We start from the raw sequence: 121,896 nt of genomic DNA on the forward strand, positions 1-121,896 counted from the left end.
AATAAATGTATTTAAGTAAAAATCACAGAAAATCACATGTCATTATATCAAACACTGCTGAAAGCTGTTTGGTTCATTAAATGAAGCTTAACATTATCTTTGTATTTGTTTTTGAGTTGCCACAGAATGCAATCGACTGGCATATCCTAAGGTCAATATTAGGTCAAAAATGGCAAAAAAGTAACAGCTTTCTTTTTCTCGTTAGTCAATCATTGTTTTGAGGAATGAAGGCTACACAATGCTTGAAATTGCCAAAACAATTGAAGATTTCATACAGAGTTGTACACTACAGACTTCAAAGACAAAGGACAACTGGCTCTAACAAGGACAGAAAGAGATGTGGAAGGCCAGATGTACAACTAAACAAGAGGATAAGTACATCAGAATCTCTAGTTTGAGAAATAGACGCCTCACATGTTCTAAGCTGACAGCTTCACTGAATTCTACCCGCTCAACACCAGTTTCATGTACAACAGTAAAGAAAAGACTCAGGGGTGCAGGCCTTATGGGAAGAATTGCAAAGAAAAAGACACTTTTAAGGGGCCCTGGGTACCTCAGAGAGCATTGACGCTGACTACCACACCTGGAGTCGCGAGTTCGAATCCAGGGCGTGCTGAGTGACTCCAGCCAGGTCTTCTAAGCAACCAAATTGGCCCGGTTTCCAGGGTGGGTAGAGTCACATGGGGTAACCTCCTCATTGTCGCTATAATGTGTGGTTCTCACTCTCAGCGGGGCGCATGGTGAGTTGTGCGTGGATGCCGTGGAGAATAGCGTGAAGCCTCCACACGTGCTACGTCTCCGCAGTAACGCACTCAACAAGCCACGTGATAAGATGCACAGATTGACGGTTTCAGACGCGGAGGCAACTGAGATTCGTCCTTTGCCAACCGGATTGAGGCGAATTACTACACTACCATGAGGACTTAAAGTGCATTGGGAATTGGGTATTCCAAATTGGGGAGAAAAGGGGAGAAAATCACAAAAGACAAAAAAGAAAAAGCCACTTTTGAAACAGAAAAGCAAAAAGAAAAGGTTAGAGTAGGCAAAGAAAAACAGTCATTGTACAACAGATAATTGGAAAAGAGTGTTATGGATCTTAACCCCACTGAGCTTTTGTGGGATCAGCTTGACTGTAAGATGCGTGAGAAGTGCCCAACAAAACAGCCACAAGTGCTACAGGAAGCATGGGGTGAAATGTCACCTGAGTATCTGGACAAACTGACAGCTAGAATGCCAAGGATCTGCAAAGGTGTCATTGCTGCATGTGATTTTTTGATGAGAACTCTCTGAAGTAGTTTTAGTTAATTTTTTTTTCTAATTGTAATAGTAATTTTTCACATTATTAATGTCCTGACTATACATTGTGATCAGCTGAATGCCACTTTGGTGAATAAAAGTACCTATTTCTTTCCATAAGAGCAAAATCTGTACATTATTCCAAACTTTTGGCCGCCAGTGTAAATATTTTAAATAATTATTTAATTATTTAATTTTGAGTAATTTGACCCTCCATAGAAATTAACTCAGCAAAAAATTAAAAGAAGAAGAAAGAAATACATAGTGAATTCTGTGCAGGGACTCAAGTGAATTTATGAATCATTTATTTAAACTGGTTTATTTAAATGAACCCTCCAAACGAACCGATGAGTTGGACTTTCCAGTGCTACATGGACTGTAAGTGAACTGGTGAATCATTTATTTTAAGCGGTTCTAACATGAACCATCTGAACAAACCAATTCCGTTAGATATGTTGGACTGATTCCAGTGCTAAAGAGAGAAAGGACGGATTTTTATAATACTAAAGCTGCTTTATATAAGCTTTGATTGTGTGACAATTGTGATAACCGTATGTACCTGGTTCAGTTATCACCTCTTCCATTTTCTTCCATTTCCATAGCAAGTCGACTGTCACCCTTCATTTTGTTCTTAAAAGGAATGCGCTCTCCTCATGTTCAATACAACAGGCTGGTGTAAACTTTGGTGAGTTGCCGGGCAGTTTTGAAGTTGTCCAGGAACCTTCCGTACTACATGAATTATCACCTCTCAAACACTGTACTGAATATTGGTCCCTCTGACTCATATGGATACCCTCATCATTTGTCACAGGGGGTAATACAGACACATACGCATAGGCTTGAACCCTACATGGTGCCTGAGAGTGGTTGGCGCATGTGCGTCCCACACGGTGTACACTTGACCTCATGTTGAATAACCTCTTTAGCAGCTGTCCATCTGACAACTGCTTACCATACATAAACGCAGTACAGTAATAGTCAGTGTGAACTGTCGTCCCATGATAAAGGAAGATAAAGACTTAAAAACTAATTAGGGTGGATGATGTATATGCCTTATGAACAACTGCATTTAGCCCATCTATAAGAGTACAGATTAAGATGGGTTTAGCACTGTAGAGCAAGCCAACAACAGTCTGTGATCTGCACTGCAAAGACATAATCAGCGAATTGGAGGTGTGGGCATGGATGGACACAGTCCACAGCTCACTGCAGAGACTGATGTAACCACTATAGTGCCCTAAATAAGGATGTGCTTTCATATGAAGTAATAGGAATGGAGTGTCTAACATCCAGTGACTGCATGTTAGGAGCAATTAACAGTGAAGTGATGTAAGGGTTTCATGTGTCATCTGCAATATCACTTGTACTCGCTCAGAGATCATATTAGTAATGGTATTTTGTCCTTGCTTGGAGAACAGGGGTGCTAACTACTACAGAGTTCCGTCCAAGTCTGTGATTGATTTGTCAGAATATAGATGTTGGCCAAAATGAGAAAAACCTAAGTGACACTGGATCTAGAGAGGGGTAATGCTCTCAGACAATGAGCTGAAATGCTAAAGCAAGTTCCCGTGATCGGTTCATATATCTCAAAATAGCCCTTAAAATGGATAGAAACTTGCGAGGATGCACAAAGTGTCCTTGGCTTTTCATTTTTGCTAAGGCTCAGCACACAGCTGCTTTGTCAATCTATTGGAACAATAACCAACTTTAGCAAAACTTTAGCAATCTCAGCAGGTCACAGACATCTGTGATTTATTGTTCATGGTACAGCTACTATTCCAGGAGATTTTCTTGAGATCATGTGACAAATGAATTCCTAGGATCCGTTTTGACATGATCCTTCAACTATCACTAATTATTAGTATCACTAATTAATACACAGCTCTCTGGAATACTTGATTCTCATTGATCAATAGTGGCAATCTTAGGTCAGATATTTTGTATAATAATAGCTAAAATGTTAAAACTGTCAGAAATTTGACTGTTGTCTCTGGTGACCAGTTTCCTACACTGTGTTAGTTTTACCACTCTCATATTACTCTGTGGTCATTTTTGTCTCACGTAATAAATTAATTGCAATTCAAATAAATTTTACATGTTTTTTGACACTTTTTATTGACAGACATAGAGAGGACAGGCTCAAACCTAGGTCTCCCACACGAGCACCACTGCTCAATATGTTTAATGTTAATTTATTTATTTATTTGGCAATTAGCTGTAATATAAACAAGATAATGTACAGTCAGCTTGTCATTATCGCAAAGAACCGCATCAGGGTCAGGGCCGCATTATGTTACTGCAGGGGCCTGGGAGCTTACTGTTCCTAGTTGGAGGTGGAACGTTGTTACTCTGTGGCCATGAGCCACTCGGACAGCTTTCACTGTTGCACACAGTCTTCATGTTTATATTGCCATCTCCTGCTGAATGCATTTACATGCGCATCATCCCATGAACGTCTACAGAGGAGAATAGGGTGACGGATGCCGCGACGGAGCCCCCCTTCAACCACGGACTCGTAAGCCCATGCATTAATGAGGGCCTGTTCAGGGTGATAGAAGATGGATCACCTTGTCTGACCTTAGATTTTTAGGAGACTGCAACTATAACCACAGCTGACACTGAATAAATCAAAATTAAGATCATTGCTACCTTAAACTAACATGTTGATACTAATACGTTATGTATGACAATATGTTAATAAACAACAACATCTCTCTTTGCTGTGGTCTTTCTCGTTAATGTGGATTTTAGTTATTTAATATTTGTCTTTCCCATAGCCTCTAATAATTGGGACTGTATCAGGTGACAATTAAGAGCATTTTCACTTTGGTTGTGGACATGTGAGAATCTGCCACCCTCCATCTGATCCTGATGTGGCCTACTAAAGCAAAGCCCAGAACAGTAGAGCAAAGCATGCTGTTTAAGTTGGAATCTGTTCAGGAATGGCACTTCAAAATGAGGACACACAATTTGCAGATGTTTGTGAAGTTATCTGCATGATGTGCAGGTGTGTGCAATGTATGCTTAACTGTCTGATGGGTGTGTGTAGGAGGGTTGGTCTAAAATAACTTCTTGCATTGGAATGTGTAGGGATAGAAATATCAAAGGACATGAGATTGTAAGGTTGATGAGAAAGAATTTGTACATGCCACCTCCCCTTTTATTTGGATATTTATTAAATACATAAATATGGGGGTGGGGGGGGTGGGGGTTTGCTGTCCTTTTCTGCATATCGCTACCCCCTTCCGCATATCGCAGCGCCATTTTGTGGCGCGTTCTGCATAACGAGGCGGCCCCATTTCACGGCCGGCCCATCGGGAAAAGTCCCGGTTCGCCTATGGCCTGAGCTCAATACGTTGGTATATTAGGTTGGTGTTAAGGATCATAGAGTTGGACAGAAGAAGGAAGACACTTGACTAAGGCTCACTTTCTGAAGGTACAGTACAAAAGTCCAGCACAGCAGCTTGTGCTCCCTGGATACCCAGCATCTATTTATTATCCTTCCCCCGTCTGTGACCTCCCCTTTATTTTAGACCTCTGATTCATCTGCAATTCAACCCTCAAAAACCGCAAAACACCTCTAAGTTTTCAGCCACTGGACCATACATCACCAGATGCAAATGGAGAGAGCGTGAGATTTAGAATTTTCATTTGTGTCTGTGGATGGTATGATTTTTGGAATCCAAATCCACCAGCATAGTCCATGACAACTTGTAATAACCCATGGGCTCACAGTTCCGCTGCGCCCCCCTGTCAGTCAGCCGACAGGTGTGTGTGTAAATGTGCGCAACACGGACGGCTTTCATTGTTGCGCACCATCTCTGTGTTTTTATCAGCATCTCCAACTGAACGTGTTTAGAACGCTCTTTCTGCAAACATTGATGAGGGATAATATAGTGTGGCAAATGGGGCCCCCCTGGGAGTTGTGGGCCCCTGGTCTTCAGCCCCTGTAAGCCCGTACATTAATGCGCCCCTGTGTACAAGATGACAAAATAGTAAGATATCACACGACTTTGCTTGTATGAAAAGGTACAAATCGGTACAACTTTTAGACCAACCAGACAACAAACAAAATTTCAAATCGATACAATTTGGGTGTCAACTTTTAACTAGCCTTAAATCTAGCAAAAATGTTATTTTAAAAAGGAAACATCGGTCAACCAAATTTGGTTATTCGTTCCATATTTATTACTGGAATACAAATGACTGATGTATGTCCAGAATTTGTAATATGCTTCCCTCATTTCATTCCAAACCATGATGTCTTCGTTCTTCTATGAAACACAAAAGTTATTTTAATATTTAAATCATGGGTTTAGGGTTTGGGTAAGGGGTTAAACTTTATGGTTAGGTTTATGGTTTATGGCTAAGTTTAGCTTTGGATTAGGAGTTAAACTTTTGAAAAATAATAATAATATAATTTGTTTGTTTTATTTATCTCAATGGGAGTAAAAGTTGTGTGTTTTTGTATGAGCTAACTTGTTTGATTTCTTACTGTTTCGCCATCTCATACAATTATTACAACTTGTCATGAAACTGGGTTGGAATCCACTATGTCTTGATTTGGAGAGAACATTGAAAGGCATGTATTTGTAATTGAATTCTAACTTATATTTCTTTAATTGGCAACTACTGGACAAGAGAGCAAGTCGACATGATAGGTTGCATGTAACTTTGAGCTCATACTGTTGGTTTCATTCATTCCATTCAATGACAACAGGAAATTTCCAATTAAGATTAGCCCTGTTTTATACAAGCTGTGTCACATTTGCTTGCTGCGCCTGTTAACAGGGTGGATGCAGTGCGTTAAACTTCGAACACAAGGTTTCAGCCCCATTGACAGGTCAGAAAACCACCATGCCCACTGAGGTCTATTTGATGTAACATATTTTTCACCTGGTCATTCCAAAATAGAACTTAGTGGCTAGTGTGATGCAATCACCATGCATGGTTGAAAGCTCCTGGGATTCTGGATAGAAATCACAGCCGGCGAATGGCCATCGGAATGTGCTTTTCAGGTTAGTGCTTAGACAGACATCGCTGGGGACATGGACTAGGAATGGCATGGGTGGGGGTTGTTGCTTAATATCTATATCTTAGCAACTGAAGGGGTATGATACCATGTCCAGTTGTTGTCAGGGATTGGTCTGCGTGTTGGCATTGACGCCGCCCCTCTGCTTGTGGGCTGTAGAAAGATTAAACTAAAATTAAAACATCCTCCACACTTGATTCTCTGCTGTGCACTTGACCTTCCTGCACTTTAATCTGCCTCAAATTATTTTATTTTTTTTGTTGTTGTTGTTGTTTATGTTTTTGATGTTTTTAATTTATTTATCATAGATCAGATCTGCTGTAATACATGTGCTTGGGCCACTCGCTGATAACCTTGACGACCTCAGTAAACACCTCAGTCTGACAGTATGACCTCACCTTATGCAGCTGTACAGTTCTGCCCAGAACGAGCCTTTCAACGGTAAGACAGGAGCTACTCTGCCAGTTTGTCTGCCAGTTCTAAAAAGCTGTTTGCTTGGGCAAAGCAACATGTGTGGCTGTTTAAATGGAACACTTTGCTGTGGTTTTCAAATGTTAAAATGTTTGAATAAGGAAATCACTAGTTCAGAATGGTTTATTTGTTCTTATTCTACTCATTAAAGAGTTGCTATCAGTAACTGAACTGAGACAGAGGAACTCTTTGAGGTGCTAACAGTTGTGTCTGGGTCTCCAGCTGCTGCCTAGCTATGATATTTATAGATGTGGTGTTCTTATGGTGACAATGGAAGCATTTTGTACAATTCAGGGCTCAGGGTGGACAGGCTGGATACTCAAAATCCTCTACAGCTTATTTGCTACTAACTCTTCATGCACTCACACTACTGGACATTTGTTTTTGTGGAACTCTAAATAAAGCTGTATAATAGCTGTAAAATATAGCCAGGAATTAAGAGTTCACGCTTGTATCATTAATGAAGTTGGATTACAGTTTTCATATGGATAAACAGACTGAAACGTGTGGGGGTGTAACAGTACTGACGTTGTATTACATTTCAAAGTAGCATTGGCACCTATTCTAAAAGGGCAATTATATAAATAATGTTTAAATATTGAATTCATGTATTATACACATTTTCAAAATTAGCTCTCCTCAGGTGCTCTAAATATAAATGACCACATTATATTAATTATGTTATAGCTTATGTAAATTACACCTTCATATATTTTCTAATTAGATTTTTATTTAAGTAATTTAATATGTTGACAGTAGTCACAGGGTAGGGTGAAAGTATTAGAGAGCACTAATTCATCCAAGTCAGATTTGCCTGGAGCAAAATATTAGCAATTTCAACAAAGAATATTATGTATACATACCTAAGTCATTACCTTAGTCAACACACACATTTCAAATGAAAGTCATATAATTGGTATAGTGCATTTTCTGCTTTGTGACTGTATTGTTAAGTCTTAGAACTTTGAACACATGTGGGTATACCTGCTGTGGCTGTTGTTTTAGAGACTAATCCAGGTGCTATTAGTAGGGGTAATCTACACAACACGAAAAAATAAACTGAACAGAGGTTTTTTTGGGGGGAATTAGAACACATTTCCTTTGAGCTCAAACATTCAATGCCTCTTATAACCAGATGCTACAAAATAGGCACCAGACTCACATACCTAAATATTTACAATCTATAATGTATCTTGCAAATTTTTATTCTTAGAACCTCTATCTTGGAAATATTGTTTATTAAATGATCAATTGTGGGAAGTAGTTCTGAGGAAAGTTTGTGATTGACGTGCATCTTGAAACTTGAAATCCAACTTGACTTACTATCATTAAATCATATATATCCTTTAATAAATTATGTTAAAACAATTGGTTATATTCAGTTACCAAACAATTATATAAAATTAACACACACTCATTTCTCCACTTGTGTTTTTGTCTCAAAGTTACTAACGTTATGCTATAAAATAGTATTTAGTCTATGCCATTAGGATACAGCACACCACAGACATTCAACCAGAAGATGGTTGTATATTGCATTACACTTCATGAAAATCCTTAACATTTAATTACAGTTCATATTTTTGTTCTGTTTTTGTGCTTTTCTTTTCAAAAGATTTATATTGGAGAATTTTACGTCGTGTGAGAGAGTAATTCCTTATAGGAAATTGAGCAGTTCCTAATTGGCACGCAAGCAGGTATTATTCACCAAAGGAAAACATGCTTTTGAGAACATAATTCATCATGAGGGTTGTATTTTGAATCGAGTGGATCATGTCATTGTGGAAGGTTGTATAACTTTGAGACAGTTCAGTCCTTTGCACTGCAATTTGAGCCCATTCACAATGAAAGCACGCGTCTGAAAGGAGGAGAAATCATCACCATTCTTTTGTCTGAGCCACCATGTCCGTCCTGCAGCCCTGGGTTTGAGGGATGAGGGAAGGGTCGGCAGATCCCTTTGAACGTTACCTGGCCTCTGAATAATGACGATAGTGGAGTAGTCCCTCTCCCTAGATTGCAGGGCTCTGTTTGTTTTGATTGCATTTTCATCGCTGGATGTGCCCAACCTGTCAGGAGACAATGGGCAGCCCTGTTAAGCTGTGACCCTTGACCCCGTCCTGTCTGCGAGTGGCCTGGTCTGTGTTTAAGTGGACGCAGTGCAGCCTCTCCCTCAGGCAGAATGCATAACTCCCCCAGTAACCAGACACCCACTCACAGCTTCCAGAGAAGCCACCAGTAAATGAAACCCACCCTAAACTAGAGGTAAACAGAACATTTCACAGTAAAAAAAACTACAGTTGACTATTGTCTCTAAGGAAAAGTTTAAGCTGTTTTATAGATATTACAAGTTGAAATATGTATAGCTAATTCACACTGCCCACAACAGACTCGAGCAGAAATGTTTGTTGGGTTTTGTAGGACCATCCCTATTCTTGTTTATTGGGGCAGTGTGACTGTGAGCCCATTTACATGCACACCAATATGCTGATTACTCCCAAAAAAAAAACACTAAGCAAGAAAAACGCATTAACATGAGATTTTAAAAATATGTTATGTAAATGTTATTCTCTTTTTTGACGTCAAACCGTGAAGAGGCATGTGCAGAACATGTTCACATATTGGATAAGCCGTTAAGAAAACCAGATGAGGTATTTACATGCAACACAAAATCGGGGTAATTGGCAATAATCTACCCGTGTCGTTAATTTTATTCTAAAGCCATTTTTGACTTTACACCGATAAAGGAAAGCCATTGAATGCATTTACATGACAACACACGGTGTCGGCTTGTTAAGCATAATCGATGTAAGAACGTGCATGTTAACGTATTCAATGACGGTTAGAATTCTCAACATTCTAAGGGGCCGTTCAGATAGAATATGTTTTTGCATTTAAAAAGCCAGACACAGTGCAATGAATGGAACGCAATGCAGTTGTCTCAATTGACGCATTTTTAAAAGTTCTTTTAACTTGAAACAGTATTTTAAAAACTCGTCGCTTATCACAAGAGGCTGAAAAGACACAACACAGCGTTCAAAGTTGTCCTTCTAGTACAGATTTACATATTAAAACAATGGCCCATATATCTAGTTGCCAACTTTAGATTGTTTAAAATGTTAAAAAAAAATTTTGTCGTTTGTTGGGGCAGTTTGATTTAGCCTTTATATGTTGATTTGACAATAGCACTTCTTTTAAGAGAAAGGATCATGATTCCTTGGCTAAATTTAGGCTGGTTGAAGAAATAATGTTAGATGTCTCAGCCACTGGTGGAAAAGCAAAATTCAAAGGAAATTTGAGCATGTTTATGCTTTGGTAATTTAACAGAGAAATACAGTTCCTCAAGCAGTATTTCACTGCTGCATGACTCCAGAAGCACTCATTCTCAGGTTGCAGTATTTGTTTTATCAGGACTTTACAAGCGCTCTTACTTATGTTTAATCTAATTAACCACAATTACCAGTTTAATTGATGAAATAGCTATTCCCGATTCAGCTGATGCTAGATCAAAAATCCCACCATAAACTTCACCTGTCTCTTCTGTGGGTGTAAATCAAAACTGGTTTCATATGGAAACATCCTGAATGCTTTCATGCGTGGGTGCTGCGCCTTTTGTAGGACCATGATATCATTCTCGGCTGAAAATCCCTGTCAGACATATAATGTTTCTTGCTGCAATCAAACATCCATTTGTCCTTTCTTCTCTGACCTTTGGCCGAGTTTGCATCCTCTCTCAAATTTAATTCGATAATACCCCTGGCACAGGTTTTATGATGATGAGGAGGAGGATAATAATGATGATGTCACGACACTAGGGCTGTCAACCCAGCTCTCAGATCTCATTCAGGGATCTGAAACATGCCCTGTCGAAATGTGTGGCCTGAGACAGCAGCCACTCAGCACCTGCTGATAGACCTATATAGTCCTCATGCTCTCACCAACCTGTAATGCTGACAATATTAAATGCAATAACATATCAATGAGAGAGAGAGACATGTAATTCTCATACAGAGAGCTGCTGGGACCTTGTGCATGTTATTAGCCACTACATTCTCTGACATAAGAGAAGTAGTATCTTGTTTTGTGGTATAGAGCAAAAGGTAATACTGACAATAGTAGAACCTTTTAGCACTTAGAACACTATAAATGAAACATAGTCTTCCATGATATGATATAAATTATATACCCCTTAGACTTAACACTTTGCTTAAGTTGCTTCCATATGTTTATAGCCTATCACTTTGTAATGAGTTGTTTGAGCATTTTTTTTTTTTTTTTTTATTTAGCATGGAAAATTAATTGAAGCTCAGTTGTTGCTTTAAAAGAACAATGATTTTGCTTACTTCAACACAATCTATTAAGTATTGCAATAAGGAAAAAATATGTTTACATATTATATATATTTTTACATTGTCGCATATTCAGGATTGTGGAGGACCTAATTAACATTTTAAGACAATTGACCACTAATCTAAATATTAGGGAGGAGTCGAGACATATCTAAAACATATTTAGAGCTTGGCATTTTTGCTATGATATGACATGAAAAATAGCAAAGTTGTCCTTACCTCAACTGGGTTTAACCTTTTAATGTCTTGATAGAATTATTATTAACTATTCCTTCAACCCTGTGCCAACTAACCCTGGTCTTCTCTAAATTATTAGAGGTAATTGAAGTGAACTCATCCTTTAAGCTTCGGTCCGAGTTTTGGAATCTGACAATTCTGTATGCTCATTGTGCCTTATTAATTAAACATGAGCAGGACAAATTACTTTGTAAATTGTTCATAAATCCATTCTTAAGGAAATTGCTAATTGGATTGAGTGCAACAATTTACCTAAGAATAGTTTTATGCACAATTTACAGATGTTTTTTTTATTGCTCATGAATAAGCCCCATTGAGCTCACTGGGTTACTAACAACATTAGCTACAGTGAAGGAGTGATGCTGCTGTTGAATGGAACAGTGGGTGTGGCAGTACTATTCAATTCTGTAGGAAATAACTATGAGTAACAGCCAGCCAACTTTGTGGTATACGCCTATTTTTTAAATATCCTGATGCATGCTTTTTCTAGGTGGTTACGTTCATTTATGTAGCTATCATAACTTGCACACACATAACAACAAACAGATAACTGAACCTTCAGTGTATCACTCCACAACATGCATGCATGGAAAAAATAATGGAAAAACATACAAAGATTGTAAAAACTAAAAAGGTATGGTGCACCTCACATGTGGAAAGCTGTATAAAAATGACACAAATCGAATTCTAAAGTACCTGTTGTTCTCCACGGCTTATTCTATAGTGACTTTCTCTTTCGATTGTACATGTAGTGAGTGACATATATTATTACAACTAGTTGAATGAATGGCTGTCAGTAAGCTAGGCCCCAGCTTTCATTTGTATTTGCTCACTTCCTTAAAAGCCCCTCAGACTGTTCATGTCCACATTGTCAGAAGCAGTGGGGTTTAGATTTTTATCTTACAATGGGCCATCGGAATGCTGAGGTATGAACCTGTGGATGCAGCGTGATAATTGAGTTATTGGGCTTGGCATTTGTACATCTTCCACTGTGCCAAATGACAATGTCTATGAGGCTTAAAGTAAACATTAGGGTTGAAAAATCTTTTATCCCCAGTGACAGGCCTGGCAGCACACCGTTGTCCCAGTAATTCAACTCTAGCATTCACTTTGTGCCACACCTCTTCAACTGAACAAAGACGAAATAGGGTATATACCCTGCTTTTCTTCTCAAGAGATTTTTGGGAAAATGTTTGAAAGAAGGGAAAAGAAGAATTTCATTGAATTGAAGATGAAATCCAAATGCTGCTTTTGCACCACCTATCTTTCCACCTTTAAGATATTAGTGAATGTGAGCATTTCTTTTATAAACCTGAGGATTTCTACCTGATATTCTACTATTTATTAGTGTAGACAAACCTAGTCAGGTTTATGCAGTCATTTAAAAGAATTTCTATGACTTGAATAAAACCAGATAAATTACATATATGTTATCACATAAAGCACAATTATTTTTTTAACAGTGTAGTCTTTATACTTTTTAAGAGCCTATAGTTTAGTTGATCTCACAGACAAATTTATTATGCAAAAAAAGCTTTGTGGTACTATTCAGCATACATTTTATAAAAGTTTTTCTTCAAAGGAATGATTCATTTTACAGTAATATCAAAGACTGGGGTTGCTTTGTATCTCTGTCTAGGAAACAGTAATCTGAAATCCCTCACTCTTAAAGCATGCAGCATTTTATAAGCTTGCCTACATAGTTTGGTATATTAATATCTCCCCACCTCACAGAATGTAGGGGAATTCCGGCCCCACACCCGAGTGCCATCGTTAGATTATGGGTTGACACCCCAACTCCAGATACACACGTACACATACATTTATGAATTCAACCCCCATCCTCAGCCAAGCCAAATTCAGCCACACACATTCCGAATGCTGCATAGTGGTGGTGTTGCTATCATATAGACTGCAAGGGGGAATTCCGCTGTACTTGGTCGTCAGCGTGTGCTGCTCCTCAACAGGAACAATGAGGCGCTGGGCTCTGGTTTGGTATCATATTGCAAATGGAGAGGGTCATCTTGTTTTCTCTGACAGTCTTTTTCTCTCTACTTGTCCTAAATGTCATGTTAACACTGGTTATTGGTGTTGCATTAGGCAGGCACCGAGCATGGCCTTTGTGAGGGAAGTGGCAATTAAGAATGGATTATGTTTTTACTTCCTGACTGAGTGTGATGCCATCTTAACAGCTTTAACACAAGTGATACTGTATCAGTTTACTAAATGATATTCATGTTCAAGCCTTACAGCTGTTTGTTACTCTTATTCATAATAGCTTGTGTATTCCTCAGAATGACAATTTAGGAAACTACTATTAACCCCATGAAATCGATTGATGAGTGCAGTTTTCTTTACTGTGTGCCTGACGCATTTCCTGTTGAATTAGGAAGTTTGGGCAGGACATATAAAGGTGGCTCATCCCTTTTTATTTTAAATAGCCCATAAGCTTTAGTAAAAAAATGAACCGTAATTTGTTACTTGCTGGTTGGTTGAGGGTGGTATTTGGGGGAGGGGCATTCCACAGTGCATTTGATTGGACAAATCTGTCTAGTGCAAGATGAGACATCAAGATTTTTTGTCCATTTACTGGAAGATATAAGCTTACAATTTAAATGTGTACAAATTTAAATTCATTTTGTCATTGTCTAGAAATATACTATATAGATGGCCTTAAAGGGATAGTTCACAAAATGGAAATTCTCTCCTCGTTTACTCACACTCATGCCATCCCAGGTGTGTATGACTTTCTTTTTTCTGCTGAACACAAAAAAAGATTTTTAGTAGACTATTTCAGCTCTGTAGGTCCTCGCAATGCAAGTGAATGGGTGCCAAAATTTTGAAGCTCCAAAATGTGCATAAACACATCATAAAAGTAATACCGTAAGTTCCCTATCTGTCACTCACTTGACGTTGTGTCGATGTAGTGACACTAGGGGTCACTCTTGGGAGCCCCAAACACCTCTGCTTTTTTGAAAAAAGGCCAATGAGAATTAGCGAGTGCAATTTGCATGCCACTCCTCCGGACATACGGGTATAAAAGGAGTTGGTATGCAACCACTCATGCAGATTTTCTCTTAGGAGCCAAGCAGTTCTATTCATTTAAGCTGAATTCATCCGCAAAGTTCATTCACCACATCTGCTGGATTCTACGGCGCATTTCAGCGGCTTCTTCCCCTCTGCACTCGTGGAGTGCAGAGAACACCCCTGGGCGCTTCGGCAGAAACAACTAAAAGAGTATATTCTAAAAAGAGTATATTTTCTTTCTAAAAGAGCGGCACACACGGAACGTCTTTTTAAAGATGACTTTCCGTTTGTGTGGTATTCCTGGTTGCGGTCGTTATCTCTCCACTTCTGACGGCCACGATCGCTGCTTTACGTGTCTGCACACCGTTCGTGGATGGGTCTTGTCCTCATTGCGAGATCATGACCATGGCAACATTGCGGTCGCGGCTTGCATTCGTAAGAAAGCAAGCAACCCCAGCGGCTCCCCGCCTCGGTCCTTCTACCTACTGGTATGAGGCCATGCCGGTTAGCACTGGGGCCGATTTGGGGACCTCAATGGGACCACCTCCGCTGAGTATTCCCCCATGGACCTCCCATTCCCCAGCATGCTCGCTTGCCCCGGTCGGGCGCTCGGACGAGATCACCGGACGAGATCATCTCAGGGCGAGTTCGACCTCTCATTCGGAGCCCGGGAAGAAGACGAGTTATCAAGCGCAGCATCGGAGAGCGGGCTCGTCCAGTCGGACGCAGAGGCTTCAAACGGGCTTCCTCCTTCGGGAATGGTCGCCCAGTCCTAGGCCGACACAGAAATGATGGACATGCTTTCCCAGGCGGCCGCGAGTGTCGGGCTAGAGTGGAACCCTCCGCTCTCCCCTGAACCCTCGTGGCTCGACTATTGGTTCCTGGGCTCGGGGCACTGCCCATGGCCACACCCCGCCCTCGTTCCTTTCTTCCCGGAAGTGCATGAGGAGCTGACAAGATCATGGGAGGCACCTTTTACTGCCCGGTCCCGGTCTTTCAGTTCCCCCGCTCTCGCTACCCTCGATGGCGGAGCGGCCAGGGGGTATTCGGTGATCCTCCAGGTGGATAAGGCGCTCGCGGTGCACTTGTGTCCGCAGAGCGCCGCCATCTGGCATGGGCACCCGAAACTCCCGTCCAGGCCCTGTAGGTTTATGTCATCCCTGACGGCTAGAGCCTATGGTGCCATTGGACAAGCCGCCTCCGCCCTGCACGCCATGGCTCTCCTGCAAATACACCAAGCCAAGGCACAAAAGAACTGCACGAGGGTAGTTCTGACCTGGGATTGATGCAGGAACTGCGCTCGGTGACCGACCTCGCTCTCCGGGCGATGAAGGTCACGGCGCGGTCTCTCGGGTAGGCGATGTCCACCCTGGTGGTCCAGGACCGCCACCTTTGGCTCAACTTGGTTGAGATGCGTGAGGCTGACAAGGCACGGTTCCTTGATGCCCCCATCTCCCAGGTTGGCCAATTTGGCGACACCGTCAAGGACTTTGCCCAGCAGTTCTCGGCGGTGAAGCAGCAGACGGAGGCCATACAACACATCCTGCCCCGGCGCGGCTCAAGACCCAGCACCCTGTCTGCTCGTCGCCAAGGGCATCCTCCTGCAACTACAACACCGGCTCCACCACAGCCCACCCCCCGGCGTGGAGCCCAGCGCAGGAAGCAGACGCCACCCATCTCACGGCCGGCCGCCAAGAACCCGAGGAAGGCTTCGAAGCACCCCTGAGACAGGTGACCCAGGGACAAGGAGACCCGCTTCTCCGGAGCTGGTGAGCAGACCACTCCATCACCCGGTGGAGGGCCGGGAGGAGAATCTTTTGTTTCATTTTCATTTAATTTCGCCACATGTCCAAGAGGCTGCGGTACCCAAAAGTTCAACAAAAGAGCTGTTTTCTTGTTCCCTGGGTCACATGTTCGGTGCGCACAGCCATCGTCATGACCACCGTCCACCGTCCCATCTTTACAGGTATGGCACTCCAGCAGCGGTCCCCCCGCCCCTGTGCACCCAGCTGTGGCACAAACACACCCACACAGGATTGGGTCCTGTGGACTACAGGGACGAGACTCCTCCTCCCCCTTCTCGGCCAATCTTATGGTGGGCGGCAGGAGCCAGGTAAGTGCTTAGATGTCCCTGGACTCAGCCGCGAGGCACCACCCGCTGGTACATCCGACGTGATCATTCCCTTGGTCCCCTTCGCCCAGAGTTTGGCCGCGTGGCTCGCGCTTTCCAACCTGTCGCGGTGGCTGACCCGGACCGTCTGACTCGGCTATGCAATTCAGTTCGCCAGGCGCCCACCCAGGTTCAGCGGCATCCGCTTCACCTCGGTGAAGGGCGAGAATGCCGCTACCTTGCGTGCGGCGATCACTACCCTTCTGCGCAAGGGCACGATAGAGCCTGTCCCTCCAGCCAAGATGAAGAAAGGGTTCTGCAGCCCTTACTTCATCGTACCGAAGAAAGGCGGTGGGTTGCGACTAATCCTGGACCTGTGAGTACTGAACCGGGCTTTGCACAGATTCCCGTCCAAGATGCTGACGCAAAAACGCATTCTAGCAAGCATCCAGCATCAAGATTGGTTCACGGTGGTAGACCTGAAGGACACGAACTTTCACATCTCGGTCTTACCTCGACACAGACCCTTCCTGTGGTTTGCCTTCGAAGGCCAGGCGTACCAGTACAAGGTCCTCCCCTTCGGCCTGTCCCTGTCCCCTTGTGTCTTCACGAAGGTCGCAGAGGCTGCCCTTGCCCCGCTAAGGGAAGTGGGTGTCCGTAATCTCAACTACCTCAACGACTGGCTAATCCTAGCTCACTTTCGAGAGTTGCAGTGCACACACAGGTACCTCGTGCTCCGGCACCTCAGCCGACTGGGTCTTTGGGTCAACTGGGAAAAGAGCAAGCTCTCCCTGGTTCAGAGCATCTCTTTTCTTGGTTTGGAGTTGGACTCAGTCTCGATAACAGTGTGCCTCACGAACGAGCGCACACAGTCGGTGCTGAACTGTCTGAAGGCATTCAGATGGAGAACAGCAGTTCCACTGAAACTTTTTCAGAGGCTCCTGGGGCATATGGCATCCACACCGTTCGGGTTGATGCATATGAGATTGCTTCAGAACTGGCTTCAGACTCGAGTCCCGAGATGGGCATGGCGCCACGGGACACATCGCATGGCCATCACGCTGATCTGTGGCCGCCTCTTCAGCCCTTGGACCGACCTTGCATTTCTACGGGCAGGGGTTCCCCTAGAGCAGGTCTCCAGGCGCGTCGTGATTACAACAGATGCCTCCAAGACGGGCTGGGGTGCCGTATGCAATGGGCACACAGCCACCGGCTCCTGGACTGGCCCACAGCTGCGTTGGCACATCAACTGCCTAGAGTTGTTGGCAGTACTGCTCGCCCTGTGGAGGTTTCGGCCATTGATCCAGGGCAAGCACGTGTTGGTCCAGATGGACAACACAGCATCTGTAGCGTACATCAACCACCAAGGCGGTCTATGCTCCCATTGCATGTCACAACTCACCTGCCGTCTCCTCCTCTGGAGTCAGCAGCGCCTCAAGTCGCTACGAGCCACTCACATCCCGGGCGACCTCAACACCACAGCGGATGCGCTGTCACGTCAGGTTACCCTCGGGGGGAGAGTGGAGACTCAACCCTCAGATGGTCCAGCTGATTTGGAGTCGATTCGGTCGAGCACAGGTAGACCTGTTTGCTTCCCGGGAATCCTCCCACTGCCCGCTTTGATACGCCCTGACCGAGGCACCCCTCAGTATAGATGGCACACAGCTGGCCCCCTGTACTGCACAAATATGCGTTTCCCCCAGGGAGCCTACTTGCACAGACCCTGTGCAAGGTCAGGGAGGAGGAGGAGCAGATCATCCTCTGGAATCTCCATGTCTGGCCCCTGGACGGGACGTGGAAGACCTAAGTTGCCTACCACCCGCGGTGGTAGACATGATCACTCAGGCTAGGGCTCCCTTTACAAGGCGCCTGTATGCCTTGAAGTGGCGTCTGTTCGCTAAGTGGTGTTCTTCCCGATGTGAAGACCCCCAGAGATGCGCAATCGGATCAGTGATTTCCTTCCTGCAGGAGAGGCTGGAGGTGCGGCTGTCCCCTTCCACCCTGAAGGTGTATGTAGCCGCTATTTCGACTCATCACAATGCAGTAGATGGTAAGTGTTTGGGGAAGCACGACTTGATCATCAGGTTCCTGAGAGGTGCTAGAAGGTTGAATCCCTCCAGACCGTGCCTCGTCCCCTCATGGGACCTCTCCATAGTCCTTCGGGGTCTACAGGAAGCTCCCTTTGAGCCCTTGGAGTCAGCTGAGCTTAAGGCAATCTCTTTGAAGACTGCCCTCCTGACTGCACTCACTTCCATCAAAAGGGTAGGGGACCTGCAGGCATTCTCTGTCAGCGAATTGTGCCTGGAGTTCAGTCCGGGTTACTCTCACATGAATCCTGAGTCCCCGACTGGGCTATGTGCCCAAGGTTCCCATGACTCCTTTTAGGGATCAGGTGGTGAACCTGCAAGCGCTGCCCCAGGAGGCAGACCCAGCCTTGGCGTTGCTGTGTCCGGTGCGAGCTTTACGCATCTATTTGGATCGCATGCAGAGCCTTAAAAGCTCCGAGCAACTCTTTGTTTGCTTTGGTGGACAGCGGAAAGGAAGCGCTGTCTCCAAACAGAGCATCGCCCACTGGGTCATCGATGCCATCACGATGGTATATCAGGCTCAGGACAAGCCAGCCCATGCGGGGTTACGAGCCCACTCCACCAGGAGTGTGGCGGCCTCCTGGGCCCTGGCCAGTGGCGCCTCTTTGGCAGACATCTGCAGAGCAGTGGGCTGGGCAACACCCAACACCTTTGCGAGGTTCTACAATCTCCGGGTTGAGCCGGTCTCATCCCGTGTATTGGCAGGCACGAGCAGTTAAGTTCCGGGACAATTGGCCGGGTGTACCGCTTGCGCATAGTGCCTTTCCCCTCCCTTGAGGTGAAGACGTGCGCTCTTGACTCCCAGTCGTGTTCACAGACTGTGATCCCTGGATGACTTTCCTCCTTAGCCCTCTGGCAGTTGAATTTGCGGAGAAACTCGCTGACCGGCCCAGTACGGGCACTAATGAGCCCCTGTACTGAGATAGGTGCTCCACATGTGCTGGTTCCCCGAAGGTGACCCCATGTGATATCTTCCCCAAAATCGTTTCCCTGGCAGGAAATTGCGTCTTCCTTCCCTGCCCTCGGTCACCATGCTCTGTAGAAACTCCTCCCCCTTCGAGTAGGACCTACCATGGGACCTCTCCACATGACATACTTCCGACAAGACTCGGTAAGACCATGTGACGTATTCTTTCTTTTTGGGCGGGGTGTGGTCTCCGCGGTGTCTTCCCCTTGGGAGGGACACCTCCTGACACAGACACTTATGGCTCCTGGTCAGTTAACAAATTCCACTCTTTTTTGGGGAGAAAAGAGAGGGAAAAGAGGCCTCGCCTGGGATAGCCTGTCCCTATAGTTGGGCAATCGACTTGTTCCTGATGGACCATTCGACACTCATAAGAGCGTTGGGGGAGGTTACGTGACGGCCTGGTGCGCTGGCAATGAGGCACAGCAGTCTGCCCATCACACACCACCAGTTCACGTAACACAGTTCAGCTAGTTGTGGCATTTTGTATAGGGACCCCTAGTTTCACTACATCGACACAACGTCGAGTGAGTGACAGATAGGGAACGTCCTGGTTACTTATGTAACCTCCGTTCCCTGATGGAGGGAATGAGACGTTGTGTACCTCTTGCCACAACGCTGAACTACCTGCTGAAAAGGCCGGGACCTGGTCTCGGATCCTCAGCACAAAACCTGAATGAGTGGTTGCATACCAGCTCCTTTTATACCCGTATGTCCGGGGGAGTGGCATGCAAATTCCACTCGCCAATTCTCATTGGCCTTTTTTCAAAAAAGCAGAGGTGTTTGGAGCTCCCAAGAGTGACCCCTAGTGTCACTACATCGACACAACGTCTCGTTCCCTCCATCAGGGAATGGAGGTTACGAAAGTAACCAGGACGATTCTAGTGGTTAAATCCAAATCTTCTGAAGCGATATGATAGGTGTGGGTGAGAAACAGTTCAATATTTAAGTCCTTCTTCTTTTGTTTTTGATGATTTGCATTCTTTGTGCATATCACCCCCTACTGGGCAGGGAGGAGAATTTATGGTAAAAACTGACTTAAAGAGCACCTATTATGGTTTTACAAATATTACTTTTCATGTAGTGTGTTATATAGCTGTTTGTGAATGTAAAAAATTCTGCAAAGTTTCAAAAATCAAAGTGCATGTCAAATGGAGTTATTGACTCCCAAAAGAAAGAACCGATTCTGAACACCTGAAACGAGACGTTAGTAATTCCAGACTTAATTCCTGTACTAACCTACGTAATTTGGTAACAAAATACCGCCGTCAAACACTACACTAAGTGGTAGACCAATCACAACAGACTGGGACATCTGACCAATCAGAGCAGAGTAGGCTCTCTGAAAGGAGGAGTTTAGAATGAATCCTTTAGAACGAATCATTGAACGAGTCGTTTTTGACACTGGAAAAAAAAGTAATGCTGCAATTTAAATTGAGCAAAATAAAGTGTATTTTGACCTTGGATGCATGTAAATCTATTGTATGAGACCTTTAAAACAAAATTAGGCACATTTAAAAACCATAATAGGTGCTCTTTAAATATTGATCTGTTTCTCACCCACACATATCATAACCACTGGAGTCTTAAACATTACTTTTATGCTGATTTATGTCCATTTTGGAGTGTCAAAATTTTGGCACCCATTCACTTGCATTGTATGGACCAAAAGAGCTGAGATATTCTTCTAAAAATCTTTGTTTGTGTTCTGCAGAAGAAAGAAAGTCATACACATCTGGGATGTCATGAGTGGGAGTAAATGATGAGAGAATTTTCATTTTCCATCTGCTGCGTTTACATAGAAAAACTATTGAAAAACTGTGCAGATGGATGCAAAAACACATTTGATGTGAACGGCCCCTAAATTCTGTTTCTTACTTTCTAGACTGAGAGAACCAACATCATGTCTCTCATGGGCTGAAGGTTCTTTCCTGGCCTCCATGTCACAGGGTCAAGGCTCCCAGAGTACAGATATCCTCGGACAAGATGTCCTTAACCAGCTACTGGAGATGCTGGACCAGTGAGTATAAAGTACTTCACAAATTCACTCATATAACTCCAACAAGCAGTCACACCCATTGTACCTGTACATACAGACCGGCATAAAGTGCTCTGTAGTGTCTATGCAAAATAATATAATAAGAAAAGGTGCAGCAATGTGTTGTAAGTAAAACAAATCTGTTTTCTGGTCTCTGTTCCAGGTCTGCGCTCCATTCAATGCAGCCAATTGAGCTCAACTTCTCTGAGGGCTCTACAGTTGGATCAGCATCTAATACCATACAGATAAGCATGGACTGCATCACAATGCGTGGGCCTGAGGAGCCCCTTACTGTGAGTACTTAATTTCACTAAGCACATCAAAGACTTAGCTGTCCAAACATTAGACATTAGAAATTGCACATTTTAATGTGCTTATTGCACATTTAATTTAAGTTGCAATCGTACTTGTGTAAATTAAATTGCAATGTCATTAATATCTGAGCATTTATTGTAAGACCCTGTTCTTGGTCACATCACATCATGTCAAGATGTTTTGATATCTATGGATGAATACATTAGTTGAAATGTAAAGTTTAAACTGTTTAAGACAGGAAACAGTAGGGAAACTTAAGCTTATATGAATTTTAGGTAAATGCTTGTTTATTTATTTTCTAATTAAAGGAATGTTCAGGGTCCAATAAGTTAAGCTCAGTTGACAGCATTTGTGGTATTATGTTGTTTACCACAAAAAAATTTACTTAGACTCATCCCTCCTTTTCTAAAAAAAAAAAAAAAAAAGCAAAAATCGAGGTTACAGTTAGGTACTTACAATTGAAGTTAATGTGGCCAATTTGTGGAGGGTTTAAACACAGAAATGTGAGGTTTATAATTTTATAAAAGCACTTACATTAATTCTTCTGTTAAAACTCATGTATTATTTGAGCTGTTAAGTTGTTTAAATTGTAATTATTACAGTCATTTGAGGGGTTTAGGGTTTGTTGACATTACATGGTAACGAAGTTGTAAAATTGGCTATAACACAGAAGTGATTTTATCACACTAAATCAATTTTACACGCATATCCTTTATGTCTTGTGGCTATGCTTTTGAAAAAGTGAGTATTTTAATGTTCAAAAGTTGGCCCCCATTCACTTCCATTGTAAGTGCCTCACTGGAACCAAGATTTTTGTGTTTTGTTTTTAAAGAAAATGTTAAAAAAATTTTGGTTATCAATATTATGCCACAAATGCTGTTGATTGTGCTGAACTTGTATTGAACCCGGAATATTCCTTTAAGGAAAAGGAGCAGCTAAATCAAGCATTTGATAACTTGATTTGGTTGTTGGTTCAAAATGCATATGTAATGTAATAGTGATGCCTATTATTGATACTAACAACTACGATTGAATATTAACTCTCTGGGCTATTTTTATATTTTTTCAATTTACTCTTTCTGTACTTTCATGTAACACAGACTACAAACACTTTTGATACTGACAATGAACAAAAGCAGTTCATACAAAATCTCGTTATCGTTATCTGGCTTGTTTTCCTACTCTTGTTTAACAATCAAGCATTTAATTGTTAAAGTAAAAACAAATCCCCCCCCACAAAATTTAAAACAAATACATGGGGATTTTTAAAACCTCCCACTGTCTCAGATGGGCTGTTATTTGATAGGAGCAATAGATTAGGTTGCCTTTTTAAAACCATTCAAGTAAATGTCTGTAATGAAATCTTTTTGACTGCTTGTTTTGGCTTTTGTTTGTTTTGAATGTTTATATACAGTATATATATTTTTTAACTCATTTTATTTTATATACAACTTTAAACACCAACCAACCAAATTTTGAAAGCCTGTATGAAGTTCTTTAGCAGAGTACTACAATTATTTTATCACATATGAAACTTGGTTTTGTTTACTGTGATCAATCAGGTGAATAATTTCAGTAGTGGGGAATTTAGTGGTAACCCCCAGCAGAGACAGTTAACAAACTCTCACATCTGTGTGTGTAAGTGTTTATTGGGGGTGTTTATGGGTTTTCCCTGGTCATTCTGGATAGTTTTGTTGGTAACAAAGTCGGATGGTATTTATATGTCAAAGTCTGGATGAACAGCTTTAAATAGAAAGGGTCCTGACGATGATAGATTGTTTGCTACAATGACACATCAGATTTGAAGTGCTTTAAACGTTCAATTTTGTAATTACATATTAAACAATTGAAACAATCTTTGAATGATCATAAAAAATCTGAAGGACTGAAGTGGATCAATGAATTGTGAAGATGGAGGAAGTTTACAGCAATACTACACATCAGACAATTTCTTCTTTGGTGTAAGTGATATTTTTCCCTTCACTATAATATTATTTGTTCCAGCTCATTATCACCTTCTTTTCTAGAGTTTACTTGTAAAAAAAAAAAAAAAAAAAAAAAAAAAATGTTAGCTGACCTTTAACACTCTAAACTGTTCATTTGCTTAAAGTTTACGTAACTCAAGCAAAATCTTTGTATCCCACGGGCACATTCTATCAACACGTATAGTTTTGACAATGTGTTTATACACAACAGAAGAGGCAGTGGAAAGTTTGACTTTAAGAGTGTGACCTGTAGCTGAAGTTGAGGCCTTTAGATTGTCCCTGGGCATGCAGGAGAATTAGGTGAGGTGGTGGCTCCCCTCCCAGCAGAGGAATGCAGTTGTCCGGCAGTAGAGATGGGGAAAAAAGGGAGAGACTGAGCAACAGTTTGCCTTTCTGGCCCTGAGGGATTATCTTTTCTCTTGATCTGGTGATTAATACCCCCCATACTTACAACACCACCCGCCTCCATCTTCCTCTCAGAAAAGATCGGGCGTGGTGCATTGCATGGCACGCTAACACCCCGTCCTTTGCCAGCTAGCATCCATGTCGATGGAAAAGCTGGGAACTGTGGCAAACTGCCAAACACTGCGGCAATGATGCTCATTAAATCCTGAAAAACAAACTTTGATGAAAGACAACATAGCAACCAGCATCTGGCTATTCGGTGAACTCTTTCATAAAAAAAAAAAAAGAAAAAAAAAAAAGAATTACGAAAGAGGATTGTCTTCTTGATTAGTCATTGGGCAATGTGTGTGCTGTTTGGCTCCCCCAGGGTCCTTAGGATTGGTTGTGCAGGGGTTTTATGGTTTTATCTGAAATTGCTCTTTCTCAGGGTGGTGTGCTTTTTCTGTAGCTGCAGGGCAACTATTTAGCGCAGCACCTGCCACTGTGACTGATTGAGGCTAGTGTCCTATTCTCTGGGGGAGAAGAAAGAGGGAGAGAGGGGGAGAGAGAGGGGTGTCGAGTCAGGTAGCATAGAGGAATGTTGCAGAAAGAGTTGCAGAGGAAAGGATGTGTCCTAACATCAAACAGATGATTTCATGGCAAGATGGAGCAATTGCTCAGGTAAAAGTGGTGAACTCACAGCTAATGTAATGTATGTCAGTTTAGTTGTGTTTACCCTCTGGATTTCCTTATACAGTACTGTGCAAAAGTTTTAGGCACTTGTGAAAAATGTTGCATAGTGAGGATGTCTTCAAAAATAATGAAATAAATAGTTTTCATTTATCAATTAACATCATACAAAGTCCAGTAAACATAAAAAAGCTAAATCAATATTTGGTGTGGCCACCTTTGCCTTTAAAACAGCACCAATTCTCCTAGGTACACCTGGACACAGTTTTTCTTGGTTGTTGGCAGGTAGGATGTTCCAAGCTTCTTGGAGAATTCACCACAGTTCTTCTATCTGTTTAGGCTGTCTCAATTGCTTCTGTCTCTTCATGTAATCCCAGACTGTCTCGATGTTCAGTGGGGAGCTCTGCGGGGGCCATGTCTGCAGGGCTCCCTGTTCTTCTATTCTAATCTTTTCTATTTGCAAAAAGTAATGTTTGGGAGTCTAAAATGTATTTTACCTATTGACACACTAAAGCTGAAGATATAAATAACCATCTTAAGACAAATGTTTTTTGTGAAACATCTTAAGTGCTTAAAACTTTTGCACAGTACTGTATGTTCATTGTATACTTAATTTTTCTTTCTCGTAAAGTGCAGTTTTTGGTGGCTAGTGATAAATGTATAGATTGTATGCTGTCTGCTTTTTATGGTTCCACATTCTGACAGTTAGCCTCGTTTGTATTAGTCCTTTTTTAAGGAGAGTCTAAAGGGCTGCTTCAGTGATATCCAATGAGACGACAACACCTGAAATAGGTGCTGACAGATTAGTAGGGGGGATTGGCTGCCCATTGAGTAAATTTTTTTAGTCTGGGCTTTGCTGAGCAGCAAAGATTCAACAGAGTATATGCCTCGAATGCATTCAAGCTGGTAAGGGAATGATTTGTTTAGGCTGTGCTGTGAATTAGCCCATGATTAGTCATTTGTAGTGTTCTTTTCAAGTGGAGCCTGACTCAGCATTAGGTGGGAACACATCACTAAGGCGTGCTGTCTTAGTGCTATCCATCCGCTCTGTGACTACTGTTTGTGACTACTCTGTGACTACATTTTATCCTAAAAGCTTTTTTTGAATTCTTTTGGATTTTGTGATGGAAAATGGTGCATCTGTCACATACACCCTTCTCACAATTTTTATTTTTATTTTTACAATTAAATATCTAAAAGCTTTTGGTAGTTTGGTAGTAAATGATGAAGGTTTTCATTGTGGTGATATGTGTCCAACTGTATGATTATTCTTATTGTATATCAGGCTGGATTTGTGTTTTCCATTTTAAAGGTATAGTTCACCCAAAAATGAAAATTCTCTCATCATTTACTCACCCTCATGCCATCCCAGATGTGTATGACTTTCTTTCGTCTGCAGAACACAAACGAAGATTTTTAGAAGAATATTTTAGCTCTGTAGATCTATGGAGTTTGATGGTTTGATTATGTTTATGCTGACTTGATCTCCTTCAAAGGCCTGGCCGTCATTCACTTGCATTGAATGGACCAACAGAGATGAAATATTCTTCTAAAAATCTTCGTTTGTGTTCTAATTCTGCAGAAGAAAGAAAGTGAAACACATCTTAGATTTCATGAGGGTGAGTAAATGATTTTTCATTTTTGGGTGAACTACCCCTTTAAGACAATCAAAGCCCTTAAACAGAAACAGAGCCATTTTATGCTGGACTCTCTTCAACTTTTGATTTGGGATTTAACACCACAGCTTAAATCACAACTGCTAAATCACTGCTGACTCTTCACCCCACCAGTATGCCTCAAGCAAAATGAAATGGCACTGCTTAGATACAGAGTAATCCATCTAAACGTTTACCTCTTTTTCTCTGTTTCTTTGTCCCTCTCTTAGAACTCTCTAAATCTCACTGTATTCCTCCTCCACCAACCTCTTTTTCATTCTAAATCGGATCTCCAAAAATACAAAACTTCAGGGAGAATAATATCTATGATGGCACATCTGGTTTTGTTGAAAGTCTCTGTGTATGTGATTTTGTCTGCCTGATCTCACAAAAATGACATGACTGTGGCAATAAATTTCAAATAATATTATGTTGTTCATTTCACGTGTTGTGGCAGTTCTGAGGTGTAATGTCCACTTTGTGGTCCTAAAACCGTGTTTCTCCTACATAACAGATGAGGTTTTTAAGGTTAATGCTTTATAGAGTTTTAAATCAACAAAACATACTTCCCTAACCTAAACCCAACCAATAGTGTCATGAAAAGCAAATGTTAGATAATTAATGCGATTGCTGAAACAACCATCATGTTACACTTTCCACTCACGTGTTGACTCTCGTACTATCTGTTGAGCTGCCACACAATTTTAACAAACAAGCTTGTAAATGTATTTGGTTATAAAATGTAATGTTAAAATGTATTGCCTAAAAAGCTATGCACTATAGTAAAAGTGTTTTGATGTCGTAAGATAGCATTGTGTGAGGAACAGAAATGAAAGTGTTTATGAATTGTAATCTATTTTTCTTATTTATCTAATTGTAACTATTACTCGTGATTTGTGTAAAATAAAATAAAAGTCATTGTTGTTGTAACACCTTGCGATACGTACAACGAGGCACGCAAAAATCATTTAGCACATATGCAGGTATAGTTACATGATTCCATGAGACCATGTTGGATTTTGTTGCAGTTATCACAGGTGGCATTTTTAAAAATCTTTTTTTCTTGCCATTTTTTCCCTTGTGTATTGTACATTTATTTTGCAGAATGGCAAATAAAATCTCTGCTGATATTATGATTATTTGAAAACTCTCTCAATTTTTGTTGTTGTTATTTAACATAGAATACAGCAATCCCTCAAAGACTAGATGAGGATCAAAACAAGATAGTGTGGACTGGTGCCAATTATGCTGTAAAACAGTTCTAAAGTTCAGAGTGCAGGTGTTGACTTTTGCTCTCTGATGTCCACAGGTGTTTGGTCTTTGACATCACTAACTGCTTATTATCCTGAACTATACAGTATACTGCTACACAGGAATACAGATAGTGAACCCAGTTAAAGAAGAGTTTCAAACCCTGTATAGATGGTGTTTAACAAACTAAATGTGCTGTCTGACACCAGAAAGGTTATGTAGCACAATACCATTAGATAATATGGTCGCAGGAGAATCTGGCTGTCAAAATACACTACCAGTCAAAAGTTTTGAAACACTTGACCGAAATGTTTCTCATGATCTTAAAAAAAAATAAAAAATTGTTGAAATTGATGACTTTGACCAAATAATAAAGAAAAGCAGCCAATAAGTGCCCAGCATATAGATGGGAACTCCTTCAATACTGTTTAAAAAGCATCCTAGGGTGATACCTCAAGAAGTTGGTTGAAAAATGTCAAGAGTACATTTCTGAAAATTCTAGGCAAAGGGTGACTACTTTGAAGATGATAAAATATAACACAGTTTTGATTTATTTTGGATTTTGTTGATTGATTTAGTCACAACATAATTCCCATTGTTCCATTGATGTTATTCCATAGTTTTAATGACTTTACTCTTATTATAAAATGTGAAGAAAAAAATATATATATATAATAAAGAATGAATAAGTGTTTCAAAACTTTTGACTGGTAGTGTATATACTGCATAAAAACAATTCTGTCTCTTTTTTATCTTTCACTCTTCTGTTAAAGGGGTGATGCAGTGCTTCTTGAACAGGTGTTTCCCAAAACACTAGCCACCTGACACATGATACCTCACTAATCCTTGAGCTCTAAACCCAAACAGTCCTTTAAGTGTTCATATACACCGATCAGCCTCAACATTAAAACTACCTGCCTAATATTGTGCAGGTCCCCCTCGTGCCGCCAAAACAGTGCCAACTTGCATCTCAGAATAGCATTCTGAGATGCTATTCTTCTCACCACAATTGTACAGAGTGGTTATCTGAGTTACTGTACACTTTGTCAGTTCGAACCAGTCTGGCCATTCTCTGTTGACCTCTTTCATCAACAAGGCATTTCCGTCCACAGAACTGCCGCTCACTGGATGTTTTTTGTTTTTGGCACCATTCTGAGTAAATTCAAGAGACTGTTGTACATGAAAATCCCAGGAGATCAGCAGTTATAGAAATACTCAAACCAGCCCATCTGGCACCAACAATCATGCTACGGTCCATATCACTGAGATCAAATTTTTTTCCCCATTCTGATGGTTGATGTGAACATTAACTGAAGCTCCTGACCCATATCTGCATGATTTTATGCACTGCTCTGCTGCCACACGATTGACTGATTAGACAATCGCATGGATGATTGTTGGTGCCAGACGGGCTGGATTGAGTATTTCTGTAACTGCTGATCTCCTGGGATTTTCACGCACAACAGTCTCTAGAATTTACTCTGATTGGTGCCAAAAACAAAAAACATAGAGTGAAGGGCAGTTCTGTGGATAGAAATGCCTTGCTGATGAGAGAGGTCAACAGAGAATGGCCAGACTTGTTCAAACTGACAAAGTCTATGGTAACTCGGATAACCGTTCTGTACAATTGTGGTGAGAAGAACAGCATTTCAGAATGCTATTCTGAGATGCGGGTTGGCACTGTAGGGGGACCTACACAATATTAGGCAGTTGGTTTTAATGTTGTGGCTGATCGGTGTAGATCTAAGTACAGAATCCTTTGTCTTCGCCACGGAACAGCTTCAGATGGGTTCACCGCCTTTTTGCAGAACCTGTTTATTTTCTCACAGCAGTTGCCTAATTTAGCTAATTGTTTTACACGTGTGTGTGTGTATGAGTGTATATATATATATATATATATATACTGTATATTCACCTCACAAGTGGGTGTTGATCTGCTAAGCTGCGACTTTGTTCAAATAGGGTAGACAAGGAGTAACTCATCATTTTGCTGTTGTAAAATAAATATGGTGGCCTAAATTGAATGAAAACAATTGTTCCTGTTCAATGCACAGTAGACTGGCTTTTTCTTTTTTGTCTTTTATGATTTTCTCCCCTTTTTTCCCCAATTTGGAATACCCAATTCCCAATGTGCTCTAGGCCCTCGTGGTGGCTGTAGTGACTTGCCTTAATCCGGGTGGCGGAGGACGAATCTCAGTTGCCTCCGTGTCTGGGACCGCCAATCCGCACATCTTATCACGTGGCTTGTTGAGCGCCTTACCCCGGAGACATAGCACGTGTGGAGACTTCACACTATTCTCTGCGGCACCCACGCACAACTCACCACGCACCCCACCAAGAGCGGACCACATTATAGTGACCACAAGGAGGTTACCCCATGTGACTCTACCCTCCCTAGCAACCAGGCCAATTTGGTTGCTTAGGAGACCTGGCTTGAGTCACTCAGCACACCCTGGATTTTAACTCGCGACTGGTAGTCAGCGTCTTTACTCGCTGAGCTACCCAGGCCCCCGTACAGTAGGCTGTTTTAAATAATAGTATACAAGACAGAATAAAAGCCTTTAATTTAGAAGGCCAGAGCAATGCCTACATTTTTAATTAATAAAGCCAGGATGCATATAACAATTGACCCTTTTCACAATTTTGAGTATGGAATATGTTTTTTTTTTTTATTAATGCCAAGGTAATATAGCACAAAGTATAGTGATATGAATATGCATTAAATAATAAAAACAATACAATATATATATATATATATATTTTGCCCTGCTAATAAAGGTGGAAATGCTTCACCAGAGTGGACATCTGATGTAGTCGTATGAAAGTCCATGCCACCCTGAAGCAAAAACTTTTTAGAGGCTTACTTCTCTTGACTGCAGTCGGTGCTATAATTTGTGATTGTTAGGTGGGTCGGGTTTAGGGATCCAGCCCTTTGTGACTATTGTCACCTGAGGCTGCCCCTTAATGCTGTCACCTCTGACCCCCATAGGGCACGTAAATATTTCAGCTAACCTCTCAGACGACCAAGAGTAGCTTGCCATGGAAGTGGAATACTGACTTTAAAAACATTTTTGTGATCTGTTCATAAAGCTACAGACAGCAATCGTAGCTCATATGAATCAAGAAAAAGCACACAAGTACACTGGAGGATGTACATTCATGTAACATTCATTCTTTTAAATGCACCCGTTCTTGTAACACACTGTAAAGTGCTCTACAGTTTGGTTGACTGGACTTTTGATAATTTAGTGTGCAGGTTTTCTTTCTTGCATGGGACATTGCATTATGCATGTACAGTATAATATGCACTATGAAATACATATTTAAGCAGTGTTTGAAATTTGTCTAAATGTAGAAATTCTTGCTGTGGTCAGCTTATTCACAAACTTGCAGTTCATTTAATAGTAGTACCCTACTGTGATTTTAGTGCCACAGCAATGAAGGCCTATTGTAGATTGGAGCCAATGTTTTTCTAAAGTAATTAGAAGTTTGTTTAGCTAACTCTAATTGCCCCCATCAAAAGAGCTCTAAATAACATCTACCCCAAGAAGGGTGCTGTGAGCTACTCTTTGAAGAATCTTAAAGCATACTGTGTGTGTTAGTTGTTATTAGTTTGAACATGCAACTTACAGAGCTAGGGTTGATGGTTGTTGTCAGGGGACAACGCTATACGGGTGTGTGTGGGGGGGGGGTCTACCACCCTTTGTAACACTAATACATGAAGTGGTAAGTGACGACTACAGGTTGAATTTTGCACATTTTCCATTACAACCACATAAAATATAGGTATGTTGAAAGCACAGTTTACTACTTGAAAGTTATTATTGCAAAGATCTGCAAAGAAGAGAGGATAATTAACATCAAATGCCAAACGCAACTGTGTAGCTACATTTTAAACATTTTTGATACCTTTAACAGTTTGCATTTATGATTTCATAAATTGCATGACTAGTTACTGAAACCTAGCAGTTATGTAGTCTGTAAACATTAGTAAATCAACCTGAAAAGAGATTTAATTCCCTTTCTTTCTTCACTATAATCTGATGGATCTTACACTAAGATCCTTTTTTACATTTAAATATTCACAAAGGAGTGGGTTGGTTCTCATCTGTCTGAAGCAACATTAGTGTGTTCAAAGCAAATCTACACCAGTCATCTCTGATATACAAGATGTCAACTGTAGACCTATTGTTTCTCATGAGACTGTCATAGGGCCATGCTAGAGGCTCTTTGAGTGGTGGAGAGGGGCTCATTATTATGCATATAGGGGCTATGAATGCTACTAGTGCAGGGAATTATGTGCTCTAAGGACATTGCAGAACTATAAAGAGGATTTCTTCTGCAAGACAGAATTATGTGTCTGTAGGCATAGTATTTCACAGTGCAGGTTTTTCATCAGCTGTCATCATGTCTTGAAATGTTAAATAATTAAAAAAAATATTTCAATACTTAAAAATATCAATCTATTATCTGTATAATTTAAAATACATTTTAAAAAAAACTTCAAATAAATCAATTAACTGGCTGACATCTATGTTGGAGCTAGTTTCATTGCTTGACACTTTAGATATTAATAATCACAATTCTGATTAATTAATTTTAATTAGTATGTGATTTACGTGATTTATTTATTTGTTAAAGTTTTTTGTTATTTCAAAATATTTCAAAAATGTTTGCTTGGCATTATTTCTGTTTCAATTTTTAAATGTGGAAAAACTAAAATGCATGCAATATTGAAACATGATCGCAATGAAATGAAATAGCTGCATGGGAATGCGCCTACATTTGGAGCATACTTTATGACATCTTAGGGTTAAATCTTAAAGGAAGAGCCAGAAGATGAGCAACACCTTCCACAAAAAGTAGGGTGTGGTATTGGACTCAGGTATTGGCCAGGTAATTTCTCAGGCCCTCCCTCTTTGTCCCCTGGTATATATGGCATTCCCATTGAAATCCTATAGAGACTTTAAGCTTGTCCCATTCACCTCTGTAGCCCACGTCACACTTTTAGGGGATAAAATCAGAAAAAGGGCTAATAATCCTGGAGTCTGTGGAGCAAACAGCGGCTGCACTGCTCAACCTCAGCGCCAATATGTTGTACCTGGAGACCAATCCACCCACATCCTACAGTGAGGTAAGGCCCGTGCGCTACCACTGTCCATCTGGAGATTATGCTGGTCCCTGTTCTAAATTTGGGGTTTTTAGGGAACCCTAATTTTTAGGGAGTAAATGGCAAAAGTGGCCTCAAAAGTAGGCCTGACAAAGGCATTGCAGAACATATTACGCACTTTCTCTTTTTTCTTTTTTATGGTTTTTACAAAAACATTTTAGGTGGTACTGTTACTGTTTGTGAATTTGTGGAGCTGTGATTTGCAAAGTTGGAATTTCTTATTTTTCTGTGTAAGTTTACCAAGTGCTGCAGATGTTGCCTAAACTTTGAGTAAAACCATTATTGAAATTTGAACTGTGAGAAATCATTTTACAATGGAGTTTGGTTGTGAAAAATCAGTAGTCCAAATAATATGTGTCTACAGATAAAAATCAATGTGTATTCCTTTAATGGTTTGCCTAGCTGCTGTTTTGTCTACGCTGTACCGCTCTCAGGTTGAGTCAGGGTATTTGGCAAATAATGGATTTGTCTTAGACGGTGAGACTGATAATCTTGTTTGTATAGAACAATGGGCTGTTATTTGGCAGTTTGTTTGAGAAAGTACTAATGGAGTTTACTTTTACCCTTAATATCACCGATTAAATGGTTACATATTGTATTGTTTCTGCAACTGCGCTTTAGTGTCCCAAAAATATTTAACGTCATTGCATTGCTGTATCAGGAAAGAAATAAAAAATGAAGTGATTTCTGAAAAATAATTTAAGTGAACGTAGTTGTTTGAGTGAGGTGAGACAATTCTCAATCATGCTTGAATTTTGTGTCGGTTTGCTTAAATGTTCATTAGAATAGTCATGTATAATAGTTATCAAATCTCAAAGGATTTAGTTGAACAGCAGCAATAGGTCCACTTGAATTCTTCTGGAACATTGACATTTGACCTCTTGATAAAATAGTGTATTAACATTTCTAACATTGTTAACATTTCTAATAAAATGTATTCTTTAAAGCATTTTTTTTTTTCCTTAAACGTTGCATAATTTTGTTGCATAAATTCAAAGAATTTTGAATTGTCAACAAAATGTTCATTCAGTATTTTTTTTATTTTTTTATTTCTATTTCAATAAAACACAACTTAAGTTTAAATGTTGAATGTTTTTCTTGAGTGGAAAAAGAGCCATTTAAGATCTGTCTGTTTGTTCTCCATTCCTTAATGGCAGGTGGTAGTTCAGTGTGTGACTTCAGAGCTGCCATTCTCTTGCACAGATTTGTTGTCAACACAACACCATCAGCTCAGAGACAAACCTGAGTGTTGGCAGAAACACAGTCCGGTCCTCACCCCCTCTCCCTTGTGTTTATAAAGCTGGCTATAGGTAACCAATCCACTGCTCAAACAGCTTTGATTAATGCTTTTAAATGCTCTGTCTCTCACTCTCTTTAATCATGGTAGGGGTTATGGCTCTGTAGATATGCATGTTTTGTGTTGTAACAGGAGACATGGAGGTAAAAGGAATTTAAGAGGAAAGGCTAGTAGTGTTTATGTAATTTACATCAGATGTGTTAAAATTATGGTTCAAATTTTGCATTTTTCTCCATCTAGTTGCATCTAAAGAGCTGTAGCTGTGGATAATTAACTCTTTGGTCATTTGAAAGTGGTGTTTGTCGTGGCCTTAAAGGTTTTTGCTTATTGAGAGGAGTTTGGCCCTTAAGATACGTCCATCGTTTTCTCATCAGAAAGATGGTTTCAGGTTAAACTCCCCCTCGTCTGTGTGATAGATTTTGGAGCCGCTTTGAAGAATGTGTTCATCAAAGTGATCTTGAGAAGTCTGGGAATTGTAATTGTTTTAACTGTGTTGGATACAGATACAATCATCTGCTCTGCCCAGCCCACTGGGTATGGAGTGCGTAAAGAATAAATCGAGCTCTTCCATCTAACCCACCTCTACCTTCCCCAATGTAGTGCTTAATGCTTTCTACCCCTGTGGTCACTCATCAAGGCCTCAAAGATGTTATCAACACCCAGCCTGGTTACAAAGTGCCCAGGTCACAGTAACACCCAGGAATGGCAGCCTTTTTTTTTTTTTTTTTTAAATCAGTGAAATTTACTTTTTTCTCTCTCTTCCACTGGTTTAATCTCACTATTCCAGTTTCTATCTACAGCCGAGGTTATGCATATTGGCCTGAAGCAGACTGCTCAAGCTTTCACCGGTATTATTAAAGGCTATCGGAACCGTCATGGACATTTGATTTACGGTTCTGCTAAGCATCCTCACATCCCAGGGACTTACTCTCCAAGGAGGCTATAAACAGGGTGGTATTTTTAAGAGCAGCTAAAGCAGTTGTTAGATGGTTGTTGCACTAGGGAGGAATATTATTTGATCATAAGATACAAGAAAAATAGTTTCTCACTTTTCACATTTTGATGAAATGTGAACTCATTTAAAATGCTAATTGAAAGTTATTAACATTGCATCCTTTAACATTATTGAAGTACTACTTAAGAATTGAGAAGTTTCCTGGGTAGTTTCCCATATGTATTTGTGACTTGTACTGTATGTTAAAATATGTCACTCAGTGCACGTGCCTCGTTTAGTTAACATCATCCATTTTTATTTTTGTATAAACATCTGAGCATTTTGCATGAGATCAGCATTTGCAACTGGATGGATGTGGGATGTTGTACATTTCATATAATTCATTTATATACAGTTTTCATTTCAGTTAATATATTGTATATATATATATATATATTCAGTTTTTAATTTAATTCAGTTTATTATATATACATTTTTGCAATACATATTGTTCCAAAGCAGCTTTATTTTTTTATTTTTTTAAATAAATAAATACAAAATGTTATAGGCCCACTATACAATGTCAGTTATTTTTTTATTCTGTGACTTTGTAACAATTAACAGGCTATTACGGATTGTGCAGTCTATTCCAAAAACTAAATTATTATAATTAAAAATCTCAGTGAAGTCCACCCCAACTCGATTTCTAAAGTTTTCAATGTTTTTGTTGTTGTTGTCGTTGTTGTTTCATTTAAAATGAATGCTCATGTACTGCTAATGGCTGTACGTAGATGGAACACTCCCTTTCACCTCCATAATAGGATCAGACTTTCAGGGTGATTTGCTTAGCCTTACTGTCTCTAAAAGATTCCATTTTGTCCTAATTGCTCCATTGTGGAGAAGTGTGTGTGTGTGTGTGTGTGTGTGTGTGTGTGTGTGTGTGTGTGTTTGAGAAGCACTGTTGAGGCTGCAGGGTACAGCTCTAGTGTTTAGGTCTTCTTTGTGAGTGTGTATGTGCGTCTGCTCTTACAATACACTTCTTTTCATACTGTACACCTACCAACCTGGTCTATTGTTCCTTCAGACAGGCTCTTAAAAGCCTGAGACTCATTGTTTCCAGGAGGCTGAGCAGACTCGTGGCACACACACACATCGCCTGTCTGTACATCGCAAAATGTCCTTCTCTCTCTCTATCCCCCACGACACTGTTAGGAAGGTATGCTGAAGTCAGGGAAGTGACCCACTCCCAGGAGTACATGTGCACAAAACAGTGTTTTTTTTTTTTTTTTTTTCGTTTCTCTCAAGACGTGCTTGACTTTGAGATTCACTCAGGCCACCAGCAGCACCAGGACAATTTTATCTGTCTGTGATGAGAACAGAGAGGGAAAGAGAGACAAGAAAAGATAGAGAAAGGGGATAAGTGTGCAAGCTGGACAGCTGTCTCCGTCCATACCTGAAATAAACAAGGGACCCGGTTGAGATTAATGACGGTCTAAAGAGCCACACAACCATGGCACCTCATCCAGGAATGTGGCGTGTATAAATGGAAAGGAATGGACAGGGTGGCTAAAGGAGTGGGGCTGGAAAAGGCTGGCTTAACTCCAGAACATTCTTCCTTCTCTCATTTTAATTCCTCTCTGCGCCTTCACAGGAAGAGGGCAACAGGAGTCATGTGAACTGTGTATCGCCCATTCACTGCTCGTCCCCCTCCACCTCCATTTGTTTTTAATGCATCCTCTGATTCATTTATTGCCGTCTTCATTCATTTCCATGGACCGCTTGTTTCATCAACAAGATTAAGTCATTAAAGTGGGATGATGACTTAATTGGACTTCAATTTTATGGTTGTTTACACATTGTCTTAACAGTAGCAATTTCATAACCATAAATAATACTTTGAACAAGCTGACGTCTATCCATTGGTATGATTAACCTGCACTGAAGCTTCAGGGGAACTGAATTGTTTTAGTTCAATTCAATATTTGTTTTTGCTCTGAGTGACAAGTTGAAGACAAAAAGTAGATCAAAGAAATATAGTACCTGTTAGATACTGTTAGGTTGCACATGATAGCAGTAATCTGCAATTATTACCTCAAGGATCTACTTCCATTTGATAAAACGTATAAAAAATATTTTAGTTTGTGTAACTTGTCGGGTTGATTTGTGGGCTAACTTTTTAGTGGTGGAAATATGGATGTTGGATTCCAAACGTATGCAATGACAGACATTTGAAACATTGCTAATTGATTTGACTTTAATATTTTAGATGTGGTAATATTTTGACAGAACTCTTGAGAAACATTTGAATGAGAGAATAACTGAAAATTAATATTCAGTAAAATCTAAATTTTTATACAATGTGTCCATTTCTAGGAACTCAGTTCTTGTGGAAATCCTCCTCATTTGCATGGTTGACATCCTTGAGTCCCTTACAGTACAGGACATTTACTCTTACACAAGTACATGGACAGGGCCATTTGATAAACAGTTTGTTAAAGAGAATAACCTCTTGGGTCATAATTCTTCCTGACTTACACATACAAAGGCTTCTTTAAGTCAAGCCAAGCGCTATGAAGATCTTCTGGTTCTCTAAGCCCACCATTTCATCATAGCCTAATGTATTAACATCAGAAGAAGCTGTATTGTGGCAACAACCCATTAATGTTTTGATTAATATTAGCTCTTTGTTCACGTGGCACTGCTAATACCATATCATTTGGTTCCACCAGTGAAACACATGAAAAGACATATGTTTATATGGCCTGTTTTCTCTATTTTTCTTCTAGCCACAGTACACAAGCCTGGGGCTCCTCAATAGCATGGATCAGAATGGTGGTTCCACCTCTACCAGCCCCTACAACAACGATCATTCTCAGAACAATGTTACGGCCCCATCACCCTATGCCCAGCCCAGTTCCACCTTTGAGGCCCTGTCTCCATCACCTGCCATCCCATCAAACACAGACTATGCTGGTCCACACACCTTCGATGTGTCCTTCCAGCAGTCCAGCACAGCCAAATCAGCCACCTGGACGGTAAGACGGTGTTTGTGTGTATGTTTGACATTTGAAAAGGCCTATACGGAATCTGTACATTCAGAATTCTGCACAAAAACTCCAATTTTTTACATATATATTTTTGCTAATTTTGTATAATTTTATATGTTAAGACTGCGGTAATCTAAATTCAGTTTAACCCATTAGCATCACTTTTATCCTCATTTTACTATATTTATGACCATTTAGGTCCAAAATCAGTGAAGAAAATGCCTATATATATATATATATATATATATATATATATATATATATATCACACACACACACACACACACACACACACACACACAGTGCATCCGGAAAGTATTCACAGCGCTTCACTTTTTCCACATTTTGTTATGTTACAGCCTTATTCCAAAATGAATTAAATTCATTATTTTCCTCAAAATTCTACAAACAATACCCCATAACGACAACGTGAAAGAAGTTTGTTTGAAATCTTTGCAAATTTATTAAAAATAAAAAACGAAAAAAAATTACATGTACATAAGTATTCACAGCCATTGCCATGACACTAAAAATTGAGCTCAGGTGCATCTTGTTTCCACTGATCATCATTGAGATGTTTCTGCAACTTGATTGGAGTCCACCTGTGGTAAATTCAGTTGATTGGACATGATTTGGAAAGGCACACACCTGTCTATATAAGGTCCCACAGTTAACAGTGCATGTCAGAGCACAAACCAAGCCATGAAGTCCAAGGAATTGTCTGTAGACCTCCGAGACAGGATTGTATCGAGGCACAGATCTGGGGAAGGGTACAGAAAAATGTCTGCAGCATTGAAGGTCCCAATGTGCAAAGTGGCCTCCATCATCCGTAAATGGAAGAAGTTTGGAACCACCAGGACTCTTCCTAGAGCTGGCCGCCTGGCCAAACTGAGCGAGGAGAAGGGCCTTAGTCAGGGAGGTGACCAAGAACCCGATGGTCATTCTGACAGAGCTCCAGCATTTCTCTGTGGAGAGAGGAGAACCTTCCAGAAGAACAACCATCTCTGCAGCACTCCACCAATCAGGCCTGTATGGTAGAGTGGCCAGATGGAAGCCACTCCTCCGTAAAAGGCACATGACAGCCAGCCTGGAGTTTGCCAAAAGGCACCTGAAGGACTCTCAGACCATGAGAAACAAAGATTGAACTCTTTGGCCTAAATGGCAAGCGTCATGTCTGGAGGAAACCAGGCACCGCTCATCACCTGGCCAATACCATCCCTACAGTGAAGCATGGTGGTGGCAGCATCATGCTGTGGGGATATTTTTCAGCAGCAGGAACTGGGAGACTAGTCAGGATCGAGGGAAAGATGAATGCAGCAATGTACAGAGACATCCTTGATGAAAACCTGCTCCAGAGCGCTCTGGAACTCAGACTGAGGAGAAGGTTCATCTTCCAACAGGACAACGACCCTAAGCACACAGCCAAGATAACGAAAGAGTGGCTCCGGGACAACTCTGTGAATGTCCTTGAGTGGCCAAGCCAGAGCCCAGACTTTAACCCAATTGATCATCTCTGGAGAGATCTGAAAATGGCTGTGCACCGACGCTCCCCATCCAACCTGATGGAGCTTGAGAGGTCCTGCAAAGAAGAATGGGAGAAACTGCCCAAAAATAGGTGTGCCAAGCTTGTAGCATCATACTCGAAAAGACTTGAGGCTGTAATTGTTGCCAAAGGTGCTTCAACAAAGTATTGAGCAAAGGCTGTGAATACTTATGTTCATGTGTTTTTTTTTTTTTTTTTTTTTTTCTTTCTTTTTCTTTTTTTATTTTATTTTTTTTTTATTTTTATTTTAAATAAATTTGCAAAGATTTCAAACAAGCTTCTTTCACGTTGTCATTATGGGGTATTGTTTGTAGAATTGAGGAAAATAATGAATTTAATCCATTTTGGAATAAGGCTGTAACATAACAAAATGTGGAAAAAGTGAAGAGCTGTGAATACTTTCCGGATGCACTGTGTGTATATATATATGTCTTTTTTTTTTTTTAAGCTGCAGATTCTGTCTGGGCCAGTATATACAGTACTGTGCAGATTTTTTTGCAGTGGTGAAAATGTTCTTTAGTATGGATTTTTCAAAAATAATGTTGTGAGTATTTTTTTAACAATTAATTTTATGCAAAGTGCAGTAAACATAAAAATTATTAAATCAATATTTGGTGTGACCACCATATGCCTTTAAAACAGCACCAATTCTCCTACGTAGTGGAAGATGGGGAAAGATGCCCCCCTTAAGAACAGTGTGCATTTACAGCTAAATTGTAACATATTTAGAGATGAGTTTAGCATGTGTAGGATCATGATGAATCATCTGACATATTATTGGGGGAAATAAATAGAAACATTTGCTAATTTAGTTTTTATAACACAAAAAATGGGTCACCTTGCCCCAATACTGGGGTAAGACCCCTTACCTGGGGACAAGAAGGCCCCTGGGGCAGACGTATCCCATCTTATTTTTACAGAATATATAAAATACATCTGATATTATTTGTAATTATTTGTTTTTTGTGATTAATATAAAATACTAAATAAAATATTCTGTCAATTGATGCATTTTGAAAATTTATTTGAATAATTGAATATTGACTAACAAATCAAATAACAGAATCCCATTCAAAGAGATATCTGAATTACACTATACCATTCTATGGATTAAGTATATATTTTTATGTGAAGGGATGTTATAATAGCAATAAACTATGAGACCAGATTGAATGATTCCACTCTAAAGGTTATGGTGAATAATAAACCTGTTTGAAATGTACATCTAATTAATGGAATTATTAAATTATAACTTAATCATAAATAAACAAATAAAAAAAACAACATCCCACTGGGGGCCTTCTGCCCCAATTCTGAGGGGGGCATCTTAACCCAAGGGTCTAACTTTAACTTTTTTCAAAATAAAATCATGTCCAAAATAAAAGTATGTCCAAAATTCCTCCATTAATAAATAGACATTAAACATTTTAATATCCAACATAAAATAAATTCATGATCACTATTAACCAATGACAAAAAATGAGATAATTTAATTTCAAAACTGTTCAGATGGTATAAATCTCACAAATGTTGATGTTCAGATTAAAGGTCACGATTAATGTAATGAGATGATGAGATGAAATTATTGTCATCTATGTTCAAGGAAAATTAAAGGTGGCAGGACATCTTACCTTTGGGGGCATCTTCCCCCATCTTCCCTTACACTTGTGCACAATTTTTCAAGGTTGTTGGCAGATAGGTTGTTCCAAGCATCTTGGAGAAATTGCCACAGTTCTATGTATGGTATTTAAATTGTGTCAGTTGCTTCAGTCTCTTCATGTAATCCCAGACTGACTCAATGATGTTGAGATCCGGGCTCTGTTGGGGCCATACCATCTGTTTCAGGGCTCCTTTTTTTCTTATTCTTTTGGCAAAGCTAACCTTAATCTTAAGAAAAATGTTTTTGTGAAATATCTAATTTGCCTAAGACTTTTGCATAGTACTGTACATGAAACAGCATTTAATAAATTAATCTACACAGCAACACGTAGAGTGGTGGTTTCGCTTACACTAATATTAAGCAAATAGGATTTTACACAACTATGAGTAAAACCCATTGATACCATTGCCATAGAAGAAATTTCTATAAACTTTTGTTCAGATAACCGTTATTTATGGTGTTAGGGATTAGGGACAAATCAGTAAGGTAGTAGTATAGAAAGGTTAGTGTGTAGCCTCTTCAACCTATATTGGGGTTAAGTGTCTGACTTTAGGGCAACAACTACATTTTTCTGCACCAGGAAATTGGACCATCTGTCCTCCGGTCAGACAAACTCCCATCTATACTTGCCCTTTGTCTTTTAATCTGTGTGATTTTGTGTATGGGAATATGTATTGTAGTTTTGCTATGTTGTACAAGGACAAAGACTCAGTGATGTATTCATTAAAGCAACTGATTTCTGCTGTCAAGGGTAGATCTTCCTCCAGAAGGAATAGTAGTTTTTTTTAATCTGCCTCATCTCAGCTTTAGGCACTTCTGTGATCTATATGAAAGTTGTCAGTTACAGAACTCCACCTGGCTGAGGAAAAAAGGCCCCATAGGTGTAAACTGGCCTGTCTTATTGCAGAATGAAATACTTGCTGTGAGACTCAAGGTGGGCTGAAGCTTTCAGCCTGGAAAACAGAGCATTCTTTCAAAGTGCAATGACCCTTTCAGTTAACATATCTTGTGGGACTCAATAAAGAGCCACATATTCATATGCACTTTTGGAGTTACATGCTCTTTTTCCCTTTTGTGATGTATACGGTCCACCTGCAATTATTTATTATAATTAAAATAGAATACATTTTCCGAAAGAAGGCACATTTTTTCTAAAATAGGCCCATGACTGACCCCTGCGGGTGAGTTACTTGCTCGCGCATTGTGGCGTTTTTTTGGATAAACCGCTATTTTGTCCACATGCATCAGTGAGCAATACAGTAGCGGTGTGACTGTCACTTTGTTTTGACGAGATAGGTGTCACCTCTTGACAGAGGTGACTTAACTGACTAAACCCGCTAGTCTAGTTTTAGTGGCACGGGGACGGTCCCAACTGTACAGCTCTACCCGTGCATCATTGCATTGTGCATGCACTGTTATTCTGGAGTCTGTCAGACAAAAGTATAAAAAAATCTGACTTTTGGAAGAACAATGCACCCTTGCGGTTTCTAGCTTGTACTAATCCTTCAATTACGGCTTTCGTCAATTACCGCAGGGTATAGTTCTAATGATAAACGTCTCACACCATTTCCTCTGTATTCCCCCAGTATTGAATGTTAACAATAAAAACAACACAGTTAAGTCCTCTTGCACAAAATGTGATTAATTGCTATCAAAGCTAACTGAATTTGCATGGATTTTATGCCATTTAATCACAGACACCAACATATTGGTGAGATAAAAGAATATCATTATTTTATAGCAACTGATTCCATTTTAAACCAATGTCTCTTTAATCTCATATTTGGCTAATTGTGGTCTTGACAAACCAGTGAGTCAGTTAATGTGGTAATGCTGTCTCACATCTTTGAGTAAACAAGTTGAGCAAAGATTGGTTTGTGAGACAGTCCCTTAGTGCTTATTGGCTACAGTGAAGTGTGGGATTGTGACATTTACCCTATTCCCACAACAGCCCTTGTCATCCTTACTCCTTCTCTAGCACAACAGCAGTTGTTAGACACCTGACTGTACTTAGACAAGAGTTCTGGGTGTGAGAAAGACACCACACCCTGGTAGCCTCATTTAAGACTTTCAGACTCATTCATATTTCCATTTCTCACACTCCACAGTGCTTTGAATACAATCATCAGTAAATGATTGCCCAGCAGGATTTAAATGTGCAAGGACAGTGTTAACAATTCAGCAACATGAGAAGTATTTCTCTATATTCTGTATGAAAGAAGTTGCACTCTGTATCCCCTTGGGGGCCATTCACTGAATGCATTATTGTGCTAAAAAATAACAAGATGCAGCGAAAAAATATAACAGAACTCGGGGGCCTCAAGAAACAGTTTTAAAAGTTTTGAAACTGCATCTAAAAATGCGGTGATCCTGTGCAAGATGCTGATAAAACTGCGAGAGTGTAAAAAATGGCCATTTGGCGCATATTTCCATAAAATTATTATTATTATATTTTTAAATAAAAAAAACAGTGCAGACGGAAGAAAAAAACTAATCCGGTGTCAACGGCCCTTAGAGAATTGTGTATTCTATTCGAAACCTGTTTTTTGGTGTGACCTGTAGACTCTTTGCAACACCTGTATCCCACAAATGTATTCCATACTGAATTCAATCTCATCCTAGCTTCAGTGACACACACCCACTTACACATTTCCTGGTATTGCATGCTACCACTCCTCATTTATGGGAATGCTTTTGCAATCCTGCTTTTCTCTCTGTTGATGTCAATGATAAGACAAACCATACACCTCATATTTGTTAGTTTGCTTTCAGTTTTCAGAGCAAACCCGTCCCCTCTATCATTTTCATTTGGTATTTAATGTTGTTTAAGAGTAAAGTCTTCCATTTGCATTTCACTGTCAACATATTAATTGTTCAGCATACCCTATGTTTTGTTTGTCTGTTGGTTCACCTTTATAGTATGTTGTGACCAGTGGTGTAGTAGTGTCTGAAGACCCAATCAAAAACTAGTATTTTACAAAGTCTAATTGCATAAGTTAAATTTAAATGTGTGTGTGTGTGTGTGTGTGTGTATATATATATATATATATATATATATATATATATATATATATATATATATATATATATATATATATCTGTATGTGTATATGTATATATGTATTTACGTTTAGCAGGGAAATACATTTACAGCACAAATTATTGTTATGCCATGGATGCTTGTGCATCAGCATTAGACGCTGGAAATGTCCCACCTCTTACTGAAGTGGAAAATATGATTGGTAGCAAATATTCAATCACATCTGAAATGAATGTTCTGATCGGTGGATCAGATTAGTCAGACTGTCTGTCTAGGCTAATTCCATCAGTTGCGCTCCCACCTCTCACAGCTCCGTGCGCGTTTAGAGAGAATCTCTGCACAATTCGCTCAACTGTGCTGCGGCATCACGTTAGTAGATTGAAAGTTCTGGGTCTTTGTCCTGGCGGCCATACGTATCATCACTTATTTTAGGTGGGCATATGCAAAGTCCTAAGAAAGAGAAGTGGGCATACAGCGGATGCCTGTGTATGCCCTAGACTACACTACTGGCCGTGACCAAAGGAATGTGACCACTGGAGCACTCTCCAGGAGTTGTTGTCTCAAAAAGAGAGCTAGGGATTAGACGAATGGATCAATAATATTCGTGTAAATACTTCATGTTTTTCCTCTGAACCCTACAGTGCCAAAGGGGCTGCTCCCTACTCAATGAGTAAAGCTTGTCGACTGCATCTCTCATAATGCCGCAGGACAAGGAGATGAGAACAAGGATAGAGAATGGGGAGGTTGGGAGAGGACAGAAGCACTCAAAGAGACGAGTATTCCAGTGAAAGGTAGCAAGATACAACTTGTCCCTGGAACATCTGCAGGCCCATCCCACGCCTCGTGAGATGGAGCTGAGACTTGCTTATGTCAAGGAGCCTGTTGAGACTCGTCAGACACTGCCACGTATAGCCCTAAAACCTACAGCAAACACAGGAAAGAAGAAAGAAAAGGGAAAAAATCTGAGGTTGAAAGATTTTTATGATAGGGAAATTAATTATTTAAATTAATTAAATAATAAGAATGGTGTTTCTGGAAAAGCTCACTTCTCTGAATAGTTCTGTTTGGAGATTGTACTCTTGTTGTTTTGTGTGACTCTGAACAATGAAAGATTGCCTGTTCTTTATAGGTGCTGGACAGAGTCAAAGAGGAGATCAGTCTGTCAGCACCATGATTGCAGCCATGTCCGCTTTAACTCACTTGCACAGTCATAATCTCCATCTCCTTGTGTAGTTGAGATACAATGGAACTCAATGAAAAGGTCCAGCATCTGTTTATTACACCTGACCTTAAAGCTCAACTTTTGTTTGATGTCTTAAGAGTGTAATTGAATGTGAACAGAAACGCAAACACCTTCATTTTATCCGAAAGAAGAAAAAAGGTAGCTGTGAGGAAAGAATTTGGCAGCATTCAGGGCGACCATTCAGGAAAACGTGGGGAAATCCTGCATAATTACACCAAAGCTTGTCATACGTTTTCTGGGAAAGATCACATTTCCAAAGCATATAATTTCATCCCAGGGCATTAACTAGTGCCAGGAAGCATGGGGGCATTTGTTTACATCTGATGAGGGCTGGTTGCACAAAGATCTCCATCCAGATGAACAAAAGCCAATTGCATTTGTTTTTGAGGGGTCGATATGCACCTTAGGGCTTTCGGCAATTTCTTTTGTAAGAGGTAAAGTCTTCACTTTCGAACCAACTTGAACTAAAAGCAACGTTAACACCAAGCAGAGCTCTCAGGCATGACAAGCAACATTATTGCAGTTTATTCACTATTCAAAACCATTTATGCATCCCTCTTGCAATGAAAAAACTATCCTTCTGCCTTACAATTATGTAAACTGCTGACACAAACGTGCACAAAAGCAAGAATTCATTACCCATTTGTCCCTAGCAGACGCCAATATGAAGAGTGTGATTTGCAGTTTGACTCTTCGTGCTACTGTGCTCAATGTTTTGTTTTCCTAGCTAGACGTGAATTATGCACAGACAATGGGAAATTTCCCCATTGAACGGATCTGCACATTTATGTTTATTTTTGAGCTCAGCATTCACAACTCAAGTTTTGCTTTCCAAACTCAGTTTTCTTCCGCCATTACAGCAAGCAGGTGTTTTCCCCTACTGCGCCAAAGAGGGAAAAAACTAATTTAATTTCTTTCCAAATGAAACAGGTTTTGAGAGAAGCAACAGGCATGATGGTACATGTCAGGTATGAGGTAGGACAAGACCAGAGGCGCCAGAGCATTGGGCCAACCCGCCCCGCCATGCTGAGACACGTATGCAGCCTTAGCCCGCAGCTCCGCTCTGCTCAAACACACACACTACAACTACAAACCTGTCACAACACGTACATCACTGTATATGTGTGTGTGCACAAATCTCTGCATTTCATATGCATTGATGGGTTTAGCCCCCATAAATTAGTGGCAAGTATTAAGCACGGTACCCAGCAATGAACAATTTGACATGCTGATATAAGGACCTGACCTTGTGAACTTGAATATTGTGTTGCATTACCATCATAAAAAAGCACAGCAGTTCTGCACTTTTGGCTCAGGCTAACTGTCAGCTGGCAAAGTGCAGGAGTGGTCTGCAGAAGTAAAAGATTGTATCTCCTTTGAAAGGTTTGCCACCGTATCTTCCTTGACATATGCCAAGCCAAAAGTTCACAAAACTGTAGTATAGAGTTCTGCCCGTTCTAGTCACTCTCACAAATCTTTCTGCTCAAAAGATATCCTGAACCTTTTGTTCCCAAGCTGTGTAATTCACAATGTAGCCCATGACTGGAACATAATTACATGTTAACACCACCGTGCCCCTCCCTGTGTAAAAGCCAATGCCTTCCAATTCATCAGATCACTGTGTGGCTCCACCCTGTGTGTGTGTGTGTGTTTGTGTGTGTGTTTGTGTGTGTGTTTGTGTGTGTGTTTGTGTGTGTGTGTTTGTGTGTGTGTGTGTGTGTGTGTGTGTGTGTGTGTTTTCTGTCAGCAGTTGCTCATGGTTGGCCTTAAGCAAACACGGCAGCCTCTGCACATATTTGCATTCTTAAAATGTGTTGCTTTAGGGCTAGAATTGGTGCATGGACTGTTTTGTTTGTGCGGTAAAGTTTGTAGGTTGGAGTTTATAAAATATGTAAGAACAGTGTAAAATGTCAAGCCTCTGTCATTTATATCTGTCTCAAGCTTTATTTTTTTTTTTTTTTTGCCGTGCTTTTACCTTTCTGTGACTGACCCTTTGATGTTCATGTCAACAACTTTGTCTTTTGTCCTGGAGGAAACCCATCATTGTACTCAAATGACATTTCCAATTCTTCTTGTGTATTGTTGCTATATGTAGTTGATCTTTGTCATCCCTTCTCTCTTTCTCTGCCTCTCGCCTTCTCCCCCTCCCTCTCGCCATCTCTCTCTCTCTCTCTCTCTCTCTCTCTCTCTCTCCCTCGCTCACTTCATTTAACTGAATGACAGGAGCGTTCAGGGGCATATCAAGTTGGGAGCAGAGGTGCAATTACAGTTATTCATCTTTCTTTTTTTATAGGACACCTTTCAAAAACTGTTTTCAGTTCACGCACAGAACACCTCCATCATCCATTGGTGAAAGCACCTAGGTACTAATTTAGTCAGAGCTAAAGTTGGCCAAGTCGGTTCTGGGAGTGTAGATGTGCTGTTGTACTGGTATGCTGTTGATTTTTCTGATAAAGAGATCTTCAGCTACATTCAATGATATGATAGACAAGGGACCTAAAGCATGTACAGACTGTACAGATTTAATTTAAGCTCAGGGTTGTTGTTTTTTACAGTAGTCTCTTGTATCAAACCTTCATTATTTCACAGTAATATAAAATATGTATTAAAAATTTACAGAAATTAACTTTTTTAACAGGTTGCAATATTTGCCCCACGTGAAACTTTTACATTTATGAAGGCATTTTTGAACCTTATAAATAAACAGCATGCCAACCATTTACACTGTAAAGACGAAACCTGCAGTTGTTACCCTAAGGAGCTATTTCTACCTGATTTAACCCTTAAAATGAGTTTTGTTGGTGTAACCTAATGAATTCCGGTTCATTCAGTGATGTTAACTAATACTTTGGACTTAAACAGTCAATTTAGATTCATGTATTTTTTTAGTCTATGTAAAATAGATGTGCTTCATGTGGTAACATTTGAAATAACTGCTTTTATTAGTGCTTTTATAAAGATTATGTAATATGTATAAATCAACCTGAATACATTATGTTCAACCAAGGAATGTTGTTTTTAATGGTTAGATCAAGCAGAGATAGATCCTTAAGGTAGGATTTCAGGGTAGATAGGTATTGACTTCAGGGGCATTTTTTGCCCCCAAATTTTAAATACCTGGGGCATTTTTGTCACTCTCTGTAGCATTTTTACCCTGAGCCCTCCGAATTTCTGACCCTGGTTTGTTTCTGATGTCTTATTGTGGCCTATCGTTAAAAGAATAGTTTGTCAAATTCCTTGTTGATTATTATTTTTTTTATTGGTGTTTTTGCTTCTGTGTCTCATCCAGTTTGTTCCACAAATTCCTTCAGGAAATGACCAGGACTTTTTGTGTGTATGTGTGTTTGTTCTTGTCAAGGTTGTGTAACACTCGCAAGCAGGTGTTGGGAAGGGCTCCTCTCATTGGAACACTTCATATCAAAAGTTAATAGAGATGGAATTTAATGTGGCATTGTTCTTCAGAACAGCCCCGGGCAACGTTCACAGCCCTTTTTTCTTTCTTCTTCTTCACCTTTTTAAATGAACTTGACAGGAAATTTTTCTTCATCGTTATTTTCCATGCACTTGATGCACCAGAGCTTTGCTTTAAGCTGAAGTGTTTGTTCAGAGAATTCTTTAAAAAGCTGCAGAGATAAGCAGCTCATATACTAAACTAATTTATGTGGAACGAGCCATGATTATATACAATACAAAATGTTTGGCATACCATTTGTAACAACATTGGTGGTAGCTCAGTATTTGTGATTTGTAGATGTCACAATGTTGGCAGTCACGCTTTGTGAGACTTTGTTTAATCACATAGATCTTTCTTTTTGACCTATTGTGTGTGTGTGGTTAGACAGTCTCTTAAACACCTGATGATACAGTAAGTATGAGGAACACATGAGTGTTAGTCTGTGGTAGTAGGATGAGTCAAGCATACTGCAATGATGCAATTATGATTTTTGTGGTCCGTGACACCCTGTACATCAAGCTGTCATCAATGATGAAAAGGATGTTAGGAAATACAGCTGAGATTACCAAATATATTTAATATTCAGTAATAAAATGTACAGTTAAATGTCCATTTTCTTGTTAAAGATTTAAATACTTCATTTATGGAACCCGAGCAGAACAAATTTCTGTGTAAATTGTAAAAGTATTCTTATGTACATTTTTGCATATGTACTGCATTTAAGGCATTTATTTCTCAATAAGGGCAAGACTCAGTTTTTCATTGCCTAACACCGGATATTTTATCACATCAGGGCAATATTTTTGTCAAATGGGGCCCTGAGGTCTAAGATAAATTATGCTATTCAGGTGGTTTGGGAAGCACATCTCGGTGTGCTTTATGTATGTCCCTAATCACAGGTAATATTGTAACTCATGACAGCTGTAGAGCAGAACCAGAAGTCCTGCCGCCTAAAGCCAGCTGCTCTTCCCTTTAAAGATGGTTATATGGCGCTTATACCACTAAATGGTTGCCAGGCTGCAGCTGTTTTGTCTCTGTATTCCCTGTTGACGAGAAATTAAAAAAGAAAGTGTTCTAGTCTTTTCATCTATTAATTTTTATAGTTTTCTTTTCTTTGAGTGATTGTTTCAGTTAGTTTGCATAAAGAGTGAGGAACTTTTAAAGGAAGTTTTTAGAAACAGGAGTATTATATTAGAGTTTGATGTGTGGGGGATGTTTTATTTCTTGATCTATTTCTCAACAATGTAACAAAGTAGTTGCATAATTAAATGAACAACCTTCATACAAATTGTAGATAAACACTCAAAAGCAAAAACTCGTGAATTCGGCGATGGTAGGTCGAAAGTTCTTTTGCTGAAATGGGACCATGCCTACAGAAATGTGAAACACTGGAAAGGGGAAAGTGGAAGAAAAGCTGGAAGTGTTGTTGAACGGATGGGCACTTGTGAGCTCCAGTTTCCGGGTAAAATATCGACAGAATGGTGCCAAAACTTGTCAGTGATGTAATACAGTCAACAGAAATGCACAATTTATTAACCGTCGATTGAGTAAACATATAATCTTTGGGAGGGAAAATGCGACCATCGAATCCCGAAAAGGTAAACACATTTGAACTGATGCAAAAATGTCCAATGTGAGGTGACGCTCAGTAACAGCATTCAGTGACTTAGCAGAATGGGGTTGATTTCACAGTACCGTAACTTTTAGAAGCAACATGTTGATTTCTTGTGTGATCATGTTGAATACTAGGAAAAATGTGCCCACATTGTTGATATATAAGCACAGTGATATTTAAAGTAATATACTACATAGAATAGAAGATGCTAAATTTTTTATTGTTTTTGTGGAGGTTACTAATTAAACTTTTGTCTCTCTTTTTTGCTAAAGTACTCCACAGAGCTGAAGAAGCTATACTGTCAGATTGCTAAAACCTGTCCTATTCAAATCAAAGTTCTTACCAACCCGCCTCAGGGCTCAGTCATACGGGCCATGCCCGTCTATAAGAAAGCGGAGCATGTTACTGAGGTGGTCAAACGGTGCCCGAACCATGAACTGAGCCGAGAGTTCAATGACGGTTGGTCTACCTTCTAAATTTGTACATGCAATTCAACATGATATATATTTTAATAAATGTATTTTTAATCTTCAGCTTGTGATACATTTGAATAACTGGATGATATAATTGACTGACCTTTATGTTCGATAGGCCAAATAGCCCCACCCAGTCACCTGATTAGGGTTGAGGGGAACAGTCATGCCCAGTACGTGGAGGATACCATTACTGGGCGACAGAGTGTGCTGGTGCCTTACGAACCCCCTCAGGTGAGCCTCACACACACATACACATGCTGAGGAACTCTAGTGATCCTAGCTACGCCTACATACCCGTCACACCTTAAGTCATCCTCAACAGATGTTATTTGGTCTCTAAAACAACAACACAGCTCTACAGAAACTTATGACTTAAAGTAGTGTTACACCAGTTGTTTTCTATTAACAGGTGGGCACAGAGTTCACAACCATACTCTACAATTTCATGTGCAACTCCAGCTGTGTTGGCGGAATGAACAGACGGCCGATCCTCATCATTGTAACCTTGGAAACCAGAGAGTAAGATAATTATGAGAAGACATGCAAAATTTATGGGACTGTATGTAAATCATCTCCAATTCACGAGTAGGTGCGTTAATATCTCCTATCACTCTCCAGTGGTCAGGTTTTGGGCCGAAGGTGTTTTGAGGCTCGTATCTGCGCATGCCCTGGACGTGACCGCAAAGCGGATGAGGACAGCATCCGCAAACAACACGTCAGCGATGGCACAAAGAGCAGTGAGGGTACGAAACACCGTAAGTAATGCTGGGGGCTGGTGACTGGGCTTGTTCTAACACACAAACTCATAAAGATAAACGTTTGAACTGCATGCTTCTTGTACCTATAGAGTCTTCTCACTTAAATACATGTATGTTGTTTATTGTCCTACTCACTTACACACACACACACACACACACACAGACACAGTCACTGCATTCAACCTTCACCTGAACTTTTCCTTCTGTTCTGTGCTTTAGCTCTGGGTCTTGTGCTTTCCAGATCTTGTCTCTCGCAAGTGTTTCACTATCTTTGTCTCTTTCTTACACAGCTTTCCGTCAGGCCTCTCACCTCTCCCAGCTGCCCTCCATCAAGAAGAGAAGATCCACCGATGAGGAAGTGTTTTGTCTGCCTGTAAGTATCTCTACTTTGTTTTCAGAATTGCAGTGCCAGACAGCTTCAGTTATCAATTTCAAATAAAATACCTAGAATACATAGATTTACTTGATAAGTGAGTATTTGTAACACTGTCTAGGAAGCCTGTAAAATACCTGTTAATTACTGTATTAATTATTTTGTAATATATATATATATATATATATATACTGTATTATATATTAGGGTTGCGCCCGAAGCCGAATACCTTATTCGGAAAGGCATGGATAATGACTTCAAAACAAATAACGGATTCATCCGAATAATATTAAAAATATTCGTTTGACTGATTATCCAAAAAGCACAAGGATAAAGCGACATTTTAAATAAACATCCAAAATTACAATGAATTTATGAATCTGTGCAGTCAATATTTCTAAAGCATGAATGAAAATGCGCACGGTGTGATCTCAGATCAGATGGGTGTGGTCTCGACTCCGTTTGCGGTCCCTGTTAATTGTGCGCATCTGGAGCTTATCAAGTGTAACATTAAGATAAGACATCATAAACACTTTCCACTTCTTGAAATGTCTATGTTTATGTATCACACGATTCACACGTGATTACCATGTATTTATTTATAGCCTAAACCTGAGCGCAATGTTAAATTCCTGACCTGAAATGATGATTTCATGTCGGAGCTCGTCTAGCCGTCTCTTAAAGTTGACCACATTTATATCCACATCAGTGATTAAGGTTATTATCTAGTTAAGACTTTATTCCGAAAAAGTTAAAATGCTCCATAGAGTATATACAGTATCTATTCTGAATATTCCTGCTTATGTAAAACAAAGAAACTGAAACATGCTTTTCTTCTTTAAACTGTGCTAAATTTGAAAATGTTAAGTGTACTTGAACTCTGGTAAGGTGCTATATGAATGTAACAATACTATTATTATTTAACTAAATAATGGTGTCCTGATGTAAACATTTCTGATAGACTTACGGGACTTTCACCTGTTTGTAGGCTATATTGATTTTATTTTAATTTCTTTTAATGTTTGAATTTGTATTTATTATTCACTGCAAAAATGTGTGCTTGACATTTCATATTTTGCTTGACACCTCCTGCCTTCAGAATAATGTTGTTATACATGCACAGACAAACCAAAATTCTGTTTCATGCAGATATTAATATCTGAAATACCAGGAGAAACCCCAACATATTCCACAGTTAATGTAGCCTACAAATTCAGCTTCATCTGGTAAGAAAAGATAAAGTATAAAAGAATATTGTTTTAAATAATAATTGTATAATATTATTATTATTATTATTATTATTATTATTATCATTATTATTATTAGGCTATTAGTATGAAAACACATATTTTATTAATAGAAACTATAAATGTAAGAGTAGTACTTAAAAATGGGCATATCATTTAGTTTTGACGCACATCCGGTTTAAGCCCCGCCCACACCCGGTTCTATCCGAATACAGAGACGGATACAGATAATTTTGTCATATAAACAAATACAGATACAAATACAGATAATGGCTCCGCTGCACTCCCCAAATATATGTGTGTGTGTGTGTGTGTGTGTGTGTGTGTGTGTGTGTGTGTGTGTGTGTGTGTGTGTGTGTGTGTGTCTGTGTGTATTTTACAGTCTTCCTAGACATAATGCGATATATACGATATGTAGATATAATAAAATAACTTATGAGGGTATATAATTTATTAAACAGTGCATTTCAGTATTGAGATGTTATAAATGCATTGTAAAGCATTAATAATACCTTTACAATGCATTTATACAATATATAATGCATTATAAAGGTATTCTAAATGCTTTACAATGCATTTATAACATCTTGATACTAAAATACATTGTTTAATAAATTGTTTACCCTCACAAGTTATTGTGTTGTTGTAATAATTATAATGCTAAACTCATGGTTATACCGTGAAATAGTATAATACATGAAAACACATGAACAACACCAAATTTCATGTATTATATCATGTGTCATCAAGTGTTATAATGCACCATCCACTGTAAAGGCGAATAACCATGAAAAAGTAATTATAATAATGTCTTCAACATAGTTTTAAGACATTATTCATATAACAATTATTTTTATACATTATTCAAATTACAATTATTCATGGTAAGATATTGCATAAAATAATGTCTATTATGAGGCATTAGGAATACCTTTATAATGCATATTCATTTATATTGGATTCTAGATACTATATAAACAGGCTTCATAGAAAGTGTTACAGAAATATTTGATACTTCAAAAACATTAAGACCTTACAGACAGTGTATTGAAAGTATTCAAAGTGAAGAACTCAGTATAACATACTGTAAGAGTGACATCTAGACTTACCCCTCCTCTCTCCTTTTACAGATTAAAGGCCGTGAAATATATGAGATTTTGGTGAAAATCAAAGAGTCTTTGGAACTCATGCAGTTCCTCCCTCAGCACACTATTGAGTCATACAGACAGCAGCAGCAGAACCTTCTGCAGAAACAGTGAGTACCTCACCTGTGCAGAAAGACTGCCCCATTTAAAAATGTAATTTTAAAAAAATTAGCAAAAAGGGCTTCTTTTTCATCAGAAGTTTTCCCCTGCTCTTCATTTCTTTTGCAAGTTTACTATTGTGACTAGCCACTGTTAACCAAGCCGAACTGTAGGCACATATTACACTGTGCTAGCAAGGTCCACCCACCGCTTGTTATTTGTGCATCAGTGTTGTAATAACTTGTTTGACTTTTCTTGCTTGAATTTAACATTCATGGATTGGTTGTGTTTGCTCATTGATTGACTGTGAGCTGACTTTGTCATTTAGGATTTTGGTTTATTTGATCAGGCATAAATTGCAGCCCCACCTCAGGGTCTTTTAGTAAATAAAGCACGTTTTCTCTGGAGTGCAAACACTGGAACATAGCGTGGCAGTATGAATTGAATTTTCTTTCACGCTGATGATATAATCTTGGCTAAAGTATAACTATATGTCAGTTGAGCTTGGATTGCAGCTTGCATGAGATTTGTGTTGTGGATCACTGATGTGGTTAAGAGATAAGGCCTTAATCAAACCTTAGCTGTTCTGGTCAGCATCAATTCACACAATATTAACAATGTTTTGTATTATGCTCAGCTTCTCATAAAAAAAAGGGGTGTACCTTGCTGAGATGGTGCTCCGATTTATCTGATTTTCAGTCCATCACACTTCACATTTTGTGCTGCTCAGATTTCCACAGAACTGCATTTTAGCTAAACGGCTTGAAACACCACAGATAAATTGTTATTGGTCCGCATGGAGCATGCAAATTTAGTCTCTCCCCAAAGTCTTTACTTCCTCATAAACACAGACTCCGTATCTGCTGTGATGTTGCTCAACAGAGGGGAGGGAGAGGCCTGTAAGTTATATCTTAAATTTAAAAAGTCTTGTTTTCCTTTTGTAATGAATGCTTTTCTCAACTTCTCTCATTAAGGAACCAATGGTTGGTTGGGTATATGCTGAGTGGAGCACTATAGTATTTAAATGTTAATGCTTTTTTCTGTAATTAAGAAAAAAAATACTGCTAATTAACCATCCCCAACCGATGTAGTTGGAAAAAGGTAACAGAAAGATTGATGATTTTAGGTTTTCCTGCATGGTTCAGTTTTGAAGTAGAATCCACCATTCATTAAAACCTAGTCTTTTGAAATGACCAGGTAGCCGTCATCTTTAAAACTGTCCATTTGTAGGACAAGGACAGAGCACACAGTCTGTGAAATGTGCATCCTACAACTTCCTATCAAAGACAATCAGTTTAGTTAATCCAGTACACATTATAGGTATCCTCATTCTTGTTCTGATTTATTGGTAGATTTTAAAAGGCTCAGCCTAATATAAAAGCATAGGTTATTTCATATTTCCAGGTACACAAATAGACAAATCATGGTTTGATCATTTTCTGCTGTCTGCATGCTGTTACTTCCATCTTCCTTCATATATCTGTTTTCTAACTGTTTACTGTTGTCTTCCTTTGAAATAAAGTTCCTACTGTCATATATTCAGTGGTTCAGACCTTTTGATTTTGTTGATCTCCTTGAGTTTTTTTCTGATATTTCCAAAGTTATATCGTATTGCCACCTTGTGGAGAGTTGTGCGCATACATATACATAACATAATTGTGTATGCCATTTAGTTTTAATAAGATATTTAATCAAACCTTGATGACACTTGAAAATGTGATGAGTTTTTATGGTACATTTAACAAATATTACAATACTCTTAAATCACACAAACTAATATGCAAATGAACAAGGCATATAATGAGAAAAACAAAGTTTGCTCATTTATTACTTTATACCCGATTACTTTTGGGGAAATATGACTTCATACACCAATATCTTTGTAGGAAATACTCTACAGTTACAGTTTAGTTTACCGATCATCACCTCCTCATCACTACACTGCAAAGAAAAAAAAGAATGACTGATATATTTTTGTCTATAGCAATAAACATCCTTAAAACAATTTACTTGAGAAGCAAAATTACATCTAAATCTGGTTTTCAGAGAAATGTAATTTGAATTTTAGAGAGGTTCATGCTTCATGCTTAAAACAAGAAAAAACTATTTGCCAGTGAGGTAAGAAATTAATTTAACTTTGAATTTGCAGGGGTTTTCAAACTGTGGTCTGGGGACCCCCAGGGTGCCGCAAATGGGTGCTAGGGGGTTTTTGCATGAAATTTTCAGAGAAAAATGGTTTTTACTCTACAGAATATCATAACTTTCATTTGATTTATTTCTGAAAATAAATTCCAATTGAATTGACATTAAAAAATATTCAAGTTACACATGTAGCTTTACTCTAATAGTGGGTAGAAAAAAAGATATGCTGTCAACATATATGCAAAAAGCTGATATTTTCCAGCAAACATTTTAATAATTTATTTTGACCAGTACAATGACAATATAAAAGGCAACTATTTAATTTTCAAAACATGTTCTTTTTATAAGACCACGCTTACTATTTTTCTCACACAGTATTGGGACTTTTTCTTTCAGATATATAGATTTCTTTTTATATTTTAGGAAGATGGTCCCTCACAAGGGGATCATCATATTTGCGGGTCCTCGGCATCAAAAAGTTTGAAAACTCCTGGTATATAATATGTCTTGTTTTACACATATACCTCACTAATTGCAATGAAAACAAGACTTAATATATTATGTCATTTTGCTTCTCAATTAAATTTACAGTGTTTTATGAATGTTTAGATATTTTTATTGGAAAGCAAGACAAATTCTCTTATTACAGTCTAATATGTCATATGCCTCATCTTTTCATTCTTCCTTATTATCTGTCTTTGCTTCTCATTTATTGTTCCTTCACCTCTCTTTCTTCATCTGCCTGCATTTTTCTGTCTTTCTTTTTCTCACTCTCTATCTTTGGCTCTTTTCTGCAGTCTGTTAAGGGCCCGTTTGCGCTCTGAGCTTCTGGACCCATTAGGTGAGCAGAAGAGGTGCTTCAGTGCTTCCTGAAAGCAGGAATCACATTCCTACTCCTCCTCCTCCTCCTCCTTCAGAGCATCCCTCGCTCATCTCTCTCCATGTCTTCCTCATCCTCTACCCCTCAAGGGGCTCCTTGTGCTCCTCCCAAGTGTCACCTGTGGTAACTCCTAGACTTTACATACCACAAACAGGTAGAACACAGGCTTTGTTTTTTGTGCCATCTGAACACCTCATTTTACATTTGTGAGCTGTCAAGTGAAGTCATTTTAGATTTTTGGAAAGTTCTTTGCATGATTTGTCCCTCCAAAGTGTATTATTTAGACAATGGCTCTCATTTATCCAGTTGGAATGATCCGTTTGTGTGCTAAATTCGCTAACACTCACCCTACACTCAGATGTAGTTGCATTAGAAGGCTTGTTAAGTAATCTAAATGATGTAGGCCTCTTGTGTGTCAAAAGTTTCTTAAAACATTTCAAGATGTTTCTCAAAGGGCCCTTGTAAGTGAGGCAGCTTGTTGCCTCCGCATTTATGTTGTTTGTTGGACTGATCTGCTGGTATTGCACAGAAACACATTGCACAGAAACAGAATAGCAACCTCTCAGCTGACCACCTCATTTCTCTCTCTCTCTCTCTCTCTCTCTCTCTCTCTCTCTCATAATATAATCCTGAATGTCTGAAATGACCAGGAACCAAGCACACACATTGTTTATGGGACTCAGAGTTTTTCTGTAAGATATTGATTATGGTTCATCTTAAATACCTTTTTTGCCTCTGTCTTTATTTTATAATTGGAGCTGGACTCGAGCTGTCTATAAACGTGGAGGGATAGAGTTTATTGATGACTGAATTTTGATAATGCTGGTCATGTTTTGTAAAGTGCACTGCTGGGCAGTTTTTTGTGTTTTGTCTTGATTATATGTGCATTTTCTTAAAGAAAGATGTATTTTCTGCCATGTATATTGGAGTAAGAGAGAACAGGAAATGAATGCTATAGTGTTGACAGATTCTTTTGTTGTTTCATATCAAATGTATTGGTTGTTTTATTCTCAATGGCTCTAGCACTTTTGTCAGTTACTACTATTCAATAAATGACTTCTCTGCTTTTGTGTTCCTATATCCTCACTCTTCCTCTTTTTTTTCTCTCTTTTCTTTTATGTCTCGATTCTTTTTCCTGGAATAGTTAGGGTCTTCAGTGTTAAAAAACAAACAAACAAAAAAAACAATGAACTGAAACTTTGAAAAACTGAAACTAAAAAATTGACTTTACAATAAGCTTTTGTTTGTTAGAAGTAATTAGGTGTCATGAACTAACATTACACATTCCTTTACAACTTTTATTAAAACATGTTAATTTATTAATATACAATTGTTTGTTGTTAGTTTATATTAGTTCATAATGCTTTAATGTTAACATATACAGTACAACTTTTAACGTAAAAATGGATTAGTGTGTTGAAATTAATATTAAAAGGAGTCATAGTTCACCCAAAAATGAAAATTCTCTCATTTACTCACCTTCATGCCATCCCAGATGTGTTGTAAGAAGATTTTTAGAAGAATATTTCAGCTCTGTAGGTCCATACAAATCAAGTGAATGGTGACCAGAACTTTGAAGCTCAAAAAGCATATAAGGGCAGCATAAAAGTAATCCATATGATTCCAGTGGTTAAATCCATGTCTTCAGAAGCGATATGATAGGTGTGGGTGAGAAAAAGATCTAGATTTAAGTCCCTTTTTTTTTAGTTTTTTTTTTTTTTTTTACTATAAATCCCCATCTTTGACCATCCCCAACCAGCTGATGGTTGAATGTGAAAGTAAAAGTCACTTCCACACCAGAATAAGAAAGTGAAAGTGTAGATTTACAGTAAAAATTAAATAAATAAAGGACTTAAATACTGATCTGTTTCTCACCCACACCCATCATATCACTTCAGAAGATGTGGATTTAACCACTGGAGTAATATGGATTACTTTTATGCTGCTTTTGTGCTTTTCTTCTTCGTTTGTGTTTAGCTGAAAAAAGAAAGTCATACACATCTGGGGTGGCATGAGGACGAGTAAATGATGAGCTAATTTTCATTTTTGGGTGAACTACCCCTTTAACCAAGAGTAATAAGTGCTGTAAAATTATTGTTCATTGTTGATTCATGTTACTAATGTAGTTAACTAATGTAAATGAGTAATCAGATATATTGTAAAGTAGATTGCAATGTCAGCCTGATCTCATGAAAAGTATGTGACTGGCAACGTTTTTGAAAAATGAAATTAAGTGTTTCATTAAAATGATCGCTGCTTTTTTCAGGAGAATGTACACTGTTAGGGACACTAAAAGCAGTTAAAAGGTTTTTAAGGATAATGCTCTATGGAGTTTTAAATAAACAAAACCTACATCCCTAAACTAAACCTTTAATCTAAACCTAACCTACAGTATAATGTCATAAAAAGCAAATATGAGATGAAAATTGCAATAGCCTAAGCAACCACCTAATTTTGTGGTGCTTCTCTGACAAGATGAGCTACCGCGCATCTTGGTCACATTGAAATAAGCTTTGAAATGTAGTTGGTTATGTAATGCAGGTGTTAAAATGTATCGTCTTTCAAATCATGTGTTATAGTAAAAGTGTTTCGATGTCACAAGGTAGCATTGTGTGAGTAACAGAGCAAAAAATAAGTGTTTATGAACTGTCAATCTGCCGTTTTACTTGAAATTTGTGTGAAATTAAATAAAACCCATTGTTGTTGTTGCTTCTAAACTGCTGCAATACGTAAAATGAGGTACATGAAACTAATTTTGCAAAAATTCAGTTATAGTTACGTGATTCTGTGAAACCAGGTTGTTCAAAGGATATTGTAAAGTGTTACCATATAGTTTGATTACACATGAACAAAGAAAACACAATATGCAAGTTCAGAATCATTTAAGGCTACACACACACACTCATACAATGTTATTGTAAATTGATAATAAATCTACAAATCTGGCATTTGTTGTTCACTTTATTACAGTTATAGGGGAATTATTTTCCCAAAGAAATATTTTCATGTTTCCAGATAATTACAGGATAATACAGACATGTTTGAGAATTATTTCTTTGCGTCTTCTCCGCTTGACTATCCAAAACATTTACAGTGCTTCTTTGTATAAAATGACCATGACTAAGTAGCTAAGACCTATGCAAAAAAAAAAAAAAAAAAATGTCCCTAAGTTTGTCTAAGTTCTGGACCTAAGATGGGATATATCCAACAATCAGTATCATCACCTGTATCTTCATCTCTCCCTCAGGAGCTCTCTGCCACCTCAGCCAACCTTCGGTTCCAGCTCACCCACTCTGGTCAAGAACAAGCTGCCATCAGTTAGTCAGCTCATAAACCCCCAACAACGCAACACACTCACCCCATCAAGCATGGGTGGAGGATTGACTGACAGTAAGGCCTATACTTAATCATTAAAAATTCAATTAATGGAATTTTACCATCTACAAATGTACTGACAATTACAATTATGAGAATGTGTTAGGACTGGCATTTGGATTAATTAAAAAGGGTGCCTTATTGTATTGTTAAGCCCATAAATAAAATCTGGTAACACTTTACAATAAGGTTCCATTTGTTAACATTAGTTAATGCATTAGATATCATGAACAAACAATTAAAAATATATTTTTACAGCATTTATTAATCTTTGATAATGTTAGTTAATAAAAATACAGTTGTTCATTGTTAGTTCACTTTAGTTCATAGTGCATTAACTAATGTTAACAAAAACAACTTTTGATTTTAAAAATGTATTAGTATATGTTGAAATTAACATTAACTAAGATTAATAAATGCTGTAAAAGTATTGTTTATTGTTAGTCCATGTTAATTTATGTTTACAAATGGAACCTTATTGTAAAGTGTTACCAAAAATCTTACAAATGATAAGCAATATGTTTTGATAATTATACATAAAGAAAGTGTCTGGTCTCAGAATCCCTTCCTCCCCACCAAAGAAAAGCCTGTCTGGGCTTGAGAAATTCTCAGTTCTCAATGTCACACTGACAGACAGCTTCCTTATAAATTGAACAAGATCTTTGTGGGACAATCCGCCTAGCCTTCGGCACAAAAGTGCTGTCAAAATGCACTTATACATGAAAAATATGCATTCTCATTTGGCCTACTGTGTAAAAAGTGCCTCAGGTTTCTTGTATTCTGAAATTGCCTAATACATAGTTAGGACCCTCAGATGTTTGTTGTATTTTATTTCTGTCAATTTTGGTCAACTGCTTGATGGTATTTTACACCGATCAGCCACAACATTAAAACCACCTGCCTAATATTATGTAGGTCCCACTCGTGCTGCCAAAACAGCGCCATCCCGCATCTCAGAATAACATTCTGAAATTCTATTCTTCTTACCACAGTTGTACAGAGCGGTTATCTGAGTTACCATAGACTTTGTCAGTTTGAACCAGTCTGGCTATTCTCTGTTGACCTCTCTCATCAACAAGGCGTTTCTGTCCACAGAACTGCCACTCACTGGATGTTTTTTGGCAACATTCGGAGTAAATTCTAGAGACTGTTGTGTGTGAAAATCCCAGAAGATCAGCAGTTACAGAAATAATCAAACCAGCCTGTCTGGCACCAACAATCATGCAACGGTCAAAATCACTGAGATCCCATTTTGTCCCCATTCTGATGGTTGATGTGAACATTAACTGAAGCTCCTGACCCGTATCTGCATGATTTTATGCACAGCACTGCTGCCACACGATTGGCTGATTAGATAATCGCATGGATGATTGTTGGTGTCAGACGGGCTGGATTGAGTATTTCTGTAACTGCTGATCTCCTGGGATTCACACACACAACAGTCTCTAGAATTTACTCAGAATGTTGCAAAAACAAAAAACATCCAGTGAGTGGCAGTTCTGTGGATGGAAATGCCTTGTTGATGAGAAAGGTCAACAGAGAATGGCCAGACTTGTTCAAACTGACAAAGTCTACGGTAACTCAGATAACCGCTCTGTACAATTGTGGTGAGAAGAATAGCATCTCAGAATGTTATTCTGAGATGCGGGTTGGCACTGTTTTGACGGCTCGAAGGAGACCTACACAATATTTGGCAGGTGGTTTTAATGTTGTGGCTGATCGGTGTATACTGTAGTATCTGAAATATGTATGCTATAATAAGCATGGACAGGTCTGAGATAAAGAAATACTGCATGCTTTTATTTTATTTCTCCCTTTTGAGGTTTATTACACTCCTCAACCCTTTCCCCTTCCTTCAGTGAACTCTCCCATGATGGGTGGCCCTGTACCTATGAATACAGACATGAGTGCCCTGAGCCCTACCAACCCCCTGCAGCCTCAGTTACAAATGGTGCCCTCCTCTCACTGCACACCTCCTCCACCATACCCAATGGACAACAGCATTTCCAGGTACACAAAAATCATCACTGTAGATGTTTCTGAACATGAGTGCATTATCGAAGTGAAATATCGGGGGAAACAGCATTGTTAAAATAATGTCAAATCTATTCATTGCAGCTTCCTATTGAGGCTGGGCTGCTCAGCCTGTTTGGACTATTTCACTGCCCAGGGTCTGACCAATATTTACCAGATTGAGAACTACAACTTGGAGGTGAGGAATTTGCCTTTCTCCTTAGTGTCTTTGTACGTTTTCATGCATGCATTCTGTAATTATTCTGTAATATCATTTTTTTTCCAGTTCAGACTACCAAAAACTATTTGGCTAGTTAGTTTTAGGCAGATGTGCGAAAACACGTAAAAGCATGCAAATGTCATTTTTGTGACATGCATTGATCAACATATGTTATTCTTTGTTATTCTATTTTATTAAAAAAAATTTTTTTTTGATAGAATCATTTTATTATTATTATTTTCTTTATGAACTCAAGGGACTTCAAAATTACAGTACTGTGCAAAGGTTTTAGGCACTTGTGAAAAAGGTTGTATAGTGAGGATGTCTTCAAAAATAATGCCATAAATAGTTTTAATTTATCAATTAACATCATACAAATTAAACATCCATCTTCTATAGCCAGTTGTCCTATGTAGGGTCATGGGTAGTGCTGGAGCCTATCCCAGTTGTCTCTGGCGGAAGGCAGGGCCAGTCCATCACAGTCCAGTAAACATAAAAAAGCTAAATCAAAATTTGGTGTGACAACCTTTGCCTTTAAAACAGCACCAGTTCTCCTAGGTACACCTTGACACAGCTTTCCTTGGTTGTTGCAGATAGGATGTTCCAAGCTTCTTGAAGAACTTGCCACAGTTCTTCAATCTGTTTAAACTGTCTTAATTGCTTCCGTCTTTTCGAGTAATCCCAGACTGACTCGATGATGTTGAGATCCGGGCTCTGTGGGGGCTATGCCATCTGTTGTAGGGCTCCTTGTTCTTCTATTCAATTCTATTTACAAAGGGAATGTTGAAATCTAAAATTGGTACTTCCTACTGATACACTAAAATCAGAATATATAAAATAAGACAAAGGTTTTTGTGAAAAATATAATGTGCCTAAGACTGTTGCACAATGCTGTATATTTCAAGAGCCTCGAAGCCTTTCCCTTACGCACAATATGTTTGTGAAAATTTTACCCATAGATTTGTTTAATATCAAAATATAGAACTTACAGTACATGTTAGGCTCTGGTGTGTCTGGGGTGATGGAGAGATCAGAGCAGTTGCTGCTGTATTCATGAGCTCTGTGGTATATCTATCCACAGGACTTGTCCAGGCTGAAGATTCCCACAGAATTCCAGCACATCATCTGGAAAGGAATCATGGAGTACCGACAGACCATGGAGTTCTCTCCACCTCCCCACATCTTGCGCACCTCTAGTGGGACATCCACTGTCAGCGTGGGCTCCACCGAAGCACGAGGCGAGCGTGTGATCGATGCTGTGCGTTTCACACTGCGCCAGACCATTTCCTTCCCTCCGCGAGACGACTGGTCCGATTTCTCCTTTGACCTGGCCCCTGACTCACGCCGCAACAAGCAACAGCGCATCAAAGAGGAGGGGGAATGAATGTGATGCCTAGCCACAATACAATACAATACAATATATTCATGTCAACAGTGCACATTTACTGTAATTTCATATTAACACACTTGGGTGTTTGTCCAAATCGTTTCACAGTTTTCCTCTGCAAATGATAATAAAAGAAAAACTGTGAGCTTTATAGTGCTCTAGGTCACTTAAAATTAAATAGGCAGATAAAATGCACTTAAAGTCCTTTTTCCTCTGGTGGATTTAGCTCTTGTCATTTCAAGCCCCTTTATTAAACATTAGCAGCTGTGGCTGAGTGAGAAATGGTGCTTTGCTAAACTGTTTAGTCATTTTTAATGTTTCTTGAGACAAAGCACTTAAGAAATGCTGAAATGTTATTACTACGCGCAATATAAAACACTGAACTTTGGGGGTTCTTTTTACATTTTTACATTTATGCTAAAGGTACTGTATACTTTTATATGTTCATCATTATTGTCGTTCTTTTTTTCTTTTTTTTTGTAAAAAAACTTTTCCTCCCTGTAGGAGCTTTAGTGTTACTTGTTTATAATCTTTATTGCGATCATTCCTTGCAGTTGAACAATATGCTTTTTTGAAACTCTGACATTTGTCAGTTTTGATTGTATGCATTTCAAATCGCACATTTTTTTTTCTTTATTCTCAAAAAAAAAAAAAAAAAAAAAAAAAAAAAAGTGTTATTCATTTTTGGATGTAAGACTGACATTATGTAGCCTCCATGTAATACTGTAAACCCTTTATTGTATCTTATTTGTAAGTCGTAAACCCTCTAATACTGTTGAATTGCAGTATGTAAGTATTGAATCGCTCCTAAGGTTTGTGAAAATGAATATGGAGACGTGCTCTGTTTACAATCGTCTAAAAGTGATTTCCATTGGCCATTCCTTCAGTATTTGTTTTTTTATTTTTTTTTACAAATTTTCTATTCACTTGATGCTCGTTATAAGGCTAATGTGGCAATATTGTACAGTTTAATTTCACTTTCATTTGACAACCAAGTAAACAATTCTTTATCAAACTATAAGGAATTATTGTAAATATGTTGCAATGTACTTATTTTGATATAAACAAAAAAAAAAAAAACATTTTACATTGTTGCATGCTGTTATGTGCAATTATGACAAATTTACCCAATTTATTCATACAGAGTGAGACATGGTGGACCTCATTTGGATTTATTAAAACTTTTATCAATAGTAATCCATGGTTTTAACAAACAATTAATACAAGGGACTTTTATTTAAGCTTTCAAATAAATTTTTCAGAACTAGCATAGTGTGACAAAGTGGCAGGACTTTTTCCTCACACAGAGGGACCAAAAATATATAAATAGCTCTCCCCTAGTCTTCATGTCAACCTTAATTTTCCTTACATTCCTTTGATCTGTGTTAAGATGTACCGTTATGATTGATACTGGTAAATGGTTTATTTATTTATGCATTTATTTGATTTCGATGACAACTGGCTTATGAATCCAGTCTATTTCTTCAGGAGCTGGTCCACATAATGCAATCAATTATTGGCATCTGAAAACTTTTTCTCAATACATTCTCTGGTAAACTTGGCCATGATTTACAGAGAAGTCTAGTTTTACTGTAAGTGTACAATGACTTTCTCTTGACCTGTTCCCTTTAATCATCAAGGCTGCAATCACAAAATTTCTTGGAATCAGAATATAACAGGTGACTTAAAAGGTTATCATTATTTCTGGTTTCCAAAGGTCATTTTAATGAGTTGTGTGTAAGTATTTGTGCATCACACTGGTGCAGCCTCTTTTGTGCAAGCAACATCGTGGAGAGTAGTGTTCTTTCCCAATATGAAAATTAAGCACATACATCATCAATGCCAGTGATCTGACTCCAATTATTTGTGCTGTAAAGACACTGCTCTGATAAATATGCATGAAACTCTTCTCTGTTACATGAGTTCACAGCAATATATGATACTTAAATCTTCAAATGGCAAATTAATTAATAACCTCATATATTAAAGTATTCCAAAAATGTTTTCTCATCCAGAGGACCTGTTTGAGTCTTTCATATAAAATGCAGTAGCTTTTCATTAAGGCTCGAGACAGATAAAGGAGAGATAATAAATCTAACTTGCCTAATTAACTCAGGTTCTCAAAACAGAAATGATAACAAAAGCAAAATAAACAAATTAAACATTTCAAATGCAGGCTCGTATTCACATCTCCTTGCCTAAATTTTTAGAATTCCTGTCAATCATGATAGCAACGCGCCCAAAGAGTCTTGACAGCACTCAAGTTCTCAATGTCAGTGTTGCCCAGGGAGGAGATGGAAGGGACGATGTCAAAGAAACAGAGTGTGTAAATGTTCTACTCCCTCCTTCCCCTTCAGGCTGACATCTGGCTGGAGCAGTGGTCGTCCCCTGGATGACCAGAGCGAAGCCTCTCTGATGTCTCCGTCACTAAGAGCTCTCCATAGCATCCAAAACTTTCATTATTTGCTGTTTGATGGCTTTAGTGGCATCACCCGCATTCGGAATTAAATACCTTGAGAAGAAACGTGAGAAATGTCAGAACACTGACAAATAACAAAAATAAGGAAATGAGTACAAGCATTAATAAATAATGTGATTTTATGCTGAGATTTTTCCTTTCAGTACAAGTCAAACTAGATGAGAAAAGTTTTGTTCAAGGCTTTGCTTAACCAATCAGAGTAAGTACAAGACTTACTTTGTTTAGCCAGTACAAGCCTGAGCAGAATCTAGAATACAACTTGAACTGGGCTAAAAAAGAGGAATAAATAGGACAGTCTCATGTCCTGTATCAGTGACCGTACCTCTCCACAGCCAGTATCTCCACTCCTGTGGCATTGTTGTTGCCAAACTTAAAAGTGATGAGCTCTGGATGCTTCTTCTTGGAGGTGATCTTCACCACAGAGTTGAGGGCCTGCCTGGACTGGATGCAAGCAAAACCTTTACGGGCGGCGAGCTCTCTTAAACAGTACATGTGTGTTGCAGTGATCAGGAGATGGCTGCAGAACATTAAAAAAATAAATACAAATTTGAATTACACATCATCCATAATCCACTGACGTTAGGTCCAGCCTCAAAATCTGATTGGCTGAAAAATATTATCATAAAGAGTTATGACAATTCTAACAAACTGGGCCACCTGTTAGAAAGAGTCTAATACTAGGTGATAATATTAATGATGGATGAAAACCATAATTTCAGAATACAATGGCAGCATACCAATGTTAAGCATATCTTGTGACTTCATTTAAAAAAAAAATGGCCTGCATTCAACTTTTCTGCACCTGTCCCATGTCTTCTGCAGTGTTCAGATAGGTAGCCTCACCTTGGGAACATGTGTCCGGTCTCCTTAACCTCATTGCATGGAATATGGTGCTTTACATCTGGTTTGTTTATCCAAGTCTGAATATTGACAATCTCTTTCCTGTCATCATCTGACATTGATGACCTGTCAATCTCATCTGAAAGGAGAGAAGGAAATAAGCTAAGGAAAAACCCAAATGGATTTGAGATCACAAGTATATCAAATATTGAACTGATAAACATTTAACTGTAAAAAGTGACTAGAAAGCATTTCTATTTGTCTCATTTATTTGTCAAATAGAAATTTAGGGATAACAATAATGTTCTATTTCAAGAATTTCATGACATAGGTATCTGTGAGTGTTTGAATCGTGTATTTGCTCACATCCCTGGATGTAAAGAACGTCTGTTAAAAAACAGTTTGTGGTATGCAAAAGAATATAAAGAAAACCTATAAAACATAGACAAGTCCATTTGAAAGGTTGTGAATATATTCATCATTTTGTTTTAACATGCAGTTGTTATTATCTGATTAGATTTGACTCTAATGTGATCATTATATATAAACTGAACAGAATTTATGTAATATACTGTAGCTTGCATACTTAAATTTCCACAATAAACAAAACATAAAAAAATAGATATCTAGAATGCAGGACTACCCAAAGTTAACATGCTAAGCATTAAATGCATATACACTGCTCAAAAAAATTAAGGGAACACTTAAATCACACATCGGATCTCGATGAACGAAATATATTGAAGATAAAAATCTTTACTGTACATTGTGTAATTCGTTGAGAGCAAAATGACGTAACAACGGTCAATGGAAACCAAAATCACCAACCGATTGTGGGCTGGATTCAAACTCACACCGAAAATCAAAGTAAACAATTGAAATCACAGGCTGTTCCAACTTGCGTGAATTTCATCACAGGAACTCAATGTTACTCAGTAGTGTGTATGGCCCCCACGTGCCTGTATGCACTCCCGATAACGTCTGGGCATGCTCCTGATGAGACGGCGGATGGTGTCCCGGGGGATCTCCTCCCAGACCTGGATCAGGACATCAGTGAGCTCCTGGACAGTCTGTGGTGCTACTTGGCGGTGTCGGATGCACCGACACATAACGTCCCAAAGGTTTTCAATTAGATTCAGGTCTGGGGAACGTGAGGGCCAGTCAATGGCATCAATGCCTTCATCATCCAGGAACTGCCTACACACTCTGGCCACATGAGGCCAGGCATTGTCCTGCACCAGGAGGAACCCAGGGCCCACTGCACCAGCGTAAGGTCTGACGATAAGTCTGAGGATTTCATCCAGGTACCTAACAGCAGTCAGGGTACCATTGGCTAGCACGTGGAGGTCTGTGCGACCCTCCAAGCATATGCCTCCCCAGACCATCACTGACCCACCACCAAACCAGTCATGCTGGATGAAATCGCAGGCAGACTTCGTCTCCATACTCTTTCACGTCTGTCACATGTGCTCAGTGTGAACCTGCTCTCATCTGTGAAGAGAATGGGGTGCCAATGGCGGACCTGCCAATTCTGGTGTTCTCTGGCAAATGGCAATCGAGCTGCACGGTGCTGGGCTGTGAGCACAGGTCCCACTAGAGGACATCGGGCCCTCATGCCACTCTCATGGAGTCTGTTTCTGACAGTTTGGTCAGAAACATGCACACCAGTAGCCCGCTGGAGGTCATTTTATAGGGCTCTGGCAGTGCTCCTCCTGTTCCTCCTCGCACAAAGGAGCAGATACCGGTCCTGCTGCTGGGTTGATGCCCTTCTACGGCCCTGTCCAGCACTCCTCGTGTAACGGCCCGTCTTTTGGTATCTCCTTCATGCTCTTGAGACAGTACTGGGAAACACAGCAAACCTTCTTGCGACGGCACGTATGGATGTGCCATCCTGGAGGAGCTGGACTACCTGTGCAACCTGAATGGGCTGCAGGTACCGCCTCATGCTACCAGTAGTGACAAGGACACTAGCAAAACGCAAAACTTGAGAAGAATCAGTCAGGAAGGATAAGGAGAGAGCAATTGTCTGTGGCCACCACCTGCAAAACCATTCCCTTTTTGGGGGTTGTCTTGCTTTTGCCTCTCCAGTGCACCTGTTGTCACTTTCATTTGCACCAAACAGGTGACATTGATTCACAATCGCTTAGGCTTCCTAACTGGACAGATTCATATCCCTGAAGTTTAATTGACTTATGGTGTTATGCTGTGATGATTATGTGTTCCCTTAATTTTTTTGAGCAGTGTACATGACATGACATATATTATATTATATTATATTGTGACTTTAGAGGGCAGGACGGGGGGGTGCCGCACGAGAATTCATTTTTCTTTTCTGGTCTGAAATGCACCCTTCTTATGGCGACTATGTGCCCCCTCTACCCCTGTGTTGAGTGAAATGTGCCGTTAACTTCCTTTCAGTACTGATAAATGGTTAAATAGGGTGACCATACATCCATTTTTCCCAGATATGACCTCTTTTCCGGACCTGAAAAAAAGCATCCGGCTGGGATTTCAATATTGGCTAAAAATGTCTGGGATTTGGCTTTGTCTTCATATCGATGTGCTCTCTACAATTAGAATACATTGTGTATTTTTTGATACTGAGCATCAGTTTTCACGTGTTTACGTGTCTTTAAAGGTGCACTCAGTAATTTTTTCCCCATTAACAAAGTTTTACTCCTAAAGAAATGACTCTAGTCATTTCAGAAACCTTTTAAAAGTGGTTTTATTCTACATGGGGCAGGAGTACCCTCATGGGTGCAGCAATGTTGGGATCACATGACCAGCTGAATACTACTCACTAAGTAAGGGATAATGTACAGTCAACTGGTTGTTATCGCACAATAAACCCCACAGGGTGATCAGGTATCACCCTGAAGAAGTTTATTTAGCGATAACAACCGGCATACTGTACATTATCCTGCTTATTACACGGCAACTAACCAAATAAATATATAGACATGTAATATTGATTTGTGCTAAAATTGTGTAATTTGAGAAGAAAGAAATATCTGAACAGCTGGAATCAACCTCCAGTGCTGTTGGTGTTTATTTTGTGAAAATGACCGTCTGACTCCTCAATATTCAATATTCAGTATTATAATATTATAATACTACTTGCCAAATAAACAAATAAATGGACATGAAACTGCACAATGAGCCGAGAAGCAGGAGAGACGGCTCGCAGAACTCGGATGAGCAGTCTGATACATCTAAATCCCCGGATGTGCAGTTGTTACAGAATAATATCTGACCGCTGGATGGTGCCATTGACCAATCAGAATCTAGCATTCCAGAGAGCGTGTAATACATCTCAGTAACCGTCTTGTTATTGAACACTTTCATTCTTGGATTAAATGAATCATGGCTGATTGTGAATAGTGAATTTCAACAATGGCATCTGTAAATGAAAACTACTGATTTTGAATGATGCTGCATCCACACCACTGTCCAAGATGACATTTTATTTTACACTCTCTCTCGCTTGCCTGCTCTCTGCGTACACACAGATCTGCTGTATGTGTGTGCACACGGAAAAGATAGATAGCACTGCTGCTAGAAAAATCAATGTCGTAAGTAAACTTTTAAAAGTACGTTCCCCAACTCTGCGAGTTATTCAATAGAACACCTGTTTCATGAGACTTGCGCTTGCTTGACTATATCAAGTCAACATAAATTACACTACGTGTCAGGGAAATTCAAACTAATTTGACTGATAAAAATTGACCATGATGGAAATTTTACATCTTGGTCCATCAGATAATTGTAGTGCACTCTCTGTATGTGACTTGTAAAGTTGGCACTTGCGTGTCAGTGGCAAAAAGAAAACAAATCTGAAAATACAACTCGTACTGAATGTGAAAAGCACTTAATGTCTGCTAAATGTACATTTGTCATAAAAATGTTATCTTCAGGGAAGTACCTGGGCACTGCAGGAGGACTGAAAAGTGTGAAATGTAGTCTAAAAATGTGTACTATAAAAAATCTAAAATCTTAAAAAGTGTTAACTTCGATAGCTCTAGTTAAAACATATTTTATCTCACTGAATTAACACCTTAAATCAACAGCCCTAATTAATTTACATCTACTGACAGCCCAACTAGAATGGCATTGATTTTATTATTTTCGGGTTCTCGACCCTGCTTCTGCAAACCCTCCAACACTGCTCTTACAAACCTGCTTGTACTTTTCAAGAAACCCTCAAGACCACCGCTGCAAATGAATTTGCATCCCGTCAGAATGTGCACTGCATCTGATGAAGAACGTGGTTTTAAAAAAGAAGAAAAGGAACTGTGCACTTACCCGTGTCATACTCTTCCTCATCACCAATGCTGAAGACAGGCTTCACACCCCTGTACGGCTTCCCAACCCGATCACTGCTGCTCACATGCCTGAAGGAGGAAAGGCATCATTTACAAGAACACAGGAGGAATAGAGGCTTGTCCTTCACACCAGCACTGTCTTCCTTAACCTAAGACAGGCATACTAAGAGCATGGCAGTGAAATGGGTCCTCCAGGATTAGAAAAAGTGAGTACTGTTAGTTGGAAGAAAAAGAGGGAGGTTAAAATGTTTGCTACTGTCTCTGAGATGAGAATCAAAGTGTGGAAGGCCAGACACTTAAAGTCTTTGAGTATTATACTGTGAGAATGAGCAACTGCTCAGCATTTATTCACAATTGCCACAGCCTTGCACAGATGCGAGTATCATCTCTGTATAAAAGCAATGAAAGTCTGCAGTCTCCCTCCACACAACTTAGGGGGAACGACAAGGAGTCAGACAGCTGTAATCAGATTTCAGGCTGTCAGACGCAGACCGCTTGCATAATCCAAGGAAAGACATACAGTGGCAAGAGCAGTGTTAGTATCAACATGGAATCAACTGCAAACACTGTGGCAGAGTGACAAAAAGACCTGTGGGTTACAGCTTCCACAACTGTGAGTGGAATTTGTGGCCTCAGTTGTTCTACACAAGTGTCTGAAGGTCTGGTGATGGATTCAAAATTCTAGAATTCTGGATTTCAATAATTCTAGACTGTTAACCCACTCAGATGACATTCCTAATCCACTGTAGATTTCAATCAGGAAACAGGAAATTCAAAAGGGAATGCACTATGGATGCAAGTGACGCAGATGCATATGATGTTAGAACATACATGAGTGTGCCATTTAATCCGGGTTCCAATAACCCCTATAAGCTAAAGCTGACAGCGCCACCTTGAGAGGGCAAGTTGTGGGTACCAGATGCACGATGGTGTGGGCACAAGCAAACATTAATGAAGTCTTACCGATCCAGTATCCCCTTGTCTGGCCAGGGCAGATTGATAGATATTCTAGTGTGAAATAGCAGGGTATAGGGTGGGAGGATGATTATACACACAGAATCCAGAAAATCAGAACCTTTGAATTAATGCCTCTAACTAAAATAAAAAAAAAGTCTGTTTTTGGGAAACAAATGTGACGATTACCTTTCATTATATCCATAAAAAGTTTAATATAAGTGGGTGTGGTAATAAAAATTCACATAGTTAAAGAGATCTGATGATTATATAACCCCTTAACAGAAATTAAAAGGAGGACATAGGTAAAGAATAAGATGCTCACCTTTCCACAGGCGTGGAAGTGTTCTCAATGAAGCTGATCACCTTTTCTTTTACATTAACTGACTTTGACTTAAGTGCAAAGGTCATTTTGTTGACAAGTGATTTAACTCCTTTGCCGTCTGTGCTATTCAAGTCCCCCTGTTTTAAAATAAGAGAGAGAATTATCAGTAAATAAAATACCCAATATTTTATTGGTTACCACAACTGAATTCAAGGAATACTCGACAACAACAGAAGCTTCTTTTTTTTTTTAAAGGAATGTTCTGAATTTAATACAAGTTAAGCTCAATCGACAGCATTTGTTGCATAATGTTGATTATCACAAAAATTAATTTGGGATTGTCGCTCTGGGTCACAGTGAGGACTTACAATGGAAGTTAATGGGGCTAATCCATAAACGTTAAAATACTCACTGTTTCAAAAGTATAGCCACAAGTAGTAAACAATACTATACGTGTTAACATGAATTTAGCGTGATAAAATCTCTTAATAACCGTTTCTGTGTAAAGTTATAGCCGATTTTACAACATCATTGCCATGATGACGTAACGCCGTAATCCTGGTAATTTAGTGGTCCACCGTAAAAGCAACTTTACAGCTCAATTAATATACAAGTTTTAACAGAAGAATTAATGAAAGTGCTTTTATAAAATTTTAAGTTTCACATTTCTGCCTTAAAACCCTCCAAACTGGCCAATTCACTTCCATTTCAGGTGCCTCACTCTAACCTCGACTTTTTTTTAAAAGGAGGAACAAGCCAATTTTTTTGGTAATCAATATTATGCAATAAATGCATTGGATTGAGCTTAACTTTTATTGAACCTGGACTATTCCTGCAAGTGTAAAAATTACAAATTACTTGCTTTACTTAAAATGCCCACAAGATGGCAGAAAATGCCATCGAGAAAATGAAAGGATGTGTAAATGAAATGAAAATGTAAACCACATCATCAGATTAATACACAGAAAATGTATTACATACACAACTCACATCCACTGAGCTGAGGCTGCTGTGGGATCCTGAGGTGCTCACGATCCAGTGAACATAAACATTATCCGGCCCCTCAACATTAATATCTGCCAGGTGCTGCTGCAATGCTGTGTATTAAACAAAACAGTCTCATCAGCACATTATACTGTAACAGCTGCTGTCACCATGTAAAAGCAATAAACTGCTGGTTGGGTTTATTTTCTTTTACCCGATTACATTTACTCATTAATAATTTTGTTCCCAAGTTAGTCAGAAGGTACAAGATGCAATTCAGACACTGTGGTCATTTGTACACGTCACATTAAAAGCACAGTTAATGGAAATAAACTTACCCATGAAGCCACCTTTTGCTATGCTCACATACTCTTTGCTTTTCTACAAAAAAAAAAAAAAGTTTGCTTTGATTTACCACTTATAAACAGCTGTTAGTATTTTGACAGCCAAGTACTTTGCACTTGCAGCATTTAATATACAGTAAAAGCAGTTCTGACCTGTAAAAAGTGGGCGAGCACCATGTTCATGTACATATCCTCCTCTTCACGTCCACTGCCCATGAAGCACAGATGCTCTCCGCTGGCCACAGAGCCTGACTCAAGAGACTGCTTCTGTGCCTCCAGAAGAGACTTCACTGACAGGGCAAACTCAGAAGGGTTATGGAGCATCTGTGAACCACAGTACAACACCACTGCATTACAGTAGCATTCCTGAAAACATTTCTGGATATGAGATACAGGAGGTGCACTGAGCTGATGTAAGGCAGTTAAACATGTACTAAACATTGTATTCTTGACAGAGCTGTCAAAATGAACAGATTAACAAAAGAGATCAGTTAAACATTTAACACTTTTTTTTTTTTTTTTCAAAACAGCGATAACACATTTATTCAGTTTTACAGTATAACCATCACCTTCTCTCCCTGTCTTCCAAAAGACATGTCAGCAAACTCAACTGCACAAAATAATTAACAGGCAGAGTGTGTTTGTGATAAGAGCATGACAAATCCAGACTCTTTTTTGACTGTTTACAGAGCCTAGGGCTGTCACAGAGACACGCGATTTCTCAGGAAAACTATTTCACTGATATTTGTCAGGTACTAGGGACATTTCATATGTGGTATTCCAAACTATTTCATATGTGGTATTCCAAACTATAAAGGGTCATTCACACAGCTGGTGCAATGAAACAGAACAAAATACAGGTGTCTCGAGATGTTTTGTTTTTTTTTCTTCTTTTTAAGTTGATCTGCTTTTAACCATTTATTTTTTCAATAATTAAAAATATTATTTTGTTTTCTTTCCTTGAAAAGGAACCAAATTTGTTAATGCGCTAACTACGAAAAACATCATGATTAAATATTTTTATCAAATGACAGCCCTAATTTTTGACAATTACGATGGATCAAAAGGAAATCAATCCCTATTTGAGAAAAAAAATAAAATAAAAGAGAAATAAATATTAGGTCTTTTATTTTATTATACAAATACAATACTATGCATTAATCATGATGAGCCACAGTATAACCCTTCAGCCCAGCTTGCCTCATTCTTACCAGGTCAGAGTCCAAATGAAAGGCAGTGGAGAGGTGACCAGCATTGTACTGCTCTGCAGGACGACAGTCGACAACAAAAAACCTCACACCTTCCTAAACAGCAAAAGAGCACAGGTAGGCACACTAAGAATCTGTAATTTCCTGTACAATAATTATGAAACAAAGATGATGTGCAAGTTTTCAAGGGCTGGAAATGTTAGAGACAGAACTCTTGGAGTAAGGACTCACAGGTTGTAGCTGGTTGGCTTGAAGGATCTCAGGGACAGATACAGGCAGACAGAGCGCCTCACTCAGGTCCATGTCTTCTTCCTTCAAAGCCACCAGACTACTGCCAAACAGATTATGGTTCTCCTACAGACACATAAAACAAATAATTTTAAAGCATGTCATACTGCAATGCAGTGCATAGAAAAGGTACAATCTCATCAGAACAATAAAAATGTTGTTGTCACAAAGTAAACCCAGTAAAACTTCTGGTCAGGTTTATTTTCTTATACCCAATTATTATATTAACTTTTATATATTTATACTTTATTATTACATAGCTCTCTGAAATACTCTATTCTGGTTGCTCAATGGCGTCATCTAGCGGTCTGATATTTCTCAGAAACAACCACACATCCACATATGTATGAGCTCCTTAGAGGACAGGGCGGGAATTGTTTTTCAGAAATAGTTTTGCGTTCCCTCACAATGAGTTTTGCATGCCCTGGCAATAGGTTTTGCATGCCCTTACAATAGTTTTGCGTTTCCTCGCAATAAATTTACCATGGTTTTACTAGAGTAGCCATATTTTATTTTTAATCATGATATTCACTGTAAAACCATAGTAACAGCAAAATAAAACAAAAGCAAAGGTAATAAAAATCATAATTTTGTTGTTACTATATATTTTATTACAAATACCACAGTTTTCCCAAGGTATTTGTAGCTAAAACCATAGCTACATGTAACTATATTACCACAAGATTAACAATGGTTAATCTATAATAAAACCATGGTTACTTTATGGATACAGTGTACTGTACCATTCCACCAAAAAAAAAAAAAAAATGGTTTCTTTTCACAGAAAAAGGCATTTCCGTCCACAGAACTGCCACTCACTGGATGTTTTTTTTTGTGTGTGTTTTTGGCACCATTTGGAGTAAATTCTAGAGACTGTTGCGTGTGCAAATCCCAGAAATACCCAAACTAGCCCGTCTGGCACCAACAATCATGCCACGGTCCAAATCCCTGAGATCACCTTTTTTCCCCATTCTGATGGTTGATGTGAACATTAACTGAAGTTCCTGACCCGTAACTGCATGATTGTTTGCACTGCAGCCACACGATCTCCTGGGATTTTCACACACAGCAGTCTCTAGAATTTACTCAGAATGGTGCCAAAAACAAAAAACATCCAGTGAACAGCAGCTCTGTGGACGGAAATGCCTTGTTGATGAGAAAGGTAAACAGAGAATGGCTAGACTGGTTCGAACTGACAAAGTCTACAGTAAATCTGATAACCGCTCTGTACAATTGTGGTGAGAAGAATAGTTGGTGGCACGAGGGGGACCTACACAATATTAGGCAGGTGGTTTTAATGTTGTGGTTGTATGTATGGCGGCACAGCGCTGTATCATTAGAATTTTCTCCTTCAGGGCAAAGATATCTCTTTCTCAGGCTCTGAACATTAACTGGATTTTCTCTATTAGAATCGGCATCAAGATTTGCACTCAAGGTGGATCAGAGTTTTCTTTTACTCCCTGTGGTGCTCTGATGGTCGTCGACTTCTCTCTTTGCCATTAAATGGCAGTTATGGAATTTTCCTCCTGTGGGACAGTGGAAGGACAAGCATCTTCACCGTTTTCACTGCTTCACAACGATCGGATTTAATTATACAGCCAATGGGCCTAAAAGGAAAGTATCCTTTGAATTATTGGGATTTTATGTAGCGTGTGACTTAAGCACTACAGCCTGATTGTGTTTGTGTATTTGTATACTGTGAACAATCGTAAAAGTGGCATTTGCTTAACGACTTCTTTATAAATATGCCGTTTTGCAAATGCTTCCACAAGTACATGAAAACAAGCATATTTCCTCTAGCGGGCACAAGCGCTGTTAAACAAAGCGGCGCTTGTTGAGGCTGATAGTGTTCACTGTGAATGCATGAATCTCAAGACTCTTTGCTCTCGGCTCATTTTCTTCTGAAAGTTAAAGCCGTCCCCCTCTCCTCCCACTATACTCCTTCTGCAGCTTCCAAGGAAGTGCATGAGGGAGGCGTGCGAGGAAGGGATATAGAGTATGGAGTTGAGGATGATGTCTCACCAGCTCACACCGTGTGTTTCTCCTCTCCTCCATCTAAAGCGGCTTCGCCTGCCCAGTACGACTGACGATCTGCGCGTGATGATCGTGAAATTGATCGTGTTTACTGCGAGCATGTGATACACAAACACTTTGCTCTCAGCTTGCTTCTGAGGAAGCTGACACAGTTCCCCTTTCCTCCCTATATCTAGCGAGGATGTGATACAGAGCACAGAGAACTTTAGGGTGATTTTCGCCAGCTTGAGCCTGCATCTCTCCTCTTCACCATCTCCAGTGGCCTCACCTGTTTTGTGCTGATTAATGGCTTACTCCGGCACGTTGCAATCGTTCACAGTGGTGTTTATATCAGGGGTACTTTGTCACTGGGCTTTGTAAATGGGACATGTACGTGTTCAGGTGAGACATTTACTGTAATTTTTCCCCCGTGGATGGGAAAACAGGATGAAGCAGCCTCTGAGATGGTGATGCTTGAAGTTTTCTTGTTTAAGCCTTAAAAAAATAAAATAAAATGCTGTTCACCGTGTTGACATGCCTCAGAGTTTTGCCGCCGGTGCCGTTCTTTCCAGAGCTGCATGAACAGCTTAATATTACTTGTCGTTCCCTCTATTCAGTGATAGTTCAGGTCACCTTGCATTGCTTAAACACGCTTCTCGTTTTCCCAGCCATTGTGAGCTGGGAACCGGGCGTGCCATTTCCTCAGTAAAGCAGGATGGTTTGCCCTGTGTTTACTATGTCGCAACACAGAGATTTTAGGCCTAATAGCCAAATAGGCATTCCGCTTACCCTGCCGCTGTGAGTCAGGAACGAGTATGTGTCTTGACACAGGTCATTTCAATGCCCATTTTTACTGTTTCTGACGACATGCCAGAAGACAGCTATATTGCAACACAGAGATTTTAGCAACCTCAATATAGCCTAATAGCCCTCTCACTTTCCCTGTTGTCACGAGCTGGAAATTAGGTTCTGCTATGTGCTCAAGCACGACTACGTGCTACAGTTGGCGAGGTGGCCGCCCTCATTTCAATGCCGTTGTTTCCTTCACCGCAACAATGTGGGATGTGCAGATTCTCCATTCAGAGATATAAAATCTCATCGCGATAGAGAACATATCGATGCTCTAGTTTCTCTAGCTGCAAAAAAAAAAAAAAAAAAAAAAAAAAAAAAAAGGCGGCCAATTTTGACTTTGAGGCACTTGAACCGGACACACAAAGTTTCCTTTCAAAATGATTACTCCGAAGCAAATTCTGTCTCATGTTCGCCCTACGGACTGGTTTGTATCATATGACCTGAAAGACGCTTACTTTCATGTGCACATAGCCCCTCATCACAACCCATTCTTGAGATTCACCCTCGAGGGGACTGCTCACCAGTTCAATGTCCTGCCCTTCGGCTTGTGTCTGGTTCCTCGCATCAACCCATTCGTTCACTCGGCTGAGGCTAAGCGTCGTTCGCATTATGAATTACCTTGATGACTAGTTGCTCTTAGCACAAACAATGGAATAAATGTGCAAATACAGACCTGTTGCTTGCACATTTGGAGCGTTTGGGACAGTGTTTGAACACATTCAAGCTGGAAAAAAAACATTTCCGCTCAAGCTTTTTCAACGGTCTTTGGGCTTCATGGCCTCCGCATCAGCGGTCACTCTGCTGGGACTACTGCATATGAGACCTCTTCAGTGCTGGCTCAGATCGAAGGTGCTTCATCATTCATGGCGACATGATCGCTTACGTCTTGTGGCTTCAAACATGGGCTGGAGAGCCCTGTCTGATGGGCATCGGCCCTTTTGCACTTGGACAGATGCACAAATGACCTGACACATAAACTGTCTGGAACTATTTGCTGTATTTCTAGCAATGATGGCTTTCCAACCAGCCCAGCTGACAGTTTCATGTCCTGAACAGAACCGACAACACGGCGATTGTGGGGAGTTTGATCGTGCCCAATGATGAACTTGGTGCATCAGCTTCTCCCCTGGTGCGGGAAAGTTCTATCGATATGTGCGACACACATTCTGGGTCACCTGAAACGAAGCGCAGATTTGCTCTCACGACAGGGTGTTATACAAGGGGAATGGAGTCTTCCCCCTTTTAGACAGTTCTGATGATATGAGATCTATTCAGAGAAGCTGAAATAGATCTATTTGCATCCCCGGAGGCAACGCATAGTCGCTTGTGGTACTCCCTGACTCATGCTCCGCTGGGCCTGGATGTTCTAGCCCACAAATGGCCAGCGGGACTGAAGTATGCATTCCCTCCCATCCACTTCACCTCCTGCTTCAAGTATTGTGCTTAATTCGGGAGGATGAGGAAACAGTACTGCTAGTTGCGCCGGAATGGCCCAACTGCCCATGGTTCCCAGAGTTACTAGAATTCTTGGATGCCTGTGGATGAGCTGGGATCCGCTCACGCAGGCACGGTTTGGTATCCACAACCAGAATAGTGGAAATTTCACATCTGGCCACTGAACAGTGCCCGACTGACGCAAAACGGGTTCTCGCAACCACTGCTCGACACCATATTACAGGCCACAGCCCCCTCAACGAGACGTTTACACACCTTGAAATGGCAAGTGTTCACTGATTGGAGCTCCTCTCAGGGCGAGGACCTTGTGCAAGGCCCCGTACAGCCTATACTTCACTTTCTGTAAGAACGTTTGGATGCAGGTCTCACCCCTTCTATGCTCAAAGTATATTTTGCTGCCATAGCAACCGGACACATCCCATTGGCCAGTCTGTCAGTAGGCAGACATCATTTGATTGTGAAGTTCTTACATAGCACCATGAAGTTGAGATTGCCTTGCCCCATTACTGTGCCAGTTTGGGACTTTGCGCTTTTGTTAAAAGCACTTGCAGGCCCACCATTCGAGCCACTGGATACAGTGAGTTTACACATTCCCTCTATAAAGACTGTGCTGCTTCTCGCTTTTGCTTCAGTGAAACGTGTCGGGAAACTTCAAGCGCTGTCGGTCAACAACTACTGCTTTTTGGACCGGGCTTGTCAAAAGCTGTTCTCAAACACAAGAAATGCTACATGCTGAAAGTTTTAACCACTCCCTTCAGGGCACAGGTGAGATTTATTTATATGGTCTTCTCATAAGCCGCAGTCAGCAGTTACTTTATATATATTTGCACTACCCATTTACCCACAAGGCTAGTGCCTTATATACATATTCACACATGTCAGTGTTTTAAAGCATCCTGCGATGCTGCGCTAATCGAACCGGTTAATGTCATCGCCATGTATATCCAACCATTCATCATTTTGCTCCTCCCTTCTTATTATGATACGAAGAGGAGACTCTGTTGGTGTCCTTAACTACCCCACTGGCTAGTAGACATTGTTGAGCATGTGAATCAGTAGCATGCGTGATGGTATACATTCCCCTAGCGTCAGCTAAAGTGGCGGAGCATTGAAATGACTGACTTGAAAGGGAACGATAAGGTTACGACTGTAACCCTGATTCCCTGAAAGGAGGGAACGAAACACTGCATAAGCAGGCCACGCTACTGAATCTTCACTACAATGGATGAGTACCGCTCTGTACCCTTCAGTCGAATATTCTAACGAGATTTTGGTGAGATTTTAAAGAGTTTCAGAGATTGGTTACACCTGTGGAGATAACCCCTAGCAAAAGCTAAAGTGACGCAGCGTTTCCTTCCCTCCTTTCAGGGAACCAGAGTTACAGTTGTAACTATAGTAATATTGTACTTGTAGACTGTAGTAACCATAGTTTTTGGCGGAAACCATGGTTTTAATACAGTATATTGCATCCATATAATAACCATTGTTTTAATATAGATTAACCATGGTTAATACCACGGTTAATATTTGAACCATGGTATTTGTAGTTAAACCATAGTAACCACAAAATTATTATTTTATTACCAATGTTTTCGTTTTTCTGTATTATTACTAAGGTTTCACTATGAATATCATGGTCAAAATATGGTTACTGAAGTAAAACCATGGTAAATTTATTGCAAGGGCATGCAAAAATGTATTGCGAGACAATGCAAGCTATTGTGAAGGAACGCAAAACTTATTGCGAGGCAACGCAAAATATTGCAAGGGAACGCAAAACTATTTCAGAAAGTAAATTCCCACCCTTCTTCTAAGGGGCACAATACAATTCAGACCACTCATCTGGTTACTGTGTCATCTTGCCTGCTTTTCGGATCACTGTGCGATTTCTACAAATAAGCAAATAAAACAATTTCAACTCAAATCAATGTTTCATGTGCATTTATGTGGCAGGTAGTCTTACAAGCTGTAAATGAGCTGTCAGATGGTCATTATTAGCTAAACAAAAACCAACAGAATTCAGCTGAAACCCGAGGTGGAATTTAGCTGTTCAGCGATTTATTATTTCTCACATAATTACATAATTTCAACGCAAATCAACGTTTCAAGTGTTTTATTTTTGTACTTGGCAAGTAGTCTTTTACTAGGCTGGATAATGAGAATTCAGACAATAAACAAAATAACACACAGACAGAACTCCAACGCAACCAGGAGGTGGAATTCAGCTGTTTAGCGATTTATTTTCACATAATTACATAATTTTAATCGCAAAATAAACCCTTTCAGGGGGATACAAGACCTGATCACCCTGTCTGGGTTTATTTTGTGATAACAACCGGCTGACTGTACATTGTCCCTTAATTATTATTATTATTATTATTATTATTATTCCAATTGTGGGCCAATTATGATATTGTGATCATGGAATTGTGATCAAGACATATCAATTCACAAGTTTAATTATTGTTATGAATATACAATTCTGAGGTAGCTGGTAATATTCGGCCCAAAGAACACAGATATACCTTTCTGAGAGAAAGAGGAGTTTTGCTATTGTAATACTGTGCCAAAGAGAACAAGTCTTCTATGTCCTCTGCCTCTAGTAATGACGGCGACTGCTCCAGCATTTCTGAAAACAAAACATTTTACAGCTGTACACTTTAGTGACACAAGGCAACTGATTTTTGGATTGGATTGTTTAATCAGAGAATGCGTGAAAGTATTTACTGATTATCTCCTCTCTACTGTCTCCTTCTTGTGTGAGAATGCTGTCTCTGGACATTAAAAAAACAAAAAGAAAAACATATTTTTACTTTAACTCAAACAGTGTAGAGCACAGAACAAAATTCCACAGTCTGGTGTCACATACTTGGCATTGACAAGGATGATGAGCATGAGGAAGAAGATTAGAAAAGGGTCGGCCTGTTGGAGGTAAATGTCCCACAAGGCTTGTGTGACCTCAGGTAGACAGTGACTAGAAAAGAGACTGCCCAGCTACAGGAAGCAAAGAACACAAAGAACAACATTAGTATATATTACTTTAGCATAGAGATCAAAATGATAAATGGACATGTATGGAATTTAACCCCAACTCTGAGAATTTAGAAGAGTCTATAAGTATATATATATATATATATATATATATATAAAGTATGTAGAAAAATATGTTTTTAGTGTAGAGAGTATAAGTAGTTTACAGGGTTGGGGAAAAACTATATTCATGTAATGAAGTTACGTATTTAAAATAGAAAATATTGGTAACTGTATTCCACTACAGTAACAATTTTAATAGTTGGTAATCAGAATACAGCTACTTTCAAAATGTATTTGGATTACTGAAGTGATTACTTTGCATTTTATTGTAATTTGTTTAATTTAATATTTAGTCTTTTCAATTGAAAAACATTTATCCATATAAATTATGTGATCCGAGGAGTGTTTTAACAGAGGTGAAACACTTTCTTATGATGCGTTACATTCATACGAGCACTTTCACACTGTTATGAGCGAAAAGGTGGATATGAAGTCTTGAGGAACTTTTGCTTTTGGAGCTTAAAGCTGAAGTATGTAACTTTTTCTGTGTTAAAATACCTTCTCCTATCCCAGCTTAATATGCATAGCCAACTATTAGCAACCCATAACATAAGCATAACATATGTTAATTATCTCAGAAACTTTAAGCACTGTCTTTCTGTGGTGCTTGGAAAATTGCTCAGTTTGTTTTGAGGGACCCGCTTAGACTTGCTCCAACAACGTTACTCAACCAATGGTGTGAGTTGGGGGCAGGAATCTCTCTTTGTTTGACGGGTGCGTTTTCAGAAACTGTTTTGAAAACATTGTTTATTTTTGCAATTCCGTTTGGTGGCGCAGAAATTACATACTTCAGTTTAAGTGATTACACATATGATCAGAAAAAGATGTTGTTGTGTACACTGGGATTTTGAAGTAAATTTGGAGCAGCAAAAGTAGTTCACCTTGTGTAAATTGCGAACATTTAGCTTTATGCCAAGCAAAAACGCTATATCTAGCCCCTACATGCACCCGTTTACATGCACGATTATATTCTATGATGAATTCATAAAAATGAAATTAAACAAATAAATAAAATCATCCATGTCTAGATTTTTCTTTAGGGCAAAGTTGTACTGAAAAAACTCTTTCACTTAATATTTTTTTTTTTTTTTTTTTCTGTAACAAATATCTAATAAATCCTTAAAATAAATTTACTTGAGAAGCAATGCTGCATTAGATATTTAGGCTTTTTCAGAAAATTAATTTTTACTATAAGTGTATTTTGTCTCAATGAACTGGCAGATTTTTTGCACGTTATTCACTTGTTTATTGTCAAATACAAGTGAAAAAACTTCCAGTGCTTTAGTACTTCAAAGTATTTAGATTGTTACTGATGACGAGCTATCTAACATAATGCATAAAAAACATTTTACACCATATATTCTGTAATCTGTGGTGGAATTTTAAAAGTAACCCCCCCCCCCAGCCAAACACACTGGAACATTTTCAGAGAGGTCAGAGAAAGACTGACCCAGATAATGGCATAGGAATCAGGAGTGATCTTTTTTGTGTCCAGGAATGAGCAGAGTTCAGGCTCGTGGTACTGTAGCAGGAGTCTGAACAGGTGAAATGGCCGTCCTTTCACCACACAGTCTCTGCAATGAGATAAAATTTCACTGAATTGGGTTTTCGGAGATATACAATACCATAATAAAAGACACACATGGGAAAAGAAATCATTAATATAATGGAATAGCAATCTCCGCTAGCGACTGCACAAACAACACACAGGAAAATAGCAAAAAAATGTGTAGAGAGTCCAAGTACAGCACAGAAAAACTCCTCACAGATAATTTCACAGACATAACCAAGTAAACAAAGCAGAATATGCAGCTCGGCTTGTGGATTTCCACTTTCCTTTCTGCAACGTTTTTCAAATGGTTTGAGAGCGCGTTTTCAAATTTTGTGTGCTATGTGCATCAGACATGCTTAAGGCTGAGACTACCATATCAGTAACAAAATTAAAACACAAGGAATGATAACCTATTAAAACATAATTTTAATTATTTGTTGATGTACTTAGTGGGAACCCTGTCAAATTAATTAGCCATTTGAAGTTATATATATATATATATATATATATATATAGAGTGAGGCACATTAGGCAACCATCTGCTAGCAAGAATGTGTATCAGCTGTCATTTGTGCAAAGTGCAATTAAAATATTGAATGCATAGCTATATTTTATTGTATTTTTATTATACTTTTTCATACTATCATGTTTTTATTTACAGTATTTATAGTTTATATACAGTATATACTGTATATACAATTGTGCTCAAAAGTTTGCATACCCTTGGAGAATTGGTAATATATGTACAGTTTTTAAAGAAAACATGAGTGAGCAGGCAAAACATTTCTTTTATTTCTTATGGGATTCATATTCAACTGTAGGTTATAACAGAATGACACAATCATAAAACAAAACATGGCAACAAAGAAAAAAATGAAATGACCTCTGTTCAAAAGTCTGCATACCATTAGTTCTTAATACTGTGTATTGCCCCCTTTAGCATCAATGACAGCGTGCAGTCTTTTGTAATAGTTGTCTATGAGGCCCCAAATTCTTGCAGGTGGTATAGCTGTCCATTCGTCTTGGCAAAATGCCTCCAGGTCATGCAAAGTCTTTGGCCGTCTTGCATGAACCGCACGTTTGAGATCTCCCCAGAATGGCTTGATTATATTAAGGTCAGGAGACTGTGATGGCCACTCCAGAACCTTCACCGTTTTCTGCTGTAACCACTGGAGGGTCAACTTGGCCTTGTGCTTAGGGTCATTGCCGTGCTGGAAAGTCCAAGAGAGTCCCATGTGCAGAAGAATGCAAATTGTCTGCCAGTATTTTCTGATAACATGCTGCATTCATCTTGCCATCAATTTTCACAAGATTCCCCATGCCTTTAGAGCTCACACACCCCCAAAACATCAGTGAGCTACCACCATGCTTCACAGTGGGGATGATATTCTTTTCACTATAGGCCTTGTTGACCCCTCTCCAAACATAGCGCTTATGGTTGTGACCATAATGCTCTATTTTTGGTCTCGTCACTCCAAATTACAGTGTGCCAGAAGCTGTGAGGCGTATCAAGGTGTTGTTTTTTGTGGCATTGGCGCAGTAAAGGCTTCTTTCTGGCAACTCAACCATGCAGCTCATTTTTGTTCAAGTATCGTCGTATTGTGCTCCTTGAAACAACCACACCGTCTTTTTCCAGAGCAGCCTGTATTTCTCCTGAGGTTACCTGTGGGTTTTCCTTTGTATTCCGAACAATTCTTCTGGAAGTTGTGGCTGAAATCTTTCTTGGTCTACCGAACCTTGGCTTGGTATCAAGAGATCCCTCGAATTTTCCACTTCTTAATAAGTGACTGAACAGTACTGACTGGTATTTTCAAGGCTTTGGATATCTTTTTATATCCTTTTCCATCTTTATAAAGTTCCATTACCTTGTTACGCAGGTCTTTTGACAGTTCTTTTCTGCTCCCCATGGCTCAGTATCTAGCCTGCTCAGTGCATCCATATGAGAGCTAACAAACTCATTGACTATTTATATACAGACACCAATTGCAATTTAAAAAGCCACAGATGTGGGAAATTAACCTTTAATTGCCATTTAAACATGTGTGTGTCACCTTGTGTGTCTGTAACAAGGCCAAATATTCAAGGGTATGTAAACTTTTGATCAGGGCCATTGGGTGATTTCTGTTGTCATTATGATTTAAAAAGGAGCCAAACAACTATGTGATAATAAATGGCTTCATATGATCACTATCCTTAAATAAAAGACACACAAAAGTTTTTTGCATGATTGGTCATATTTTCAAAATCAATGCCAAAATTTCACAATTTCTGCCAGGGTATGCAAACTTTTGAGCACAACTGTATACACTGTTTGTATTAATGTCATTTTTATATGTATTTATGGTGAAACCAAAGACAATTTTTCACACTGTGGACAATAATGTTTCGAAGTTCATACTAATACTTAAACTAATACTTTCCACAGTGGTGAAGAAACACAGAAAGACACACACAAACACTCCTACCGTGGGATGTATTTATTCATGACTGCATAGAAGCAGTTGTAAAGGTCTCTGCGGGGCAGCTGTAAGCCCAGGAGTGGTTTGAGAAGGTGTGGCCAGCTAAGATCTGGAGAGAAGGTGACATTTCTGGACTTGCAATAGAAGGTGATAACTGACTCCACGTCTGATACCAGGTCCCTCCCTTCCTCCACTGGTACCCCCAGCTGATCTATATGCAGAAGTTTCCACATTAGCTTCACCATATTATAAGAAATGAAATCCCACATACATTAAAGAAAGCATGGAATGCATATAATAGAGAATACATACATTAAAGAATAGAACAGAAGAGAATAGAATAGGCTACTGCAATCTTCATCTCATGCTAGTGTACATTATTTTAAACATATTTGTCAAAGGACTATTGAATTTTTTGATGCAAGTTTGATTTACCTTTTAAATAGGAAATAATTAGTGCACCTTCAAAACGGGGCTGGGTAAAAATATAGATTTTCCAATGAATCACGGTCTTCATTTGAACGATCTCAACATCGATTCTTAAATCCCAAGATCGATCTTTTACTCAATGCGCAACCCTCTACATTGCAAGTAAATCACCTGCAAATAAGACCATATTTCACGCCATGTGACTGAAATGTCTGTGATTAGCCACTGGTTGGCAAATTTTCAGATTTCACTCGCCAGCGATTGAGCTGTATTGTGGTGAAGAAGTTCAGCACTGAGATCCTTTCACTGCATTTAAGTAAAATTTTAGTTTAACTTGTTCCATTTAATGTGTCCAAAGACGAGATCCAGGCAAGCCATTTGTCATTGAATACATTATTTTTAATACCCTCTTTTAATACCCTTTCTATTCTTTACAGTCAGTTGTTCATCAAAAACAAGCTAAAAACATTCAATTCTAATCCCACATATCACGGATGCGGTACATAAACTACAAATCCACTCTCGTTTTGTTTTGTTTTATATATTATATATATATATATATATATATATATATATATATATATATCAAGCAAAAATGCGATCAAAGTGATACAAAATTATTAAATTGGTAAAATTAATATTTTTATACTGTACCAAGTTGACCCTGATGAAGGTCTACGTGCCGAAACGCATTGGTTAATGTTATTCATTTTAAGTCTAATAAAGGTTTTCACTGCAAGTTTTGTTGGATTCCTCTGTGCCATCCCTGTTATTTCCATCCATGCACCTTGTGAGTGTGTAAAGTAGCGCCAGATCTACTTCTATATAATGTATCAAGATAAAAGGTCCCCTGTATAATTAACAGTATTAGTTAAGAGAACATTTATTTCATATGCAAGAAAAATCAACTTGAAATTTTATAGAAAATCTGTATCTATACCCAGCCCTAAAAACAACAGCTGACAGCTTAAGCTATGATTTCAATTTAAAGGGGCTATATTCGAACCTCACAACATTGCATATTTTGTAAAGAAAAAAATAACTGGTTTAGTTTCAAGACATACTGTACTTCACAATTATAGTCATCACTTGAGTACAAATCTTTAAACAATTGTTTGTCTCTTAAAACTGCAGAACACAAACAAACAGAACTTGCCATCAGGCAAATGTTTGTGCAATGCATGGTATGTCATACATGGTGTTCTGAATAACCAGCATAATGTAGTGTCTCACTTCCCATTCATAGAACTCATGGCATAAAAATATGGCATGCAACCAACAGATGCCACAATGAAAATATGGCAAGATGTACTCTGGTTATTCACCAATGATCTGCTGACTGCGACTGTGAATAAGCGTCTGTTCTGGTAGGTCCAGAGCCCCATCCCATGAGGACAGACTGTCTCCTTTACCAGACACGTTCAAAGCAATCTGTCAACACACACATTTAACATCAAAGCCAGCAACACAAACAACAAAAAGACAAAAGTATGGGAGAGTGAACAGAGAGAGGGATATCAGGGAAAATGAGGGATATGGGACTGTAGTTCAGAAAGGCTCCTGAACAAGATGTACGGTAATCCCATAAGGGGTGTCTGTTTAAAGGGCCTGGCTACAGTTTCCTTAATGGCCCATTTGATCAATACGGAGGCTCTCTAAAGCCCTTTGGCTCTGCTGGAAAACCCTTTAAAACAAAGCTCTCCATGGATCTTTCATGTATCCTGTCATCTCTTCTCAATACAGCATGTTCGATCTTTCCAAAGCTTTTTCATAATGCTGAAAGTCAGTATTTCCACATGATGCTACACAGGCTGTCAAGCCATTTTGTCTTCAGACACACACACACACTTACCATCCATAACTTGGCCCGCTGTGGTGGGGGCAGGTTTTGGACCTGGATGACACCATCCTGGTCAGCATCCAGATCATAGCCTGCTGAGTCAAGAGCATCAGCCAGATCCTCATCCCTTCAGAACACAAACACACAGATCACTGTTAATGCCTATTCTTACCAAGTCCGTTTTATCGACGCAAATGTTCATCCCAAACAAGTTTTTAAACTGGAACAATGCATTCCTATTGCGCTATTCACACCGACAAATCGTCCGGCAACAATCCGAAGGTTTTTGGGTTTTTTTACGGAGAGCAGTCTTTTTTTTTTTTTTTCAGGACTGCAAAGAAAACTAACTGACCAATGAGATATGAGCTTTTTATCATTTTTCCAGAGTCGCTTGCATTGGTGGAGCTAATCAACTAGCAAACACTGGCATCTGACGTGCAGCTGATACTAGGGGTGGTGGGGGGAATCGTTTCAGCGATGTATTGCGATTTTTTTTATCAAAAAATTCTGAATCGATTCTCAAAAGAATCAGAATCGATTCTGAGTTCAGTTTAAAGCACACCAGAGACAGATAAAGAAACAAAGACACACGTTAAGCACATACACTAAAGTCAAGCACAAAAACACAACTGTTTGCAGACTAGGTATATCAAACACATGACCATTTGTGCCCGAATGAAACTACGATCCCGAAAATCTTTCACAAACCCACGCACATAGCAACGGGACAGCTTATTCGTGATAACATTCCAACAAACAACATGAAATACTAGCTCGCACCTGTTATTGCACCGATTTGCACAGAACGGAGGAAAACACAGCAGAAAATAATTATGAGGCAGTGGTTCGTGAGATGTGGGTGATGTTTTCATTTAATTCCGCTAATCCTGATTTTTGAAAACAGCTGTTAAATAAAAAGCTGAATGGGAAAAAAAGAGAGAGCAAAAAATAAATTTATGAAACTGAAAAAAAAAAAAAGAAATTGGAGGACAAAATGCATCGTGATGCATCGAGAATCGTTTTATAATCGAATCGTTACCCTTTGAATCATAATCTAATCGAATTCTGTTATTAAAGGTGCTATATGTAAGACTGACAACAAGCGTTTGAAATGGGTACTGCAGTCCAAATTCAAAATATTGGAGAGTTGTCTGCCCCATCCCAGACTCGAAGCTCATGCGGGTTGCCACAATGTTAACACGCAAATTAGCCAACTCAACATCCGTTTTAAAGGATTTCTGGGCTTTAAGCCATCTCCATCTTCCAAAGGCATCTCCAATATTTATCCTTGTTTTACTATGCCTCTGGTCATGGTGGTTTTTAGACAGATGACGAGGCTTTTTAGGTCGGGTGAAATCCGTCATCTCTGATCCAGTTCGTTTGCTGGCTTCCATGGCTGCAGCGCGCAGTGTTGTAAATAAACATAAAATTGCTAAAAAATTAATAAATCTTATTTAGCACTAATATATAATACATTTCACACAAAACTTATATTAATAAGTTATATTAATAAACTTTTTATATTTATTTATCTTTAAAAATATTGTATTTTAAACAGTAGATAGCAGTTTCTTCTGATTTCTGTTCAGTCATAAAATGTTAGTAATTTATTTCTGCATGAAGTTGTTAATATATTAGGAAGAAGGAAATAACAGTACACACAGTAGTCCAGCAACAATGGATGGCATTTGCGGATTAGCAATCGCATTCTCTCACAAAAGACTGAATCAAACCAATTGTACATACAGTACACGTGAAGCGATTTCACTTTGGAGTTGCACTTACATGTTGTGTGGATCCAACGAGAGCAGCAGCAATCTACTGACAGTTTAAACACCGTGGATTGCCTGCTTGGATTATCACAGACTGACCATCATGATTTGTGAATTATTAGAGGAACATTTGATCCTTATCCTGAAGTTTTTGATTCTGGCTGATGGAATACGTGCTTCAGAGGAAGATATAAGCTGTGCACTGGACAGGAAGAAAATGCTGGATTTTCGTGATGTTTGTGAATTACATCTGTTTAAACGAGATATCTGCATACTTGCAGACAGTATATGTTAGAAGTATTATTTATATTTGCCTTTTTATCATTAGACAAGACAGTTAAAAGATACAGGGAACTGTTGAGGAGAGAGATGGAGAAGGAAACAGGTGAGAACTTTAACGTGTCGTGGCTCTGATATGAGGACCGTTTAAAAGAGACTGTGTGGTATCATCTATTATTGTATTAACACGATGGCACATAGCAACAAAACGAACTGTGACTGGTCGTTTACATGTCTCAGACGCTCCTTCACATGCAAGCAGACAATTCTCTGTGCCCTCAAGAAACCAATCAGCCAAATGGAAAAAAAAAAAAATCAGCCAATGCCGATAATTATAAAATTCAGAATATCGGCCGATTTATCGGTCGACCACTATTCTGAAACACCACATAAAACACCTTTGAGCTTAGCATTACTTTGTCTGGAAAGTACAGTTGGGTCCCACTTTATATTAGATGTCTTTAATTACTATGTACTAATATTAAAATACATTCAATACAATGAATTAATTGTGTAATTACATGGTGTTTTGCAAAATTCTCACAAGATTTCCATTTGCTGCTTCTGAGGTTGAGGTAAGGGTAGGTTAAGGAGTAGGGGTAGTGTTAGAGTTTAGGGTTAGGTTTAGGGGTTAAGGTTTTTTAAATGTAAGTACAATGCATCAACACACATGTACATAATAAGTACATTGTATTAAATGCTTAAGTACATAGTAGTTCAAAGCACCAAATATAAAGTGGGTCCTACAGTTGTATTGCAGCCAAAGCTAAAATTAATAGATATAATGGGTTTCACAATTCCCGTTAAGTCCTGGTATACTTGAAGTACACTGTAAAAAAAAAAAATTATGTTACATTTACGGTAAAAAACTGGCAGCTGTGGTTGCCAGAAATTCACCGTACAAAATACGGTAACCACGTTTCAGGCTTTACGGGATGTATATTTTACGGTGCATCACCGTCATTTATATTATTAAATCTGTATATATCCGTAATATATAATATACCATAAAACTACATGTACTGTCTTTTTAAATATATATATTAAAAAAATACCATATATTTTAAGGTAACTACCCATTAACCAATTAACGTTTTTTACTGTAGCATTTTTCAGTCTTTTACCATTAAAATTCCGAAAAAAAATGTACAGCAAGGCCCTATGATTTCCGTGACACGGAGAACACGGCTGGAATCGCAGAATCCAGTCATAAAAATGGAATTAACTATGAAATGCGGAATGTCACGAAATTTGACATATTTGGGATTAAATTTAAAAAGTAGTATTTAATTTCTGCGACACTCGTGCCACAGAACGGAATTACAAAAATAAACAATGTTTTCAAAACAGCTTTCCGAATACGCCCCTTGTCTGCTGTTGTTCGAAACACTAGATAGTCCTGCCCCCAACAAGTAACGTTGTTGGGGCTGGTAAGAGGGTAGCTCTAAACAAACAGAGGAAATTTTGTGCCACAGAGACAAAGTGTTTAGAGTTTTCAAGAAAATTAACCTCTGAATGACTTACTTATAATTGTCTCTGCATATTAAGCTGGGATAGAAGTATTATAACATGGAAAATGTTACATACATCAGCTTTAATGTGTGAATGCACAATTAATCAAGTTAAAACCATGATATTTCCAAGTGTGATGAGGCCGAGATTTAATTAAATATAATGTTTGCAAGAGCTGCATGCTTCAACAGTAAGTAGACATGAGAAGCTCTGCTTATACACTAACAGCATCATTAACATCACGTGCGCTCTGCGCGTGTATAAATTACAAAGAGCAGAGCACTTTATTCATTGTGAAGTGCAACACATGCAGACTATGTAGTTAATTAAATCACAGCCTTTTGCAGTATAATAAGAAAATCAGCCAATGTAGCGAACTTCTTTTGTGGAGTTGTGAAGTCATCGAAAACATCCGGTTCTCTGTATAAACGCCTAAATAAAAGCTCCATTTAAAAAAAAAAAAATGCGACAGACATAAATTACTTCTATACATAAACATTTATTATTCAATGTAGTATTATTAATAATAATTATTTATTAATAATAACTGCATTATATTTAAGCACACAAGCAAGAGTTTCTTCACTGCTTTCTGTGATGCTCTTCTGTGCAGCTCTGTATTTTACCAAAAAATAAATAAAATAAAACTTTTTTTCAAAAACCAATTTTGTCATTTAGATTGTGCAGTGCAAAGTAATTGTTCTGTTCTTCTCATTTTATTAAAACTGGATGAATTAATTTGATTAGACCGTTTTTTAATGATAAAATGTAATTAAACTTTAAAACCCGGAATTTTGAGAAAATAAAACGGAAAACACAGAATTTAGGAAATAAATAAATAAATATAAAATATAACTGATTTCATAGGGCCCTATTGAAGGGAAGGCAGCTGAGCTGACATTAAAATGGTCTAACAACAAGCCATTCCAAACTGTGGTGAGAAACGCAAGTTCATTTTTTCATTAATTCTTTTATAGGTGCAACAAAAGCAATAGGAAAAATTAACAACAGACAGTGTAAAGCTCTGTCTGTGGTTAATTTGTAACTTCACAAAACACAAGCCGAAACATGTGCCTCCCTCACACATACTTTGCTCTGTTTATCTCCCCTATGGAGGCGGCTATTCTCTTTCTGGTCATTGTCTGTGAAAACAGGAAGATCCATATTCAGAGTAGAGGAAGAAGACATAAAACCTAGCCTACAGAGGTGTGTCTCTGTGTGACGTCTCAGTGTGAACATTTTCCTTCAGTCTAGAATAGAGGAACCGCTAAAAACTAACTAGAACGGCATCTAATTGTGCCAAGCTAACTGTGTGATTACAATTCCTCTCTAGAATGCAAAAGTTTTTTTTTGTTTGTTTTTTTTTTTCAGAATAATTCTGTTCGGCACAAAATAGTCCGACAGAAAGGAATGATGATGTCATGAAACTGTCAGCTTGATTAGGCTGTCAAAAGAACACTAACTCAACAACTTTTCATGTGTTTACAACTAGAGGTCGACCGATATATCACCGAGGCCGATAAATCAGCCGATATTCTGACTTTAATTGTCGGCATCAGCTGATACATTTTCCCATTTGGCCGATTTTTTTCAGCCAAATGGGAAATCGCCTGCTTGTATGTGAAGCGACTGAGACATGTAAACGACCAGTTGTTACATGCCATCATGTTAATACAATAAGAGACCAGTGTGCAACACAATGTCATTTAAACAGTCCACGTTTCAGAGCCACGGCAGACACATTTGAGCTCATAATGTTAAAGTGCTCCCCTGTTTCATTCTCCCTCTCTGTCCTCAACAGTTTTCTGTAACTTTTAACTGTCTTGTCTAATGAGAAAATGGCAAATATCAACAAAATTAATATCATATACCATCTGCAAATATGCGCATATCTCATTTAAACGGATGTAATAAACCAACCTCACACAACTTCAGCAGATCCAGCATTCTGTGGAGCGCTCATTTATTTACCTCTAAAGCACGTATTCTAACAGTCACTCCTCAACAGTTCCCTGTCACCTTTAACTTTCTTTTCTAATGATAAAAGGCAAATATCAATAAAATCTCTATTATATACCGTCTGCAAATATGCAGATATCTCGTTTTAAAAGAAAATCAGCGTTTTCTTCCTGTCAAGTGCTTTTTTTACTATATTAAATTGTGTGATATATTGGCATTGTACCAGACTATCGACCACACTGCTCTCTGGATATCGGCATCGGCCATTAAAAAACCCATATTGGTGGAACCACTAATTACAACCAGGGAGGTGTCTGTGGTGCTCATCAGATTCACAGACACTGCAGGTTTCAACTTTCCCGCACTGGAATAGTCAAAGCACCCAGTCCTACTGAAAAGGAAGTTCTAAAGACATTGAGACCAAAAGTCTGATGCATACTTTGGTTAGCTAGCCCTCAGATTCACCTATTCCAACTGCGTTTTTGTCATATGAGTAGATGTGTGACCTCTGTTATTCTTTTGAACTACCCAGAGGACAAGAGTCATAACAATATTTTGGAGCCCATCATATTGCTAATGGTACTGTCATAGTTTAAATATGGATCACTTTTTCTGAAATGTAGCAAACAAACAAACAAACAAACATCTATGGAATCAATCAGAGTTTCGCAAACCCACCATTTGAGCTGAAAGAGACAATTTACAGCAGACACTCCCCCACTTTTCAGACTAGCTGAGCAACGTAGCGATCATTTAAATGGAAAAACTTGAAATACCAACTAAACCGCGTCCGCGGAGTGTGCCATGGTGATGATATGAAATGGTAAACAAAACTTTAATTATATCACCACACCATCATCATTATCACAGCTATATTGTATGCAAAGCTACGCTAACACACAGCAAAAGCAGATCGAACACACAACCAAGTCATGCGAAAACAATCACAAGATATGTTAACACGGCAATTTCATATTGAATCGCTTAGGAGATAGATGACAGAGGCCTAAATAAAAATGAAAAGACTGTGTCAAACTGCTTAGTGCTGGGAAACAGCTGGAGTCTCCTAACAATACACTGACTGCTTTGACTAGCCAGACTAGCTGCTTAGCCCATCATCGCTGTCTCCCAGTCAGTTAAACGTGTGACGTGTATCAGCTGCGGCTTTAACAACATTTCTTCAACGGGCTTCAAGTTCCAGGTGACAATATCAAACTCGGATCGGTGAACGGTTCTCTGGTGTAATTGATCAGCAGTGTTTTCTTACCAGCTGCCTTGAAGCACTTCCCCTACAGCATCCGCCATAGCTGTGGTGACGGTCCACGTCAAACTGTGTCGTAAATACCGGCGTGCTGTCGCTAGGACCACGCGCACGCTCTGGACACCCTTTTACATTGCAAATCTAACAAAACAAAAACATATTAATAATTATTATTTTATTTATTTACTTAAATAATTAAACATATTTATAATTGTATTATTTCATCATTGTTATCATTATAATTTATTATTAATTCATAAGTATTCATTTGTTTTTGTTTCTCGGAAAACATTATATACGTCAGACAAAGTGGGGTGATTTAAAAGCAATTATTTCCAAACATCCCTTGTTATTTATTTTGAGAAATTGTTATTGTTTAACGAATTTGATATATGTTTGTGTGATGCCCTTTTATTTATTTATTTTAGTTTGTATTTGTACTATTTGTGTCAAAAGGTATGACATCGAATTGTTTTATAATGTTGCGAAATTTTAATGAGAAAAAACTGTGCAAAGCAACAGAAAATGCTCCCAAATAAATCGATCAAGACACCAAATCACATGTATTTTTAAATTACATTTCGACTAAATATACGGAAAGGGATAGTTCACTTAAAAATGAAAATCATTTACCCATCCCCATGAACGGTGTTGTCCCGAAATCTTTCTTCCCGCTATCTGATTGGTCAGTCTCAGTTTTCACTATTCACCATTCACGTTTATTGTATGGAGAGAGAAAAAAGGAAGTTTAGCCTACTAATGTATCAGGACTACATGCTCTCCTCACAGCTATTACTGACATGACACACTTGTCACACTTTTTACTCCAATGAATATTAACCATTGGTTTTAGGGCATCTCTTGCAGTGTAGACACAGTGTGACGCTTGTTGAATCAAGGGACTCTGGTCATCCAATTTATAATAACTTCAGTAGTAAATAACAATTTAACACCATTTAATGAAAATAACAACCACAAATAAAATGGATCCGTATTAAATCATGAAACCAAGTTATGAATAATTGACCATTCTTTTTATTTAATGTTATGATACATTATTATTACACACTAAACTTTACCAACATCACATTACATCCCTCTTCTGTTTTTTTTTTTTCTTGAGGCATCTTTTTCAAGTTACTATCAACAGATCAAGCACAACTAATTCATTTATAACCTCTAGAATAGATGATGCCAATTCACCTGCAGTGTAAAGTTCATTTTAAAACAGTCATTCTAAACAACAGTTACTAGGAAGATCTTCAAACATGCAGCAGTCTGGAATGTCTTTCCCCCTCAGAATTGGTCAGTAAATCCAATAAATTACTACTAACTGACCAGGCTGGAAAAATTAAATGAACAAACCTATGTAAACATAGCATTAATAGATGATGCTTAGTGACCAACTTATACATGCATAGGCAATTGACATAGGCCTTTTGTTTCATTTCAAACTAGTTTTGACCAGGTGTTAAATGCTAAGCCCCTTTATTGTGTTATACATTCACATCACTTATGTTCTCTTATTTGGATTGGGAAAGATTTTCATCAGAGCATCCTAAAGTGCTCAATATTTAAGACTTGTTCAGAAACAATGTTTTGTAGTGATTTTGCCAAAGTGATAAACATAAACTTAAAGCGCATGAACAATATACAGAAATTATATTTTTGAGGGGGGGGGTTGGAGGATGATGTCTGAATGAATAATGTTAAGAAAGAAGTCGTGGCTGCAATGATAGGAAGATGTTTTACTTATCTAGAGAATCCCCGTCCATCTATTTAATATATTAGATAGATACTAGTATGCTGTATTTAAAGGCATGCCATTTCTTTACATCTAAGTTCTCAAGATAAGGCTTTATAAATGAATGTAGTTTTTGAACAAAAGACTTGAAAGGGAGAAGAGTTGCACTTTGTTGTTAGATGAAAAATGTATGATCTATACTTGCAATTAGTCTTTCCAAGAAGGTAGCCAAAAATATCCCTCCATATAATTTTTTATTTCACAAAGCAACTTAAATGAGAAATGCACAGTTTGAAAAATAAAAATGAATGCAATTTTTGAGAAGCAAAACATTCTAGGTTCAACGTTCATTCCTTTTTGTTTTTTTTTTGCAACATTACATTGATGCAACATGCAACATTACGTTTGCACAGCCAAGCTTTCATTTAAACATTTTAGTACCTCAGTTTAAAAAGTACGGTAAGGTTGTTTCACTTGGTAGCAAAAGTCTTGTACAAGGCTTATGGGGCTAAATGAATTTGGTTATAGTTTGCCTTCTGCTAAAAATAGTAAGCAAATTGTCTCCAAAATAAGATTTTTTTTTTTCCACTGAGCAGGCTAAATAACATGTTTTTTGTGTTGGTTTACTTTTTTTAAAAAAAGAGAAATCTCACTGATGCAACGCAGAACATAAAAAAAATTCCCAATCCCTAAACTCAGGGTAAAAAAACAAAACAAAAATGAATCACCGTGTGGACCGATTTCTTAAACTTTAACTTAATATAACCCCATTCTTATAAACAGTGTCATCAACAGCAGTGAAACATGAAGAATTGAATGATTTATAACACAAACACATGTCAATAAAATTTTAATCCTGCATTTACCACACAACAAAAACAAAGAGTGGTAGCATATGACAGTGAAGGACAAAACATCTGCACATTACAGCATCAAACCATGAATCAATAATCCAGTCCTGCTGATGGCGTTCATTGACTTAAAGGTATAGTTCACCCAAAAATGAAAACGGTCTCATCATTCACTCACCCTCATGCCATCCCAGATGTGTATGACTTACTTTCCTCTGCAAAACAAACAACAATTTTCAAAAGAATATTTCAGCTCTGTTGGTCCTCACACGGCAAGTGAATGGTGATGAGAACTTGAAGGCCCAAAAGGCAGCATAAAAGTAATCCATAAGCATCCAGAGATTAAATCCATATCTACTGAAGTGTTATAATAGGTGTGGGAAGAAACAACAATATTTAAGTCCCTTTGTTTTTTACTTTAAAACTACACTTTCATTTCAACAGAAGTGAATTTTACTTTCAAATTCAGCCAACTACTTGTTGGGGCTGGTCAAAGCTGGAGATTAATAGTATAAAAGGACTTAAATATTGATCTGTTTCTCACCCACACCCATCATATTGCTTCAGAAGACATGGATTAAACCAATGGAGTCATATGGATTACTTCTATGCCTGCTTTATTTCATTTTTGGACCTTCTGAGTTGTGGTCACGTTCCCTTTGTGAGGACCAACAGAGCTGGAATATTCTTCTAAAAATCTTCATTTTTATTCTGCTCAATAAAGAAAGTAATACACATCTGGGACGGCATGAGGGTGAGTAAAGGATGAGACAATTTTCATTTTTGGGTGAACTATCCCTTTAATTTACGGATTCTGGCATCTTGGAACAAAATACTAACAATAAAAAAATAAAATAAAATAAAAAAGTACAATTACTGATTGTAGACTTTTGTCCATTTCTGATAGTAAATTAAATTATAAAGATTCACATTTGTCACACCACATGGCAAGGGAGGAAGAACATGAACAAATGAGTGCTGTTCTCAAGTTGAAAAATAATCTGGGCCATACTTGATAAAATGTGGACTAATCCACTCGTGATTTGACATCCAAATCAGCAGCCATCAGTCTCTTCTTTCTCTTTTAATCTTTTTTTGCTTTTGCTGCTCCATACACCACTACCCCATCATTTTCTGTGCCACTTTCCAGTCCTCCAATCCAGTGTGATGGAAGAAACCCAGAGTTATAGTGTAGGAGGCTTGAGCCCGTACTTCTTTGCTACCTCGGTCTGGGCATAAGCAGCATCACACAGAGAATAGAGATGGGCCATCTCCATCTCTGACTTAGCCAAGTTGATGGCCTTGTTGAACATGTCTATAGCTTTGTCCAGGTTGCCTCTGTGGGAGACAATTTAAATATCAGTTTTGCCAAAAGCGCACTTTTCAAAGCAAACACCATCAGGTTTTAAGCTTTTAACAACCACATGAAACGTTTTTATCTAATGCTTTACACATCAGGAATAAAGCAAACAGTACAGTTATTCAGTACTCAGAAGAATTCTGTTATTTTAGGGAATGTGAACATTTTGGCTGTCACAAACCTTTGGACTTCAATGGTTCCCATAGTTTCGTAAGCAAAGTCGCATTTGTTGTCAATTTCAATGGCTTTACTTATGAGTTCAAGGCCCATTTCTAGATCCTGTTTCCACTGGAGCTGCAATAGCCTGTTCATCGACAAACAAAGAAACACAGAACCGATCAGAAATGTATATTCATATTTGGGATGGACTAACATAGGATTCTATAAATATTCAAAGAACTAACCCTTTGTGGACATATGTTGTGGCGTTGTCAGTCTCTAGTTCAATACACTTGTCATACATTTCATCCGCCTTACCAAACTGTTGCTGGTCAGTCAGTGCCTACAAAAGATTTTTAAAAGGATGATACAAAGATGATTCAAACATTACACATTTAATAAATAATTTCCATTCTAAATGACATCAAGGTGAGCAATACCTGTGCATACAAAGCATACCCCTCTGCACACATTGGAAACCTCCTAATGACATCCTCAAAGCCATCCATAGCTTTCTGAACTTGGGATGGGTTGTTTCCAGTGTAGGCCTGTCGGTACTACAAGAAAACAGTAACAATGGAGATCATATCCACGTTTACTATGAGTAAAAAAAAACAAAATTGCTCAAATTATGTTGATTTGGTTCATTGTTAATATGGTAGACAAAGGATCATCTCTGAAGCAACATGGAAAAAGTTGAACAGTGCCAATGCAAAAGGTGTTAATGTACACACAGAACCCTCTGTTGTTACTCACCAATGCAAAGCACTTCTGGGCCTGAGCAAGTGCAGAGTCTGGTCGAAGCTTTATACATGCATCAAAATCTCCCACAGCCTCCTCCACCTGATCCAGCAGAATTTTCAACTAAAAAATGAATATATTCACAGTTATCAAAACACTTAGGATGGACTTTCTTTGTAACCATCACAGTCAGGTTTAGTGTTGTCAAAAGTACCGGTACTTCGGTACCAAGTCTGTACTAAAATTAAAAAAAAAAAAAAAGATACAACAATACCAGTGTTTCTATAGTACCGAGCACCGACTTAATCCGGTACCCGCACACTGTCTGCAAGACTGCAATCTTAGTCTGCATTCGAGCTGTGTGCTTTAAATGAAAGTATGAAGCAGACCGCTGATCCACTGGAAACTCCACAGACATTGGGAATCATTGCATTGTATGAGAGATGACAGACCAGAGCACTAATCCACTGTGAAGTGCGGACACCGTACGTATTACATGTGCACTATACATTTTAGGAATGGGCATTTTGTCTACTTGAGTACTCGTCGAGTACTCAAGGGGCAATGACATATACATAACTGTATATATAATAACGTATCTGACAAATGTCTTTGGCTGCTGCATTGCATCTTGTTGTTCCAGTGTATCGTCTATTCACTATTACAGGCTGTTATAACATAATCTGTCACAAAATGTACAAAAGATTGCATAATCAAAATATAATGCATCATATTTTGACATTATTTGAAGATTCGCTGCCCAACTCAATGAAAGAATGTGCACAATGTGCATCTGTCTGTTCTTCCTTCAGGTTACCATTGTGATCTTAGTAAGCGCGTAGCAGTTTTTTTTAAGTGACTGTCTGAACAGTCCATTTTCAAATCGTGGTTGGATTAACAGGAGATGCCATAACCATTGCATTTTTAATATGCGTGTTAAGTTGAAGCTGCATTTTGTTCCATTTAGTTGCGCTCTGTCTAGCTGTTTGAAACACTTGCCTGCTGTATATGCGCTGAGTCCACTGCCACACGCGCCTGGTGGGTGTGTGTGTGTGTGTGTTTGTGTGTCTCCCAGTGTTCGCTCCCGTGGTGAAAGCCGTGATGCTCCGTATTGTTGTTACTGTGATTCATGAAGCATTCCATTCAACTCGGAAAGTCGGAATTTTCACCTTTCAACTGGGGAAAGTGCAACGGAATGACACTTTATGTCGGACTTCTTACTTGGAAACTTGTGCGGAAATCTTTAACTCCCATTACGACAAGATGCAGGTGTGTTACATCACTTAGAGCAGGGAGGTTTACAGTCAGTGACAAACATTCACTGTTATTAAATAATATCCATTAAAGAGTCAAAGTTCTTACATTAAATAAGAAAATTTGTTTAGCAAACGTTTTGTAGAGACAGGTGTTCAAAACATGGTTAATTACACTCTCTTTTGATTATCGTAACGATAGCATTGTAGCATCGTATCAGTTTGGTTGCTATGAGACGTCTCTGACAATCAATGTACCCCTCAAAACCACAACGTAATCAATCTCAAAATTAAAAATAAGCTCCCTCTTTTTTTGTGTGTTTAGTTGTCAGGTAATTGTCACTGAATTTCGAATTAAGTGAAAAGTCACATCATGCGTGATCACTATCAATCATCGTGTTCATGATCGATCATTGCTGCCATGTCCAAGTACCTGAGTACTCGTGCCCATCCCTAATACATTTATAGAATTAAATCGCTTTAAAGATCACACTGGACCATGTAGCGAACTGTTTATCCGGAGAAGTTAAACTTCCATCAAAAACACATGTCAAAATAAAAGCACGATTCATCATAAAAGCTAGATGCCTGAAATTGAAGAAATTGCAACAGAAATATATTACAACTGTATAGTAAAATGTCATCCTCACTGTAGCAATATTAATAATAATAAATAATGATTCATGAAAAATGATTGTAATAATAATAATAGAAATTAAGCAATATATCACAAGTCAGAGTGCTTTTGTACTGAATAAAAGTTTGTTTAAAAATGAAATGGTTTTAAGAATTAATTTGATTATGACACCATTTTGATAATGAAATTAAATGAAACTTTAGAACATGGAATTCTGGAAAAATAAAAACAGATTTCAGTACAACCCTGCTTCAAAACAAACAAGCGTTAGAAACACTTGATATGGAAGGGATATTCTGCCAATTTTAAATAAATTAATAAAAGGATAAAAATGAAAACCTGATTAACCATTTCATTATTAAAAAGTGTCCGCAAAATATGTCAAAATTAAAAATAAAATTAAATGATTTGACTTTCATTTTAGCTTTCACTATAACAATGCAGCATCCCTGTCAAATTAAAAAATAAAATGTATAATTTGACATTTCATTCACACTACAATCTCGAGGCAAGACTACCAGTTTTAAAATGAAAAGGCAAATGTGAATATTAAATCTCAAATACATTTTTTAACAAAGCTTTTGTAATAATAGTGACAGAATTTTAATTCAAATTCAAAGTTTTTAATTTTATATTTTATTTTTAAATTTTCATTTTCAAGCTTCAACATGTGAATTTTATGTTAATGAGTGGGTGGTGCTCAAGAGAGGATACTTTAATATAGGGGCCGCAGAGAGATTGCAGGGGTGATGTTCATTTTATGTGTCCTTCCATGACAGTGAATTGAGAGAAAAGCAGAGAATCCATGATACGGCACTTTTCGTACGCAAGAGTTGTGATATCAAGTTCACATTTAAAAATACCAAGCATTACAGAAAAATGCAGAACTGATTCTGTGTTCATCCAAATTTGAAACTATCTTTTTTTGTAATAACATCCATATTTAGCCTATATCAATAAGCATCCCAATTCGAAAAGAGACCACTGACTTTGGTGAAAATAAATTCATCAGACACATTCCAGAGACTCTCGCTTGTGTATGACATTGTTGGTACAGAATGCTTATGATTATGTTGCATGCCAGATCCAAGCAGTTCAAGCATTTTATTTTCATTTTGCTGTGTTAGGAAAGACAGCGCTTATTAATTAAGCTTGCTCTTATGCCAATAAAACAAATCACTCATATATGCCTTCTCTAGTGTTGATACTATGATATAGGGGATATTGGGGTTTTAATTTGCTGTGGTGGGAAACAATCCAGTTAGACTGAATTAACTTACTATTTACCCTGTAACATCTGCAAAACAAACACTGCTGCAAGCATGATGCACACAGTATATTTACAAGTGTGATTCCAATGCTATGATCATTTATTCAGCAGGCTGACAAAACAAATATCAGTTCTGCATTTTTCTGTAATGCTTGGTATTTTTTAAATGTGAACTTGATATCACAACTCTTGCGGCCTGAAAAGCACTGAATCATGGATTCTCTGCTTTTTTCTCAATTCACTGTCACGGAAGGACACATAAAATGAACATCTCCCTTGAAACCTCTCTGCGCCCCCTAGTGTGAGAAGCACTGTATTAAAGTATCCTCTTTTGAGCACTGCCCACTCATTAACATAGAATTTACATGTTGTATGAAAAATAAAAGATTAAAAAAAAAAAAACTTTGCATTTGAATTTAATTCTGTCACTATTATTGCATGAGCATTAAGAAAAAGCTTTGTAAAAACTATTTGCAATTTCTTAATCAAATTTGCCTTTATTTTAAAATTGCCAGACTTGCCTCGAGATTGTAGTGAAAATTAAATGTCAAATCATTGATTTTATTTTTTAATTTGTCAGGGATGATGCATTTTTATAGTGAAAATTAAAATGAAAATAAAATCATTTAATTTTATTTTTAATTTTGACATTTTGCGGACACATTTTAATAATGAAATGGTTAATCAGGTTTTTAATTTTAATTTTTAGCATTTTATTAATTTATTTAAAATTTGCAGAATATGCCTTCCATAACTTGAAGAAAATACGCATCTCTTTTATTGTTTTATTTACACACTGATATGTAACTTTAAATAGGCTAAAGGAGTGAGTTCAATAACACATTACCATATTAGCACATTTTTTTCTGTGGTATTGAAATTGGTATCAAGAACTGTGAAATTTCACTAGTATCGGTACAGACTACTGAAATGTTGGAACCATGACAACACCAGTCAGGTTGAAGAAAACAATGCAACGCAATAGCGAAATTTAATGCAGTTACTATGGTGTACTGTACAAAGATCTTAGGGTTTAATTGGTGGGAATTGGTGCATGACTGTTCTAAACTCCATCTTAAGTGGTTACAAACGTGAAAAATATATTTATTTATTTTTGGTTAAAGTTTGCCCAGAAACATGTCAAATTAATAGATGTGAAAAGGGTATCCTCATACCTCAAAATAATGAACATTCTAAAGGGCTTCACTTTTACAAATTTTTTTAGGTGAAAATGTGAACGAGTGTGAAGCTTTGATGCTACCTGTCCCCTGTGGTGGTAGACATCTGCATTACGGGGGTCGATCTCTGCAGCCATATTAAAGTCCAGTGTGGAGAGCTGAGGTTGCTGCTGCTGCATGTACATGCTTCCACGTTTAATGAGAGCATTAGCACGCAACTGAAACACATCAAATAAGATGCATTAACACCAAGGGCCATACTATACATACTGTACATGCATCACCTTAATAACTTGCTTGGATATTTCTGAAAAGGCTCAGTTGAAGGTTATGAGCCATGACTCGTTCTTAATTCATTCAATTGGCACACAGTGAAATTTGCCATAGTGAGAGGTTAAAATGAGAGTGATAAGGTGTTTTTCCACACAATTGTGGAACTAATAACTGAATTAAAATCAGTTCCTTGTGGAACTATGCCCATACCAGGGACACAAAAGCAGGAACTTCATTCAAAAAAGCTTTGACATAAGCATGTGACGCTGGACGACTGAACTTGATGCGACAACAGCCGAGCCGACTTACTTCAAAACATTAACAATGAATGATTCTGTGTTGATTTGTATCTTCCTTTTTTGTTCTGGAAAACTTAACGTGGACAAGATGCGCTTGGTAAGAGATTTAAAACAACAGGAGAGCAAGAGGAGAGACTGCTTTATTGCTACGTTCATCTGTAGTCAACTGCATTTTGTTTGTTGCTTTTTCATCCCTTTGCAAGGTCATATTTGCTTTCATAAACAATGCCACTTGAAACTACAGTGTAGGGAGTGTTCTAACACTGATTTCAACTAGCAATTCAATCATTGCTGTGATGTGTAGGATAATACTATGTACACATGACGAATGTAAAAAAAAGTTCACTTATAGCCTTGAGGTAAAATAAAAACATCTTTACTAGTGTATAATACAAAAAGTGAAGCCTTTAACTCTGCAAATGAGGTAAGTGCAAAAAGGTTTGCAAAACATTTAAAGGTAAAATGAGCAAACTATATACAGTATATAATACAATGTACAATATGCATGATAATCATGGAATGTAAATTATTTTATGATCCTTTATTCTCTTGTAGTCCTGTTTAATTTTTCTTTAAATTTCAATCTACAAAGTTTAATATCATCAAAGCCTAACTTCATGAGGCAATCAGATTATTAGTATACATCGATTTTGCTCGACATTTCAAACTCATGCTGCATTTTTTCTTCTCCATAAATACTCAAGAATCCTGCAAAACAACATCTGTCCACCTATCCATTTAGATTTGAAAAGCCTACAATAGCAACAACTCAACAAAAGTTTTAACTAATACTACTAACTGGACTTTTAAAAATGACTGGTATCGGCTGTCTGATGGCTGATGATGCATTTTTCTTGAACAACGAGAAGCGTTTGCTGTTCCGACTCCACACAAATAGTTCCAATTTGCAAGGAAAGTACCACCTTAGGAGCAGGTACTAAAAAGGTTGCTGGTTTAGTTTTAGTTCCACTTGGAACAAGTTCATGTGGTGGAAAAACAATGAGAACCTGAAAAAGTTCAAGGAACTAGCAAAAGTTCCTGAAGTGGAAAAGCACCTACAGTGCTTTTTGTTTTGTAACTCTTCATCTCATTTCTGTTACCTTGACACTGGCATCATTCATGTTGATGACACGGTCGAGGTCAGGCTGTGCAGCTGTAGCGTTGCCAATCAGCAGGTAGAAGGTGGCTCTCAGCAGAAGAGCTTCAGCTGTGTACCTGCCTCCAGACTCAATCTCTTTTGTGCACTCGCTGATGATCTTATCGTAGTTCTCCTCCTCCATATACTGCTTAGCTTTAAGGTAGCTTGAGCTGAGGAAACAGTGGTTCAATACATCAACTATTGACAGGTAACTTCATTGTACATGCATGCATTCAGAAATGCTAAAGGAATTTATTGATGAGTAAAAACTAGAGTTGTTTACGTTAACAGATGCGTTGAAATGTTTAACATGTTCATTTTTCTTTAACACGATTAACGCATTACCAATATTGTATTATCATGATTCTGACGATTCTTGCTCATTTTGAGTTCTGAATATGGCGGAACCTTTGCAATGTGTCCGGGTCATTTCACTGACGTACACACCACAAACAAACACACAACATCAATTCCGTGTCAATGATCAAGTGATGGAGACAGGACCTCTTACAAAACAAACCCAGACAGGACCTGCTGGAGTGAAGCATCAGCATTTCTTATGTTCAAAGACAGCTGGACAGAGCACAACAGAATTCAGGAATCTTGAAATGCATTTTTGTTTTTTAACGTTTCAAACTACGCTTAATTTGAGCAGCGTCCTAAAATCACTTATGACTAGAGACGCTGAAAATTATGCATTTACACTGAATAAGGCCAATAATAGGGTTATGTTCATTGATATGGAGATAAAACAAACAATATTTGTACTTTTGAAGTCACTCTTTGTACTGTCTAAATGCTTGTCTGCTGCCACAATAGATGTACATGATGATGTAATGTATTTGAATTATTTGCATTATTATATTTATTATTATTTAAATTAAAAAACAAATGTATACACTTTAAACAATCAACCTGTGCACCTGCTGAGCCATGGTTCTGATAACTACAGTACTGTTAAAATACTTAGTTGCATGCCAGTTTATTATTGTGGTAGCATCAATATCACATTTACCTATCCCTAAATGGCATGTAAGCAAACTGGGTCGGTAAGAACTCAAAACTTCATGCTATCAAAAGTCTGGTTTGCAACACTAATCTGCCATCGCTGATAATTAAAAAATATAAAATATCAGCTAAATGATCTCCCTTGTTGATATATCGGTTGACTACTATTCATATGGTTAGAACTTGGGCTACATTTAACAGGACACACTACCAGCAAAAGCACAAAAACCTACAAATCTCATTGTGGTTATGGGCAAAATATAATGTCCCCAGCTTTCACCTTTCAGTGACCTCTGAGGCCTCGCCCTCTTTGTCTTTATCCTCATCCTTCTTTTCCCCCTTCTGTAGGGGCTGTGAGATGATGTCATCGGTAAAGGAGCTAAAGTAAGACTTGATGAACTGAGGAGATGGCATAAGGGGCTCCCGGTTCTGAGAAAAGTGAAAGAAAGCAAAACAGAAAGATTAGATGCCATACATTTTGAGTCCTGCATCTCTCTGTCAAATTCTCACCTTGTACTTCTCTTTGGCCTTCTCTTTTCCCAGCTGTTTCAGCACCTTGTCTGCCAGTAGCATGCTCTGCTGGTTCTGGAAGGCCTCCAAAATACATACAGCAGTCACATCTACAAAAAGCAGAAACATTACTTTAGACTGAAGCTCATGTTCCCTATCCAACAGAGTATGTTAATATCAGAGGCAACCCTCTCGATAATTCCTTTAATCAGAGACAGGTCACTTCTATTAAAATGAGTGGGAGAATTTGGAATGCCCAATGGCCAACGGATGTAGAAAAGGAAATCCCACCTTATAGTTAAAAGAGCCAATCGCCTGTCAATCAACTTGAGAACGTGCATGCGCAGTAGCTATACAATCCGGGAAACTTCCGGGGTTTTTTTTGTGGTTTTTTTTTACATAATCTGAGGTAAAGAACCATAATTTATGAAACCAGTGATGTTGGATTTTACTGCAGATTTGAAGTATGTTTTTTTAATTTTGACCAACCATTTTGGAGATTTTGGTATTTCCCCATTGAAGTAGATACGAGCTACACTTGTATGCCACTTGTTTATATAGAAAAATACATGTAGCTGCACCAAAGCATTCTAAATATGGCCGACGAGTGAACTTACTAGCTAAAAAGTCTTTGCTTTAATTAAAACAAATAATAATAATGGCAATTAATGACAATTTGAATTAATGGCTGATTTCAGCCATTGTAACAGCAGGTTGTTGATAGAAACTCAAAGTCCTTATAAAATTGAAAAAGTCTTCTTTGAGCATCAACATATTGTGAACTTGTTAAAATTCAAATATGTAAAAAATGCAAATGATCTGTTAGAGAACGGAATGACAAAAAAAAATAAAAAAATAATAAAAATTCACCCAAAGTTAAAAATTCAAAACTGCAAAATTTAAAAAATAACAATAAAAGAAAACCTAAAGATTGGCAGTTGGGAACAAGGCCAATTAAAATCAAACAAGACATTAACCTTCTAGACACTCCTTCTTGTTATCCAGTTTTTCCAGTGCTTTGGCACGTCTAAAAAGGGCTTTCACATAACGAGGATTCAACTCCACTGCCTGAGAACAGTCCTGTACCACCTCTGTCCATTTCATCTAAAACACAAAAAAACACTAATTCAGACATATAATATTCTGTTGGTGACACTATAAATGATCATGTGATTAAAACAAACCTGTTGCTCATAGGCTGCAGCTCTATTCTGATAGAAGGTGGACAGGTCTCCCTTCTGGTCTTTGGGGCACAGGCTGATGGCTTCTGTGTAGCAGTGGATCGCCTGCTCATATTTGCCAGCCTTAAAGTATTTGTTGCCTTTATTCTTAGCAGACTGCGCTCTATCAAGCGGACTCTAGATCGACAGACACAGAATTATTTTAAATACAAGAAAGATTGCATGATATGAACAAAATTCCACACTTTGGCTGTTTTTCTAGGCAACACTAATGCTTAATCTAAAACTAAACTTAACATCTCTTTTATTAAATGAAGAAAAAAAAAATACTGCACATTTAAAAAAAAAAAAAAAGTTTAAATCTGATCAACACAAAAACTTTGGTTAAAAAAAAAAAAAAAAAAAAAAATTCTGCATTTTAGGAAATCTGAAAATTGCATACAAATGGCACTTCAAGTGCAACGTGAATGCAATCCAATTTATAGAAGCCAGGTCATTACATTCAGGATGTTCACAAATCTACACAACATTCAGCAAGTAACTAAAACTACATATTAAGATACATAGTAAGTAACACTACATATAAACACTGATGCACATCTGTGTATGTGGATGGAAGACAAAAAAAATAAAGATTTACTTGATTTTTTTTCTTGAGTTCTCTGTCTGCTGCAAGCTCAGTCAATGTTCACTCAACATGAGGCCACTGATTAGCAATTATTGCGATAGTAAGCCACACGTGGTGACTGTGTCTAATGCATTTCTTTCCTTAAACATGGTATCGACATTAGAATATTGGGAGAAGAGAACAACCTACTAACCTAAAAACACTGGTGGCCAAAAGTTTGGAATAATGTACAGATTTTGCTGTTTCGAAGGAAATTGGTACTTTGGTGAATTAAAGTGGCATTCAACTGATCTCAAAGTATAGTCAGGACATTACTGATGTAAAAAACAGCACCATCACTATTTGAAAAAAGTCATTTTTGATCAAATCTAGACAGGCCCCATTTCCAGCAGCCATCACTCCAACACCTTATCCTTGAGTAATCATGATAAATTGTTAATTTGGTACTAGAAAATCACTTGCCATTATATCAAACACAGTTGAAAGCTATTTGGTTTGTTAAATGAAGTTTAACATTGTCTTTGTGTTTGTTTTTGAGTTGCCACAGTATGCAATAGACTGGCATATCTTAAGGTCAATATTAGGTCAAAAATGGCAAAAAAGAAACAGCTTTCTCTAGAAACTCATAGGTCAATCATTGTTTTGAGGAATGAAGGCTATACATTGCTTGAAACTGCCAAAAAACAGAAGATTTCATACAAAGGTGTACACTACAGACTTCAAAGACAAAGGACAACTGGCTCTGGACCAGGACAGAAAGAGATGTGGAAGGCCAGATGTACAAATAAACAAGAGGATAAGTACACCAGAGTCTCTAGTTTGAGAAATAGATGCCTCACATGTCCTCAGCTGACAGCTTCATTGAATTCTACTCGCTCAACACCAGTTTCATGTACAACAGTAAAGAGAAGACTCAGGGGTGCAGGCCTTATGGGAAGAATTGCAAAGAAAAAGCCACTTTTGAAACAGAAAAACAAAAAGAAAAGGTCAGAGTGGGCAAAGAAACACAGACATTGCACAACAGATAATTGGAAAAGAGTGTTATGGATTTTAACCCCATTGAGCTTTTGTGGGATCAGCTAGACTGTAATGTGCGTGAGAAGTGCCCGACAAGACAGCCACATCTATGGCAAGTGCTACAGGAAGCATGGGGTGAAATGTCACCTGAGTGTCTGGACAAACTGACAGCTAGAATGCCAAGGATCTGCAAAGCTGTCATTGCTGCATGTGGAGGATTTTTTATGAGAACTCTTTGAAGTAGTTTAAGAAGTTCTGAACATTTATGTACAGCTAAAAGATCAAAATTGACATTTGTCTGCCACACATGTTCCTGTTGAGCCTTTAAAACATTCACAGAAGCACCAAAATCAATAATGAATCTATTTTCTCAAAGTGTAACTTCAAAAAATATTTTCAAATAAATAAATAATTTCCCTTAATATTATTTGTCAAACCATCAAAATCTCCCCTGTGTGCAGTCAGTCTAATCCCCAAAGCTTACAAACTAAGAGATGAGCCGAGTACTGAGAATGCAATCTTAATACATTAATTGGTACAAAAGGAGTGCAACTTCCTAGATTGCAAAGTATATACGGATGGCTGGATATACAGAAATATACTGGAAGAAACAAAAAAAAAAAAAAAAACTACATTTCAAAATAAGGACATATCACAATGCCATCTTTGTAGCAACTTTGAGGTAACCACAACGTTACAGTATGTGCAGTTCAATATATTCTATTACCTCAACATCTCAATAACAGGATGTAGCATACTAAGTTATTGTTCAGTTGTCTCAGTTTCAGCAAATTTCTAACCATACTAATTGCACAGACAGAATTCTTTCAAACTGTCAAGCCAGATGAATAAAAAGAAAAATAAAGTTAAAATATACACCTTCAAGCGGACTTGCGCTGCATGGCTTATACTGAAACATCATCCAATATTCTGAGAAACATGGCACTAATTGAAATGTAATGCATTAAACCATCTCTGACCTTTGGACAAGATTTGCATTTTATTACTGCACATTGTATGCATGTTACACACACACATACATGGTTCTTGAATTTTACACATTGTTCACAACTTTACCTTCATCAACTGCCAGAATAGTTTTTTGCAATATAACGAAGTACCTACAAAGAGTATCCTGTCCTGGATCTTACAATCACCATTATGGACCCAAATAACGCACACAAGAGGTGTAAATGAGGCCAGATGCATGGATTCCTGTGCGCGCTATATGTTTGATTCACGACACTCGGAAAACGTTGTGATTTAGAGAGAATCTGCCGTAAAACCAGACACGACACTGTAAACGTAGTGAGAATCAACCATGCTATGAATGTAATTGATAAAAGGCTAAAATTAATATGCAACACGCAGTAGGCTATCACATGTGCATTTTCTCCAGCCTGACCGTTTCCACGCCCCCGTGTCTATGCAGATGTGAATTTGAAGCTCATGTCTGAAAGCTAACGGGCTAATGCACTTTCGCTAACACCACAAGGCTAGTTTGACAAGCCTTGCCCTTGACTGGGAGTACTGTAATTTTACGGTGTCAAGGAAACGTGCAAAAAATGACAGGTCCAAATCAATAAATGTTAACGCATAATGAATGCTTTATAATCTGGCTCATTACCATGTTCTCTAGCTCTGGGTTGGTCGCACCGTGCTGGCCATGGACGGGGCTAGCGCTTCCTTCTGGAGTTTTCCTCTCTCCATTCCGTTTCCCTTGCTTGTCCTTGCCACGGCTTCTGTTCCAGAGATACACAGCTCCGACGCCAAGGACGATAGGAGTCCCTACGAGGAGTGCCAGCTGCCAGCGGGGGAGCCCACTCCCGGACTGTGGCTCTAAGGGCTTCGACGCAGCCATCATCCAGCACCACTCAGCACAGCAGCAGAAGCGCCTCTCACATACCAGCAACCACGGCCCACCTCCTTTACAGATGACAGGAAAGAGTCACCGCTCTGAACAGGTGGTATCATGGGATACTGGTGGACTATACGCGCAACAAGAATGGAACTAAAACGCCTGGCAGAAAGCTTCTATTATCTTCAGTTAACTGAAACTTTATAACTGAGTACAATTATTATTATTTCATAGTTAAATTACTTTATTTTTCAATTACTTTGAAATAACTACGTTTTTTTTTTTTTTTTTTTTTTTTTAAGTTAAAGGAATATTCTGGGTTCAATACAAGTTAAGCTCAATTGACAGCATTTGTAGCAACACAAAAAATAAATTTGGCTCGTCCCACCTTTTAAAAAAACAAATAGAGGTAACAGTGAGGCACTTAAAATGGAAGTGAATCGGGAGTTTAAATTCAGAAATGTGAAGCTTATAATTTATAAAAGTACTTTAATGAATTCTTCTGTTAAAGCTTATGTATTACTTGAGTTGTAAATTTGTTTAAATCATCACTTTTACAGTCGTTTTAGGGTTTTTGCACTAAGTCGTCATGGCAATGAAGTTTCAACATTGGATATAACTTTACACAGATAGGGATAGTAAGTGATTTTATCTCACTAAAATAATGTTAACCTGTATAATGTTTATATCTTGTGGGTAAACTTTTGAAACACTATTTTAACGTTTCTGTATTGGCCTCATTCACTTTCATTGTAAGTGCCTTACTGGAACCTATGAAAATGGGATGGAAAATGGACCAATTAGGACGGACTCTACGGACACGACTGAAATGGCCGTGGATAATGACCAAAGGATCCTTAGGAAATGCAGTTGTGGTTGGATGAGGGTAATGACTTACAAGGGACTGCAGATTCATCAAGGAAGGATGAAATGTGCCAGGAACAGCCAGACCAGTACCACCAGCAGGACAAGTCATGCCTGCTCGATGAGCTGCAGGAGGATACAACTGTCATCCCACAGACAAGACAGGGAAGGCAAGTTAATAAAAATGAGGCTGGGAGGGGCCTGGGTAGCTCAGCGAGTAAAGACGCTGACTACCACCCCTGGAGTCATTAGTTCAAATCCAGGCCATGCTGAGTGACTCCAGCCAGGTCTCCTAAGCAACCAAATTGCCCTGGTTGCTGGGGAGGGTAGAGTACATGGGGTAACCTCCTCGTGATCGCTATAATGTGGTTCTCGCTCTCGGTGGGGCACATGGTGAGTTGTGCGTGGATGCCGTGGAGAATAGCATGAAGCCTCCAAATGCGCTATGTCTCTACAGTAACACGCTCAGCAAGCCATGTGATAAGATGCATGGATTGACTGTCTCAGACATTGAGGCAACTGAGATTCGTCCTCCGCCACCTGGATTGAGGTGAGTCACTACGCCACCACAAGGACTTAGAGCGCATTGAGAATTGGGCATTCCAAATTGGGGAGGAAAGAAAAGGATCCAGGGAGATGGAAACTAATTAATTGGACAAGATCTAACGATAATGAAGCATGGAGGAGACTAGACCAGGACCTGTGCTCCACCTTGGAGAATGCACTCAGCGGAAGGGTGGAGGCCAAGCTTAACATGTTTAGTGACATTGTGTACGAAGAATGCGTAGGTAGATTTGGGGAAGCGTTAGTGAGGTAGAGTGGTCCCAGAGTGATGGGTAGGAGAGAAAAGGAAATACTTCAGCTGGTGAAAGAGTGGAGGCAGCTTTGCAAGGCATGGAGAAGGGCAGATGAGCATGAGAAGGAGGGCTTGAATGTATTGTGGGATGGCATAAGGGCTAGGTTGTCAGTTTTGAGGAGAGCAGAGAGAATTTGACAGTGGAGAAGGAGGAAGGAGCATAAGAGGATGAAATTCATCAAGGATCCCTTTAAATTTGCCAGAAAGCTTCTCAAAGAGAAGATGAGTGGAACGCTGGTGATGCTGAAGCAATATCTAAAAGATCACATGAAACAACAACTAGGTGATCCTCATAAAGACAGCCCGCTAGGCTTACCTGGATATGTCCCACAGCCAGCAGAGCATGTAATGGGATTTTATGTAGCTCCACCCAAGTTGAGTGAGATCAGGCAAGTGGTAGAAAAAGCCAGGACATCTTCTGCCCCGGGGCCGAATGGAGGGAAAGAGTTTCTTTTCAGTGGTAGCAAGGAGGATGTCTGATTACCTCCTGAAGAATGGATACATAGACACAAGCTGCCAGAAGGCAGGTGTACCAGGTTTTCCTGGATGTATGGGGCATACCTCAGTAATATGGGAACAGATCCAGTCTGCCAAGAGAGACAGGAAAGACCTCCATGTAGTCTGACTGGACCAGAGTGTAATAAGAGCTTGGTAGGTAGGTACTGTGGGGACCTGAAAATATGTCATGCAACACAGCAGTACACATCTTGTTGGCAGCAACTGGAAAAAGGAAGTGCGATGGGATGTTCAATCTCTCCCATCCTGTTCACAGCTGCATTTGAGATCATCCTAATTGGTGCCAGACAGGTGGCCAGAGGAATCTGTGCACAATCTGGGGTAAGATTGCTAGCACTGTGCAGCTATATTGATGATGTCACAAGCATCCTCCAGACTACTGCATGCACAAACAGACTCTTAAAACTACTGGAAGAGCTTTAGGCATGGGCAAGGATGAAGATCAAGCCAGCAAAGTCACGTAGCCTTTCTGTACATAAGGGAATTAGAAGCAACCAGACATCATTTGAGGTTGATGGTGAAAGAATCCCAGTGCTGGCAGAGCAGCCCATTCGAAGTTTAGGGGGAGAATACACAACAGATCTGTCAGATAAACACATGGCAAGGTTCGTTCTGAAGCAGCTGAAAGAGAGCTTAGATAAGATAGACAAGTGTCATCTCCCAGGCAAATACAAGGTCTGTTGTTACCAATTTGCATTGTATCATCGCCTGATGTGGCCGCTAAAAATGTGTGAGATCACTGCAGCAGCAGTGGCAAGGATGGACACCAAGGTGAACAGATACATCTGGAAGTGGCTGGGCTTGCTGCGTTTTTTTTTTCAGTCGTAACATTGTTTGATAGAAATGCCTTACAACTTCTATTAATGTCCATCACCCTGGGTTACAAGCAGGAGAAAACCAGACTGTTTTTAGAACTAAGGGAATCAACAGACCAGTCTGTGAGGGCTTTTCAAGCCCAGTCCCGAACAGGCCGTGCCTAGAAAGCAGAGGAGGTTGTAAACAGGGCGGTTTTAAAGACTAAACAAAAACAACAGATTGTTGGAAGAACCCAATCAGGAAGAGCAGGCATTGGATGGGGGATGGCTAAAAAACAGAGGAAAGCGATGGTAGTGACAGAAGTATCTAGAATGGAAGAGGAAGGGTATATGATTCGAGCAGTCAGCCAGCAGCAGCAAGGGCACTGAGCAATATGGGAGGATACATCTAATAGAGTTTTAGGATGGGAAGATACCACAGGCCAGGCTAAGTTTTCTAATAAGATCTACCTATGACACTCTTCCAACCCCTGGAAATTTGTCTCTGCGGTATGGTAAAGAGGAGAGTCCTCCCCTCTGTGAGGCCCCAAGTGCAAATATACAGAACATGTTGGCTGGGTGCAAGACCTCCTTGGCACAAGGACGCTACAGGTGGCAGGATGATCAGGTTCTGCGAAAGCTGGCAGATATCCTAGAGGTGTGTAGAATAAAGGCAAACAAAGGCCATCATGCTCCTCAGAGGAAGTACATTGAGTTTGTTAAAAAGGGAGGTGCCACACAAGGCACGAAATGGAAGGAGGCAAGGTCAATCCTGGCACATGGAAGTGATTGGTCAATAGTGGTCAACCTTGGCCAGCAACTAAAATTTCCTCCTGAGATCACCATTACCTCCTTGAGACCGGACATAGTGTTATGGTCAGCATCAGCTAGGAAAGTCATAATGAATTAACATTCTGTCCCATGGGAAGAGGGACTGGAGGTACCCTATGAGAGGAAGAAGGCAAAATATGCTGATCTGGCCGCCGAGTGCAGGGAAAAGGGATGGAGCGCTGCCACTTACCTCATGGAGGTTGGGTGTTGATGGTTTATGGGAACATCAGTGCAGCACCTGTTGAAAGACATTGGTATCTTTGGATCAGTGTTGAAGAAGTTTCTGAAAGAAATGGCAGAGGAAGCAGAAAAAAGAGTTTCTGGCTATGGTTAAGGAGGAAAGATGAAAAGTGGGATGTGCAGAAGTGAGAAATTAGGAATAGGGAACAATTGTGATATGTGGTGAGGTAGTATGTGGAAGAGGAAAAGGGGTGGGGAGGAATTATTTCCGATGACCCACTTGGTCCTTATCCGGGGGTTTCTGGAGAGGGATTGAGTGGGGGAGCAAAATCATGCCAGGCTAGGCACTGGAGGGGTGGCTGACACAGTCTCCCAGCAACATGTTTTCAATTATTAAGTTCAAAGGTATTTTGAACTCAAAAACATGGTGTGACCACATGGAGACAGTAAAAAAAATCCCATTAAATTCTGAAATTCATGAAAAAAAGAAATATTGGCATAAGTAGTTTGGCATAAAATGTATTATTATTATTCTAAAAAATCAGTGATTTTTTTATTTATATTATTAATGTTGTTATTAAAATTTCGTTTTTATTATATTAACAATATGTTAATATTAACATATTATATTAATAATATTATTTATAATATTACAAATATATATATATATACATATATACCCTAAAAAATATGAAAATGGTTGATTATGTTGTGTACACTCTTTTGTATAGACCTTATTCATGCTAGCGCCATATTTGATTTTTAATGGGAATGACAACGAGGCTGTTAGGGATAGACTTACAGTCTCTTCAATAGCACGAATGGTATAAAGCTGTATAAAGCACCTAGATCACATCTGAAGTTCTTTGAATGTTCTTGGACAGATATTTTATCAATGTTTTGTCCCGGGAATGATCTAAAAACACTTTAAACTGCGGTACAGCCCATTGAAGAGACTGTAAGTTTATCCCTCACAACCTTGTTGTCATTCCCATTAAAAATCAAAGATGGCGCTAGCTTGAATAAGGTCTATTAAAGGTGCAAGGAAAGTATTTTAATACCTTTTTTACCACTTGGCACATAGATTACATTTATATAAACTGTTTTCAACTAGATTTTTAAAGGATTTCTCATTTTTATCGCATCGGACAACCTTATTTGTCAATGACCCATGTGCTTATTTGCAGTGTGATGAACCCTCACAGATTCTATTAGGACAGCAGCACAGAATTCGCCACTCAGACAGCATACTACCCTCTTCTTTTGTTTTCCCACTGTCAAGTAGATAAGAGTCAAATTAGATTTGTAATTTGCACTGATATATATATATATATATATTATTTAAAAAAAAAAAATTTATATACCTGAATGAAAACCTAATGAATGAAAAATAGGGGTTGACAAGTAATTTCTCAACAGGATACTTATGTATCCATTCTATGAATGCCTGATAGTGGCTGATTAGTGTGCCTTGCTTGGTGGTGGTTTAGGTTGACTTTGTTGTCCAGGTGAACATGTTGAATGTAGAAAAGTTGTGCCCGGCCTCACTTTTCTGTTACACAGGTACAGCATTCTTGCTGGTCACACCAGAGGAGTTTCCAGCAAAGCTTGAGAATGCAGAACTTCTTGAGAGAATTGAGAAGTTTGTGCAGGTCCACAGAAACAGTTTTCTTCTGCTTAAATCCTCAGTTTATGGATAAGGGGAGTGGGAGATTTTATCATCGGTGCAGAACAGGTGCATGATTCATCAAAAATCGTGAGTTCTGATGTCGTACATTGGGATGCATCTGAAGATTAACACTGTGAATAAGATCCATAAATTTGCCTTATGTATTTTCAAAATATTAATAATAATAACTAATGAATACACTTTCTGGGAGAGCTTGGTTCTGGTCTCCGGCATGGGAAGGAGTGTTTTCTATAATATCTTTTAAAACTCATACATAGAGACTAAAAATGGTTTAATGAACGAAAACCGAAAACAAACAATACGTAACCGGGAACTAAATCCCTTTTAATTGTTCCGGAGTGAAAACAATATTTTTAAATGCTGGTAACCAGTTATTAACCGGTTAATTTTGTTATGATATTTCTTTCATGAAACCAAATGATTTATCACAGTAAATTTTGGGAATTACATCACTTCCTGTAGCCCAGAAAAATTAGGCTTCTCCTTTTTTAAGTAGAATATAAGCATGCACTTTGATTCTGAAGGACAGATTAGTTTAGAAAAGTATGTTAAAAAAAATAAAAATCATTTGGCCCACGAAAGGTGACATTTAGTCCAAAAGCGCAGTGTGTGCATGCATGCAGGAGAGTCTATTAATTGATTTTAGGTAGCCAAATGAATATTTGAAATATTTTTGGTATATATTTAATGTTGAGTAAACATTTATGGAAAATATGTTATTTTATATAGGCTTTTGTATACTTGTTTTGATTTCTGTCCTGAAAATTCCCCTTCATGGGAAAAAATTTAATCACTTCTTTTTGCTTATTTTGGGTGAGGCAAGTCCCTTATTATGAGCTTGTTTTTCCAAAAACAGTTGCCTTATTTCTCTAGTGAGATCTGGAAACTCTGCAACTGGCATATCACCCACCCACCCTTAGCACATAGTACTGTCTTTTAAAAAGTACATTATTTACCATTCTTTTATTTCGTTCTAACTGATTACCGTTTGGAAAGGAAGCTGCAGAATGCTGGAACCATAACGAAAAAATACAGTTTTTCCTCAGAACGAACCAAAATAAATAAATAAAGGTTTTGTTTTTAGTCCCTGCTCACTCTATAAAGTTGGACAAAAATAATTGTTAAATGAAATGAAAAAGTAAATAAGTGTAATTTTCATTTGAAATCTATAGATTTCTTGGCTGCAACCTCAGAGTCTTTCCTGTACATAGTACTGCTAATGTAGTAGATGGAATGCTGGTCATCGCTAAAGTAAGTTTTGATGTTGCTCGTTTGATTAAGGTGCTTCATTGATCGGTGTAATATTCGAGTAATGTTTTAGTTTGAAATTGAATGCTGTCTAGAGGTGAATTATTATTAATTTTATATTACAGTAATGATTGTGCTTGCTATAGCAGCATGTATACTTCGTAACAATTGTGATCAAGTTTATTAAATGGCACCTGCAAATAGTTTTTTTTTTTTTTTTCAGGCCACAAGTAAACCCCATGTTGAGAATATTAGAGATCGGATGTCTTTGACTTGTGCCCATATCATTGATCATAGCCCAGTTTGGGAGATGCTTCGAGAGAAGTGGCTCTAATGAGATTGTCCTGTTAAAAGGTTACTTCACCCAAAAATTACAATTCTGTCATCATTCACCCACCCTCATCTTGTTCCAATCCAAACCCATATAACTGTCTTTCTTCACTGAAACACATGTTAGGCAGAATGTCAGCTTCAGTCCCTATTCACTTTCATTGTATGGAAAAAGATGCAATGAAAGTGAACGGTGACTGAAGCTGACATTCTTGCCTAATGTTACTCGTTTTGTATTCCACAAAAGAAAGTCATA

The 121,896-nt window shown here is 38.7% G+C and overlaps 3 protein-coding genes and 1 pseudogene across 13 annotated transcripts; 2 read left to right on the forward strand and 2 right to left on the reverse strand.

Annotated features, from left to right (window-relative positions):
* The first annotated feature begins 6,645 nt into the window (after nt 1-6,645).
* LOC127449646 (tumor protein 63-like) lies at nt 6,646-67,403 on the forward strand. Of its 8 annotated transcripts, none has more exons than XM_051713191.1 (14): nt 6,646-6,769; nt 21,456-21,590; nt 21,772-21,901; nt 38,076-38,324; nt 51,164-51,350; nt 51,483-51,598; nt 51,777-51,886; nt 51,986-52,122; nt 52,416-52,498; nt 54,876-55,000; nt 61,259-61,401; nt 63,209-63,396; nt 63,505-63,598; nt 64,712-64,860. In XM_051713191.1, exons 1-13 carry the CDS (start codon nt 6,717-6,719, stop codon nt 63,580-63,582), a joined length of 1,734 nt encoding a protein of 577 aa, XP_051569151.1. In that variant the 5' UTR covers nt 6,646-6,716; the 3' UTR covers nt 63,583-63,598; nt 64,712-64,860. The 8 variants fall into 8 exon arrangements, with proteins under 8 accessions (XP_051569151.1, XP_051569150.1, XP_051569153.1 ...); XM_051713190.1 differs by having other exon boundaries at nt 6,650-6,769; nt 64,701-64,849; XM_051713193.1 differs by having other exon boundaries at nt 6,651-6,769; nt 51,986-52,110; nt 64,701-64,849.
* On the reverse strand, nt 66,163-97,291 carry LOC127449644 (TBC1 domain family member 23). Of its 4 annotated transcripts, none has more exons than XM_051713182.1 (19): nt 97,233-97,291; nt 90,456-90,570; nt 89,929-90,034; nt 88,181-88,385; nt 85,614-85,737; nt 83,940-84,064; nt 83,798-83,844; nt 83,596-83,699; nt 76,694-76,816; nt 76,466-76,558; nt 75,408-75,578; nt 75,249-75,291; nt 74,917-75,023; nt 73,927-74,063; nt 73,611-73,655; nt 72,628-72,716; nt 68,329-68,464; nt 67,808-68,002; nt 66,163-67,518 (listed from the first exon to the last, which is right to left on the reverse strand). In XM_051713182.1, exons 1-19 carry the CDS (start codon nt 97,268-97,270, stop codon nt 67,434-67,436), a joined length of 2,088 nt encoding a protein of 695 aa, XP_051569142.1. In that variant the 5' UTR covers nt 97,271-97,291; the 3' UTR covers nt 66,163-67,433. The 4 variants fall into 4 exon arrangements, with proteins under 4 accessions (XP_051569142.1, XP_051569141.1, XP_051569144.1 ...); XM_051713181.1 differs by having other exon boundaries at nt 74,908-75,023; XM_051713184.1 differs by lacking the exon at nt 73,611-73,655.
* Nucleotides 97,292-98,326: 1,035 nt separating this feature from the next.
* Nucleotides 98,327-114,401, reverse strand: LOC127449650 (mitochondrial import receptor subunit TOM70-like). Its single transcript, XM_051713197.1, has 12 exons — nt 114,101-114,401; nt 110,832-111,005; nt 110,625-110,751; nt 109,648-109,757; nt 109,418-109,566; nt 108,092-108,299; nt 106,503-106,637; nt 102,097-102,204; nt 101,781-101,897; nt 101,586-101,683; nt 101,363-101,485; nt 98,327-101,159 (listed from the first exon to the last, which is right to left on the reverse strand). Exons 1-12 carry the CDS (start codon nt 114,335-114,337, stop codon nt 101,006-101,008), a joined length of 1,740 nt encoding a protein of 579 aa, XP_051569157.1. The 5' UTR covers nt 114,338-114,401; the 3' UTR covers nt 98,327-101,005.
* A 2,601-nt stretch (nt 114,402-117,002) lies between these two features.
* LOC127448775 (protein SPO16 homolog) lies at nt 117,003-121,644 on the forward strand (annotated as a pseudogene).
* Nucleotides 121,645-121,896: the final 252 nt, after the last annotated feature.

The sequence above is a fragment of the Myxocyprinus asiaticus genome, chromosome 12 (genome assembly GCF_019703515.2).
Source record: "Myxocyprinus asiaticus isolate MX2 ecotype Aquarium Trade chromosome 12, UBuf_Myxa_2, whole genome shotgun sequence".
Lineage (NCBI taxonomy): Eukaryota > Metazoa > Chordata > Actinopteri > Cypriniformes > Catostomidae > Myxocyprinus > Myxocyprinus asiaticus.

Coding starts and splice junctions, on each gene's coding strand:
- LOC127449646 (XM_051713185.1), top strand. CDS start 6,717: ATGACCTCACCTTATGCAGCTGTACAGTTCTGCCCAGAACGAGCCTTT. Junction 52,499..54,875: donor AGGAAGTGTTTTGTCTGCCT/GTAAGTATCTCT, acceptor CTCCTTTTACAG/ATTAAAGGCCGTGAAATATA. Junction 63,599..64,700: donor TTGAGAACTACAACTTGGAG/GTGAGGAATTTG, acceptor ATCTATCCACAG/GACTTGTCCAGGCTGAAGAT.
- LOC127449644 (XM_051713181.1), bottom strand. CDS start 97,270: ATGGCGGATGCTGTAGGGGAAGTGCTTCAAGGCAGCTG. Junction 84,065..85,613: donor ATTCCTATGCCATTATCTGG/GTCAGTCTTTCT, acceptor TGCTTCCTGTAG/CTGGGCAGTCTCTTTTCTAG. Junction 73,656..73,926: donor ACTTCCACGCCTGTGGAAAG/GTGAGCATCTTA, acceptor ATTTCACACTAG/AATATCTATCAATCTGCCCT.
- LOC127449650 (XM_051713197.1), bottom strand. CDS start 114,337: ATGATGGCTGCGTCGAAGCCCTTAGAGCCACAGTCCGGGAGTGGGCTC. Junction 111,006..114,100: donor ACCCAGAGCTAGAGAACATG/GTAATGAGCCAG, acceptor CTGTCGATCTAG/AGTCCGCTTGATAGAGCGCA. Junction 102,205..106,502: donor TCTACCACCACAGGGGACAG/GTAGCATCAAAG, acceptor TTCATTTTTTAG/TTGAAAATTCTGCTGGATCA.